Source organism: Polypterus senegalus, chromosome 1, assembly GCF_016835505.1.
Source record: "Polypterus senegalus isolate Bchr_013 chromosome 1, ASM1683550v1, whole genome shotgun sequence".
NCBI lineage: Eukaryota > Metazoa > Chordata > Cladistia > Polypteriformes > Polypteridae > Polypterus > Polypterus senegalus.
In genome coordinates, this window is record NC_053154.1 from 69440752 (window position 1) to 69584930 (window position 144179).

The window sequence follows — 144179 nt, forward strand, 5'->3', positions numbered from 1 at the left end:
TGTAATATGACCAAGCTGTGCACTGAGCTTACTCTTCAGCATGCAACGTACAGTTGGCCATGTGAACAGTAATCTTGTTTCAAATCTCACAGCTTGGATTGTTGCTGTCATAATCGGTTTGAGTTTCATGGTTTGTTTCAATTACGACAGTATTTGTAGGACTTCGGCATCTGTCAAGCATTGTAAGTATACAACCAGTTTCATCGATAACTTCACATCCAGCTTTTGAGAGTTTAAACATTCATAAACATCAAAGTGTCCACTGCTGAAATCGTCACTTGTGAATCTAAGATGTTTAAGAGGCATTGGCGGTTGTTGAAAGGTGTAAAATATTTGGCCATTTCGGTACACTTGAAAGCGACAACCGAAAAATTCACCGGCAGCCATCAACTGACATGCAGATGCATAGGTGAAGGGCTTAAGCATTTCACTCTTATAGTGCTCCTGTGTAGAATAATTATCTCCTGTACCATCATCAGTCCACACCTTGAACCTGTCCCAGTCATTCAATACATAAGACACAATGTTCCTCCGAATATCAAGAGTGAGCCTGATAAGGCCATGCAATATGTAACAAAGAGAATGGAAAAGGTAGGTGCCATCTCCGGGCATGGAAACCACTCGGTAAGTGACAGTTCTTTGATCGATGGTGATCACCTCGATAGACATGTTAAAGGGGGTACGGTTGGAATGATAAAGGAAATGGGTACCTGAACAATGTAAAGTAAGACTAAAATACCTACACAATAACTATAATCGTAATAAATGAACAATAAAACAGTGGAGAAACCGTGGATTAAATAAAAAGGCTGTAGTTATCAGCAGGGAGACGTGAATCCCGTGTCGAAGCAAGGAAGGGAATGTAGAGACTGGAGCGATGGAAGGCCTTATATAGGCAGGCAGCCAACAACGTGGGAGGCCTCACACGGTGACCGAGCTGCAGGCTATGGACGTATATATGTACGTAAGTAGGATTCAGTAAGCGTTGGGAACCCGCGTACCAAATTTTTTGAAGATGGGCCCATAAGTAACAAAGACCGTTGAACAGTTTAATATGGCGGCCGACATTGGCATCATACCACCGAAATAAGTACCAAATTTCAGCCTTCTACCTACACAGGAAGTTGGAGAATTAGTGACGTAGGAAAGTTTAATATGGCGGCTGACAGTGGCGTCATACAACTAAAATAAGTACGTACATTGGTTTCAGTTAGCGCAGGGAAGCCGCCCTACCAAATTTCGTGAAGATGGGGCCATGAATAAGAAAGTTCAACATGACGGACGTTGTTGACCGTTCTGACCGTTATGCGTAGAATTTCGAAATGAAACCTGTTTAACTTTTGTAAGTAAGCTGTAAGGAATGAGCCTGCCAAATTTCTGCCTTCTACCTACTCGGGAAGTTGGAGAATTAGTGACGTTGGAAAGTTCAATATGGCGGCTGACAGTGGCGTCATACCACCGAAATAAGTACGTACATTGCTTTCAGTTAGCGCAGGGAAGCCGCCTACCAAATTTCGTGAAGATTGAGACGGCACTGAACCTACGTTCCCGTTTAAAAAGTTTTTTTTACCACAGCCCACTTTTGTAACCAGAACTGTTGGTATCCATTTTTGAATTTGAATTTCAATTCCTCATTTGTTGTTACTTCTGTCAGTTCCCCTTGTAACTGTAAAGATTCTTCTGTGTTTGTTCTTGAAAAATGGGTCCAAAATCCAATTAGGGATGTGCATTTTAAGAATATCTTCAAATTGTTGAGTGAAATCACAATGGAGTGCCTCTAAATACTGACAAGTGCTGATAGATTTGGAAACCAGCTGAATTCCCCTCGTCCAAAGTTTCGTTTGTACAGGAGAAGTTTTGACAGAAATGCCAAAATAACAGCTTTTGTTTTTATTAAATTCAGCTCATCTCCTTGAAGATGTATATTTGTTTCATTAAATGTGTTAAACAAATCGGTAAAATATGCTATGTCACTTTTGAAATTAAACAAGTTGGTATGGGGCAGCAAGCAATTGAATTGTTCATCATATTCAATACAAAGTTGTCCAAACAGTTTGCTATTCAATGAATGACTTCTGATATTGTAGACTGCTGTTACTCCATCATGTAATGATCTACGTAGACAAACACACAGGTTTTTTTGCAACTAAATGTTGATGATGAATCACACAATGCACAGTGAACATACAGTATGAGGCGCTGCCGTTTTTAAATGTACAATAAAACTGTGATGGCGCCCTACCATAGTTTTAGCACCATCGGTATTATTATTCAGAGGGATTTCTTTTTCTTTAAAAATCTCTTCCAGTGCATGAACTATTGATTCTCCTTTAGTGTCAATTAGTCATTTTTTTAGAAAATAATACATTTTGGGAAATATTTTCTTCTTTCATGTATCATACATATGCTAAAAGCAGGGCTTCATTTCCTGCTAAAATAGACTCATCAAGTTGTAGGGAGAACTGGGTTATTTTTCAATAATCCCATCGTGAGTCTTCAACATCCTGGGCCACTTCATCAATTCCTCGTTGCACTGTGTTATTGTTCAAAGGAATCTTCTTCATGATATCAGAGGCTGGCTTGTGCAGCACAGTGCGTGTGACATCACTAACAGTACTTCACCAATACTATGCAGTTCTCCTGATTTAACAAACCGTAAGGAAATGTTGTAAGAATGCACAAGCCATCACCATCTTGTTTGGATGCTGCCAAAAACATATCTGCCAATATTGATTGTTTCAAAAAGTTTTCTTTAAGTTCTTCAAAATACGATAAATCTATATCGTTTTTATCAGCATGAACTTTTATTAAACCAAAATATTTTTTAAATATTTATTAAATATAAAAATATGTGTAAACTGCTGTTTTATCAGAACAACAAGTCTGTATGTGATCTGTGTAGGTTAGGTGCCGACTACGAATCCAATATGCACTCAGATTTTTGGTTACTAATTACACTTGCACTACGTCAACATATTAAGAACTGCATGTCACACAATTCAGAAACAATCTAAAATTGATTTCATACGCATCACGTATTTATAATATTGTAGTGTACAGTCATGACATGCACACATTCCTGCCAATGCGTGCTGGACTTTTCATTTAAAATCCCGATCACCTGAAAGTGCACGCATAATAACACCCATATGCCAACACGCCTGCCAACACTTTGCTAGTTAAGCCCATCGTCGGCCTTGAATGCCAATTGCAATGATGCATTGATTGTATGTGCATAGTTAAGTTGATTAGTGTTTAAAATAAATTGAAATTATAGATTTCTTCAGCACTTAATTGTTATGCTTTATACTCTCACCACCCCCCTACTTTTATTCAACACCCCCCTTTTGCACCTGAGGCCATTATCGCCCTCCTTGTGGCTGAAGCTGCTTAGAGCAACATTTGAAAAACGGATTAGAAAATGTGCATATCCAGGATGTGAACATAAATTTAAAAAAACAAAGCATTTACAGTTGTTATCAACTTCTTTATGGCAACAAAATGCATTAAAGTTATGGTTTGTAGCCCTTAGATTGGATGTGAGCACCTGAATGAAACACCTACCGAAAGCAGACCTGCAAGTTTATAGTGCTCATTTCCCCGTGGACAAGCACTTGCAGCCAAAGAGGGAAATAAAATAGGATCCTGATTGCCCATTCTGGAAGCCAACTTGAGTTTCAGATATCATTTAAGTGAATCATTTCACTGTAGCTGCAACTGAACCAGGCTGAAATGTGGAGCCATTAAATAACAACAATGGCAATGTCTTTCACTAGCAAACTGAATGTTGTATAAATGATTAGCACTTATGTTGGGTAAGGTAGACCAATCATTACTAGTACTGCTTAACTCTTTGAGGTCTGAATATTTTTTTTCCAAAAAACTCAGTTTTCTGAAAAGCACACAAAGCAAAGGTTTCACATAAAAAATAACCTGAAACGTCTGTTGTTGGGTGCTATGGCTGCCGGTTCACCAGGAATGTGTGGTCTTCACATGGTGACAGTGCATCGCAATCCGGTTTATACTTCTTGTCATTGTAAGTGCTGGTTTTCCCAGGTGAATGTTGCCATAGGCCTGTCAGCTACACAAACCCATTCAGCACCACGATCAGCTGGGGATCGATTAGCTGATGATGGTACCTCACATTCATTTTTGAGCACCTGTATAGAAATTGGAGTCCAGCAAGTCAGAGTCCAATTCAGCGCTAATATGCAAAACGTCATCCATGGAGTATTTTGCTCTACACTTTCGCTTCGATCTCTCACCAGACATCGACGTTTATTGTTGTTTGTTCCTCACTGCTCACGCAAGCGTGGGGAATGTCAGTCAAACCAATGAAGCTAACTTTCCTTGCAGCAAAGAGAGTCTAATGAAAAACATAATGGTGGGTTTTGTGACCGCTTACAGCTGATTACCACCGTCAACCCCTTCTTTTGACAGAAGTCGACATCCACCCTGAAAGATTTAATGTGTGCCTGACTGTTGCACATTTTCCACATGTGCACCACCAATCACCACTTGTTTGTTGCATCACCATACCCTCTGGTTGCATTTTTTGCTCTTTTTCCCTATCCAACTTTTCTCTCCTTTCTGTTCATTTCTCTTTGATCTGTTGAATCTCCTCATCAGTATAGTCTGGCTTGTACAAATACAGTACAATTACATGTATCCTTGTCTTCATAGTTGAGAATTTTCCTGATTTAAAGCAAGAGCTTATTTATCTAAATTCTTGAAGAAAATATACCTGAAAATAGGAAATTCTTAAAATCTAAATGACACATCTGACATTCATAACATGCTTCTGGTGAGTGAAAATTCACTGCCATGAGGTGCAGATCTGGTTTTATTGTAAAATAGGTGAATCTTGCTAATAGTCTGTTTACTCTTTTAAATTCCTTTCTAACATGTCAAAGATAAATTTTTTTACAATGTTTGTGTAATCGCAAGATGTGCATTATATCCAATAACATTCTTCTCTTAAAAAACGGATGTACTTGGTAAGTTATAGCCTGTTTTTTCATGTTTGGATCCAGGTTACCATAATCAAGTATTGTAAGGTGCAAGAATAGACAAGGTATGATGAAAATGTCTAAAAATGCTTCACTTTATGTCACAAATGAATATATACCATGATTGTGAAGAAATAACTTTTGACATGAAAAATACCCAACATATCCTATAAAGACCTGGCTCCATTTTTGGGTCCATGAAGGCCACAAGCCTGCCTTTTCAGATTAGGGTTAGGCTGCATGGGGCGAGGCCTGTACACTGAATTTACGCAGGTCATGCTTTTGGTTGCTTTGTGGGGTGAATTCACATTTTGAGATTTTTAGCTAGAAGAAATCTCAATGTCATGTTCTTCTTTCTCTGTGAGAAGATAATTGGCGTTATTATTTTGGAGAAGCCAAAAGTCCTTGGCAGCTAACACAAATAGGTTTTACATGGAATTTTAAGATCAAATTGAATCTTGTTGGTATAGTTTAATTTCAGGATAGATAAAAATGTACTATGGCTGAAGCATCCCTAGAAATAAAGGGGTAAAGTGCTTTTGCTGTGTGAATCCACATTTTGACACATATTGCACTGAGAAAATCCTCTTGAATTAGTGGTACACTGCCATTGACAAGGATTAAGAGAATGGCATGGGTGAATAGGATTTAAATGAATTCCTGTAATCAAAGCTAAGAAGAGTGGAACTGTTAGGTGGCTTCACTACATGGTGACCTTGAGTGTTTTAATTTCTTCTCAACTCATTCCTCCACAGTATTGTCATTATGATCTGGCAGGCTCACAACACTCAAAGCTAGTGTTAAACGTCAACTGAGGTCTATGAATTAGCATAAGCTGTTCCTAAAATTCAAGATGCAGGCTTATAGTCTGTGTAGGTCCAAGACAAAAATGGGGAATCTATACTAATAAAAGGCAAAGCCCTCCCTCACTCAATCACTCACTCACTCACTCACTCACTCACTCATCACTAATTATCCAACTTCCCGTGTAAGTAGAAGGCTGAAATTTGGCAGGCTTATTCCTTACAGCTTACTTACAGAAGTTAAGCAGGTTTCATTTCGAAATTCTATACGTAATGGTCATAACGGTCGATAACGGTCGACAACGTCCGCCATGTTTAACTTTCTTATTTATGGCCCCATCTTCACAAAATTTGCGCTAACCAAAACTGATGTACGTACTTATTTCGGTGGTATGACGCCACTGTCAGCCGCCATATTGAACTTTCCAACGTCATTAATTCTCCAACTTCCCGTGTAGGTAGAAGGCTGAAATTTGGCAGGCTCATTCCTTACAGCTTACTTTCAAAAGTTAAGCAGGTTTCATTTCGAAATTCTACGCGTAACAGTCATCAACGTCCGCCATGTTGAACTTTCTTATTTATGGCCCCATCTTCACAAAATTTGGTAGGCAGTTTCCCTGCGCTAACCAAAACCAATGTACGTACTTATTTCGGTGGTATGACGCCACTGTCAGCCGCCATATTGAACTTTCCAACGTCACTAATTCTCCAACTTCCTGTGTAGGTAGAAAGTTGAAATTTGTCAGGCTCATTCCTTACAGCTTACTTACAAAAGTTAAGCAGGTTTCATTTCGAAATTCTACGTGTAACGGTCATGACAGTCGACAACGTCCACCATGTTGAACTTTCTTATTTATGGCCCCATCTTCACGAAATTTGGTAGGCGGCTTCCCTGCGCTAACCGAAACCAATGTACGTACTTATTTCGTTGGTATGATGCCACTGTCGGCCGCCATATTGAACTTTTCAACGGTCTTAGTTACTTATGGGCCCATCTTCAAGAAATTTGGTACACGGGTTCCCAACGCTAACTGAATCCTACTTACGTACATATATACGTCCATAGCCTGCAGCTCGGTCACCATGTGAGGCGGCGTTGGGTCCCCCATCCCAATGCCTCCCACGTTGTTGGCTGCCTGCCTATATAAGGCCGTCCGTCGCTCCAGTCTCTACATTCCCTTCCTTGCTTCGCCACAGGATTCACGTCTCCCTGCTGATAACTACAGCCTTTTTATTTAATCCACGTCTTCTCCGCTGTTTTATTGTTCATTTATTACGATTATAGTTATTGTGTAGGTATTTTAGACTTACTTTACATTGTTCAGGTACCAATTTCCTTTATCCTTCCAACCGTACCCCCATTAACATGTCTATCGAGGTGATCACCATCAGTCAAAGAACTGTCACTTACCGAGTGGTTTCCATGCCCGGAGATGGCACCTACCTTTTCCATTCTTTTTGTTACATATTGCACGGCCATATCAGGCTCACTCTTGATGTCCGGAGGAACATTGTGTCTTATGTATTGAATGACTGGGACAGGTTCAAGGTGTGGACTGATGACGGTACAGGAGATAATTATACTACACAGGAGCACTATAAGAGTGAAATGCTTAAGCCCTTCACCTATGCATCTGCATGTGAGTTGATGGCTGCCGCTGAATTGTTCGGTTGTCGCTTTCAAGTGTACCGAAATGGTCAAATATTTTACACCTTTCGACAACCGCCAATGCCTCTTAAACATCTTAGATTCACAGGTGACGATTTCAGTAGTGGACACTTTAATGTTTATGAATGTTTAAACTCTCAAAAGCTGGATGTGAAGTTATCGATGAAACCGGTTGTATACTTACAACGCTTGACAGATGCCGAATGTCTCTTCAACACAAGTCCTACAAATACTGTCGTAATTGAAACAAACTATGAAACTCAAACCGATTATGACAGCAGCAATCCAAGCTGTGGGATTTGAAACAAGATTACTGTTCACATGGCCAACTGTACGTTGCATGCTGAAGAGTAAGCTCAGTAAGCTAGCTTGGTCATATTACAACCGGAGGGCTGAACTAACAACGTGGTATACAAAGAGATCCTTAACAAATAATTATTGGTATATTTTCCCTCAGTTTAAAAAGGTTTAATTTTCTTCTTAATAAAAATTTTAAGGCAGTACTTCGGCGCTGCGAAGCGCGGGTATTTTGCTAGTTCTTTTATATTCAAAATTACGAATAGGGAATAAGGGAACTGACAAACCTGTAATCTAATGTCGAGAGCAAAGTTATTTTACCTTATGTTCTAAAGATTTATTGAACAGAGTATTCAAAATAAGAACATCATTTGAGAAGGAAACAAAGGGCATGCTGGACAGGCAAATCAAAGCAACAAAACCAGTCCATAGTCCAAGAATCATTCACGAAAAACAAGCCAAGTTTCTAATACCAGAAAAATATAAAATATGAAAATTCACAAATCACAAAACTGAAAAAGATAACACAACATAAGCCAATCAACTTCCCTAAGAAATTAGATTTAATCAAAACCTAATTTATTTGGAATTCAACACATCCATGAGTCCAAAGGGCGACCATACAGAGACCTAAGGCAGAAAGTGGCATGGCTCTACCTAACTTTCACTTTTATTACTACATAAGCCAATCAACTTCCCAGTGAGGGACTGAATAAAACAGCACAGATATAAAGGCTGCAGGCACCAATGTAAAGTACACAAGCAAAATAACAAAAAACTAAATGGTATGTTATACAGAAACTAACTGTGCTATCCATCTAAGATGAGTTGAAATCTAAGTTATCAACGTAGACCTCAGCATATTCAGCGTTAACATTTGCAGTATATTTTGAAATTCATATAATAATAAAATACTTTACATTTTTCATTCCAACAGATAGCACATCACAAACATTAGCACTGCTCTTACGAATTACACACCAAATGGCATATAAGAGAGACATAACAACCGGATATCCACACAAACACACAGAAACACACAGACAGACACATCTCCTTTCATTAAGGTCAGAGATGATAGAGCTACAATCATGTTTGCTATACTGAAGTAACAAAATTTTCAGGACAACAAATATTTTTTGTTGGCCTGAACAAACGTTCATACAACATGATGTTAAATGAATTTTGTTTTAACGAAATGTAAGCTCCTATACAACAAATGTTTCTTCCACCAAAAATGGCTTCCTAAGATAATAATGCAATGCAAAAAATACTTAATGCTGCTCCTACACTTTTCACACTGAGTCTTGGAAACCATGCAACTGACTGTCTGGCTGAGTGTAAGTGCAACATCATACACTAGCTGAACTTTGAGTCATTGCTCCACCTAGAGTCCATGTAGGTGGATGTGTCATGTTTGGGTACTGAACTGTTCAAGTTTTATGGCAGTCCTCTAAGTTATCTTTGAGATAAACAAATTGGGAATCGTATCAGTTAACATTGAAAGAAAAATGAACAATCCTGGAAAAATGATGTGGCAAAAGCATTCGGAATCTCACTGTCATCGTCACCTAATGTCTCGTTTACATTCTGTATTTTCATAGTTGTACTTCCATAAAAAAAAGAGTTACATCTAACTTCTCCTTTTCATTCTGTATTCATACCTGTATTTCTATAAAAAAAAAGTTACATCTAACGCCCTCATTTTCATTCTGTATTCATTCCTGTATTTCTATTAAAAAAGTTACATCTAATCTCTCATTTTCAAATAAATTATTTTTTGCAGTTTAAAAAGCTCTGTTTATTTTATACATTTATTGTCAAGCTTGGGTCACACAGTTGCACGAGAGATAGGAAGGTGAGTCCAGGTTTTTAAGGAAAATACAGGTACTTTATTATTGTATAGAGAAGGCAGGTACAGTCTCAAGACTTCATTCAAAATAGGAGCTGTTACTTCAGCACTCAGGCACAAACGATAAGAGCCGTGACATGGCTGAGCCTCCTGCTGTAGCCCCCATCTTCAGATTAATAGAACACCAGTGGCTTGGAATCACCACTGTTGCAGACATGGTTGGGAGATGAAAGATCAGGAGAGTGGGAGGAAGAGCAGGTCAAAGCCCAGTGTTAAATGTTCTAAATATTGTACAACAAGCATGTTACATGGTAAGCTTGATCCTGCAGAAGAAAACCAATTACTTTGCCCTTGGTTTATGGTTTACCAGAACCAGCAGAGCAGCTATGAAGCTGTCCTTGTGCTGCTGCTGCTATTAGAGATGGCAAATCACTGGCAACCCCAGTCATAATAATATACTATTTTCCCCATATTCATTACAATGAAATTTCCATTATTACTCAAGAATTGATTATTTATTTATAGATAATAATATATTGTCCACGATCAAATCAAATCTTATATCCAAGCAAATTGATTTTTTTTAGAAACAAATGCATCCTCAGAGGTATCTATCTGCAGGAATACTCTGGGAAACTCTGAAGGAATTTTTAAGAGGACAGATTATTTAATATCTCCCTCAGAAAAATAAATCAGAAACCAAGAATTACCAGAGTAGATCAAGAACACAATAGGTTCCCAAATGAGGCACTTTAGAGGAAAAGACAGGCATTGCATTCAAAACTCAACCTCTTTACAACAAAAGAAACAGAACAACTCATTTTTAAATCATTACATCATTACTATGAACATGGAGAGAAGGCTAATAAGATCTTAGCTCAACAATTCCACAAGCAGGAAGTTTGCAATGCAGTACCAGTACGGAGTCAAAATCATTTACCATAAAAATACAGTATAATGCAAACATTTAGACTACTATAAGTCCTTATATTCTACTCAGTTTAAAGAAGACAAGACACACTGTAATGCATTTTTCAATGTATTACAGATACCACAGCTAGATGCTCTCAGTACAGAGGAATTGGATAAACCTCTGACACTCTCAGAATTACACTCAGAGAGGGAAAGCAGCAGGCTGTGATGGCTACCTTGCCGAATTTTATTAAAAGAATTCAATTAAGTTAGCTCTCCTTTTATTAGCAACACTTATATAAGCCAGAGATAATAAAATTCTACCTCAAACTTTTTTTGCCAAGCATTAATTACTGTCTTTCCTAAGAAAAGGGACTTATTATAATATGCATCATAAATGATGTTAAGATACTCTCCAAAGTTCTAGCCAGAAGGATAGAGAAAGTGCTTTCTTATCTAATATCACAAGACCAAACTGGATTTATTAAAGGCAGACAGCTTCCAATCTTCGATGCCAGTTCATTATAATATATTCACCCACAAAGTCTAACACCCCGGAGATCTTATTATCTTTCGATGCAGAAAAAACATTTGATATGGTTGAATGGAACTACCTATTCACTACATTGAGTATGGATCAAACTACTGTATACCAGTCCAGAAGCTTCAGTTTGTATTAACAACATTGTTTCAGGCTACTTCAAACTAGAATGTGGTACTAGACAAGGATGCCTCCTGTCACTATTACTATTTGCAATCGCTATTGACCCATTGGCAGTTCACTTTCGAAATGCTTCTAAGATAAAGGGGATTATCAGAGAAGGACTTAAACAGAAAATATCACTATATGCAGATGATATTGCACTATATATAACAAATCCACAAAAAAACTGTGCCTGCTATCCTGACAGCACTAGTAGAATTTCAAAAGATATCTGGACTTGAAATTAATTTGAATAAAATTGTGCCCTTCTCATCCCTTGTATCATTACAGATCAGTTTAAATACCTAGGGGTAAGCATCAAAAGTAAACAAAAGCTCTTTTTAAGAAAATTTTGCTGTCTGCATGGATAGACTTAAGCAAGACTTGCATAGATGGTCTACTGTCTATCTCACTTTAGCAGGGAGAATTAAAATTGTCAAGATGTATATCCTTCCTAAGCTTCTGTTTCTATTTCAAAGGATCCCCACATACATTAACAAACCATTTTTTAAGAAATTAGATTTAATCAAAACCTAATTTATTTGCAATTCAGAACATCCATAAATCCAAAGGGTGACCATACAGAGACCTAAGGCAGAAGGTGGCATGGCTCTACCTAACTTTCACTTTTATTACTGGGTGGCAAATATACAAGCTATAAAAACCTGAACATTGACACAAATAGATGAACACATACAGGCTTGGTCCGCAATAAAAAATAAAATCATACAGTACTTCTTTATATTCCTTGTTTTGTGCCCCTTTACATACAAGTTATCATCAATATACTATACTAACAACACAATTTTGCTACATTCACTCAGAATATGGAACCAATGTAGGAAGTACTTCAAGACAGAGAAGCTTTTATCTGTGGGACCTCTGCATGATAACTACATTTTTCCATCCTCTCAAACTTACAGTTTTTAATGTTTGGAAAATGAACGGGATTAAATCACTTAGAGATTTGTACATAGATAATGTCTTTGCATCCTACAAACAATTACACTCCAAATTTAGCTTCCCATGAACACAATTTTTCCACTATTTGCAAATTAGAAATTTTGCTAACCTACTTCTATTCCAGAAGAATTATTGATCAATCTTGAGGACTTGGGCAGCATTTCTATAATTTATAAAAATAATTGTAAAGTCCCTTCCTTTCAAAGATCCCAGAGTACAGTGGGAAAATGATCTCTTACTCAACATTTCAGAAAAGGAGTGGAAGGCAACCATGCATAGTATTCACTCTTGCTCCATATGCGCAATGCATACAATTATTCAACTTAAAATATTTTATCGAGCACATCTATCTCATTTAAAATTGTCTAAAATGTTTCTTGGGCAAGATCCAACCTGCGAATATTGTAATCGAGCTCCAGCGTCATTGGGTCATATGTTTTGGGCACTGAATTGTATTTAGTTTTATTAAGTTTGACTTGTTTGTATGGAATGTTACTTTCTTTTAATAAATTCAATTAAAAAAGAAAAAAATTCCATTTAAATTAAATCTTTTTATGGTCCCATGAATTTCGCTACAACGGGATTCCACTTGTAATCTGAAATGAATAAACGACAATGTCTATTAAGAAGGAAACAAATACATATTTAATAAAAAAAACATGCATAATAGTATTTGAAAAACCACAACATGTCATGTAATGCTTGACAGTTAGGCTTTATATGTGTCCTTTGCTCTAAATGTTTAAAAGTGGTTCCTATGAAACAATATCCAATTGATGTTTAATCGTCATGTTAACTCACCTTTATGTTGCTCTAGTGTGGTAACTGCAAGTATGTCCTGACGATACCAAGATAACGAAAATACAAGTGTGGAAATTATAAAGCACACATTTTTCCTTAGATTCTGTCTGTTCCTCCATTTTCAAATCGTACTTAATCTTGAAATATGGTCACATGGTGTAGGGCTCAGCCAGGCAACATTTGGTGCAATAGGAACCAATCCATTGGTGGTTGCATAGACCACTGTGTTGCTGGCATTTATTATCACCGAACCTCTTTGATAATTGCCTTGCTTTGTAAAAACACAATCATCACCTTTTTACCACATGCCATAAACATGTAAAGGGGCCCAAGTCATTATCTTTATGTTTCAGGCTTATCTGTTCCAATAGTGCTGATTGGCAGTGACACATAAAACTCTACTCTTCTTTGCTTAGTGACCCTTGCCCATTATTCCCAGTGTGTGTGTTTTTTTTTTAAACTGTCCCATTGCAATGCTTTTTTATGTTCTGGTGTGACTACTAGTAGTTTCTTATCACAACGCCAAGTTTACTGAGCATTCAATTGTGGAAATAACGTATCTCACATTACCTGATATACGGCCTATTCACCCATAGAACTACACTGCACGTTTTATGATATGACTACTAATGAATAAGTCAATGTCTGTGTACAGTTTGGATATTCGTACTGAATTTTTCATTGAATTCCTTCAAGTATTGGAATTTTCTCCCACTGACCTTGAAATAGTCTAAAATAGTACCCCATTTGAAATGTGTCATTTTTAACCTTCTGGTAGTGATTCCTAGAGGGGGACAGGACCACCTGTAAAGAATCAAATATCAAAATTATATTCGTGATCAGCAACTTCAAAATAGCATGCCATCCCACATGCCCATATTACAAATACAGTATCTTTTTTTTGCAAAGGTTTAAGAAAAAGAGTAACTTTGACCCCTTGTATTTCAATATAAGGGGATTCCCGGGAGGTTTGATGTAGCAAGCACAGCTTCCAAGTCCTGATTATTGTTTCTGAAGACAACTGTTGAATTAATTTTTATCTTAAGGGTGTAATTTCCTGCACAAAGTATATTATAAAAATTGACAAAAAAATAGTGTCCTTCAGGTCTAAAGGATAAAGCCTACATTAACTAGACATCAAGATGAGTCGAACTGTATCTCATACGTGGGGGTTTTCACTGGGTGAGTCAGGAGGTGGCGCAGGATAAAGAAAATCTGTAATTTCAAAGCATTCATAAGTAATCCTTCAAAACAACTATTTGTCACTCCAAAATGCATTTAGAGAAATTAACAATAGATGCCCAATTGAATGTAGGCTAATAAAATGGCACTATTTTAATTGTTATCTGCTGTTACAAAGAGTTGGTGGCTGGGCAGCACACGTGAAACATTTCATTGGTCATCTTTTCTTCCCCCTTCATTCCTAACACAATATGCACTGTCGGTACTTGCTGCCAAAACACTAACAATAGTTTCCGATTTAAAAGTACCGAGGTATGCCACTTTAGTAACGCAACATCTACGCTATGAGTAATTTTAAATTGTTCCGTTGGGCGTGTACATACGCGAACAGTTCTGCAACATTCCACACATGTCTAAAACTCTTCGCCACGCCCTACGACCCTTTGCACTGCAACAGCACCCCAGCCACTCGCTAACTTTTAGATTTGATCAGGCATCATTTTAGACGGCTAATGTGCTGTAATTCCCTGATAGACAATGCAGGGGTCCTCAGAAAGGAAAAATATACGCTATTTTCTTTTATAAGCCTTCAGTAAAAATGATTAAGAAAATGTACGTATGTTTCACATACACAATTTAGAATGCGGCACATACGACTCTTCAGCACAATTTCTGAAGTCCCCGGCGAAGGTTTATGGATGCCATTTTGGCTCAAAGATGGGGGTATCAGTTCTTTCAGAGGGTTTGTACGGTTTGAGCCAAGATGGCCGAACTCGTGAAGCAGATGCACACTTGATGGTCTGTAGAAACTGCGCAAGCGTGAGCCGTCAGGCCTGTCAATCCTCCCAAGTTAGCCGAGCGAGAGCGAGAAAGTCGGCAGGATAGAAGAACAACAAGACGAAGGGAGTGAGTGGGAGTCTTTCCAAATGGAGCAGCAGACGGGAAGATAGAGAAGAGCGAAATCTCGTCCGTACTCATCAGCTACCAGGTAATGCACCACTCGTTGTGTTGGAAACGGGTAGACGCATTTTGTGTGTTTGGTTGGTTTCGAGTCCTTAGTTGTTAGACACCGCGCACAACTCTTCTTAAAATAATGTGACAGGGACCGGGGCTTGGTATGGTGCTGGAGAGCTCGGCGGTGTCGGTATCAGTTTCTGACATAAGTTGTTGGCCCGGCCGCCTTGGCGACGTGGGGCATGTTTGCGGAAATATAGCTCAGCTGAACACTACCAGTAAAACGGACCATCCCCCTGCCTGTCTTTGGTTTTTATTTGGGAATTGGGGTCTAAGCGACATATTCTGCAGTCTAGTGAAAGGGAGCCCTCTTCCTCTCCAGCAAACACTAATAAAAATGACGGGAAACCTAAGTGCTTGTCGAGGCGTTTTAATCAATGCTATTTGTAACCATCGACTGGCTCTAGGATAAGCCGGCTAGTCTGATTAAACTGAGTGTTGCTTGACCGAACCATTTATGCTCACCCCCCCATAAGAAAATACGTAATTTTTTTTTCGTCTTGGAAGATGTAGGGAGAGTTAAGTTGGATTTGACAATACAGTACTCTGCTCTAGCAAGAGTTTTTGATGCCGTCAACAATACTTCATATTTAATGGATCGTTAAATATCCACAGTCAGCATGCTGCTCGTGGCAAGGCAGTGATGCAAAGTACATAATGGAAAGGATAACAAATTAGGCAGTTGCTTGTGCCGCTGTGCCAAAGGAGAACTAATTAATGGAACTGGTCAAAGAGTAAAACTTCAGTGATTGCATTAATTCCAGGCCGAAACCTTAAAACGTATCACAGAAGTTCATGTATGTATGTATGTATATGTGTGTGTATATATATGTATGTATGTGTATATATGTGTATTTATGTATGTACTGTATGTGTATACAGTATATATATATACACACATACAGTATATACATACATACATACACAGTGTAAAATATTTTTATTACCAAAGAGCGTTTTATTTAGTCACAAAACTTAGTGGCCAAGGAATGATAGGAGTCTGTAATTGAAAAATCACGATGGTTCCTATGCTTTAAACTCATTTAGTGGGTTGCAGGAAGTTCTTTCCTTTCCCATTGTGCAGCCTCTTGCAGTTGTGAATACTAAAATGAATGGTGCTTTTTTCCTTCCAAAGTATCCTACAACTACAAGCTATATGTAAAATGATAGCGAGAAGTTAACTGATCTGTCTGAAGGAGGTTTGTACCATGGCTTTAATTTTCTTTCACAATAGAAACATAAAAGCACTGACACCTTTTGATACAGCATCTAAGATGAAATATTTAGTTCATACACATCTGTTTTACAAAGACCTGCAATCTCAGACATGTTCCATGCTGTTTTTTTTTTATAGTGTAAGTGGTCGAATTATCTTAGCTACTGTAGACAAAGTAACTTCTTAAGTGACATACCTGGCTTGGAAAAATTAGAGAGCTACTAGCCTTAGCTAGTTCTATTGGTTTCAAAATGCTTACAGCCATTCAGCCCTCTGAATTTCATGAATATATGACATCTGTCCATTCCCTGTAATCTTATGTTGATCTAAACATGTTTAGAAAATTACTGGATGAACTTAGCAATGCTGCTAAAGAATTCATGTGTTTGCTTATTCTTTCCACAGCGTACAGTTAATGTTTGATGGGTTTGCTCCTTAAAGACATGAAAGATTATAATTATTTGTTTTTCATTAGTTTAAGAAGTCGGATTTTATTAAGTGATATCTAAATGTTAAAATATTTGTGGACTTGTCACAGAGGTCATCCATACAGAATATGTCCACTGTGTTCACTGATGAAATGCGCAGTAAATCTACTGGGTTCGCCATTGTTTGCTGAGTATTTTCGTAGAATTTTACCATGCAGCTGTCTTGAAAGAACATTTTTTTTCCAGCTCCCCATGATGTTTTGTGACACCAATTTGACATCATAGAGCTGTAGCAGCCATAGACATGCATATTGTAAGTGTACTCCACCCCACAGTTTAAGTCACTACCCCATTTGCTTCATGCATGCGTGATGCAACTCTTGCATTTTTTATGCACTCCATATGCATTTTTTTATGTTAGCTGACCATGATGAGAATACTGTGAGTACAGCTTCTAAGTATATAATACTGATCTAGTCATGTCATGTGGCTAATGTCATATGCTAGCTGAATGTATACACATGCAATTTACTATGTGGCCAATGATGATTAAATTCAAACTTTAAAGGAGCTATCCCTTCTGCTCCCTGAGCCAGCGTATGCATTAGTCAGTATGAAATAGTAATAAATCTTTATTACTGTTGTTATTATTTCATTTGCATTTCTCTCTTGATCGGAGAAAGAAGTGTGAAGCATCTGCAAATAGACTGGAAATGAAGAAGATGTGCCAGCTGTTTGCATGCAGCTGCGCAGCATTCTCAAGACGGCCAAAGTGCAGGTTCAAAAAATGCTGCATGACAAACCTTGGTGCATTAATCACAGTGAAATCCCCAACAGTTATTAAACTGCTTCATGTTTTAATTATCACTATAAATGTATAATGTAGTATTGCATGCATAGCGTACTTATTGAGCACCTGCTCTGCTGTACAGAAAATTCAAGGGAAGGTAATCTTTAGTTCATTGTAGTTTAAATTGTTCATTGCTTATCTTTGCAAAACTTCAGTGTTGTGTACTGTAGTTAGTATTTGACAACATATGTATTGACTTGTCATTTTGTTTTTTGTTGTATGTCTTCACGGTTTATTGTGCTAGGTCAGAGATTGGCAACCTGCGGCTCTATGACTGCATGGCTACGGCTTTTCCAGAACGATAAACACATTCACATTTTTATGTCTTAACATATTATTTGATAATACTTTCGTAAAGATCAATAATTTATTTGTGGGTTAATATTATTTTTCATTTAGATATTTCTTTATATGTGAATCAGTCGGCCCGTCATGTGTTTCTGTTGCGTTTAACCTCTTAACTGCATAATCTACATCTTCCTCAGAGTCATTCTGCTCGATGAGATTACATCTTCGATCAAATCATATGCTCTCCTGAATTGTCTTCAGCTCCTGAGATTGGATGTATACGTCGGCATTTATTGGGATTCCTAATTCTTTCATATACTGTTTGTTATTAATTATCACCATACTTTCCCATCCTAGGTCTTCATAAACATTATTATATTTTCTTCTATTTGCATATTATAGCCAGCTGAGTTCGGAGTGGTGAGTACATTTTGCACTGCTCGCTCAGCACGGTTACAGTAGTGAAGGGCAGAGGACTGCAGAGCTGAATGAACTTTACTCAAGAAAGCAGATGTGAGGGTGAAGATTGTTACTTCAGAACTGAACATTGCTGTAATATTAGTCACATTTGCGCTATTACACATCCAAGTCATTTTAAACTTGGGCGCAAAACTCTATGGTTCTCTTAACATGTCTAATTTGCAATTTGTAAAGTTATTCAATAACAAAGAATCAAATCTCAAAAGTAATTTTTTAACAAAAAAAAAATTCTTCTGGAAAATAAAGAAAAAAGCAGTGACAGAATTAAAGCAAAATATGCAACAATCAACAAGTTTTGCTGTTTCTCATTAGATTGCAAAGTACAGAAATGTTTTCACAGGTGGAGAATATGTAAAAAATGCTTTTTAAATTTAGCTAAGCATCTCTCCTTTTACTTCAAAAATAAAGAAGATATTAAGAAATTAAGGACGCTGCAAAATACTGTTCACCACAGAATCATTAAGATGGATAAGAATGTGACAGATCAACAGAGTAATGATATAAAATTGGCATCTTCATTTTCTTTGGCATGTGACGAGTCATGACGTGAAGGAAATCACACAAATTAGCCTTCTGGGAATGTATGTTTCCATGTAAAGGTCTCCATGAAGAATTACTGGATTTGATGCCTCTTAAAGGACAAACTCAAGGTGAAGATATCTCTGCAGCAATTTTGGAATTTTCGACTTTTAGGGAAACGGATACCAATTTAGCGATGGCAATCGATACAGATGGAGGACCCAGTAATAACGGGTAAAAATAAAGGCTTTGTTACTCTCTTCTTACAAAACTACTTTTTTTTTTTACAGATGACTTTAAAAGTGGAAATATGTTGCTTTTTGAAATTAAAAAAAAAAATCTGAAAGTGTCATTGATAGCAAGTTCTTTCTGGTAACTATTATTAAAATGCATGGTTCATTTACTGGTTGCTTCAGATATTTCAGAGATGAAAAGTCCACTCTTTTGTTCTTGACAAAACCACTTGTGGCAAATGCCAATCAAATAAATTTTTCGCTCATTTCCAACAGTTGACAGAGCTCAGTTTGAACTGCAACTAACAGACTTGAAAAGCAAATGTTTGTGGTCTTCAAAATTTACATCTTTAACAAGTGGAGCTAGAAAACCTGGAAAAAGAAAAGCCGACTTTAGACATGAATTACAAATGGATGAAACTTTCCAACTGTCGAAAGGAGGACCAACTGATTTTCGAAATTTGGAACAGACTATCATTGTCAACTCAGAATAGTAGTGTTTGGAATTCTGATGATTTTGGGTCCACATATTCTTATGAGCAGTTGTTCTCCCAACATGAATGATATCAAATGCAAGCTAAGAAGTCGGCTTAATGATGTAAGCTTTGAATTATGTTTACAATTGAAGACTTCCATCTACTCACTGAACATGAAATAACTCTGTGAATATGCAGTGTCAGAAGTCTCATTAAATTTTTCTTTATTTACTATAAGTCATGCAAATACTTATTTGGCAAACAATTTATCTTACTTGTTGCAGGGATATTCAGTGTCTTTTTTAAATCACTGTTTTATAATTGTGCCTTATTTCATACTTTGGAATTACCTATTCTTTTCTTTTTCATTGGTTTATGTATCTTCCCCAGTACATGCAACTGTGGTGTATGGTAATTGGCTGTTGAGTGGAGCTGTGCAAATTAGCCATGGGAGTCAAAAGCAAGGTGTGCGGTATCCTTTGTTTTAAGCGCACTGTAGAAAAAACTTGACTAAACCTTCTTAAAGTGAAGGCCCAAAACAGGTCAAACTATACCCTTAAAGTTAATCAGTGCAGGCCTTCTGGGAGATCATTTGGATTGTTTGGTAAATTAATATTCAATTTTGATTTTTATACTTGACAGACTGCTCCCAATTCATAGCTGCATTGTGACTAAACTTACAAACACCCATAATCATCCTTTCTTTAAAATGTCTGTGGTGGACTGACTGTCTTTAAAACTGAATAGTAAAATCAGTGACCTACACAAAATGATGAACAATTCTCAAGGTTAACCTTCAAGAAAATCATCTGTAACCTCAGCTGGCACCACTCTATCTCTGAAAACAATCATACTCCAGCAGATAAAAGAAGACTTTGTGGGACACCTTTCCCTATGATACCACAATTCACTTTTACATTTGCTTCAAACCCACTTATTTCAGTTCGGAGGAACAGATTGCTAAAATGCCTGTAAATGTAATATCAGAGACTTTTTTAAATTGTGGATTTTTGACAACACCCCTCTCCAACACATTTTCATTCTCCTCACTGAATCTGAAACTCCCTGGTGTTAAATTTAAAGGGGAATCCCCTCTCTTTTTTAAAAATTATTTTAAAGCCTTCCACATAGTAGAATATTAGCAGTTTATAGCCCTGTTTATAGTTTGATTGAAACCTCTGTGTGTTTGTTGTTTGTGCAAGATGCTGAAAGAATTAAGAGAAAAACTGCTGAAGAAATTAATATAAATACAGTGGGTCTATCAGATCTAAACCCCATACATTAGCAGTTTTCCAGAGTGGTTGTATTCATACATTCAGGCCACCCCGAATGTGAGAGTTAATCACTGGAGATTTACAAATTAATTCTGAGTAAATGGGGCTTTAGGGCAGATAATAGCGTTGAAACAACCACATGACCAAACATTTAATTACACATACTGTACATGATTAGTTGCTGCACAGCCAGAAGTGAACACAAGATTTTCTCAGGTTACAATTCTCATACATTTAACACTAGAATTCTTGAAGCCTACAAAAAACCTCCCTGGCCCACCTTAAATTCCTTTACACCTCTCCATCAGCGTCTTTTGTGTTGTAAATGTGTCGATCAGCACAGGCAGTAAGCAGACTCTTGTCCCATCTCCCACCGACAGAGCTCAACTCGGGCAAAAAGCGTTCCTAGCTCAAGCCTTTTTTATCTTGGCGTGAGGTACTTGGAGTTGTATAGGGTAAATAACATACAGTATCTTTATTTGGAACACATGCATTTCATATGTGTTCCATGTCTACAACAATCTATGTACCTGTAAGTGTAGGATGACAGGTAATGCAAGAAATGTTGAACGCATACCTAAAACACAAACTGTTTTCATGTTTCAGTACTAACAACAAAATTTTGACACAAAGCAGTGAGCAGCTCTTATTGTTACTATTATAAAATAAAAACATACATTTGATTTCAGTATGTAACAGCTGGTGTAAATTTATGGTACTAGTAAAGGTTAGTTTTTTTATTTATTTTTTTTTTATTTTATTATTATTCAGTTTTATTCTCTCAGTCGCTTTCACGCTCCCCCTGATCTGACACTGCTGTCTTCAAATAAAGATGTGCTATAAAAGAGGTGAACTCAGATGAGGATGAGCAAGGCATGCCCTCACTAAGTCCGCAGTATTCCTGATGGGATGATCATATCTGAAGATCATACATTAGAGACAACAAGATCAAGCTGTTCACAAGATCTGAACGAAGGTCCCCATTACACTTGCACTCCTCCACACTACTTGGTTTTTGTATGGCATGTTAATGCAGTTCTCTGAGAACTGTGTCCTCAAGTTTTTGTTGAACATGCTTAATTCCGGACATCTTGAAATAAAGCGCATTAACTCAGTGTAAATAGAGGTACAGTCAAGAGGATGTAGATGATGCGTGCATGTGACTGAGAATTGTTAGTATGCATTTTGCGCTCTGCCTAGTTCCAGACACGCGAACTAACTTACATGCTGCTGTGAAATTCAAGTTATGCTACAATTTTTCATTTTTCACTTATTTAAATAATTTTTAATTTATTGACATTGTAAGAAAGGTGCTATATAGCACCCGACCCGACACCGATTCACATGGGAGGCATGGGTAAAATAAAACAAATATTTATTTTTCTTCAGCTGTAGGGACTACGGGGAAGACGTGCCCTCCAGCTGAAGAAAAACAATACAGTCCCAAGCACAGTACCACAATCATCAAGCACTTTCACTTCTCACCACCACTCCTCCTTAGCAAGCTTTGTCCTCCTTCCACCCGACTCTGGCCGCTGAGTGGTGGTCACTGGCTCCCTTTTATTGGGTACCCGGAAGTGCTCCAGGTGGTTGATTGCCAACATCCGGCTGCACTTCTGGGTAAGGCGAAACCAGTGCCCAAAAGGGGCCAGCTGCTCCTGTTGCAGCTCCCCCTGGTGGCGTCTGCGGAACCGCAAAGAGCTGCACAGAACTCCAACCCCCATGAAGCCCTGGGAGTGTCCGAGGCACCGCTGCAACCAGGGAGGCTGCCATCTAACGTCCAGGGGGAAATACTGTGCTTCCCACCCTTGTCCTCCAGGCAGATGTGGTAAAGGGGCGCCCCAGCCATCCGTCTCAACATACATAGTCACATCTTTGAAAGTTCGTAGCTTTATCTATAGGAGATTAGGCAGAAGCAGTTCCTGTCTTTACGAAGAGATTTAAATCACTTCTGCTCATTTGATTTGTTTACATTTATGATTGCTTTTTGTTAGCAGATGCCTATTTGAGTGGTTTAGTTTTTTTTTTTAATAAATCTAAATTTTTGTGTTTCCCTTTAGTTATTGCAAACTAAACATATGCCGTTTATATAAGTTGTTTGTGGTCTAATATTAAATCAACTGGTTTAAAACATCTAAAACGGTGAATTTTTGCTTTTTAAGTAAGAATAGTTTATGTTCTAAATTCATGTAAAATTTGATAGAATTTTAATGTGTATTAGTGTTTTTTTCTTTCTTTTTCTTTTTTTTTTTTTTTTTTAAACCAAATTTTAACATTGCTGTGATAATACCAAAGACCTAGAGCTGGGTGATATGGACAAAAATATTATCACAATATTTTTTCTGTATCGATTAATTTCAGTAATTATCATGATATAGTTTCATATTCCGGTTTCCATTTTAAGAGTATCCTAATATATTTTGGATACAGAATGTTTCCTTAAAAATACTGGAATGTTACTGATTGTCAAGTTTTCGGAATGGCTGCTCTTGTAGTAGCTCAAATTAACAAGGCAATTTATCAATGTAGGAAAACCGTGTGCAAAACAGTTTAACAGTGCAATATGTTAAATTTCAAACATAACATAATGCATACCAAATCTGCATTACTATCTGCAATAAATATCTGCCTTTGTTCCCTAGCACTTAAAAACCTCAGGTACAACAGTACCTAAAATAATTTGGGGTCTCTTCTTGTATTTTTTTTTTCTATAAAAGCAACACACATTCTCTCTTGTACACTAAGGGTTTTTCGCTTTTTAGCGTTAAGACTAGCCTATTCACTGTCTCGGGCTTCATATATTATTAATTGATAATTAGCCTAGTAGAGGAGGCCCCTCAGTTGCAGTAAATTGTAATTTCAGTATTGAACATTTAATCTAAGCAACACAATACCAAGCATATTCACAACTGTAAATTAACTAAACTAATAACCTGCACTTACTGATTGCGTATGTCCGAAACACAGGGTGTCCTTGAGCGCCATTGCAATAGTTTCTGTCGTGTGATCCATGATAAAATGTGTGTGTTTTGAAGACATTTGCTCTGTAAATCCCTTTCCATGTAAACATAGTGAATAGTAAGAGTTATGTAAGGCTCTGATGTCCGACTACACCATAAGTCTGTTGTAGTGACAAAGTATATTGCATCTTTTAACGCAGCCTCTAAGTTAGCTTGACATTCATCATAAAACCTAGGGTCAATTACTTTAAACAGTTTTCTGAAGCTTTCTTTTTCTACAACACTCACTGGCATAATGTCTTTTGCTTTGAAGTCTGTGATGTCCTGATGCCTTTTTGATTTTCTGTTCTGTGTGTTCATAGAGGCAGTTGATGACACATTTGACTGCTTTAACAGCAGCACTGCTCAAAGTCTTGCTAACCACATCATTTGAGGATTCTTTTTGACATTCAGCATATTCAACTGGATGATGTTATTTTTTAAGGTGGTGGAATGGGTTTATTTTATTAGTCTTTACTTGGTCTGGTTGGCAGCATATTTTGCATACTGGCATTATTTGTGCTTGGTCTGATTTGAAGTAGCCAATCCACTTTCAAATTTTTGTCGTGTGCCCTTTCTTTGGTATTACGTCTTCCTGAGCAATTAATAGATTTTCCTCCTTGGCTTCACTTACTGGGATGTCCACGTTGCACACCACATTTCCCATACTCCCGACCATGTTGCTAATGTTTACATCTTGGCTTCCTCGTGGGGGATGGGCATATTTGCAAAGTCCATCATGATTGACTGTTATGCAGTCATTTTGCAAAGCCCCCGTGCTGTGTGACAGACCACAGGCACTGTCTGTTGCAACACATTGTCTTTTAAAACTTAATATGGGAAAGACAAGTTATCATTTTTTTTATTATTATTAATAGCCTACTTTTTTCATCATTATTGTCAAGTTTTTCCTCCTACAATCAAAAATAATTTTTTTTTCACCCAGCACTATGAAAACCATGGCAGTTTTGGTCACAATCATGATAATGCAATTTTCATATTGTCTCAGTGGCGTGGCCAATCAGTGCAGTGAAGATTGGAATTCTTTGAGTGCAATTTTTTATACATGCATATATAACTAGTTTGTGGCTATCTATATGTCTGCCACATTTGTTGATTAAGGTAAAGTGCCACAGTGGTTAGCTGTACTGCCACACAACTCCGGTCACATTTTTTTGCATAGTGGTCAGACATTTCATTAGCACACTTAAAAGGCCAATGCATCATTATAATTCATGCAAAACTGGTTCAGTTCCTTTTTCCTTATTGACTTCAGTGCATTTTGCCATGTTTGGTGAATTTCTCAAACATTTTCACAATTTCACCAAATTCATGGAAGAACAAACTCCATGAGGTTTGCTCATCACTAATCCTCAAATTTAAAATATTACATTTTTTTAAGCGGTCGAATCCTAATGCTGTCAGTGAGCTTGCTTGCTAATTTTAATGTCTACATTTTTGGATATATGATCTGATTATGAAAACATTCCCTGGATTACTATGTCAGTCTGTGGTAAGTTTTAGGAAGCATTTTAATTCCTGAGATTTAAGTTCCTTCACAAAATATCTCAGTTCTGCTTACAGCATTCCCAAGATACTGTTAATCAGTTTGTATCAAGTGTATTATGAAAGAGCTAGGTTTTGTATCATATCAGAAAATGGGCTGTTTTGTACAGATTCTGAGTTTGTTTGCAATCCCATGTGACTTCAGTTTCCTGTGTATAATGTGAGCTGATTTTTCCAGACATATCGATTTAAGAATATTTTAGGAAAAAACATCTACTGTATTCTGTATTTTTTTTGAGCATACAACTGGATAATGGATGTCTATTATACAATATGACTAAGGTAAATTTTTTTTCTTTTTTCCATGGCTGTTTTTCATATTGGTTGCCATTGGTCACCATTGTTTCTTTTATCTCAGTTCTACATAAAAGTATGGGATTAAAATTTTTTCTCTGTCACTACAAACTACATGGATAAGTAACATGGACAAGTATCACTTTTAGGTTGACAGATGTGCTTCAGTATTCAGTTTAGACTAAAAAAGTTTATTTATAGTTTTTACTTTGACTGCTTCCAAAGAAAATATATAAAGGTCTTTCCCCCATCATTCTTTGGTCAATAGTCCCGTTTTCAATTTAGAAAGTCTTTTCTCTTAGTTTTTAAGTTTCCGGTTTATGTGCCTGCTGATAATTCCAGAAGTAACTACTTAATATTTTAGCAAAAAAGCGTGCATTATTTGACAGAATAATGGACGTGTGGATTACCCAACGTAAGTAATGTGAGATTTTTTTTTTTTCTGTGGACTTTTTTTTTTTTAAAAGAAACCTCATTTGCTTCTGTATAGCAGTAGTCACCATTGGCTTCTGTTATGTAATAAACTTCTTTCTCTCTACTCTGTACAAAATCATGAAATTAAAATTATTTTTCACACCACCACTACAAAGTAAATGGCATCAGAGTAGAGTATTTCTATGAATCAAAGCTAGCTATTCTTGTTGAAACAAATCTCAATTACCATTTTTGTGCTTCACTTTCTTTTCACTTGTTAGTATTCCCAACCATAAATTGCTTCTTTTTGCATTAAGCAAATGTCACATTATATGTTTTCTAGTCGGAGGGAATATCAAATTTGGTAATCGCAGCTGCTGATTTCATCACCTGAGCATGTCATATTACACATGTAAACAATTTTCCAGCACGCTTTTCACTTTAACAACACTTTCTTTCATATTAACAAAATATTGCAGGCAAGCTCCATTTTTTGACAGCCAATAATGTGTTGCTTGAAAGCCAGTGGGAAGACATTAGAGATGCAGCAAATTAATTTGCACTCTCAACCCTTTTTTCCATTCTGTTGTGGTGTTTAAAACATTTGCCATAAGACAGACGAATGTCTCTTCTGTTTGTCACGTCCAAAATACCCATGTTCCTAATTTGTGGCTTTGTTTATATGAGTTATATTTCTGGGTGATCATTCATTGATTGTCAGCTCTAACATGCACACTAGCCCGCCACTCTGACTTAACACTGGTTGGCTGAATTGATGGGTATGTCATACTACATAACAAAAAGTCACGGAAATGTGTTATGACGTGCATTTCAATTGAAATGGGAGATCAGAGGGTATAACGGTGATGCTATCAATACATTCAGAGTGTGGCGCTCTTCTGTTTGTTTTGTGTAGCTGCCTTCACACAGCCTCTCCGCTGCTTTATAAACGAACGGCATATAAAGCCATCACCTTGTCAATTGTGTAATGCGTTTTTTGAACAGGTTTGATGCATGGAAGCGATCACTCGTACTGCGTTCAGTAAGTTCATGTGAGCTGCTCTCTTGTGTGATGTTGCGATCTCCACGGCTTAATTTAATGTTAAGTAAGACCCAGCACTTAAAAGTTTCTGGCTGCACTCTGGTTGTAATATGACGAAGCTGCGCGAGGTCACTTTTGAGAATGCAAGTATAGTTGTCCAGGAGAAAAGCAATCTTGCCTGAAATCAATGGCATCATTTTGTAGGGTCTGTCCCTGAGACTTATTACTTGTCATTGCGCAGCAGAGCCTTACTGGAAATTGGAGGCATCTGAATTGAAATGGGAGATCAGAGGGTATAAAGGGGATGCGAGGAATACATTGAGTGTGGAGAAACTCTAGAGACAGGATGTGTATTAACTTGTGGATTTTTCTGTGATTATTTGGTGGCAGTGTGACGAAGTTGCTTCGGAAGACGGCGTTAGCTGTGGAACTCAACTCAGAGCGAAATGAGGTGAATGGGAGGGGAGATGATGACGTCAATCCCCCACAAACACAGTCTCTCTGAATTTGCATAAGCACAGCCCTTCACCTGCAATTTGAACTTAGTTACAAAGTGATCAAAACTCTCATTTATATCCTGCGTCCTCTCATTAAACTTGTATCCCGCATTACCCGTGTGTATGACAAACGCCAGCGGCAGCCTGTCTATGAACTTAATTTAAAGTTTAGGTTTACACCATGCTTTGTTTTCGAAGTAGCAGCACTCCTGAATATGGTTGTAAATGTCAGTCGCTCGCTTCTTATTGTTTCGCTACCTTCTCAATTATATAATGCATGTTTTCTTCAGCGCTTTTTGGAGCTCTTCCTGGTTTTCTACGTACTGCGTTGATAGTCAGTTCACGTGATTACGTGGGAGGCGTGATGATGCCATACGAAACTCCGCCCCGGCCATCCAGCTCAACTCCATTACAGTATATGTAGAAAAATAGCTTCTAGTTATGACCATTACACGTAGAATTTCGAAATGAAACCTGACCAACTTTTGTAAGTAAGCTGTAAGGAATGAGCCTGCCAAATTTCAGCCTTCTACCTACACGGGAACTTGGAGAATTAGTGATGAGTCAGTGAGTGAGTCAGTCAGTGAGGGCTTTGTTTTTTATTAGTATAGATAATCTCATGATTAGAGTGTGCGTTGGCATCACCGCTTTAGAAACAGAATTGCAGAAGCAAATGTTTGGGGGTGTCATAACTCTATCCACAGCACCTACAGTGAGCATGTATCCTTAACTTGAAATTAGTACCAAGACTATTTTCAGTTAACTTTTGTTGTCACAAGCATGACTCAAAAAAGCAGCAGGCATGGCTTTTTAAATTGGAACCTTTGCTATATCAAAGCGGATGTATTTAGTAAGTTTTAAACAGAGCCCGACATATTAATTATGTGACAGAAATGATTGGCTTGCAATGGGGTTGAACTGATCAACATCGGCAGAAATGATGCCAGTCAGTCACCAACATTTACAGTGATTAAGTTTGTCAAAACGTGCAGGATTTAGTGCACACATAAACTGTGTGATCTCAAAGTGGAGGCAAGTGCAGTTGATGAAACTTCTGATTTAATGAAGTTAGTAAGCCTTATTTGTTTTTAGGGAATAAATATATACTTTGTGTACATATCATATACAGTGCCAATGTCAAAAGATTGATTTCTAAGCTTATCTTGCATCTGTTTTAGTATAACCAACAAATTTTAAGTGCTTTCTTTTCTTTAAGAAGTAGTAAATCTGCTTGTCTCTTTCAAAAGCAATTGTATCACAAATATTGAACATGTAAATGCTTACACTATATGAGTCTTTATCTTGTGTGTTCTTCATATTAAAAAAAAAAAAGAATGCATCAGAATGTAGGTCAGTGGCTGTTAGCGCATTCCAAACAGGTTTTATAAATGAACTGAATGGGCTGTATAAATATGTGCATCTGCCCTCATTGTTTTTGTCATAATGTTACAAGTACAGCACCCTGTCTTTAACTGCTATTCCACTTGCGTGATTAATTTACATTATGATATTGTAGATTTACATTATCATTAACAACTTTTGAAAACCAGTTGTTCAAAGTATATGCTACTTGATTCCTGCATAGACTGTAGCCTGGTTTTTGAAGAAATGCGTTCACCTTCACGGGGAGTAAGATGCAGATTCATTTTAGTGTTTTAATTCTAAAGCATTACATAGTAGTTCTCTACTAATAAAAAAAGAACCTATTAATAATTGTCTACGGCTGTCAAATTTTAGAACTGTTTCCAAAAAAGTTGGGTTGTTGTGTAAAATGTAAATAAGAACAGAATGCAATGATTTCCATAATAGACTATAAAATAATATCCCAGGTTAAGGTCATCGATGTCTCCCTCTTTGACATGCTGAACAAGTTCTATGGAAGGATTGAGCCACTGAATTATACACCAGGGAAGAAACCATACCCCCAATCCCCAGTGAATTTGGCTGAGAGGGTTATTAGGGTCTCTCTCCACCCTCCATCGAGGACATTTTTAAGGACAGATGCAAGAAGAAAGCCCTCTGCATTGTGAGAGACTCCTCGCACCACTCTCATGAACTGTTTGATCTCTTGCCATCTTGGTAGGAGATATTGCTATGTAAAATCAAGAATAGTGAGAATGTGCAATAGCTTCTTTCCACAGGCAATAAGACAGCTAAACTCTGTGTAACATGCACATAACAATCCAGTTTTATACACCTAATTATTTTTAACTGTAGTATTTGACTATTTTACATAAGTGTTGGTTTGGCTTTGTGAATTTAGCATGTCCTGATTTACTTTTTTGTGTTGTTTTTTCCTTTCCCTTTTTGCACATTTTCTGGTCTTGAGTAATGCAATTTTGCCCCACTGTATTTTAGATATGGCTGCAATGACAGTAAACTTGAACTTGAATATTTAATTGAAAACAGTACGAAGACAACATATCAGATATTGAAACTGAGAAATTTTGTTTTTTGAAAAATATCTGCTCATTTTAATTTAATGCCTTTCGCACATTTCAAACAATTTGGGGTAGGGGAATTTTTACCCCTGTGTTGTGTTCATTTATCAACACTGTAAACGTATAGGCACTGTGGAGATCAATTGTTGTAGTTCTGAAAATGAACTGTCCCAATCTTGCCTGATAATTGGATTTCAACTTCTGAACAGTTCAGGGTCTTCTTTCTTGTATTGTTTGTTTCATAATGTGCCAATAAGTGACAGGTCTAGACTACAGGCAGGCCAGTTTAATAGCTGGACAATTTTACTACAAAGCCATGTCTTTGGAATAACTGCGGAATGCAATTTGGCATTATCTTGCTAAAATGAGGCATTCCCTGAAAAGATGTCTTCTGGATGGCAAGATACTGTATGTTGCTCTAAAAGCTGTATATATCATTTAGCATTAATGGTGCCTTCCCAGATGTGCAAGTTACGTATGCCATATGCACCAATGCACCCACATGCTATCACTGATGCTGGCTTTTGAACTGTGTGATGATAACAGGCTGGATGGTCCCTTTCCTCTTTTTCCCCAGAGGATGGTGCACTGCTGATTTTCAAAAAGAATTTAAGATTTTGATTTGTGAGACAGCAGGACATTTTTCCTCTTTGCCACAGCCTATGTTAAACAAGCTCAATCACAGATAAGGTTGCAGTGTTTGAGGATCATGTTTATACATGGTTTCTTCTTTGCATCCTAGTGTTTTTAAACACATTGCTGCCTGCTGGCCCGAAGAGCACGGCCATCCAGTATTAGTTTTACATTAGTAATGTCCTTTGCATAAAGGGATTTTTATGGATTCTCTGAATCTGGTAATAATGTTATGTACCACAGATGATGATAATTTTGCACTTTTATTTTAATTAATATTATTCTTAAATTGTTGCACTATTTTCCAGCACACTCTTCTGAGAGACTCTGCCTTGCTTAGATGGTCTTTTTTAATACCCAATCATGCTACTAACTTGTTGCCAATTTAATCTAATTAGTTGTGAGCTTTTTTTTCTTTCATGAATTCTGAAACAACCAGCCTAAATGAGGCAGGATCCTATTTCCCTCTTTACAGATTCTGTGAAAATAGTTTTAATACTTATTTTTCTTTCCACCTTTTTGATTACATCTTGCCTGAAGAAAGGGACTGAGTTGCCTCGAAAGCTTGCATATTGTAATCTTTCTAGTTAACCAATAAAAGGTGTTATTTTGTTTGACTTCTCACCACATCTTTGTTTTAGGTATTAAGTGTCAGCAGCTTCCAAAAGACAAACATTGGCTGAGATAGCTAAGTATGCTTTCTGGACAACAGAAATGCTCTGTTAAATGGTTATTCTCAAGACATAAAAGGAAAAATCAGAAAAGTTGCAGTTATTTCCCATTATGTTTAATGAGAAATGAAGTCAGCTTTTGCTTAACAGTTTTAATTAGGAATGTGCTATGTGGTAATAAGTGAATGTGTGAATATTCTATTAGCTGCAATAAAACAGAAAACTGTTTTACCACAAGTTAGAGAACAACAACAACAACATTTATTTATATAGCACATTTTCATACAAACAGTAGCTCAAAGTGCTTTACATAATAAAGAATAGAAAAATAAAAGACACAATAAGAAAACAAAATAAATCAACATTAATTAACATCGAATAAGAGTAAGGTTCAATGGCCAGGGGACAGAAAAACAAAAACTCCAGACGGCTGGAGAAAAAATAAAATCTGCAGGGATTCCAGACCATGAGACCACCCAGTCCCCTCTGGGCATTCTACCTAACATAAATGAAACAGTCCTCTTTGGATTTAGGATTCTCACAGAAGGGCTTGATGATGATGATGGTCACGTAGACTTCTGCCTTTAAATCCATCCATCGTTGTTGGAGCATCATGAAGCTTTGAGTAGGTGGAGGTGGCGCAGGCCACCACCACAAAGAAACCGGAAAAGAAACAGAAAAGAGAGTAGGGGTCAGTACGGATTTTAGAGCCACCATGAGTAGTTATTATAAGGAAATTGAACATACAGAGTATCAGGATTAAGTTAAATTAAATTAAATTGAAGTTATAGAAAGGCCATGTTAAAGTAATATGTTTTCAGCAGTGTTTTAAACTACTCCACTGTATTTGCCTGGCGAATTCCTATTGGCAGGCTATTCCAGATTTTAGGTGCATAGCAGCAGAAGGCCACCTCACCACTTCTTTTAAGCTTTGTTCTTGGAATTCTAAGGAGACCTTCATTTGAGGATCTGAGGTTACGATTTGGAATATAAGGTGTCAGACATTCCGATATATAAGATGGGGCGAGATTATTTAAGGCTTTATAAACCATAAGCAGAATTTTAAAGTCAATCCTGAATGACACAGGTAACCAGTGTAGTGACATCAAAACTGGAGAAATGTGCTCAGATTTTCTTTTCCTAGTTAGGATTCTAGCAGCTGCATTCTGCACTAGTTGCAAACGATTTATGTCTTTTTTGGGTAGTCCTGAGAGGAGTGTGTTACAGTAATCTAGTCGACTGAAAACAAACGCGTGAACTAATTTCTCAGCATCTTTCAGTGATATAAGAGGTCTAACTTTACTTATGTTTCTTAAGTGAAAAAATGCTGTCCTAGTGATCTGATTAATATGTGATTTAAAATTCAGATTACAGTCAACAATTACCCTAAGCTTTTTACCTCCATCTTGACTTTTAATCCTAATGTATCCAGTTTATTTCTAATAGCCTCATTGTATCCATTATTGCTAATCACTAAGATTTCAGTTTTCTCTTTATTTAACTTGAGAAAGTTACTATTCATCCATTCTGAGATACAAGTCAGACATTGTGTTAGTGAATCAATAGAATCGGGGTCATCAGGTGCTAATGATAAGTACAGCTGTGTGTCATCAGCATAGCTGTGGTAGCTCACATTGTGCTCTGAGATAATCTGACCTAACGGAAGCATGTAGATTGAGAATAACAGCGGACCCAGGATAGAGCCTTGTGGAACACCATATCGGATATCATGTGTCTTCGAGTTGTAATTACCACAACTAACAAAATATTTTCTCCCTGTCAGGTAGGATTCAAACCAATTTAAGACCGTGCCAGAGAGGCCCACCCATTGACTAAGGCGATTTCTAAGAATGTTGTGATCAATGGTGTCAAATGCAGCACTCAGATCTAAGAGGATGAGAACAGATAAATGGCCTCTGTCTGCATTCACTCGCAAGTCATTTACTACTTTAACGAGTGCAGTTTCTGTGCTGTGATTTGTTCTAAAACCCGACTGAAATTTATCAAGAATAGCATGTTTATTGAGGTGGTCATTTAACTGCATAATGACTGCCTTCTCTAGAACTTTACTTAAGAAAGGCAGGTTAGAGATGGGTCTAAAATTTTCAAGAGCCGAGGGGTCAAGATTATGTTTCTTACGAAGGGGTTTAACTACAGCAGTCTTAAGACAGTCTGGAAAGACCCCCGTAAAAGAAAGTTATCTAGCACATAGAAAGGTATTTGTAACATACTGTATTGTTAACTAAACATGTTTATTTGAGAATTTAAACCTGTACTTAACCAAAGAACATATACTGTATTACTCAAATAGAGGAAGTGCAGAACAGTGCCAAATAATGTGAAAAATGGCCATGTACAATTGTATGTTTTTGAGACATTAACTTTATATAATGCCTAGTAATATGGCACAAAAGTAAGCTTCAGGTCATTCTGTATCTCACAGAGTATGTGTCTTAGGTATATTGATGTATCTATAACTTTTGACTGTTGGACGTGATTTGCTGATATTTAGGATTTTAAATATTTTTGCATTGACCAAGGGGTATAAAATTAGTAGAATCTCTTCAGGTTTAATAATGTATTTCAACTCTGTGGGCCTTCTTAACATCATGAATTTTTAATGAATGTGTAGTCTGTAATTTCATCTGGTTTGTTTGTCGGTAGGTTAAACCAGTGTTTGTTTATCTCTTGGTCTTTCCATTTTTGCTTCAGTCAGGATTCAGTTTATTTATGGATACAGTAACATTTTTGCCTTAGATTTTTGAAGAGTTGATTGGATAAGTAATGTAATAAGACTTTGTGTAATCTTGAACAAAAATGTCTGTACTGTATTTAAAATGATTATCAAAATTGCTGTTATTTTTAATGGATATTTGGTGACTGTATGTTACTATTGGAGACAAAAACACTGAAATTTTAGGAGTAATTATTCCTTTATAAATAATATAATGTTGCGGAAGTTGCCAAGTCTTCGGCAGTTTTTGAATGTAAGCAGTTGTAATTTTCTGTGATAAATAACAACACCAGTACTATTTTTGATATAAAACCACAAGTACATTACTGAAACTCTGCACTAAAATCCATATGCTTTATACTGAGATTTTTGTCTTCTGCAGTGGGTGATCAAATAGATACACTATAAAGAAATGTATGTACTGAGATTTTGAGGTGCATACATTTAATGATGGGCGTTTTATTGATTTGATTGTAGAAAACCTGTGTTCTGACAAAATTCTTAATCAGGTATTAGTAAATAAATAATACCTGTAAGTCAAGGAAATTGTGAATTTAAGAGTAACGTACTCTTAGATTTTATTGGAGGCCTTCTGGTTTCATCAGTTATGGGAGATGGACATCTAAGATGATGTTCTGCTGGCAGTGCTTATATTGCACTTTTTTAATCTTTTTTTTTTTTTTTTAAATATGTTCGAGATATCCTGTATTTCATTAATCCATGAGGAATCACGTAAAAGTACATTGACACGTGATGATGAGGGGAGACCTTAAAGAGCAGGAAAAAGCAGAAAAAGATCAGTTGAAGTCTGGTCTCAAGATCAAGTTCATGATGTGGCCTACAGCTGGCTGAGCTTAAGGAGACAGGTGAAAGAATGGATTGCTCAGGAGATCCCGATGCAGCATCCACTCCTGCCAACAGTGAATGTAGGAATGGGAATGGGAATGGGAGTGGGCCAGCAATGAAAATTCACCAATTTCAAGTGGCATATCTAAACCCAGCAGGGACTAGTCATCTCCAAAGTCAACCACTACCAACACACCCTGTGGGTGAACAGGATCAACTTTTTCTGGTTACTTAACTCCGCCTTCTGTACATGAAGAAGACGAAGATGTGTTGTCTGTGTTGAAGGTACTGATTACTGCTCTTGGAGTGGATATAAAGGGAACTCAAATAGAAATAAAGAAAACATACATCAGAATCGATAAGCTGAACCAGGACAGACAGAAATACTGTAGACTCTGAATGCAAAGTGCTTTGTGCTAAACTAGTAGTGTTTTTATGAAAGAGATATTGAAGGAACATCAGAATTGAGACTTCGTGAAAACTGTGAAATTCCTAACCTCATAAATTTCATAGCTGAATCATTCCTAAAATGATGGGAGATGACTTTAAAACAGCCACATTCATATTTTTGTAGATTTCTCTCCTTCAAAACAAGCTGCATTATACATCATCCAAACGGCATTCACTCTAAACTGAAGTAATAGTTGATGGCTAATTCTGTTTCTTTAACTGTGCCGAAGAAGCAGGAATATCTCTACAAAAACTGATACCAACATTCTTTAAAACACGAACAGGAATCATATCATGTTTATCTGCTTGCAATTTGGGTCTATCAGACATCCTTAAACGAAATATGTTTGGGTATGGAGCAGTCTGCCCTGCTCATGTTTATCCACACCCACTAGTTGGCACATTCATGCACTTTTACATTTTTTCGACACTTGATTGCACCTCCTGTGTGAAGCAAATGCTGATGTGCAACAACAACACCGTTTATATACAATACAATATAATACAGTTTATTTTTGTATAGCCCAAAATCACACAGGAAGTGCCGCAATGGGCTTTAACAGGCCCTGCCTTTTGACAGCCCCCCAGCCTTGACTCTCTGAGAAGACAAGGAAAAACTCCCAATAAAAACCTTGTAGGGAAAAATGGAAGAAACCTCGGAAAGGCAGTTCAAAGAGAGACCCCTTTCCAGGTAGGTTGGGCGTGCAGTGGGTGTCAAAAGTAGGGGGTCAATACAATACAATACAATACACAGAACAGAACAATTCCTTAATACAGCATAATAATAAAAATTTTAGAAGTACGGTTTAACAGTAGATGATATGACATAATTAGGTTTGGATATTTTTAGAGTCCTGGAGACCTCATCAATCTAGCTGCCTCCCATTTGGCCATGCCACGGCTGAAATGTTGCTCCGATGAAAGGACCCCTCTTTCCCATGATTCCTGTGATCCTCCATCAGGGATGACTTTACCATAGGCAGGCAAACAACTTGGCAGGTGGGCCGTGGCACCAATTGCCACATTTGGGTACCGAGAAAAGAAACAGAATAGGTGAGGGTTAGTATTCAAATATAATCATCATGTTACTTATGTTATAGTGCTAATGACTAACAACAGAGATGCAGTATGTACAGTTAATCAGCAGCTCTAGTCAGGATATGCTAAACTGAAGTAGTGAGTCTTCAGCCGGGATTTAAAGGCTGAGACTGAAGGGGCATCCCTTATGGAAGCAGGAAGACCATTCCACAGTTTAGGGGCCCTGTAACTAAAAGCTCGACCTCCCACTGTTATTTTATTAATCCTTGGAATCCTAAGCAGACCGGCATCTTGAGATCTTAATGTGCGCTCAGGTTTGTAAGTCATGATAAGTTCAGACAAGTAAGCCGGACCTTGGCCATTTAATGATTTATATGTTAAAATGAGGATTTTGAAATCTGCCCTAAACTTAACTAGGAGCCAGTGTAAAGATTTAAAAACTGGAGTTATGTGTTCATATTTTCTTGTTCTTGTAATAATTCTTGCAGCCGCATTTTGGATTAACTGGAGGCTGTATAGAGAACAGTTTGAACAGCCAGTGAACACCGCATTGCAGTAGTCAATCCTACTAGAGATAAATGCATGAATTAATTTCTCACAATCCTGTTTATTTAGAAAGCGCCTTAATTTCCTAACATTTTTAAGATGGAAAAAACATGTTTTGGACGACTTTGTAATATTTGCTTTAAATGACATGCTAGAATCAAAGATAACTCCTAGATTGCGGGCTGATTCAGTAAAATTAATTGGGATTCCTGTCTATGAACTTAATTTAAACTTTAGGTTTACACCGTGCTTTGTTTCTGAAGTAGCTGTACTCATGAATATGGTTGTATGTGTGACTCGGTCGCTTCTTATTGTTTCGCTGCCTTCTCAATTGTATAATGCATGTTTTCTTCAGCGCTTTTTAGAGCTCTTCCTTGTTTTGTACGTATTGCTTTGAGTCAGTTCACGTGATTACGTGGGAGGCGTGATGATGTCTCACGAAACTCCGCCCCCCACGGCCATCCAGCTCAACACAATTACATTATATGGAGAAAAATAGGTTCCAGTTATGACCATTACGTGTAGAATTTTGAAATGCCCAACTTTTGTAAGTAAGCTGTAAGGAATGAGCCTGCCAAATTTCAGCCTTCTACCTACACGGGAAGTTGGAGAATTAGTCAGTCAGTCAGTCAGGGCTTTGCCTTTTATTAATATAGATTATGCCCTGGTTCTTAAATTTAAAGAAATATTTACTTTCTGTGTGTATCATCTTTTTTTTTTTTTTATACCTTCATCTGCAAAATACTGTGTCTGCAATCATTTAAGTGATGTCCATGTCTCTGTGTAATTATTTTGCTGACTTTAAAGAGATCCACCAATTCTCATAGTTTAGTATTTATTGCATGCTTAGCCAGTTTATTTACATTTTTTTAAGAGCATTCATGTAATTTACAGAAAGTAGTTTCCTAAGGTATTGATCCATGATGGAATCCCACCTTTTTACATCATGTAATTCAAAGGAAAGTTCATTTTGCCATAAACCTTTGCTTTCTTTGTTTAAGCTAACTCTCCAACCATTTATGGTAAAATACATATCTGCTGAGCCTTACTTTCTCACTTCATTATCCTTATCAAAAATGTTCTTTGAAAATCATGATTAATAATGTTGCATTCTTGCATGCTTTAATTTGATCTTAGATAAGATTTAATTGTCACTTGTGGTGTTAGCATTCAAAATGTAATTCCCTCTCATATTTTTGAAACTTTTTCAGACAATTGAAATTTTGCCCCAGTCAAATTGCTCAAACGACATATTTCCTGACATGTCAATTTTTAAAGCACTAGTTTAACCTGGGGTTATTTTTTACAGACTTTTTATACAAGGTAAAAGTTTGTTATTTTTACTGAGACAAGAATATGCAGAGTTACAGATATGAGCAGTTCATATGGGATTAAAATTACAGAGATCCTCTGGTAAGAATTACTTTACCCCACCTCCTGGTGTTTAAAAAAATTCCATCTGAATTGGGCTGACATTTAGTCTTCTTGATTTGAAGACTAAATATAGTCTACATTGTTGTGCACCAGTAATGTAGAAATTCAGGAAACTGACTTAGATTGTTTAGTTAATTCTTATTCAGGTTTTTTCTTTTTTTATTTGACAAAATGAGAGCTTCCAATTCTTGTCTGTGTAGAAAAACACAATAATCACTTATTAGAATGCTTAATAGTGGGCTTGACTGCCTTTTAACCTAAATCTGAAAAGTAAAAATCAATGACACATACATAAGCAGATTGCATTCATTGCTCAAGAATAACTTGAGCATTACAAAAATCAGCAGTAGAAGGTAGCCACCTCTCTAACTCTGACATGGACAATCCAGCAGAAAAATGAAAACTTTTGTGGGGGGCCCTTCTGTATGACGCACATTTTTTAAATTCTCGTATGGTCTTCCATAAGTATTGATTGGTTATGGCAGCAGTTCATTGTAATCGGAAAGCAAATATGTTCACTGGCAAACTAATAATAGTTATTGTCATTTCAGAAAAAAGCAAAATCCACACAGAAAATAAGGTGCTAGATTTGAACCTAGTATGCTGGAACAGCTAAGTGACAGTGCTAGTCAGTCTGCCATACTGTGTCACCTAAGCTAAGGACGTTTAAATTTTATTTAAATATCTTGCATTTCTTAAACTAACGGCATTCACACTTATAGCCTTATGGTGAATACTCAACTCTCTTAAAGCTGCAGAAAATTATAATTCAACAGGAAAAACAGTATACTGTGGATTAAAAAATACTTATTTTCCTCAGCCTGTTTTACATTCTGTAGATTTTTTTAATTACTCTACTAAGGCAATATTTCTTTGGCAAGTCTGTATTTAGGCCAAAACATGAATCTCTACATGTTAAAGAAATATTTACCGGCAGAAATAAGAAGTTATTTGAATAACTTCCTGATAACTTTATCTATTATTTTATGAATTACTGTAAACATCAGAGGGAATAAGTTGTGTGCAAAGCTTTAGGTAGCAATATTCCTTGTTTTCAATCAACAAAAAACTCTTTTTATAAATTTTGCATTTTGCAGTTGCAAAATCTCATGCAAGAGGAATTTTAGCATCAGTTTTCCAAAAATGTATGTGAAATTAAAGGTTTTTTTGCTTAATGTTTTAAAATTTTTTTACATTTTATTTTGCACTTTTTGGGTCAATTAAATGTTATGGGAAACCGAAAGCAGTATTCTTTATCTAACGACATGTATGTGAGATTTTTATCTAATGTGGCTTATACACTAACATGTTTCTGCTTTTCTTTACACTTCATTTTACGGGGTTCCAGGAACCAGCTCTGTAGTCAGACAGCTTGGTTGATTCCTGCTCTTTGCATGCAGTTTGTGCTAATTGGTGAATACCTCATGTGGTCAAAGCTTTGTTTAACCATGTAATTTAAGCCTGTGTTGTACTTTAAATGTTTAACCAAGCCAGTTTTAAATGTTCAGTTTGGTTGTTGGTTCTAATTTTGTTTTGGACAATACTTTCTTTAAATGTAAATTTAAGTAGCAGGTGCATTCATTGGACTAAAGAAAAAGTGCAAATGTTAGCTGCATGTGTGAAATGTGATGTGCAAGGTTTGATCTAGAGCAAGGCTCAGCATTTTGAAGCTGGTATCTGAATAGCATTAAGAAGTGTTGAGAATAACTGATTGTGTATAAAATAAAAAGTTGGCAAAAAAACAACACTTGGCACCATGTTGCTGTCTATAATATTTGTTTGTGGACAAGTATGCAAATTTTCTTTACTTGCTATTGATATACTGTAGTTACTACTGACACTCAAACCAGGATTTTGTCTTTATTTAGGTGTTGTTATAAGCTTTATACCTTTTTAGGAAAACTTTAAGCATCACTTTTTTCTAGGGCTACAGTTAATTGCTTTGTTGATAAGTATACAGTAATCCCTCCTTGATCGCGGGGGTTGCGAAGTAGAAACCATATGTTTGTATGGTTATTTTTATATATTTTAAGCCCTTATAATCTCTCCCACACTATTATAAACATTTCCCGCACAGTTATACAGCATAAACGCTTTGTATTCTCTTAGATATTAGGTAAGATTAATTTAAATTATGTATGTAAACACACTTTATATACAGTAAAACCTCAATATTATTTTAAAGATATTGAGCGTCTCCGATATCACATATGTTACAGCCATTACGATAGACAGGCCACCAGCAATAAATACGTGCAACGCAAGAAAAACTGTATACAGTAAATGTGTGTACAGTGACACTAAACTTACGTACATGTACTAAGTACTGTAAGTAGAAAATGAATTATGGTTACTCACCAACAATGACACGACAACTTGTCCAATAACGATGAGTATAATTTTACTGCACAACAAAGAAGAGCGTTACAGCTCTTCTAAAGGAGCCTCTTCAGGCAACTGTGCAGCACCGCCGTTGTTCTTCTTCCGGCAGTCTTCAATCAAAATCCGTAAAGCAGATTCCATCCAGACTACTGCCTTATTACATCCACTTACAACTCGTTTTGCACCCTGGTTAAAAGGACACTGCGGCCGTAGATCTTATATTCCTTTCCTACTTTTTAAATAAAAAGAATCGTAGCCTCATTGAAAGCAATAGCAGGGGCAGATCATTTTGGAGCCATAATGAAGGGCTTGACTACGCACAAAGATGAACACAAAAGAGCACAAAAGTTAACTCTTTACACAGCGAAACACGTTGATGCTGAATGAGCAAGATGAGACTTCCTGGTTAATGCCGCAGAATCGAATCCGGCGCTCCGTCTCTGAGCCATTCAGCACACAGGAACTTAACTGCGTTCTCTGATTGGTTAGCTTCTCAGCCATCCGCCAGTAGCGTCCCTTGTATGAAATCAACTGGGCAAATCAACTGAGGAAGCATGTACAGGAAGTAAAAAGACCCATTGTCCGCCAAACCCGCGAAGCAGCGAAAAATCCACGTTATATATTTAGATATGCTTACATATAAAATCCGCGATAGTGAAGCCATGAAAGTCGAAGCGTGATATAGCGAGGGATTACTGTAATCCGATTTCACATTAGGTATGATTAGGATTGATTAAAACTTCCTGCATTATAAAATGAATACAGTCCCTGAGATTGGGATGTTTATTTTTATTTTTCTTGTTATGCTTATACACAATATGTATTGTAACTATAATGATTATACGTTGTCGGTTCAATTTGATTCTAGATTTGCACCAGACAATTTGCAATTTGATTCCATAGAACACTTGTGCCTTTTTTCAAAAAATGTTTTTTTCCAAATACAGTGGAACCTCGGTCCATGAACGTCTCTGAACACGTACAAATCGGGTTACGACCAAAAAGTTTGCCAAACTTTTGTATCTGTTCACGACCACACACTCTGTATATGAACAAGCTGAGGAGGGTAGGGAGGCTGGGGGGCTGGCCGCATAAGTCCGAGAAAGCAGTTAAAGAATGCACTGGGCTTGTTTTTAAAGAGACAGAATCGAGCATTGTTTTAACCTTGTATTTAATAAAGACTTTTTTCTATTGAATTTTAACCTCCACTTCACTTCTGTTTACAGCGATCGGTTTGTAGCGTGCATTGTTGCAATGTTACTTTTCTTGGTGGTTTATTAAATTATGGATTTTTCAAATGTTCATTTTTTTTTCCCCTGTGCTTAAAACTCATTAAAAAAAGATTTTTTAGCGAGTGGTTCGTAGTGCTATCGTGCAAACTCTTGCAGTGTTAGTTTTCTCTGTTGTTCAAGATTTTCTCAGTGTTATTCAATGTTTTTACATTTAGTTTACTATTACACTGTGCATTCTATGGTATAATTAACTATATTTGTGCTTAAAAATCTTTTAAAAAAATATATTTACATACAGTTCGTACGGTCTGGAACAGATTAATTGTATTTAAATACAATCCTATTGGGGGAAATTACTTACTTAGTGGACCCGAGGTTCCACTGTACTCTAACAAGTCTGCCTCCATAAACTAATTTTTAATAGGCTTTTATTAACCATCCATCCATCCTCTTCCGCTTATCCGAGGTCGGGTTGCGGGGGTAGCAGCTTAAGTAGAGAAGCCCAGACTTCCCTCTCCCTGGCCACTTCTTCCAGCTCTTCCGGGAGAATCCCAAGGCATTCCCAGGCCAGCCGGGAGACATAGTCCCTCCAACGTGTCCTGGGTCTTCCCGGGGCCTCCTCCCGGTTGGACGTGCCCGGAACACCTCACCAGGGAGGTGTCCAGGAGGCATCCTGATCAGATGCCCGAGCCACCTCATCTGACTCCTCTTGATGCGGAGGAGCAGCGGCTTTACTCTGAGCCCCTCCTGGATGACTGAGCTCCTCACCCTATCTTTAAGGGAAAGCCCAGACACACTGCGGAGGAAACTCATTTCAGCCACTTGTATTCGCGATCTCGTTCTTTCGGTCACTACCCATAGCTCATGACCATAGGTGAGGGTAGGAACGTAGATCGACTGGTAAATTGAGAGCTGTGCCTTACGGCTCAGCTCTTTTTTCACCATGACAGACCGATGCAGAGCTCACATCACTGCGGATGTCGCACCGATCCACCTGTCAATCTCACGATCCATTCTTCCCTCACTCGTGAACAAGACCCCGAGATACTTAAACTCCTCCACTTAGGGCAGGATCTCACCCCCAACCCTGAGAGGGCACTCCACCCTTTTCTGGCTGAGGACCATGGTCTCGGATTTGGAGGTGCTGATTCTCATCCCAGCCGCTTCACACTCAGCTGCGAACTGCTCCAGAGAGATCTGAAGATCACGGCTTGATGAAGCAAACAGGACAACATCATCTGCAAAAAGCAGTGACCCAATCCTGAGTCCACCAAACCGGACCCCTTCAACACCCTGGCTGCACCTAGAAATTCTGTCCATAAAAGTTATGAACAGAATCGGTGACAAAGGGCAGCCCTGGCGGAGTCCAACTCTCACTGGAAACAGGCTTGACTTACTGCTGGCAATGCGGACCAAGCTCTGACATCGGTTGTACAGGGACCGAACCGCTCTTATCAGGGGGTCTGGTACCCCATACTCCCAGAGCATCCCCACAGGATTCCCCGAGGGACACGGTCGAATGCCTTTTCCAAGTCCACAAAGCACATGTAGACTGGTTGGGCAAACTCCCATGCACCCTCCAGGATTCTGCTAAGGGTGTAGAGCTGGACCAGGACGAAAACCACACTGTTCCTCCTGAATCCGAGGTTCGACTATCTGACGGACCCTCCTCTCCAGAACCCCCAAATAGACTTTTCCAGGGAGGTTGAGGAGTGTGATTTTTTTATTAACCAGAGGTTTTTAAATGGGGGCCACAGCAGCCCTGCCGATATTGAAATTCTTAAATTATGAATCTAGAAATTAAAGATTGTCTTTAAATTGTCTCGTATAGTTTTTAAATAAGTATAACTAAACATATGACTGTAAAACTTCAAAGTGATATTTCTGAGACTAAGAAAACATGCTCTCTTAGTTTAGTGTGAATTATTTTGATATGAATATAGTTTCGAGTATAGTTTTGGTCAGGGGCCCCCACTGATGTAAACCCATTACCTATAGTAGAGCTTGGTTACAGTTAACAGTAGTAACACAGAATGATTTGGGATAACAGTGGACCTATCAGAATCAACGAGAATGCTAATCTATAGTAGACTACTCACATATACACTACCAGTTAAAAGTTTAAGGACACTTCAGTTTTTACGTAAATGCATGCAGTTTAATGTCTTAATTTTGCATGAATTCAAGGCATAGAACAAATAAGCAATAGCAAATAAAAAATAAGTCAAGGAGTCATTAATTGTACAACGTTTTATTCAAATTTTTGATTAATCTTTTGCTAATATAACTACGAAACACACATGTGGTATTCTTTCTATAAGGGAAATCAAATACTGATCAGAACGATCTTCCCAATACTGCGGCAGAAATTCTCACAAATGTTTTGTACTTGCAGACTGCTTTGCTTTCTCCTTTCTGTCTAGCTCATTCCAAGCTAATTCAATGGGGTTTTAAGTCTGGAGACTGTGCTGGCCATTCCATGTTTTGAAGTGTGCCGCCTTGTTCTTTTCTTTCAACATAGTACTAACATAACCCAGAGGCATGTTTTGGGTCATTGTCTTGCTGTATGATGAATCCCTGCCCTACTAGGCACAGAACAGAAGGTATTGAGTGGTGCTGTAAAATGCTGAGGTAGCCCTTTTGATTCAGAATGCCAGTCGCTCAGTGCAAGTCACTAACTCTGCCTAAGAATAAAGAACCCCAGACCATCACAATTTCTTCTCCTTGTTTAACAGTTGATGTCACACACTGAGAAACTATCCTTTCACCAACTCGATAACATACAAACGCCCAGTGTGATGAACCGAAGATTTAAAATTTTGATTCATCAACAGCCAGCATTTCATGGCCCAGGCAAGGCTCACGTTCTTATTTTATCCTTTAAGGAATGGCTTTCTTACTGCCACTCAGTCCTGCAGCACAAAGTCTCCTCTTCATAGTAGAAACCAAGACTTGCTTTTTTCGAACACTGTTAAGTTGTGCTTGAAGCTGTGTTCTGTTGAGCCTATCATGCAAGCTGGTGACCCTCAGAAACTTGTGTTCTGTTTAGGCTGTGACTTTTCGTTTGCCATTTTTTCCTATCAGAGCTTCTTCCAGTTTCCAATTGCCTTTGAATTGTATAGGTCACCGTAGTCAATAACACTTTAGATTTTTTTTTTTTTTTGCATTTCTAAAGGTAATAATGCTCTGTCTCATTTCATGTGTTAATTGCAGATTTCTTGCCATTATCACTAGAATTTACAACTTTCTACGGTGTTATATTCTCCAATTCTGCTTTAAGACAAGCAGGGTTTTTTTTAAGCAATCCACAGAATTTGGGACACCTGTTCAAATTGTTTGCTTCAATTTGGAAGGCTTGATTAACTTTAATTATTGAAGAACATCTGTAGGTTGCAACCTATTAGTTGTTCCCTAAAGAGAGCCAATTTGTAATATTCTGAAATTGTTTCAGTTTTTGCTAACCTAAACTTTAAATTTAAACCTCTGACAGATTAATGTTTACCTTTTTCACCATTTTAGGTCACTTAATGCATTTCAACTGATTGTACTGATTTGAAGAAAAACTGAGGTGTTCTAAATCTTTTTTTGACCAGTGGTGTATGCGGTCAAATGTTGTGCAATATCTCTAGGCCAGGGGTTTTCTCAACCATTTATCTTGACATACCCTTTCGCGGGATTGAATGTTTTGAAATACTACAATTTGTTCAGTCGTGATTTGTTAAAAACTTAGGCAAAAAACTAAAGATGATATTTCTTATTTCCACCATCTCTAAAATATTGTGTAAAGGGATTTTAACAAGTGATTACTGAAAGTTTTTTGTGTAGGTGTGTTTTTTAGCCCTTCTTATGAAAGACAAATGCTTTGGTAAAGTAAATTACTTTTTTGGTGAGAAAAATAGTGTGTTTTGAAATTGAATAAAAATTGAAAACCTAAAATTTCCAAAATTCTAATTCACAAAAATTGTACAGCTACATGTAAATTCACATCAAAAGAAATATTCACAATTTGCATACTGCTTCAGGTCAAAAAAAGAGCATACCCTTTATGTTCTCTGTGTTCCTATATTTATTTTTTAGGGATGAAGGTTTCTGAATGTTGACAATTCTGTCCTAAACAAAAGCTTTTTATTGTTTATTAATATTAGTAAACATTAGATTGCATTTCATAATAATTTTATTATTAATAATTGTTAACATTTATTTTTGTTCTTTATTGTATACAGTATTCTTCTTATTAATCTAATTCTACAAATGTTTTAATTTTTTCTGTGTGTGTGTGTGTACGTGTTTTCCTTCACGTATCACCTGAGAGCTGCTCGCATGATCCCACATCTCTAATCAATAACTACATAGATATTAGATCTAGGAATGAAGCAATAGTTGAACATTTTAAGTTACACTTATTTAAAATATAGCTAAAATTAATACAGGCATGAATCACCCAATTCTCAATTAGCAAAGTATCACTAAAATCAACAAATATTAAAGTAATACTCCACTCAACAGAACAGAACTGCTTGTCACAGTTTGGTCCATTGTACATAGTCTATAGTAAATGATTTTACTTTCCTGCAAAGAACTGTGTGTCTTCAATTCTCTCCCAGAGAAATGTAGATTTAAAAAGATCATGAATCAGACTGAATTGTGCCTTTATGTCATTTACTGAAAGGATGTCTAAACAAATTGTTAGTCATGTACACATAGGGCCAGTGCAACCCTTAGCACGAATTAGGCATTTGCCTACAGTGCAGATCATAAATGGTCAACGGCACAGGTTAGCCACAGAGGTTAGCTACTGAACTGTCACTTGTCACACTAATAAGCTTGCCCTAGGGCTTAAAATAACCTAGCACGGGCACTGTTTACACATCACTGTTCTTTTTGTGAGAAAATTTTCAACATACTGCCTGTTATAGGAGATGTGTCAACTACTTTAGTTAGGTTCCTGAAAATCGATTTTTCTGGAAACCAGTTCAAAAAATTGAATTGACGTTAAAGGATAGATAAAAAAAATCCTTATATCGATTTAACCTAATAACTCTAATGATAATAAGAGTTCCTGCTGATGTCCGTGTACTTAATATATACTGTACTCTACATATTCAGATGCCATCAAGGGTGGAATTAAGCAGAAGCCTGCTGAAATGTGATCAGTGTTGTGTCCAAATTTATGTTCCAAGGAAAGTAGGAGGTAGTTCAGGTTTGTAGGGAGGTGATAATTGTATGTTCGTTTTCACTGAATGATTTAGCACTTACCACAGACAGAAGCTTTTAGTTTTTATTAAAGTGTGATAGAGGAAACCTATTCAGTCAGCACCTGCTCTTAATTGTAGCTGTCAACTAATTTGCACTTGAATGATTAGTCTTTTTTGTGTGTATATGGAAAGCTTGGCAGCATATGCTTTCAGCTTGCAGGCATGGTGGATAGGAAAATCTTTAATAAAACTGATTGATATTCAAAATAATGGTGTCCATTGTTCTGAAATAAGAATTATTTCTTGAGTAATAATATACTTTCACTTTTTTGATCTGTGAATGTGTTACTTTACAAACTGCATTTAGTAGCTTTGTTGTTGCCCGATTCACTTTATGCCATCTGTTCCTTTTCATCACCATATTTGTCCAGCATAGGTTTGAAAGGTAACACTGTGCAAATATGAAGATAATTATACTGAAAACCTTTTTCTCCACCTCCTACAAACTCCTTTTGTAATCAATTGCATCCAGCATAACAGAGAAACCTGTTAAACATTTGATTCTTTTTAACATTACAGATATTAATTTAAATGAACTCTAGAAATGAAAAAGCTAAACGAAACTATTAAAGTAGCTAAAAAGACTAACTGAAATTAAAATAATAATTTCCTAAAATATTTTTAGGTTTTGTAACAACTGCACTTACGCAAGGGCTAACCTGGGCTGGAGGGGTCCCAAAATTAATCAAAATATATTATTAATAATTTCATATTTGGTTTTTGAATAAATATTCCTGCCATTAGTCTTTAACCCTTATAACTTTTAACTCTAAAACAAAAAGTCATCCACCATGAACCGCCCACATCTATTTACTTATTGAATGGTGGCTGGTGACGGAGGATGGGCAGTGGCGCAGCATTTGTGGTGCACATAAAGCATGTGAAGAAGAAAGCGATTTACTGTGTAAAAATAGTCACAGTTCAGAGCTAATACTGACAGAATGATAAATTCTAGTCCAAGTGTTAATGAAGCCTACCAAGGTGATGATTTTGCTTTGAGTGTCCTCAGCAGTTTTCAAAGCTGCTATTCACTGGATCTCTGGGGCTCAAGAAAGAAGTATTAAATACAATATATTTCAGTATGTTAATAAATGACAGCATGTTAGCTGTAATTCTGACTGAGCCCAAGATGTAGTATGTACACTGCAAATAATAAAGCAGCACACACTAAATTCCAGGCTGTATGAGTCTGATGTCCATTATGATGAGCTGATGCATTTCTTTGCACTTCTTGTATATCAAGATGTGATTCAAGTGCCTGAAGTTGGAATGTACTAGTCAGAAAAACCTTTACCGTACTACTGACAGAAAAATCATGAGTGAGTACAGTTTCAGTTTCTTTCTCAGGTATCTGCATTTTGTTGACAGTAATTCACCTGCCACATCACTCAGGAGAAGTCCTTTATAAAAATAAAATGGCACTGATTGAGAGACTGATGGTCAACTTATAAGATCACAATTTGTTGTTGACCAATTACTTTTGCTTTTAAAAGGTAATTTAACGAGGAAGCGATAACAATATCGTTGCTGAACTACGCATAGGTAGGTGAAGAGAGTTTGTCAACTGGTGAAAAACTAAACCTATTAATGTGTTTTTGTATTTATTAAATACCTGATGTGAAAATAATCTGGTGGCAGAATTATGTTTTAAAATATATATGTATGTATGTGTATGTGTATATATGTGTGTGTGTGTATATAATCCTGCAGTTTAATGTGTGGTAACTTATAGGAGCCATATAGGAGAGGGGTGAATTGGTGCACCTTCCAACAATCTTGATTTGAGTTCCTTAAAAACCAAAGGAATGATTGAGAATTTTTGGAGACAATCCTCCAGCTCATCTAGTTGAGTATAATGATGTCACTGTCAACAAGTTAGAATCATTTAAATTTCTTGGTACAACTATTTTGTAAAATCTGAACTGGGATGGAAATAAAACTGGTCTAATTAAAAAGCTCAGCAGGGGATATTTTTTCTCCATTCACTTAAACTTTAACCTGTTTTAATTAGTGGTTGTACAGTTTTATATTGTCATCATTAAAAGCATCCTCACTTTTTCCATAGCTGTCTGATATGACAATACATCTGGTCACTCCAAACATAAACTGCAGTGTGTTATTTGGACGGCAGAAAAGCTTGTAGGACTGAAATTTGAAACCACTGTGGACTTGTTTACATCGCAGGTCAGGAAACAATTTGAAAATATAAGCAGAGACTACACTCAATGGCAACCATCTCTTTGTTATTACCATCGAGGAAACATTACCAGTCACTGAAGGCAAGAACTGCCACACATAGAAGGTTTTTTTTTCCCACCCACTGCAGTTAAAATCTGATTCAATTGTCTCTTACGGATTTCTATTCTCCTCCATTCAATATAAATTATGTTTATTTTATGTTTTATCTACCTAATATATTACTGGACAGGGGTGCAATTCTGCTTTTCTATATTGTTTTTCATAACTTTGTTTATTATGTATAATGTTGTAGTGGTGCCGTGTATTGTATATTGTGTTGATAATTCTCTGCACCCTGTTGTGTTTTATGGGTGTAACATCAAGAGAAATTTTTTGCAAATGTATTGCCTAGCAATAAACTTCAAAGTGTTTCAATCATGTCCATTTCTGAGTTCCCATTTACAGAGGGAGGGATATAAACATTAATAAGGATGGTGTAATATATCTCCCTGGTCAAATCCACAGCCAGAATTTCAATGTCTAAGATAAGTAATGATATTTTAGCAACTACTCAAAAACCAAAGACCATGTTCATTACATAAGCTGACTTTAGTTAAAAAAAAAAAAATATATATATATGAAAAATATTTTTTTTCATTTTTCAATTTTTTATATTATAATCACTCATAACATTGTAATGTTTCATTTTGGGCAAAGCATAGTGTTTATGCAAAATATATTGTTTAAAAGCTCTTTTCTAGCTCTATGAGAACCATTTCTGTGCAACTTATATTTAGGGAGATATACCGTAGATACTCGCCTATTAGTCGACCTCGCAGATAAGTCGAGTGTATTGTTTAAGCCGAAAATTATGAAATTTGTTATGACCCGCATATAAGTCGAGGGTAAAGCTTGACAGCCTATCAAATTCTTTGAATTTCATAATTATACCCAACTAGCAAAATACCCGCGCTTCGCAGCGGCGAAGTACTGCCTTAAAAGTTTTATTAAGAGGAAAATTAAGCCTTTTAAAACTGTTGGAAAATATACCAATAATTATTTGTTAAGAATCTCTTTGTATACCACATTTTGAGTTCGGCCCTCTGGTTGTAATATGACCAATCTGTGTGCTGAGCTTACTCTTAAGCATGCAACGTACAGTTGGCCATGTGAAAAGCAATCTTATCTCAAATCTCACAGCTTGGATTGCTGCTGTAATAATCGGTTTGAGTTTCATGGTTTGTTTCAATTACGACAGTATTTGTAGGACTTGTGTTGAAGTGACATTCAGCATCTGGCAAGTGTTGTAAGTATACAACCAGTTTCATCGATAACTTAATATCCAGCTTTTGAGAGTTTAAACATTCATAAACATCAAAGTGTCCACTACTGAAATCGTCACCTGTGAATCTAAGATGTTTAAGAGGCATTGGCGGTTGTCGAAAGGTGTAAAATATTTGGCCTTTTCGGTACACTTGAAAGCGATAACCGAACAATTCAGCGGCAGCCATCAAATCACATGCAGATGCATAGGTGAAGGGCTTAAGCATTTCACTCTTATAGTGCTCCTGTGTAGTATAATTATCTCCTGTACCATCAGTCCACACCTTGAACCTGTCCCAGTCATTCAATACATAAGACACAATGTTCCTCCAGAGATCAAGAGTGAGCCTGATATGGCCGTGCAATATGTACCAAAGAGAATGGAAAAGGTAGGTGCCATCTCCGGGCATGGAAACCACTCGGTAAGTGACAGTTATTTGATCGATGATGATCACCTCGATAGATATGTTAATGCGGGTACGGTTGGAATGATAAAGGAAATGGGTATCTGAACAATGTAAAGTAAGTCTAAAATGCCTACACAATAACTGTAATCGTAATAAATGAACAATAAAACGGCGGAGAAGACGTGGATTAAATAAAAAGGCTGTAATTATCAGCAGGGAGACGTGAATCCCGTGGCGAAGCAAGGTAGGGAATGTAGAGACTGGAGCGACGGACGTCCTTATATAGGAAGGCAGCCAACAACGTGGGAGGCGTTGGGATGGGGGACCCAATGCCGCCTCACACGGTGACCGAGCTGCAGGCTATGGACGTATATATGTACGTAAGTAGGATTCAGTTAGCGTTGGGAACCCACGTACCAAATTTCTTGAAGAGTAACAAAGACTGTTGAAAAGTTCAATATGGCAGCCGACAGTGGCATCATACCACTGAAATAAGTACCAAATTTCGGCCTTCTACCTACATGGGAAGTTGGAAAATTTGTGACGTTGGAAAGTTCAATATGGCAGCCGACAGTGGCGTCATACCCTCGAAATAAGTACGTACATCGGTTTCGGTTAGCGCAGGGAAGCCACCTACCAAATTTCGTGAAGATGGGGCCATGAATAAGAAAGTTCAACATGGCGGACGTTGTCGACCGTTATCGACCGTTATGACCGTTACGTGTAGAATTTTGAAATGAAACCTGCTTAACTTTTGTAAGTAAGCTGTAAGGAATAAGCCTGCTAAATTTCAGCCTTCTACCTACACGGGAAGTTGGAGAATTAGTGATGAGTCAGTCAGTCAGTCAGTCAGTGCTTTGCCTTTTATTAGTATAGATGTACCTGGGCCCAGACTTTCAACATTTTAATCTTTGAAGAATTTTAGTAAGTAAGTAAATTTCTAAATAGGTGTGATTTCTACCATCCCATGCTAAAATTCTATTTCTGAGAAAGTAATTAGAATGTTCCCAAATTAGTTTTCTGCCCTTATTTGCATTTTTTTAATTGGCTGAAGGAAAAATGACCTGGTACATAAAGAAGACCTGATTCTGCTTTTTAAGGGTTATAAAGGGTAGTTGAGGTGTCACCATTTTTTTTTATCCAATGTGTAAATCAAAAGTAAGATAAAATGTTGCCTTAGCAACAATAACTATAATCTATAAAAAAATATGGGTTGGAATGAAAGCCTGCAGCCTTTTACAAACCCTGCTTTATACAGTTCCCCCTTTCATGAATCACACATTTAATTTTTCATTACTCTTTTCCTTGCTAATGCAATACTTGCAGTCCTTCAATCTATTTATGCAGTATTTCACTTTTTTTAGGTGGGATTGCATATAGTTCACTAAGGAGATATTGCAAAAGTTTACCAGTGTAACTCTACAACAGTCAAGTAAGGCTTATAAAACTTTGCGACTTCAAATGGTAAAAGGTAACATGAAACACATGTACAATAATGTGGAAGTGAAAAAATTGTCACCAGTTGTTTACTTTTGCAAGAGAAATTGTGATTGGGGTATTGGCTTCATTTGAAAACCATTGAGAACAGCTTATTACATACAGTGCATCCAGAAAGTATTCACAGTGCATCCATCACTTTTTCCACAATTTATGTTACAGCCTTATTCAAAAATGGATTAAATTCATTTTTTTCCTCAGAATTCTACACACAACACCCCATAGTGACGTGTAAAAAGTTACTTGAGGATTTTGCAAATTTATTGAAAATAAAAAAATTGAGAATGCACATGTACATAAGTATTCACAGCCTTTGCCATGAAGCTCAACATTGATCTCAGGTGCATCCTGTTTCCCCTGATCATCCTTGAGATGTTTCTGCAGCTTAATTGGAGTCCACCTGTGATAAATTCAGTTGATTGGACATGATTTGGAAAGGCACACACCTGTCTGTATAAGGTTCCACAGTTGACAGTTCATGTCAGAGCACAAACCAAGCATGAAGTCAAAGGAATTGTCTGTAGACCTCCAAGACAGGATTGTCTCGAGGCACAAATCTGGGGAAGGTTACAGAAAACTTTCTGCTGCTTTGAACGTCCCAATGAGCACAGTGGCCTTCATCATCCATAAGTGGAAGAAGTTCGAAACCATCAGGACTCTTCCTAGAGCTGGCCGGCCGGCCATCTAATCTGAGCAATTGGGGGAGAAGGGCCTTAGTCAAGGAGGTGACCAAGAACCCGATCGTCACTCTGTCAGCTCCAAAGGTCCTCTGTGGAGAGAGGAGAACCTTCCAGAAGGACAACCATCGTTGCAGCAATCCACCAATCAGGCCAGTATGATAGAGTGACCAGACAAAAGCCACTCCTTAGTAAAAGGCACATGGCAGCCCACCCAAGGACTCTCAGACCATGAGAAACAAAATTGTCTGGTCTGATGAGACAAAGATTGAACTCTTTGGTGTAAATGCCAGGCATCACGTTTGGAGGAAACCAGGCACTGCTCATCACCTGGCCAATACCATCCCTACAGTGAAGCATGGTGGTGGCAGCATCATGCTGTGGGGATGTTTTTCAGCAGCAGGAACTGGGAGACTAGTTAGGATAAAGGGAAAGAGAACTGCAGCAATGTACAGAGACATCCTGGATGAAAACCTGCTCTAGAGCGCTCTTGACCTCAGACTGGGGTGACGGTTCATCTTTCAGCAGGACAACGACCCTAAGCACACAGCCAAGATATCAAAGGAGTGGCTTCAGGACAACTCTATGAATGTCCCTGAGTGGCCCAGCCACAGCCCAGACTTGAATCCGATTGAACATCTCTGTAGAGATCTTAAAATGGCTGTGCACCGATGCTTCCCATCCAACCTGATGGAGCTTGAGAGGTGCTGCAAAGAGGAATGAGCCGAAACTGGCCAAGGATAGGTGTGCCAAGCTTGTGGCATCATATTCAAAATGACTTGAGGCTGTAATTGCTGCCAAAGGTGCATCGACAAAGTATTGAACAAAGGCTGTGAATACTTATGTACATGTGATTTCTCAGTTTTTTTATTTTTAATAAATTTTCAAAAACCTCAAGTAAACTTTTTTCATGTTGTCATTATGGGGTGTTGTGTGTAGAATTCTGAGGAAAAAGTGAATTTAATTCATTTTGGAATAAGGCTGTAACATAACAAATTGTGGAAAAAGTGATGCGCTGTGAATACTTTCTGGATGCACTGTAAGCAATGTTTTGGCTTTAAGTTTATTTTTGGTTGTTGTTTAAAATTTGAACCCATTTCAAGCACTTGGAAATAAATGTTATTTTACCATTATCAGGCCATTGTCTAAAGCTGAATTAAATAATTAAAAATTGTGTGCTTGAAATGAAGGTTTTGTCTGGTCTTTCTGTTTCGATTTAGATTTTTGCATAGATGTTTCCAGTGCAAGAATCATCCAGAATTTAAATAATTATGCTGAAACAGCACCATGAAAGTGTCATTTGAAATGTTACCCACTCTGCATTAATTTACATTTCAGAAGTATTACTGCAGTGTTTTGTCTCCTGTTATAGGTTTGCTTGTTTATGTAGTGGTATACAGACAAAAGTACAAAAAATTATTAAAAATATTTTTTGTGTTCTTCATTTCAGATTCTTGTTCCCAGTCTCCTGTGGCTATGGGTGATGCTGATGTTGATCAAGCACCTGCTGCTTCAGAGGCCGACCTCCATGAAAGCTCAGCAGACAGTGATAAAAGTCTTCACACGGAGGGAAATTGCCTAGGTGTTATATCAGAGGGAACATGTGAGTTAGTAATTGATCCTGATGTAGCCCTCAAGGCTTGTCAGGAAGTATTGGAAAAGGTAAAGATGATGCACACTGGTGTTTCTATAGAGGAAGATGATGTCCATTGTTCTGATCATTTGGAGCATATGGACATTCATGATGAACTTGTTAATGGGGAGACTTGCGATACACACAAAACTGAAAAATCCAACGTTTACACTGATGGAAACAGTATTAACAGTAAACTGAGGCACAGTAAGGCATCTGCACCTTCCAAAATCCGTGAAGAGGAGGAACCTCTGCCAGGTAGCTGTAACACTGTGAAAAATGTCCGTAGGAGACAGAAAAATAATTCAGCCAAGCAGTCCTGGTTGCTGCGTCTTTTTGAATCTAAACTTTTTGACATCTCTATGGCCATTTCTTATTTATACAACTCCAAGGAGCCTGGTGTTCAGGCTTATATTGGAAATAGACTTTTCAGTTTCCGTAATGAGGATGTAGATTTCTACCTGCCTCAGCTGTTAAACATGTATATTCACATGGATGAGGATGTTGGTGATGCCATTAAACCTTATATTGTCCACCGTTGTCGTCAGAGTATCAACTTTTCCCTGCAGTGTGCCTGGCTGCTTGGAGCTTATTCTTCCGATATGCACATATCCACTCAGAGACACTCTCGTGGAACAAAGTTACGCAAGGTTATCCTCTCAGATGAACTGAAGCCAGCACAGCGTAAGAAAGATCTGCCTCCTATTGCCCCAGCTCCAGAACTGGGACTTTCCCCGTCTAAACGCACTCATCAGCGCTCCAAATCAGATGCCACAGTCAGCATCAGCTTGAGCAACAACCTGAAAAGAACAGCTAGCAACCCTAAAGTGGAAAACCAGGATGAGGTAATCAAGGTTGAGTTTACCAAATAGTCAAAAGTTCATTTATCATTAGTAGATGTTACCTTAGATATTTTTTTAATACTTCATTTTATTTTAGGTTACAGATAAACATTTATAATTAGTCATTATTTTTTGTTGTTTTTTTGTAAATACTGACTGTCATTTAATTGATGTTGAATTATTTAACTATTCATTTTTCAGTGTACTCCTCAGGTACAGCTTTGTTTATATTGGAACATTTTGTCTTGCTTGAAGTTTTGTTGCAGGTTAAGGCAAAACCTCTCTTTCATATGTTGGAAAACTTCTCTTTTAATATGTAAATGTGCTACAGTTTCGGCCTTAAATTGTGTTTTTTTTTTTTATTGACTGCCTGTGTTAGTTAATGTTAGTCCTTCTTATTACTTTGGCCCATAATGCTTTGGGGGTGTAAGCCTACGCATATTCATCACCTGTCTTTTTTGTCTTTTCTTTATTGCTTGGCATTGTGCATACTGTATATTGTTCAGCATGTGGTTCCTCAGCATATCCTATGAGTTTTCATTTGTTGATCTTCCCTGTTTTAACAAGAAGCCGTTTAAGAAAAATATATATATGTATACATAAATATGGCTATCATTCCTAAATGGCTCATACGATATTTTTGGTAAACTTCTTAAATTAGAGCTGAAAGTCTACACTTTAGTCACATACTGATTGCTTAATTTCATATCCATTGAGGTGGTGTACAGAGCTAAAATTATGAAAATTGTCACTGTCCAAATATTTATAGACCTATCTACTGTATCTAGCTATCTATCTAGCTATACAGTATATATAATGCCATTTTCAAACCCATTTAATGTAGATGAACAAACTTTGATTCAGAAAGCAAAATCTTCCCATCTCTCCATTTATTTCAGCCTTTCTAAGGCAACTTATGCTTCAGTTGTGCATGATTTTTCAATTTACAATACCTTAAAAACTGAAAATGGTCAAAGTGGTCTGCTGTCATATACAGGTTAAATTCAGTGCCTTTTACACTGTTTCTTTGGTAATTTCTTTACTTACTAGTACTTGATTCAGCACTAAATGTAGACTGTTCAGTGGTTTGATAAAAGAACAGTATGTTGTTTTCTTTCACATTTAAAAAGGTTCTGGTAGTTGTTTAGTGGTACACAATAAGAAATGCCATAAGGTAAAGTAAGGACCTATTCTTTAGTACAGTGAGTTTTGCTTCACTAGGAAGAACATAATCCCTCTAAAATTAAAGGCCCAGTAACATGGTGCACAGTTTCTGAGTTGTAACCTTTTAGTTTGTGTTTTCTTGAGTACTTATTTTCAGGGCAAGGGTATAATCACGACTGAGACATAGCCTCGTTTACTGCAGAATGCCTGTGGTTATTACAATGAGAGAGATTTTCCAATGCGACTACTACGTATATAAAATATTTCCAACACCTACAAATAACTGGATTTCAGTTTTCAGTCATTGTGTCATTTTTTTTTTTTTTTATTTTGCTTAAATTATTTTAGAGCTTGAGGAGGATATCATTTGTGTGAATAATTTGTAATTTGTTTTTTATCTCAACTTTATTTTTAAACAGTCTGGTGCAATATGGCTTTAGTTCCAGCCCTACATTAAGAGTTTTCAGTAGTTATAAACATTTTGCCATCTTAATTTCTTTCCTTTCTTGATGACAGATACTGATTTTGCAAATTAGGAGTGTCTTGTAGAAATACACACATGATAAGAAGTCTTAAATTCCTTAACTACAAGTACAGAACTTGTTTTAAAAAAATATTTTTATGAGAAAAGTTCAACAATAAAACCTTTCATAATATGTCTTTTCTAAAGAAGCAAAATTTGCATTCTCTGTTATTACCCTTTTTACTACTGCTTCACTTATAATATGGTAGTTTAAAATAATTATCATGAAATGAGTGCGTAGAACATTTATTGCAGACTGATAAACTGTACTGAATTAGCTGAATGTTGACTAGGACTACAGTTTTAAAGGGCAACTTGTTTCTTTCTGTTGAAATAAAAACAGAAGAATGTCAAGTTTTGGCTGTCACCAAGTTGCAGGGTTTAGAGGCGAAGATAATGAAGAGGCCGTTCAAAGCCTCCCCCTGGCACCAGGCCTGGAAATCTTGCTGTGTCAGTGGTTTGTTTCTCTTCTCTCTCTGGATTTGCTATGACATCATTCTTTGTACTTGCACATCTCCACAGTAACACTTGTCATTACCCCCATTAATTTATCACCCTTCTCTTGACTGCTTTGTCTCAATATGTAGGAGTCTTTGTATAAAGGTCAACAGCAGATTGTCAGAATGCAGGTTTAAGTATGCAAGACCCGACAGCATTTTCAGTTGTCAAGTTTTCCTCATTATGCGGTTATTGTTGTGTTAATTCCAAAATGATGGACAGGGTTTCATTTTATATGCAATAATTTATTATTTGTGCCCATCTTGATTCACAAATATACACACAAATATTGAATGCCAAAGTATCTTCAGATTTTCTTAATCTAAATTTGCACTTTGTTAATGTAATCTAGTAGAAAGGCTTTGGGGTGAAATCTGAGTGTTTTGTGTGTTTGTTTGTGTGTGTTGGGAAGTCTATTCCAACCAAAAAAAAAGAAAAAGTTATGTTTAACTCTATGCAGTCTTAAAGGTATTTAAAACAATGGCTAACAACCAAATGGCATGTCATCTTCATTGTAGTAGTAAATTATACCCTGCTTTTATGTGCATTCTTGAAATGATTAAGATTTGACCAATGAAAGGTGACTTTGTTATATTCACTCCTGAAATGTAGTTATGTATTTACTTCTTAACTGTAAATCACATCCAAGTTCAATCTGCTTGATAGCTGCAGCCATTGACTTCATCCTTGTGATATGGACCAGCTTTATGCTTTGCAAGCAAAAATAGGATGCATATGTACTGCTTAAAGTTGAGGTAGGTGTGGAGAATTTAAAAAAAATAATGTAATGTTAATACCTACCTTCATCATTCATAAAAAAATTCCAAATTAAGAAAAATTTGAGAACTTGAGTACTATTTTAGTGTAATCTTTAAAAAGCGGACTGTATGGGCCTCTTCTCCTGATGTATTTAATTTTTTTTCTCTTCACATGACAGAACTGAATATGCACTGAGGAGGGTTTGTGAGGGTCTTGCTGCTTTTGTTTAAGTAGTAGAACAGCTTCCAGGTCAATCAGAGAAAAGTTAATTCTTTGTTTATTCTTACACCCTGGTGCAACACATTATGGACAGATAATATGAAATGAAATTTTGTCTCCGTTTTTCCCTGAGGCTGATTCATCTGTACTCAGTGAATTCTGAATTGACTCTAGCTGCTATTTTCCTACTATTACTGTATTTCTGCCTTCAGTGAACACACCCAGATTATGTAAATTTAATTTCCATTTTAGTTTCAATGTTAAATGAGCATAATTTTGTAGTTGTTATAGTAGTAATAGTAGTAGTGATTGTAGTTAGATGTACAGTATATAGATGTACATATTAGGCATGGGAAAGTTATCGGCTTAATTTTTGCGATTAATGAATGCCTGTTTAACGCGTTACAAAAATATTGTCGCATCCAGGGCTGGCAGTGAGGCAAATACATCAGGCAGTGCTTTGGTCAGGAGGCATGTTCATATTTTTTTTTTTTATATATAAACATTATGAAATATTAATACAAAAAAGTGTGTACTTAAAGAACTACATACACATCCAGTACCAAATTTATATACTATCTTCAAAAAATACAAATTTCATGCAAATGTTTAAAATTTCATATTACATAGTTCATAATGATACTGTATATCACATGTCAGTATATAGCACTGGTGTTCATTTTCTCCAATTATACTTTAGGTGCAGGGGTGTTGGAATGTAAATTATGGCAGTTCTGGTATAATGCTAGAGAAAAGTTGTGAAGGTAAAAAGTATGCTTTATTTCATGTTTCTGTATGAAGATGAAATCAATGTCATATTACATAAGTTCTACATTAGTTATGTTTGAGTGGCACTAAAACCAAAATAAGTCTCTAGTACCACTGCATTTAATCACTGGTGTGCCAGGTAGCTTACAGTGCTGACTGCCCTAATATAATGACAAAATTCTATGAAATAGAAGTGTAATGATTATCCCTATCCATGATTCCAGTTTGCAGTATCTTCACTAATTAATGAAAAGAATGCAAAATAGCCGCTCAAATATTGCACAGTGTCAGTTTTTAAGCAAGATAGCAGCTACAAGGATCTTTTTTAACATGCTAGGAGCAAAAGGTGTAAGTAGAGCAGTGTTTTCCAATTTTTTTTTCTGTGGTAGCACACTTTTGCAAACCAAAAAATCCCAAGGCACACCGCAATTCTACCAACCAAAAAAGTATTAAATCTTTTAGACTTACTAAACTGTCCAAAGGGGTGGTACAGGGGCCAACAAGAAAACAAAAGCAGCTCGGAGATTGCCATTCACAGACACAGCACTTAGTGATCACTTTCTACATATTTTCCAGCTGCCTCGTCCCTTTGCCTACTCATACAGGCGGTCCTATCTCTGCCTCACTCCAGTAACCGGGGTCAGAGGTACTTGGCAAAGTATGCCCACTGTCCCTATATAATATATATATATATATATATAATATTGTGTTCCAGAACCCCCCGCAATAGGTGAAAATCTGCGAAGTACAAACCATATGTTTGTATGGTTATTTTTATATATTTTAAGCCCTTAGAAACTCTCCTACACTGTTTATAAATATTCTCCGCACAGTTATACAGTAAACCCTCGTTTATCGCGGTTAATCCGCTGCAGGCAGATAAATGAATTTCCACGAAGTAGTATTCTTTATTTATAAATCTAATATTTTCGCAGTTAGAGCATAGAAAACCTGTTTACGACCTTCTAAATATGTTTTTTAACATTATTAGAGCCCTCTAGACATGAAATAACACCCTTTAGTCAAAAGTTTAAACTGTGCTCCATCACAAGACAAAGATGACAGTTCTTTCTCACAATTAAAAGAATGCAAACATATCTTCCTCTTCAAAGAATGCATGTCGAGAGAGAGAGAGAGAGAGCGACAGAAAAGCAATCAAAAAATCAATACGTGCTTTCGGGCTTTTAAGTATGCCGAAGCACCGCGATAAAGCAGAATTTTTTAGAGGAGCTTCCGTAACTTCTAAGCAAACAGCCCCTCTGCTCACACCCCCTCCGTCAGGCGCAGAGAATGTCAGAGAGGGTGAGAGAGAGAGAAAAGCAATCAATCAAGCATATCTTATATCATTGAGGAGTTTTAGTTAATATGTAATACATGCTCTGATTGGGTAGCTTTTAAGCTATCCGCCAATAGCGTCCCTTGTATGAAATCAACTGGGCAAACAAACTGAGGAAGCATGTACCATAAATTAAAAGACCCATTGTCCGCAGAAATCTGCAAACCAGCGAAAAATCCATGATATATATTTAGATATGCTTACATTTAAAATCCGCAATAGAGTGAAGCTGCGAAAGTCGAAGTGAGATATAGTGAGGGATTACTGTAGATGTATATATATGAATATATATGTGCATATATATGTATGTATATATATGTATGTATGTATGTATGTATATGTATGTATATATATGTATGTGTATATATATGTGTGTATATATGTATGTATGTATATATATATATATATATATATATATGTATGTATATGTATATATATATGTATATATGTATGTATATATATATATGTATATATGTATGTATGTATGTGTATATATATATATGTATATATATAAACTGCTCAAAAAAATTAAAGGAACACTTTGAAAACACATCAGATCTCAATGGGAAAAAGAAATCCTCCTGGATATCTATACTGATATAGACTGGGTAATGTGTTAGGAACTAAAGGATGCCACATCGTTTGATGGAAATGAAAATGATCAACCAACAGAGCCCTGAATAGCACATATTCATACAAAAAAATGTAGCTCAAAGTGCTTTACAAAATGAATATAAAAATAGAAGACACAATAAAAAATAAACATAAGTCAACATTAATTAACATAGAATAAGAGTAAGGTCCGATGGCCAGGGTGGACAGAAAAACAAAAAAAAACTCCAAAGGCTGGAGAAAAAAATAAAATCTGTAGAGGTTCCAGACCACGAGACCGCCCAGTCCCCTCTGGGCAATCTACCTAACATAAGTCAAACAGTCCTCTTTGTATTTAGGGTTTTCATGGAAGGACCTGATGATGATGGTCACGTAGACTTCTGGCTTTCAGTCCATCAATGTTGGTGCATCATGATGCTTTGAGTAGGTGGTGGTGGCACAGGCCGCCACCACAAAGAAACCGGAAAATGAAACAGAAGAGAGAGTAGAGGTCAGTACGGATTTTGGAGCCACTGTGAATAGTTATTATGAAGAATTGCACATACAGAGTATCAGTATTAAGTTAAAGTGAAGTTATAAAAAGGCCATGTTAAAGTAATGTGTTTTCAGCAGTGTTTTAAAGTGCTCAACTGTATTTGCCTGGCGAATTCCTATTGGCAGGCTATTCCAGATTTTAGGTGCATAACAGCAGAAGGCCGCCTCACCACTTCTTTTAAGTTTAGCTTTTGGAATTCTAAGGAGACACTCATTTGAAGATCTAAGGTTACGATTTGTAATAGAACGTGTCAGGCATTCCGATATATAAGATGGAGCGAGATTATTTAAGGCTTTATAAACCATAAGCAGTATTTTAAAGTCAATCCTGAATGACACAGGCAACCAGTGTAGTGACATCAAAACTGGAGAAATGTGTTCGGATTTTGAAATCAGCATGACATCTAATGCTGCCAGGTCTTTAAGTCTAACACTCAAGGCTTAAACAACTCTTTCAACTACCAACTGTAGAACCATCATCCATACAAACCAATGATGGCTGTATGACAAGAAAACAATGGGAATCCTTTCTATGAACATACGCTGGCTGTAAGTAAAAGCTCAGGTGTTGAAATATTCAACTAACAGAACAAGCCCTTGCAATTCAGAATTTGAACAATAAGCAATTTTAAAAAAAAAATTAACATTTTGCCAAAGCCACAGCAGAAAAACGAATGAGATGACAGATGGTGTTGTGGGGGATCTCCTCCCAGATCTGGACCAGGGCATCACTGAGCTCCTGGACAGTCTGACGTGCAACCTGGTGGCATTGGATGGACCAAAACATAATGTCCCAGAGGTGTTTTATTGGATTTAGGTCAGGAAAGTGTGGTGGCCAGTCCATGGTATCAATTCCTTCATCCTCTAGGAACTGCCTGCATACTCTCACCACATGAGGCCAGGAATTGTCGTGCACCAGGAGCCAGCATAGGGTCTGACAATGGGTCCAAGGATTTCATTCTGATACCTAATGGCAGCCAAGGTGCCTTTGTCAAGCCTGTAGCGGTCTGTGTGACCCTCCATGGATATACCTCCCCAGACAATCATTAACCCACCACCAAACTGCTCATGCTGAATGATGTTACAGGCAGCATAATGTTCTCCATGGCTTCTCCAGACCCTTTCACTTCTGTCACGTGCTCAGGGTGAACCTGCTCTCATCTGTAAAAAGCACAGGGCACCAGTGGTGCATCTGCCAATTCTGGTATTCTATGGCGAATGCCAATCGAGCTGCATGCTGCTGGGCAGTGAGCTCAGGGCCCATTAGAGGACATGGGGCCCTTGGGTCACCCTCATGAAGTCTTTCTGGTTGTTTGGTCAGAGACATTCACACCAGTGGCCTGCTGGAGGTCATTTTGTAGGGCTCTGGCAGTGCTCATCCTGTTCCTCCTTGCCCAAAGGAGCAGATGCTGGTCCTGCTGATGGATTATGGACCTTCTATGGCCCTCTCCAGCTCTCCTAGAGTAACTGCTTGTCTCCTAGAATCTCCTTCATGCCCTTAAGACTGTGCAGGGAGACACAGCAAACCTTCTGGCAATGACACGTATTGATGTGCCATCCTGGAGAAGTTGGACTACCTGTGCAACCTCTGTAGGGTCCAGGTATCGCCTCATGCTACCAGTAGTGACACTGACTGTAGCCAAATGCAAAACTAGTGAAGAAACAGTCAGAAAAGATGAGGAGGGAAAAATGTCAGTGGCCACATGTTAAACCATTCCTGTTTTGGGGGTCATCTCATTGTTGCCCCTCTAGTGCATCTGTTGTTAATTTCATTAACACCACAGCAGCTGAAACTGATTAACAGCCCCCTCTGCTACTTAACTGACCAGATTAATATCCCATAAGTTTCATTGACTTTATGCTATACTCTGATTAAAAAGTGTTCCTTTAATTCTTTTGAGCAGTATATATGTGTGTATATATATATGTATATATGTGTATATATATATGTATATAATATATATATATTATACACAAAAGTATATAATATATATACACAGTGGTGTGAAAAACTATTTGCCCCCTTCCTGATTTCTTATTCTTTTGCATGTTTGTCACACAAAATGTTTCAGATCATCAAACATATTTAACCATTAGTGAAATATAACACAAGTAAACACAAAATGCTGTTTTTAAATTATGGTTTTTATTTAGGGAGAAAAAAAAAATCCAAACCTACATGGCCCTATGTGAAAAAGTAATTGCCCCCTGAACCTAATATCTGGTTGGGCCACCCTTAGCAGCAATAACTGCAATTAAGCGTTTGCGATAACTTGCAATGAGTCTTTTACAGCGCTCTGGAGGAATTTTGGCCCACTCATCTTTGCAGAATTGTTGTGATTCAGCTTTATTTGAGGGTTTTCTAGCATGAACCACCTTTTTAAGGTCATGCCATAGCATCTCAATTGGATTCAGGTCAGGACTTTGACTAGGCCCCTCCAAAGTCTTCATTTTGTTTTTCTTTAGCCATTCAGAGGTGGATTTGCTGGTGTGTTTTGGGTCATTGTCCTGTTGCAGCACCTAAGATCGCTTCAGCTTGAGTTGACGAACAGATGGCCGGACATTCTCCTTCAGAATTTTTTGGTAGACAGTAGAATTCATAGTTCCATCTATCACAGCAAGCCTTCCAGGTCCTGAAGCAGCAAAACAACCCCAGACCATCATCTACCACCACCATATTTTACTGTTGGTATGATGTTCTTTTTCTGAAATGCTGTGTTCCTTTTACGCCAGATGTAACGGGACATTTGCCTTCCAAAAAAGTTCAACTTTTGTCTCATCAGTCCACAAGGTATTTTCCCAAAAGTCTTGGCAATCATTGAGATGTTTCTTAGCAAAATTGAGACGAGCCCTAATGTTCTTTTTGCTTAACAGTGGTTTGCGTCTTGGAAATCTGCCATGCAGGCCGTTTTGCCCAGTCTCTTTCTTATGGTGGAGTCGTGAACACTGACCTTAATTGAGGCAAGTGAGGCCTGCAGTTCTTTAGACGTTGTCCTGGGGTCTTTTGTGACCTCTCGGATGAGTCGTCTCTGCACTCTTGGGGTAATTTTGGTCGGCCGGCCACTCCTGGGAAGGTTCACCACTGTTCCATGTTTTTGCCATTTGTGGATAATGGCTCTCACTGTGGTTCGCTGGAGTCCCAAAGCTTTAGAAATGGCTTTATAACCTTTACCAGACTGATAGATCTCAATTACTTCTGTTCTCATTTGTTCCTGAATTTCTTGGATCTTGGCATGATGTCTAGCTTTTGAGGTGCTTTTGGTCTACTTCTCTGTGTCAGGCAGCTCCTATTTAAGTGATTTCTTGATTGAAACAGGTGTGGCAGTAATCAGGCCTGGGGTGGCTACGGAAATTGAACTCAGGTGTGATACACCACAGTTAGGTTATTTTTAACAAGGGGCAATTACTTTTCACACAGGGCCATGTAGGTTTGATTTTTTCTCCCTAAATAATAAAACCATCATTTAAAAACTGCATTTTGTGTTTACTTGTGTTATATTTGACTAATGGTTAAATGTGTTTGATGATCAGAAACATTTTGTGTGACAAACATGCAAAAGAATAAGAAATCAGGAAGGGGCAAATAGTTTTTCACACCACTGTTTATGTGTGTATATATATATATATATATATATATATATATATATATATATATATACATACAGTAATCCCTCGCTATATCGCGCTTTGACTTTCGCGGTTTCGCTCTATCGCGGAGTTTACAGTATATGTAAGCATATGTAAATGTATATCACAGATTTTTCGCTGCTTCGCGGGTTCTGCGGACAATGCGTCTTTTTACTTACTGTACATGCTTCCTCAGTTGGTTTGCCCAGTTGATTTCATACAAGGGACGCTATTGGTGGATGACTGAGAAGCTAACCAATCAGAGCACGCAGTTAAGTTCCTGCCTGCTGAATGCAGTGTTAACCAGGAAGTCTCGTCTCGCTCATTCAGCATCAACGTGTTTCGCTGTGTAAAGAGTTGTGCTCTTTTGTGTTTATCTTTGTGCATAGTCAAGCCCTTCATTATGGCTCCAAAACGATCTGCTACTGCTTCAGGTGCCCTGCTCAAGCGCAAGAAGATGTTAACGATTGCCGAAAAGGTACACGTTTTGGATTTGTTGAAGGCTACGATTCTTTTTATTTAAAAAGTAGGAAAGGAATATAAGATCTCGACTGCAGTGTCCTTTTAACCAGGGTGCAAAACGAGTTGTAAGTGGATGTAATAAGGCAGTAGTCTGGATGGAATCTGCTTTAGGGATTTGGATTGAAGACTGCAGGAAGAAGAACAACGGCAGTGCTTCACAATCACCTGAAGAGGCTCCTTTAAGGGCTGTAATGCTCTCCTTTGTTGTGCAGTAAAATTAAACTGATCGTTATCGGACAAGTCATCGTGTCATTGTTGGTGAGTAACCATAATTAATTTTCTACTTACAGTACTTAGTACATGTACGTACGTTTAGTGTCACTGTACACACATTTACTGTATACTATTTTTATTGCATTGTACGTATTTATTGCTGGTGGCCTGTATATCGTAATGGCTGTAACATATGTGATATCGGAGACACTCAATATCTTTAAAATGTAAACAGTGTGTTGACATACATAATTTCAATGAATCTTACCTAATATCTAAGAGAATACAAAGAGATTATGCCGTATAACTCTGCGGGGAATGTTTGTAAACAGTGTGGGAGAGTTTATAAGGGCTTAAAATATATAAAAATAACCAGACCCCCGCGATCGAGGAGGGATTACTGTATATGTGTGTGTGTATATATAAAGACTTAACAAGAGACAACATAAAGGTTTGGGGTTTCCGGCCCCATATATTGCAGACAAATCCACACTGCAAATCTGGTCAAAAAATATAAACAAAACAGTTCATATGCGCGTGTCGGCGGCCATTTTATAAGGGAGGAGCCGGAAGTGGAGGAATGCTGGGAAGGAACTGTGAGGGAGGATGGGACTGATGACGTCAAGAAAGATGGCTGAGGAAGGGGCGAAGTAACGTACTGCGGGAATGAGGCTTATGGTGGCAGAGCGTATTTTTTCCTGGAAGAAAGCAAAGGAGAAAGGTTAGTACCCCGCCACTCCCTGCCGGCGAACGTCTTACAAAGCGTGTTAAGGTCAGTCCGCAGTCTCCTATTCGTGCGTGCGTGACAATATACACTCACCTAAAGGATTATTAGGAACACCATACTAAGTGTTTGACCCCCTTTCGCCTTCAGAACTGCCTTAATTCTACGTGGCATTGATTCAACAAGGCGCTGAAAGCATTCTTTAGAAACGTTGGCCCATATTGATAGGATAGCATCTTGCAGTTGATGGAGATTTGTGGGATGCACATCCAGGGCACGAAGCTCCCGTTCCACCACATCCCAAAGATGCTCTATTGGATTGAGATCTGGTGACTGTGGGGGCCATTTTAGTACAGTAAACTCATTGTCATGTTGAAGAAACCAATTTGAAATGATTCGAGCTTTGTGACATGGTGCATTATCCTGCTGGAAGTAGCCATCAGAGGATGGGTACATGGTGGTCATGAAGGGATGGACATGGTCAGAAACAATGCTCAGGTAGCCCATGGCATTTAAACGATGCCCAATTGGCATTAAGGGGCCTAAAGTGTGCCAAGAAAACATCCCCCACACCATTACACCCCCACCAGCCTGCACAGTGGTAACAAGGCATGATGGATCCATGTTCTCATTCTGTTTATGCCAAATTCTGACTCTACCATTTGAATGTCTCAACAGAAATCGAGACTCATCAGACCAGGCAACATTTTTCCAGTCTTCAACTGTCCAATTTTGGTGAGCTCCTGCAAATTGTAGCCTCTTTTTCCTATTTGTAGTGGAGATGAGTGGTACCCGGTGGGGTCTTCTGCTGTTGTAGCCCATCCGCCTCAAGGTTGTGCGTGTTGTGGCTTCACAAATGCTTTACTGCATACCTCGGTTGTAACGAGTGGTTATTTCAGTCAAAGTTGCTCTTCTATCAGCTTGAATCAGTCGGCCCATTCTCCTTTGACCTCTAGCATCAACAAGGCATTTTCGCCCACAGGACTGCCGCATACTGGATGTTTTTCCTTTTTCACACCATTCTTTGTAAACCCTAGAAATGGTTGTGCATGAAAATCCCAGTAACTGAGCAGATTGTGAAATACTCAAACCGGCCCGTCTGGCACCAACAACCATGCCACGCTCAGAATTGCTTAAATCATCTTTCTTTCCCATTCTGACATTCAGTTTGAAGTTCAGGAGATTGTCTTGATCAGGACCACACCCCTAAATGCATTGAAGCAACTGCCATGTGATTGGTTGATAATATAATTGCATTAATGAGAAATTGAACAGGTGTTCCTAATAATCCTTTAGGTGAGTGTATACATACACACACACAGTACAGGCCAAAAGTTTGGACACACCTCCTCATTCAATGTGTTTTCTTTATTTTCATGACCATTTACATTGGTAGATTCTCACTGAAGGCATCAAAACTATGAATTGAACACATTTGGAGTTATGTACTTAACAAAAAAAGGTGAAATAACCGAAAACATGTTTTATATTCTAGTTTCTTCAAAACAGTGAGAATCTACCAATGTAAATGGTCATGAAAATAAAGAAAACACATTGAATGAGGAGGTGTGTCCAAACTTTTGGCCTGTACTGTATGTATATGTATGTATGTATGTATATGTATGTATGTATGTGTATATATGTATGTATATATATATATATATATATATATATATATATATATATATATATATATATATATATATATAATACACACAGTGCATCCAGAAAGTATTCACAACGCATCACTTTTTCCAGATTTTATGTTACAGCCTTATTCCAAAATGGATTAAATTTATTTTTTTCCACAAAATTCTACACACAACACCCCATAATGTCAACATGAAAAAATTTATTTGAGGTTTTTGCAAATTTATTAAAAATAAAAAAAACTGAGAAAGCACATGTACATAAGTATTCACAGCCTTTGCCATGAAGCTCAAAATTCAGCTCAGGTGCATCCTGTTTCCCCTGATCATCCTTGAGATGTTTCTGCAGCTGAATTGGAGTCCACCTGTAGTAAATTCAGTTGATTGGACATGATTTGGAAAGGCACACACCTGTCTATATAAGGTCCCACAGTTGACAGTTCATGTCAGAGCACAAACCAGGCATGAAGTCAAAGGAATTGTCTGTAGACCTCCGAGACGGGATTGTTTTGAGGCACAAATCTGGGGAAGGTTACAGAAAAATTTCTGCTGCTTTGAAGGTCCCAATGAGCACAGTGGCCTCCATCATCTGTAAGTGGAAGAAGTTCAAAACCACCAGGACTCTTCCTCGAGCTGACTGACCATCTAAACTGAGCGATCGGGGGAGAAGGGCTTTTGGAGAAAACCAGGCACCGCTAATCACCATGCCAATACCATACCTACAGTGAAGCATGGTGGTGGCAGCATCATGCTGTGGGGATGTTTTTCAGCGGCAGGAACTGAGAGACTAGTCAGGATAAAGGGAAAGATGACTGCAGCAATGTACAGAGACATCCTGGATGAAAACCTAGTCCAGAGTGCTCTTGGCCTCAGACTGGGGCGACGGTTCATCTTTCAGCAGGACAACAACCCTAAGCACACAGCCAAGATATCAAAGGAGTGGCTTCAGGATAACTCTGTGAATGTCGCTGAGTGGCCCAGCCAGAGCCCAGACTTGAATCCGATTGAACATCTCTAGAGAGATCTTAAAATGGTTGTGCACCAACGCTTCCCATCCAACCTGATGGAGCTTGAGAGGTGCTGCAAAGAGGAATGGGTGAAACTGGCTAAGGATAGGTGTGCCAAGCTTGTGGCATCATATTCAAAAAGACTTGAGGCTGTAATTGCTGCCAAAGGTGCATCGAGAAAGTATTGAGCAAAGGCTGTGAATACTTATGTACATGTGATTTCTCAGTTTTTTTATTTTAATAAATTTGCAAAAACCACAAGTAAACTTTTTCACGTTGTCATTATGGGGTGTTGTGTGTAGAATTCTGAGGAAAAAAATGAATTTAATCCATTTTGGAATAAGGCTGTAACATAACAAAATGTGGAAAAAGTGATGCGCTGTGAATACTTTCCGGATGCACTGTGTGTATATGTATGTATGTGTGTGTGTATATATATATATATATATATATATATATATAGTGGGGCACAAATTGATTATAATCTTAATGCTGGCCTTGGAAGAAAGGTGTCACAACACATAGCACTGCATCGGAGTGTGACAGTGCGGGTCCGCTCCTTGCTCCCTCTTCACTTTTGAGAGCCTCTTGAACCCAACACCATCGATAGTCATGACCAGGATTAGCATGGCAGATAAGGAGAAAACACACCAAGCAGTGGTATGGTGAAAAGTGCAAATGCTGTCAATAAATAAATAATCCATAAAGTGAAGTTAAAGTGGAGGTTAAAAAATCTGTTAAAAATGAGATTAAAAAAAAGCAGTGCAGGAAACTCACTTTAAAATCCATAAGCAGTGGTGCCTTCACTTAAAACTGACGTGTCTCTGACTTATCTTATCCAGACCTCACTGCCCGGAAAGAGATCGACCAGTAGGTACAGACACTCGTCTCGTCAAGCCCATGTCCCCCGCCACCAATCTAAGACTTTAATAGGCAACCACCGAGCCCTGCTCTGCCCGAAACAATGCCAATCCAGGCTCCACCCAACTTGGGTGCTCTGTACGCCCTATGCCGCCGTCTCAAGGGCATCTTCCAGCAGGAACACCTTCAGACCATAATGCTCATTTCTGCTCCCAAAGCTGCTTAATAGGAGTGACCCACAGCCCACTCCTGAGTGATGGCCAGTTGCTTCCTACTCTCGCCCATCTGCTTCCACTCTGTTCACCAGTTTGTTTCCTCTCTCTTTTTCCTGCCTGCTTCTTTGCCCATCTTTTAATCTCCACTCTCTTTTTGACTCTCCTTTTTTTAACACGCAGTCCCCTTTTATATGCTGGGGAGCTGTTGCAGGTGCAATTGCTTGATTGCCGCCCCATGGTGGTGATAAGGCAATGAGACTGCCTGGACATGCCAGCAAGGCAATGCACAGATGGCTGACCACAACACACCAACCCGGAGACGATGCGTGTTTACGGTAGACCGCTCACACCTGTTCCTTCCCCCCCAAAGTGAGTGTGTTCATTATTTATGTACTAAAATGGCCAGTTTTTCTGAGCCACAGACCTTCTACCACATGCAGCTTGTTGCATAGCCACAGACCGGTTAGACTGTCCATCCCTGACCTCTGTGCACTGTTAAAAGGTGTCTTCAATGGACACATGAGCATCAGAACTAGACCATAGTGCAGTGGAAGAAGGTGTCCTGGTCTGATGAATCATGTTTTCTTTTAGGTTTTGTGGATGGCCAGTGGTGTGTGCATTCTTCACCTGAGGAAAAGATAGCAGCAGGATGCACTATGGGAAGAAGACAAGTTGGCAGCACTAATGTGGTTCTTTGGGCAATGTTCTGCTGGGAACCCTTGTGTCCTGGCATTCATGTGAATGTTACTTTGTCATATACCACCTACCTAAAGATTATTGCAGAGCACTTACACCCCTCTATGGCAACAGTTTTCCCTGATGGCAGTGGCCCCTTTAAGCAGGATAACGCACCCTGTCAAACTACAAAAATTGTCCAGAAATCCTATGCAGAACTTGACAGAGTCGGTGCAAACAGCAGTTGTAGCAAGAAAATACTAAGGCGAGATTCAAACGAAGTAATTATGTGGCTTGTCTTCACGATTACGTGAATTGCTCCATTTGTTAATAACAAAATAAAATGTATTTATTGTTTCAGTGCCTTGAAGGACAAGTAACATCTTGCTATTAATACGACATGTACTGTGTTGACAGAGACCTGTAAACACCTGACAAATTGGATTTTAAAATCTTGTTGCTACAAAAACAGCTTTAAAGAGTGTGTTTAAATGGAATTATCAAGAATTACCTTGGAATTCAGTAATTCGCCAGTACATATAATAATGTTTGAATGTTTATATTTAGTACATACGTTAGGCATTATTTTTCAGGTACTGGACAGGAAATATCAGAATACATTCAGAATGTGCATGTGCTAAGATAATTCAAGTAGTCCATGATGATCTATTTCTTTATACAGTATACTCTATGCTAAAATATCCCCAAGATTCTAAACATCATATTTGTTCTCATACTGGGGGGGAATCCCTTTCTCTGCCACACATTAAAATTCAAGCCTTGCATTTTATTTTAATATTTATGAATACATATACTAGTTTACTTAAATGATAGTTGTGTTACTCCTTAATTGAAACATCAGTATTTTAAAGCTGTTGTTACAGTTAATTTTTGTATATTTTATATTGTGAAAAGGCACAATATTGTTCACTTCAAAAAAATGGTGGTACTTGTGGATGAAGACTTCAGACAAGACAGCAGGTGTGGTTATATAGCAGCTTTATTTTACAGTGTCACAGTGAGAAGTGTTTCAGAAAAGCAGACAATCAATATATATGACAGCGTCAGGGCTCTTCTGAACCCCCTCTGTTGGGTGGGGCAAAGTTTTTATACCCCTAGAATGTGTGATTTAATATCATTATGAAATGCAACAGTCAACACTTTTATTATACACAATCCTTGAGCCCCTTCAGCGCCCCTTGTGCAACTTGATTTCTTGGCCCCTTTGTTATGGCGTTCAGATGTAAACTAAGGGAAAACGTGATAAGGCAGACTTGTGTGGAATGCTTAGACCTTGAGTCCTTTGGACAAATATTTTTCTGTTTGCTCAGCAAAGCATGCTTTTACATAATGTATGGTTTCGTAAAGCTTACTTCTCAGACATGAATTAGTACAAGGGAACGAAGAGAACATTCATCTTCCACATACTTTAATAAGGTATCGCGTGTCAAATACTAAATTCTGGTTGGGGTATCATGACATCCCTACTGCAAACTATGTCAACTATATCAAAACATCCATAATTTCATTTTACATATGTTGCCTAATTCATATGTAAATTCATCCAGTCGTATGCTCACAATGTCCTAAACACATGTGCTTTTACTAAAAAATGATTAAATTAGTCATTTCTGGAAAACGATCTTGTGAACTAAAATGGAATGTGCTTAAACTTGACGAGTATATGAAATAGGCTCCCTTTTGTCACATTTATTTATATTAATTTCTGCAGTCTTTAGTTCTAATGCTTGGACATGTCTGATCTTGTTACACTTTTTTCAACTGAGCATTTTCCATAAGTGACTTATTTAACAATATTTTAGTTAAAGTGTGTTTGGACATAAAATTCAAAATGGCATTTAAATTTTTCAAATAACATTAAAATTTCTGTGTCAATGTTTCATATGTTGATTTTTTACTATTGTCAATTAAATATAAGGTTTTCATGATTTTCAAATTACCACATTCTATTTTTTATTTACATTTTTTTAATTTTATTTACAACTTTCTTTGGAAATGAAGATGTTATTGGAAAAAATTACACATTAAATTGACATGGTGTGTTCATTTTCGCAGTATAAATTAATAAACATGAAAGAAACAGAAAACGTAGGCACATTTTGTGCAAACTAACTCATGCCACTATGAAACGTGGTGGAGGTAAAGGTTTGAGGTTGCTACACTGCATCAGGGCCATGGCAGCTTGCAGTCCTGGAGTCGACTATTAATTCTGCATCATATCAAAGTGTACTTGAGGAGAATGTGAGGCCATCTATTTAAAAGTTGAAGTTGGACCTTTTAACATGCAAGTTATCTGAAGTACACTAGCAAATCCACCAAGGAATAGCGCAGAAAGAAGCAAAGGGTTATGGAGTAGCTTAGTCAAATCCCTGAATTTAATTCCTTTGAAATGTGGTGCATCTGAAATTGTCAGTACATTGTGATTGTGTTTGAAAAAGGCATATTTTTTCTTGTGTGTGTATTCCAGTATATCACCATTAATCTGAAGGTAACGCTTGACTGAAGATGTACTGTTTGTTCAAATATGTTAAAAAAGTGAACAATTTTCCACGTGGTTTACATAAATTATCATATGACTTTATATAATTATTTTGTTGGAGCTTTTTTTTTCTGGTAATTGATAATGTTTTTCAAACCTGGGTCTGTATTTATCAAGTTCTCAGAATTACTTCTAGTAATTAATTGCACTAAAAGTTACATTAAGATAAGAATTTATCCTACCTTAAGTAGAACATGAGAAATATTTACACCTACACCTACACCTACTTCCAGCTAGGAGTGAGAGTTAATTTGAGATTGAATATCTTCACAACACCCGAGCTGAAAATTGTAGTAGTAGAAGAAAGAAAACGTAAAGTAGGATATTGTGCTAAGCTGCGTGTAATTGTTACTACTTTGTAACAACCTAAAGAATGATACTGTAGCAAGTACTGAAATGGAAAGGCCAAGACACATACATCAAATGAAAGTAAAGCCCCGTAACGGGCCTGTTTATAAAATGAATGTTTCCTGGATTGTTCCTGCTTTGCTCCCGATACTTGCTGGGATAGGCTCCAGCATCCCTGTGACCAAAGCAGGTTTAGAAAATGAATGAATGGATGATCCACAACCATACTTGAAAATAAATCCCAATGTTATGGTAAAGGGAAATATGTCATAAAGGAACAGTTGCTGAAACTAGTAACAGCTATTCTTACACTCTTTCTGAAGTGGTGTGCTGTGCCTCTCTCCATGATCATATCATCTGCTTGGCTCTATTTATCCAGTGCCGTGAGAGTCTTAACCTGCCTTCTTGAACTTTTCCAATGCTTGTAAAATGTAATAAGAATGTTCCAGGGGTTTGCACAATGCAAAGCTCTGCATACCTGACATTTCCCTCTCATTCACTTATCCTGCTTCGCTTTCCAGGGTCATATACTAGCTACTACAGTACAGTTTGCACCCGTGACCAACAGTGTGCTGATACTTTGATTTTGTTTACAGTTCACATGTAAACGTTCACGCACACTTGGGGCAGTGGTTTATATGTGCATACCAATGTGCAGAAATGCAGCTTGCTTTAACATTAAATCACATTGTTGCGGGCAATTGTATAAATCATTGTACTTTATTGCTTCACGCTTTGTAAGGGCGTTCAAAGTTTGGTGCAAATTTCGAGAAATTTAAAATTTTGATATGCTCAAAGTATCACTTTTACAAAATTATGTTTTCCCTGTGGCCAAAAAAATAACATTACAAATACTTACACTTTGGCTGACAATGCATGGGCTTTTCCTCGTTAATGGATTGATTATTTAGTATACAACATTTGTTATGAATACTGTTCCATCTCTGTCAAATGACTATCTTTTTCCTAAATTTTTGCTGTCTAACGTTTCTAAAACATTTGTCCTTTCCCAGTATTTTCATGCTGATCTCTGCTTGAATGCCATCTTCTGACAGTTCCTAACAAGTTAGGACAACTCACTATCTCTCCTAAATCCTGATGAAGTTAATGGTAGTTTGCTAAGTTAGGAAAATTGATAAAATGCTTTTATTCATTTGTATCTTTCTGAGAATTTTGAGCCCATTACTCTGAGGCACTAGACTTTTTTTGCTTGATAACTGCTTATAGAAGGCTGTCTATGGTTGTGTTAATGCTTTATAGTGATTCTCAATACCCTTTGTAAACAGAAGTATGAGTTTTGGTGTGTAAAAACAAATAGAATGAAATCTAGTAAAATTAAGATCTTTTTTTTTTATTTTTTTATTTAAAAGTTGCCTCTGCATGACAGTCATAAGGACTCATGTCAGTGTTAATAGCTGGGTACTGTCATGTGAAAGAGATGAGGCCCAGCTTGTGATTAACAACATGTATATGCTTTGCAGCGTGATAAAGGATCCTGAAGTGCAATTAGACACTTCCCTTTGTTACCCATGAATAGGATGTTTTAATAAATGCTAATCAGCATATAAGCCTACAGCATATTACAAGAAAAGATCATTTCACCTTTGCCAGTTATGTGGCATCTGTGAGATTTAATATTCGGATGAGTAAAAATGGACTCGGATTGAATATATACCCCTAATGGAATGGTTTAAAATGGTTTATACTGATGTGTAATGTTAAGTGCAAGTTTTATTAAAGACTAGGCAAAGCACCGGGCATTGCCCTGTATGTTTATAGAATAGGTTTTAAAACGATGACCCTGTTGTTATTGCTAGCTGTCCTATCTGTTGTTCACACTACCTACAGTATCTATCAAATGCCCCTGCTTCAAAAAATTGTCCTTTTTGTGTCAGATTTAATTTAGGAATTGTTGTAACTACTTGCTGGGTTGTAAACCTGAGCACTGTCATGTCTGCCTCATTCTCTTGGTTCAAAGTGGACAGTTTGTAGAACTTAAATTCCAGATAGAGAGGTAGGTAGAACTGTATTTGTCCCCAGGGGGAAATTTGGCCTTTTGTAGAAGCTCTTTAAATAAATATATAAATAAATACCTGTATATATAATGACTAAAAAGAAAGAAAATGTAAAAAGAAAGAAAGTTTTACTTGCTAGTCACAGTGATGCATTATGCAGGTGTGTTGCTGAGTGTGTCCCTGTAACTGAGCCTTTCCTTTTAATTAGCCTTTTTATCTCTAGAAGATGTGAAGGGTGTCACTTCCCACAATAGAGGAATACAGTTTCCTAAGGAAATAGAGCCTGCTCTGTCCTTTCATATGAAGTTCTTGTATAGTTTTTCTGTGTTATGAGATCAACCCAACTGGTCATTGATGTGGACCCCGAATTAAGTGTAGACGTGCACCACCTCAACATCCACTTCCTGAATAATGACCGAACATAGAAGCTTTCTGGTGTGGCAAAAGTCAATAACATGTTCCTTGAATTTGCTGATGTTACGATGCAGACAATTTTTTCCAAGAAACAAAGTTCACCACCTGACTCCTGTTCTCTGTTTTTATCCCCCTTATCGATACAACCCCAAAAGTGCAGAATCATCTGAAAATTTTTGCAAGTGATATGACCTAGTGTTATATCTTAGACTGAGGTGTACAGAGTAAATAGAAAAGGAAATAGGACATGTTGTTGTTATTCATGTTGTTCTCCAGTGTTGCTCAAATCCATATCAGAAGCACATTAATTAAGCCTGTCAAACTGCAGTCTGCCCAACAGATACTCCATTATCCAGTACTCCATACACTCATTCGCATGTATATCTGTGAGCTTACTTCTTAACATGGATGGCTGGATAATATTGGAAAAACTGGAGAAATTAAAAAATGTAGTCCTCATAGAACTGCCAGCTTTGTCCAGGTGATGATAAGCTTTGTGGAGCATATAGATAACTGCATCCTCCAATCCAATCTTTGTCTGATAGAGAAACTGCAGTGGATCAGGTTGGTATACCACAAGAAGGTTTATGTTCCAGGACCAGTCCCTCAAAGGTTTTCATGATGTGAGACACCAGTGCCATTGGTCTATATTAATTAATTAATTGAAGAGGTGCCTGCCTTTTTTGGAACAGGAACAATACAGGATGTTTTCCACAGCAGAGGCACTTTCTGGAGCTTTAGGGACAGACTGAACAGGTAACAGAGGACACCACAAAGTTGGTTATGATGGGCCTTAAGAATTCAAGAACTAACTACATCTTGTCCCACAGCTTTTCTTGTGTGTAGCTACCTCAGTCGTCTCCTTCCAGGGTCTTCAGTTATGGATAGCCCAACTGATGGTCAGAGTTGAACTTGCTAATGGCAATTCCTGTTGATGTAGGAGTGATGGTGCGGGAATACTGGTCACTGGAAGAATGTGTGAGGGAACATCTTACAAAAAAATTGGTTCGGTACAAAAAAAAAAATTGGTTCGGACATTAGTTTTGTCCACATCTCTTTCTACTGCTTGAGTCCAATAATTATGAAAAAAAGCTGGGAAAGTAGGTGTAAAACAACTCTTTCTTTGTGTTGTGCTCTAATTCCTCTCTTTATCAAATCTCACCCAATACCCCCTGCAAACATGCACAATGCTCCTTTTTATATTGCAATACATAGAAGCAGCATGCGCCGTTGCAGGAGCAACGTTAATATTAACCTATTAACGAGGTTAATATTAACCTCGGGTCGTTTTGTCTGGTAGGTTGGCTTCAATCTGTTTGGATATTTCATTTGCTTTGAGCCAGCAATCTGGCACTGGTTTGTAAACTGTAGCACATAGGTATAAAAATACCTACTGGGACACCCAGGATCAAAATTTTGAGTTCCAAAGTAGTCTGTCATTCAAAGGATGTAGGATTTTATTTGGAATATACATACAGGTATTCTATTTTATATATGTTTGTTAAGGTGATATTTGAAAGTGTTATCTGTTGAATTGGTGACTGGGATACTGTATTTGTGGAGTATGTTCCCCATGTTAGACACTAATACTCTGGATTAACTCCTGCCTTTCATCTTTCGTTGCAGGGTTAGACCTCTTCATTTGTGCAGTTAAAGAGTACATACTGAAAATAAAAGAATTAAAAAGAAATTACAGAGCCTCTTCACTCTTACTGAGATATACTTGCAATTTGCACAAGTCAAAGAAGCAACATGAATTGATAGGAACAGTATCAGAGAGAGGCTACTATCCAGCCACTTAATAAAAAATCAGTAACTGCGTATAATTTCCCTGCCATAGTGTACCAACCTTGTGTACACATTTTAAAGTATACCTGTTTTTAAGTGTAATATATAACTGAACCAAAAACTAACTTTTTAGTTTCCCTAATATGAACCAAAATCCAAACATACAAAGTGATTAAATTCTAGTCTTTACGTGAGGATATATAACTTTAAACATTACCTTCTTCCTCTGGGAAACTAGCCCTGTAAATGGTCGTATTGCAGCACTTTTGACTAATATGCACTTATTTTTTTTCCTTGTTTTGCTCTCTACTTTCATCTTCTGTTGTCCTGTAACCTTCTCCCCTTTTCCCAGGAATTGTCTTCCAGCACAGAAAGTCTTGATAAAGCGTTCTGTTCAGTAAGTCTTCACTGATTTTTGTAATCTGAATTGGTATTTTGGTGGCTGGCTGGGCGGCTTCTCTTTCACTTGTGGTATTTCTTCTGTAGCATTCCACAATTTACCATGGATAAACTCTGTCATGAAACCACCTTGGTTATATATAGTTCACAATCATTGGCACTCAGGTTAAGATAAGTAAAGAAGGTAATCTCAATCTAAAATAAATGATAAAAAGCAAGCATTTAACTGAAGTAAATTTATTCTGAGAAAAAATCTTCATCAAGAAATAGCCATTTTGAACAAAACCACACATGCCACAATTATTGACACACCGTATTTCCCACATTTAATGCTTTGTACAACTTCCCTTTGCCAATAAAAGTTCACAGAGTCTTCTTTAATATGATTTGGTTTCCTTTTAACCCTTTTTTTTTTTTTTTTGATTAGGACACGTTTTTCATCGGTGTCTTGCTGGAAGATCCAAAAATGACCCAGTTTTAGAGTTTTGCAAGTGGCGGCCAGATTTAAATTTGAAATGTTGTGGTATTTTATGGAGTCCATGATGCCATGTTCCATAACAAGGTTCTCTGGGCCTTTTTTCAGTATAGCCATCCTTTTTACATCAAAGCCACTCAATATAGTCAAACAGCTATATTTTAATTTTGTGTGAACATAGAACATGGTTCCAATCAAAGTTCCTGTAGTGTTCAGCAAATTCCAGGCACTTGCATTTGTGGTTTAATGACAGGAAAAGGGCTTTTTTTTCCTGGAATTCCTTCTAAATGTCTTGGCATGGATGTGGTGTCTGCTGTTACTATTGGAAACTTGGAGACCGCAAGATGGGATTTTATTTCATACCTATCTTACCCTCCAACCTGCAGGGAAAAACCTGGGGGTTGGTGGCAGAATTGGCACTGCAGCCACCATTTAAAATGGTTTCCATTCCATCTGAACTAGTGTGGTGCTGAGGTGTCACCCGTGTCAACTGTATGTGATGGCAGAATGATCTTGGGTCCTGTACCTGGCAAATTGGTAACAGTTCCACTTGATTTGAACTTTTTAATTGTTGCCCTGACTGTATATATGGACATTTCAGGTGTGCAATAATTTTAATATAGCCATTCCCTGACTTTTAAAGGTAAACACACTTTTCTGTCATTTGAATTATGTGTTGTCTTATCTTTTCCATGTTGATAAATGAATAAGGGAATTTGACACTGTACCACTTCATGTATATACCCCAGTGAAACAGGAAGTCATAGATTTTTGGTTGAAAGTTTCATCTTGCTCTGATCAACTCATATGAAAGATAAAAATGAAAACAAAAGCTTCAGTTACAGTTTGTTCATACAAATTTATAGTGGTGCCAAAAATGATGGCAAATGTGGTTTTATTAAAAATAGTTATTTCTTGATTAGGATTATTTGTTTCACAGAATACATTTACTTTAATTATAGGTTGAATTTCTGTCATTCTATACAGTGCAAGATCACAGTATTTACACAATAAATCACCAAAGGTGATTTATTTTTCTTTTAGTAACCCTTTTTACTCCCCTTTACCAGAGGGGCCAATTATTGTGGAGGAGACTAAATATAAATCTATATAAAATAGTTGACAGGTGTAGTGGATTTTCCACTTTGAGCTATGGTAACTATTGAGCTGTTGCCTTATAATTTGTCTGTGGTAAAGTGAACTATAGCTTGGATGTTAATGATGTGCCTGGAGCAAGCAAATCTTTGAAGTGATCCATAGTAGTTTGAAAGATGCAAAGTTAAATCTGCATGTCTAAGGCAAACTGGTAACACTACTTCTTGGGTCTCGCACAATACTGTGTAGCTTTTGTTACAGTTCACAACAATACAGTAGCATAATAAAATGCTATAGTGTTGTGTCTAACAATGTTAATGTTTAACATTTACAAAAACCAGTGCTGGGGAATATTTCTTTTAAAAATAATTTAGTTACATTACTCTTTACCAAAAAAAGTAACTGAACATGTTATATATTTGCTTATTGAAAATGTAATATGTTAGAAACAATGCATTATTTTACTTTAATTTTTTTTACTCTTGTATAAAAAAGTACAGTTTTCACTGTCCAGCATTTTTTATTAAATTATAAGCCCATAGCCAGCTTCTGCCAATATTTTGCTGTGTGCCAGTAAAAAAAAAAAAAAAAAATTCACCTTCATAGGCTGAAAGAGGGAAATCCACACCCCCACCCCATTACCACCAAGGGATTAGTTGCTCATATTATGAAGTGGAATTAAATCGGGCAAGTAAGTAGCTTTAGTGCCAGCTATAAAGGAGCCAATAGAAAAGGCGAACATGTCAAAGTTTCATAAAAATTCCAACTAGTGCAGGAACAGCGAGCAAGCTACCTTAAACAGCAATTAATCCATCTGCACTTAGGGTTCGCAAGCACTGCACTGGCCCTACGCTAAATAAACCAATCATAATGAATGTGCTTTTGTGAAGTATGGAAGGTGTTTTCTGCAAAAAAAGAAATGCAAATTAAAATTATAAAATGAAAATTCCTACTCTCTTTTGCAATTTCATTTTTGAAGTCTGCATGCAAGAATGCTGAAAAATTAAAACGAAATAACCCCATTTGCAATTTAATTTTCAGCTTGAACCTCAATGAAGCTGCAAAAATGAAAAGTAAAATGCAAATAAACACAGTGAAGGTACTGGAGAGCCTTGAGGCTCAGATCTGTAACCTGGAGTGCCATTTAGCTGAGAGACTGACACCTGGGCATCTCCACCACTGCTTCTGCATCTGCTATGGTCTGTTTTCCCAGGTGCGCGGCCAGTGGTGGAGCTTCAGGCTCGTGAAGCTGGAGAAAAGTGTGGTAGATTGATCTGCCATTGACTCCAAGTAAGATGTTAGAAGTAGGGTGGCCAGTGGTAGAAATATGAAAGCAAAGGACACGGTAGATCATAGAGACGTTGTGAAGCTGTGTTGAAGGGAGAGCCTCAAAGCTGATATTCACACCTGTACATTTGCATCTTCACACCAGGAAGTTTGCCTTCTTGCCTACAGGTCATCAGCATTGAACACACCAGCATAACACATAACATCCCAGTTGTGCCACCTACCAGTGCATCATGCAACATCTCTGCTGCACCATCTAACACAGCACTCCTAAACCCTGCTGATGTGACCTCAACACCAGCTGTATGACTGAAGCGGGATGGTAGACCGTCAGCCATTAAGATGAGTTTGTGTGCCATTGCAAGGAGTTGGAAGTGGCCACTGGGGACAGTGACTTTGAAGTGAGTGCTATGCAACAGCACGGGACAAGTTACATCAACTAGGGATGAGTCATCAAAAGACTGAGCTGGCATTGTATCATCAATAGCAAGAGCGCCTATAAAAATGGAAACTCTGCACGATCGCACAGGCTTTTCAAACTAGTGCAGCCAAAGGGAAGCAGTCCTTTTAAGGATAGCAAGCCACCTGTAAAGAGCAGGGAATTCAGCCTTTGTGGTAGTCTGTGCTGACGCTACAGTATAATACTACTAAAATACAAAGTGTCCCGTTTCTACTTCAATGTAAATAAATGTAAATTATGCCATAATAAAGGCTAATTTTTGTCATGTTAAATATTGTAATTAAATTGCACATTAATTACTTCAGAGCTACAAGTCTTCAGATTTTGTGAGACTGTTTTGTTGTGAAGCTTGTAGTACAGGGGTGAAAAATCAAAATCACATGAGTTAAACAGTCAAAATAAGAAATAATTTATCGATCAAAGTGGCTCTACAGCTACGAAGGACAAAGAATTGTGGGGAATAGAGGTACAAAGCCCCGCCCATTAACTTGCGCAATTTGCATGTTGAGAGCTTGAAAATGAAAATGCAAAGTGGAAATGCTTTTTACTTTTCATTTTTGCAGTTTCACTGCAGTTCAGGCTGAAGATGAAATTGCAAGTGTTTAATTTAAAATTTTTCAGCATTTTTGAATGAAAGTGCAAATAGTGATATTTTATTTTATTTTCATTATTGAATTTGCAAAAGAGAGACTGCATTTTCATTTTAGAATTTAGTGAGAAGTCAAGCAAAATTACACCTTTTACTTGCTAACTAAAAAGATTACAATATGCAAGCTTTCGAGGCAACTCGGGGCCCCTTCTTCATCTTGCCTGAAGAAGGGGCCTGAGTCTCCTTACAAGCTTGAATAATGTAATGTTTTTAGTTAGCCAGTAAAAGGTGTCCTTTTGTTTGACTTCTCACTACATTCATAATGGCTAACATGGTACAACACCCTCGTACTACATTTTAGAATTTTAATTTTCATTTCCTTTTTTGTGGAATGTACCTCCTGTTTGTGAAGATACTCTAAAGCAGAACAATATATTACAATTTCCTATAACATTTATGTACATTTGTTGTTTGACAATATTAGACATATTTAAACGAAAGACCTGTGTGCATGTGTGTGGAGCATGTGTGCACATGCTTATGGAGTAGTCACTCTACTTATGCTCAACCTGTGTCACTAGATGGTGCATGCCTGCATTTTTTAATTTTTCCTACCGCTTGCATGCACCTCACTTCTTATTTAACTCAAGCAGACAAACTCAGCTTTGTGGTACATGCATGTTGTACATTCACGCAATGAGCTACCATACGTTCCAGCCTTTTCCGCTCAATTTTTGCCACAACTGCACTTGACTATATGTCAGTCTCGGATAAGATCTGACCTGTCCTGACCCACTTAGCTGATGCCTCTGCAAGCTCACCAAAATACTGTAGTAAAACTGCTAGGGCGTCTCAGGTTGTTTTTTGTCCTGAAGACCACATGTAGCTAGTAAAATACAGTACATAATTAAACAGTAGATCCAACCATTTCTTGTGGAACTGTATACGACTGTTCATGGACTGGTGTCTGCAAACCTCTGACTAGTGTGTCTGTGCTTGGGCCCCTGCCCCTTTAAAACTCCACCTATGGCTGTATAACACTTTTTATGATGAACTGCCTCTTTGATATAATACACAGCTAAAAACATATGTGTAGAATTATTTAAAATTTTGGCACCTATGTGTCAAGCATTGTTTGCACTGCCTGCCTTATTTCAAACAAATGCAGCAAAGGTCTGAAGTCATGGAAAGTTATTTTTAGCATTTAAAATAAATAAATAAATAAATAAAAATAATGTAAATCTTAGATTTTTAAGTAACTGACTTATTTTTACTGGAGTAAAATAAGCATTGCCGGTTCAAATCCTGTGAATACAAGAAGTGATTCCACTCTGTTAGGCCTTTGTGCAAGGCCCTTAACCTGCAATTGCTTTGTCCTGGGTATGATGTTAACCTGCGTCCTGCCCTACAAGCAGGTCCTCCAACTTGCAGGGAAAACTCAGGTTGGTGGCAGGATCGGAACTCCAAAAACCAAAAAAAAAAAACGCTTCACACTGTTCCATTCCATTCAGACTCCTGGTGCACCAAGTGTTATAGATGGGTACAAAGAAGAAAAGGGAATAGGAAAGTGTTAGTAACAGATATTAATGAGGGTTGCACCACAGCTTTATTGGATGAACATAACTGGAAGGCATTTTTTAAAATTTTTTATTACTTCTGATGGAGAAAGCCTTAAACTAATCAGCAGCTCATTCCAGAACATGAAGAATCTAACTTGTTAACAGCCTACTGATTTATTTGTGATATATGGATGCCTGCTTTTTATGCTTATATAATGTGGAATGTAAAAATTCCTTTTTAATTTAATCAGACTAAAATACATATACCACGTTGTATTTTAAGAATATTTTGAAATTGTTCCTAAGCCTACCTAATTTGACAAAGTAAAATAATTATGAGGTGTTTGTCATCTGAGGTTAGATTTACATATTTTAGGGTGTGGTATAGTGTAGATGATTGCTATCATAATCCTAATGTTTAAAAATGAAAAATGGTATACTTAGTTTTTCACCTGACTTTACTTGAATGCTTTGTCGGCATGGGTGGAGATATGTATGCTGTCATGTGTTCGTTTACGGCCATCCAAGTTGAGTTCATTTATACTTAAAATCAATGTTCCCTCAATTTTTTTAATTTTTTTTTTTTTAAACCAATGAGCAGGTTTGAATGATAGATGACGGTGCTTTCCTTTTACAGCAGATCTGAACGATGAGTGTTTGGGGGCCCTATGAAATATCATTTGATCGCTGTGAGCCACTATCACACTAATGGCAAGTGGTTCCACCATGGTATTTCAGAGCAGAGCTGCGTGGCACTTCCAAACTGCTGCATGGGAGGGGGAACCACCTGCATAATAGCAGCTGAGCAGCAGTTCAAAAGTGTTATGCGGCACACTGAAAAAAGTCTGCCAAGACTCGAAGATTGGTTTGTGCTACTCCTTAATGGCAGTAAAAGTATTTGTACTGGTGACTCGCACCAGACCTACAAAGCCTCAATTTCAATGGAGCTGTAAGTCTGTGTATGACTGTTTTTATTAGTTTATGGTTGCCTTTGAAAACTACTGACGCTTAAAAAAGTTTTATATACATATATGGCATTATAAAGTGTTAAATATTTACTCAAAATTGAGGTTTCTTACTCTGTTTTGACTATTGTACAAAGTGAATACTGTAAACTACAATACACATATTCCATTTTTGTGAAGGTCTGTCCTTGAGAGGTTGTGTCACAGTTGTTTCTTAAAGTATCAGAAACATAGCATTGAGTCTTCTATTTATAAACCGTGAGCATTTGGCTATAATTGTTTCAATTAAAGTATATTACAGCAAAAGAGGAGTACTGTAGTTTGCCCAAATAATGCCAAATGATTGCTGATGTTGGTGAATTTTAGTAGAAGTGGTATATGGATTTTTGTTCCATTTATTGTTTAGCACCTTTACATGAGCCTAGCTGATTTCTCAGAAGCATCAGCATTAGACTCATACAGTATTAGGTAACATGCTACCTTACACCATTTGGACCAGTGTTGTTGCCCTCTTTGTAGAATTTAAATGTTTTCTCTGTTATATCTTGTCTTTTTCTTTTGAACTATAATTACCTCCTCCATGTCAGAGGCATGCTTTTACATAGAATTGCTAACTTATTTTTGCCTGGCCCCAATGATTGTTTATGCAGTTGGTATATTTGGAACATAAATATTCTTGTTGGCCCAAAAGGTAATATTGAATTGATCAAATATTTACCGATTTCTTGACTTTTGCAGTCCATGGTATGTGCAGCATCACCATTCCACTTTATTTCACTCTGCTTTCTTGCTTGTCTTGCTTTCACAGGAATATGTATCCACTGGAGAGGCTATATTTGTTATTGATGCAACATCACTGTATTTGTTTAACACTCCCAGGTTTGTGTGTGTGTGTGTGTGTGTGTGTGTGTGTGGTTTTTTTTTTTGTTTTTATTTTTTAAATCCGAACCATTTAATTTCATTATGAGGATCTGTGTACAGTATATGTGAAATATACCTCAGATAGACTGTGTTGTGCCTTTTTCTTCAATGAACTTACTCCTGGCATTTTTTAATTCATTTACAGAATTTCTCTTCACTATTATGCATGTTGGGTTTCAAAAGTGAAGTTCTTATTATTTGGATCATTTCCTTTGTTCTTGAAACTACTATGGATTTGGAAGTTTCTTTCATTCTGTTTCTTCATTATTCTTTTAGTGCTAACATGCTTTGCTGGAAGTATTGGAGTGTCTTGCTGGTAGTGGGCTCTAGTATTGTATTCCTGACTGATTTTTTTTATTATTATAAATTGTATTACATTCTTTTAATGTTAGACTGGAAATCATTTTTGATAATTTTAAACTGAATTATACATTTTGTTAATGTTTTATTTCATTAGATCTCATTGTTCAAAATGTAATTTGCATTTGTCATTACTGTTGTTGTCCAACAATGTATTCGATCTTCATCCATATTTATTGATATTACTCTCTGTGAAACTTCAACACAGAATAATGTTTTGCTTAATTACAGTTTTATAGATAGATTTACTCTATTCTGAATGACATGCTTGTTCTGAGCTGCACAATTAAACTGTTTTTCTGCATTTTCCTTTTTAAAAAATGTTTTTGTCATGCAAGTTTTGCCTTAAAAATTGTTTAGGTCAGTATTTAAATTTTTAGAAGCAAGTGACAAAGCATTAACCTCAAAAGAAACCAGGGATATGTCTAGTTTTGGGCATCTCAGATTTTGATGTGGTGATTTATTAATACATACAGTATGTTTGATTACTAACAAAAATGTGTTTGTGTCAATTACATATTATTTTAACTGTCGTGTTTTATATTTTGAAGCCTAGAAAATGTAGTTCAAAAGAAACTTTTTGGTAAATATTTGACAAGAGTAAAGGAAGAAGAAACTATAATAGAAGATTATAGCTGAAATGAAAACTCATGTTTTTATGCTTGTTTTTAAGCAAACATAAATAGGTTAGAAAAATGATTAGATAAATGGGTGACTTCTAGCCTAGTTGGCATGCCTATCTCATTCTGTCTTTTTTTTTTTTCTATAGCAGCCAGTTCGCTTAGCCCCACAGAGAGAATTTATCAAGTCTCTGATGGGCATTGGGAAGCGACTAGCTATCCTGCCTACAAAGGAGCAGAAGACCCAGCGTCTCATATCAGAATTATCCTTACTAAACCACAAGCTCCCAGCAAGAGTTTGGCTTCCCACTGCTGGATTTGACCACCATGTGGTCAGAGTTCCACACACACAGGCTGTAGTCCTTAACTCCAAAGATAAGGTGAGTGCATTTGTATTTCAGTCTTGCTAATTTAATTGCAAACATTTTTATTCAGTCCTTCAGCTCACATAGTCTTTTAATGCAGAGAATATTTGAAATACGGCTAGACTTGTACTGAACCTGCTCACGTAGCAGACATGGTAAGTGGTGGCAAACTGCCAGCTGCATTTTTATTTCAGTACAGCACAGTAAACTCTACTTGCAAAACTTACTTTATGACTAAAAACCACCCTTTTTAAGTGGTCTTTATTATAGTGTAGTTTGTTTAGTTTTTTTGTTTTGTTTTACTATTCCCATTTCCTTTTTTTTTTTATTTTTTTTTTTGCTGCTGCCTCTCAGTAAGGAGATTATGAGTTTGCATTTTGGGACTTCCCTTCCTGGAGAGGGCTTTGAGTAGTCAGAAGGGCACTATATAAATATAAAGAATTATTAATTTTGTCGAAATGTATGCACCACCAAAGCTGCTGCTTGGCACTGCGTTGTTTTTTTTTCTGTAACATAGATGGGGTCTTCTGTAAATGTTCCTTGGAGGTCTAGTATTTGACAATTTGTGCAATTTTACTGCATTGCTGTTATTTTAAAGTTGGTGGTATAAATTTGGGACTTTTGAGTAAGCAACATACAGAATTTTCAAACATACAGTAACATGTATAATATAAAGTACAGAGACATCTCTAAAGAATGTATAGATAGCTTTCTCACTTTTTTAAATTCATTATTTCATGTACAAACATCAGTGCTTACTTTCAATCTGATCTCCTGATGGATGTTTTGGAAAATAATAAGTCATAATTATAAGTGGTTCATTAGTGGCCATCTGTCAGTGATAATGTTAAAAGCTGTAGTTAACTATGAGATAAATGTCCTTTCAGCTTAAGATTCTTGGATATGCTACAGTTTTGTAATGTTCACACTGTTAGAAAAAGTGAAATAAAGATTCTATTAATCATAAAAAACGGTAGCTTTTGTATAACATACTTCTCCATTAACTTCATTTTAGATGGTGTTGAGAAGCAAGGAACAACTTTTTGATTTAAAATCTGTACGATTGCAACCATGTCCTAAGAAAACACACCTGCAGATTGAGTTAGAAGTATAATTGTGTAGGCTAGGTGCAGGAAAATAGATTCACACCATTGGCATCAGTTCAAGAACAAACCTGCTGGATGTACCAAGTAGTCAACGTACACTGCAAGTCAATAATGAGGACTGATAAGAAGGAAGAGAATGATAATTCTTTGTTAACATCAAGTAAATAACAACCATGCAGTTTTAGTAAATAAGCTACAGTGAATGAAACTCTGTTTTTTGTTTAAGGGGGAATAAATGCATTATTTAATGCCATTTATTAAAATTATTAAGTCTTATAAATGTTTTTAAAACTCTTAGCTGTAAAAAAGCTGTAGCCTACTTGTAATTCTTGCCAACGTATATAAGTATATAGGCTTAACCAAGCTTTCAAATGTTAGAGGCAGGTTCTTTTTAAAAAATATACAGTGGTGTGAAAAACTATTTGCCCCCTTCCTGATTTCTTATTCTTTTGCATGTTTGTCACACAAAATGTTTCTGATCATCAAACACATTTAACCATTAGTCAAATATAACACAAGTAAACACAAAATGCAGTTTTTAAATGATGGTTTTTATTATTTAGGGAGAAAAAAAATCCAAACCTACATGGCTCTGTGTGAAAAAGTAATTGCCCCCTTGTTAAAAAAAATCACCTAACTGTGGTGTATCACACCTGAGTTCAGTTTCAGTAGCCACCCCCAGGCCTGATTACTGCCACACCTGTTTCAATCAAGAAATCACTTAAATAGGAGCTGCCTGACACAGAGAAGTAGACCAAAAGCACCTCAAAAGCTAGACATCATGCCAAGATCCAAAGAAATTCAGGAACAAATGAGAACAGAAGTAATTGAGATCTATCAGTCTGGTAAAGGTTATAAAGCCATTTCTAAAGCTTTGGGACTCCAGAGAACCACAGTGAGAGCCATTATCCACAAATGGCAAAAACATGGAACAGTGGTGAACCTTCCCAGGAGTGGCCGGCCGACCAAAATTACCCCAAGAGCGCAGAGACGACTCATCCGAGAGGTCACAAAAGACCCCAGGACAACGTCTAAAGAACTGCAGGCCTCACTTGCCTCAATTAAGGTCAGTGTTCACGACTCCACCATAAGAAAGAGACTGGGCAAAATGGCCTGCATGGCAGATTTCCAAGACGCAAACCACTGTTAAGCAAAAGAACATTAGGGCTTGTCTCAATTTTGCTAAGAAACATCTCAATGATTGCCAAGACTTTTGGGAAAATACCTTGTGGACTGATGACACAAAAGTTGAACTTTATGGAAGGCAAATGTCCCTTTAAATCTGGCGTAAAAGGAACACAGCATTTCAGAAAAAGAACATCATACCAACAGTAAAATATGGTGGTGGTAGTGTGATGGTCTGGGGTTGTATTGCTGCTCCAGGACCTGGAAGGCTTGCTGTGATAGATGTAACCATGAATTCTACTGTCTACCAAAAAATCCTGAAGGAGAATGTCCGGCCATCTGTTCGTCAACTCAAGCTGAAGCGATCTTGGGTGCTGCAACAGGACAATGACCCAAAACACACCAGCAAATCCACCTCTGAATGACTGAAGAAAAACAAAATGAAGACTTTGGAGTGGCCTAGTCAAAGTCCTGACCTGAATCCAATTGAGATGCTATGGCATGACCTTAAAAAGGTGGTTCATGCTAGAAAACCCTCAAATAAAGCTGAATTACAACAATTCTGCAAAGATGAGAGGGCCAAAATTCCTCCAGAGCGCTGTAAAAGACTCATTGCAAGTTATCGCAAACGCTTGATTGCAGTTATTGCTGCTAAGGGTGACCCAACCAGTTATTAGGTTCAGGGGGCAATTACTTTTTCACACAGGGCCATGTAGGTTTGGATTTTTTTTCTCCCTAAATAATAAAAACCATCATTTAAAAACTGCATTTTGTGTTTACTTGTGTTATATTTGACTAATGGTTAAATGTGTTTGATGATCAGAAACATTTTGTGTGACAAACATGCAAAAGAATAAGAAATCAGGAAGGGGGCAAATAGTTTTTCACACCACTGTAACATTTCAGCTTTATCATCGATTATTCTGATTTTATCTCTTATCTGTAAGTCTTGAAGTTAAACTAAAAAGCTCCTCACTGGCCATAGAGGAACAAAGTGCTGGCTGAATCTTTCATGGTAAAAAAGCCAAGAAAAAGAATGAAACTATTGTTTGCCCAGTACTTAAAGACCCTGTCTGATCACAGGATATTAGGTTCAGGCACTGTAGATATGTCTGCACTGGTAGTTCTTGTTTATTGTTATGTGTATGTGTTAGAGTGATATACTTTCTTGCGTGTCTTCCCAGAATAATGTTAATAATACAACACCAACAGTAGACACGCAAATGAATGTTTGTATGCTATGTGCTTTTTTGTATTATCAACATTCTTCCTTTCCGGGTTTCTCAAAGTGTGTCTGTAAAGCATGATATACAGTACTTATTGTGTGACATGTACACTTCTGCTTTATGAGACACAGGTGAAAATGCAACTCTTCACAAAAATGGGAGTCTATTCAACCTGCTATTAAAAACTGTTAGATTTACACTGACAAAAAGTGTTTTTTTTTTTATTCTGTAGGAATAGCAATTGTACTTGCAGCAGTAGTATTGGACATGCACTGGCACTGAGATCATTTCACATTGCTAAGTATGCCCTTACAAACTGAGACACTGATAAGCGCTACATGCTTTACAAATGATATAACTAAACGTACTAAAGGTTGTGTTGTACTTTTCTATATTTTCTCCTTATTACTAATATTAATACAAGCTAACAACTCAAAATTTGAATATAATTAATCTAGAAGTGACAGAGTTTCTGTTTAAGTCACTAGTGTTAACATTTATAGAAATTTTTTCATCACATGAATTACATTTTGAAGTTGATTGCTTTATTTGTGTTTTTTGTTATCTGGGAAACCTCCAAACAGTAGAAGTAATTTGTTTGCATTTGAGGTTTTTTTGTTGATACAATGTGCCTGAATTTCAAATGACAATGAGAATTAAAAGTGGTTCAAGCTAAATTTATATTTAAAAAAAAAAAAAAAAAAAGGGTGGGGCGCGCATGCAAAATTCAGGGAAATGGCAAATTACCATATACATAAGTTATATGCAAAATGAAAAGAAAACACTCTTGTATTGAAAGGCTTTGTTAGTCCCTTCACATTGACAATCTGTTTAGTGGCATTTTGAAATTAGGAAGATTAATTTACCCTTATTTTTATTTACTTAGGTATAACTAGAGATATAGATATAAATATATAGATATATATACATATATGTACATATATATATATAGATATAGATATATATATATATAGATATATATATATATAGATATATATATATATATAGATATAGATATATATAGATATATATATAGATATATATATAGATATATATATAGATATAGATAGATATAGATATATATAGATATATATAGATATAGATATATATAGAGATATATATAGATATAGATATATATAGATATATATTTTGATATAGAGAGATATAGATATATAGGTATATAGATATATATATAGGTATATAGATATAGATATAGATATTATTGTGGTAATAAGTATGTAGTGATCACTACTGTACTAGTGCCATCTCCTTGTAAAGTTTCAGTACAGGTTGGACCTAATTATGCATCTCTCAGCACAGAGACAGCAAATAATGCAGAGTGTTGGCTGCAGTAACTTGGTCAAGAGGAGACATGTATAACTTAAAGTTTAATTTCAAATATGAAATGGCTTTGTAAAGTAAATTCATATATATTCTAACTTTCAAGTATTCTGTGGTAGCTAGAGATAAAATAGGATCACTACCACCCCCACTACAATTAAGATGGAGAGGGTGGACAGCTTTAGATACCTCGGTGCATACACCACCGAAGTCCAAGTACAAAGCAGGTAAAGCAGGATGACAAAATATTTACCATCTCTGGGATTTTAGGCCACACTTCCAGATACTACATAATTTCTATACATCTGCCATTGAAAGTATCCTGACAAGAAATATTTCTCTTTCTGGTTTGCAAGCAGCATGACCACAAGGCTCTGCAGAGAGTGGTACAGATAAGCTGAACACATCACTGCCTAATTTCCAGGATAGCTATATAAGTGATATCAGACCAAAGCCATCCCAACAAACGTCCTCGTCTCTATGCAGCATTCTGGTAAACCGTATTGCTGCCTGAAGACAAGTTCACTGAGACTGAGGAATAGCTACTTTTACACAGTCCATCCGCATCCTAAAAGAGAAGAGTGTCTAGAGTTACATGATGCCCTCTTGCTAAATCTACTATATTATTTATTTATTATATACTTTATAATATTAATATAATGATGTTATTTTATCTTTATATATAATACGCTTCCATGGCTGTTCATTTGTCTGTCTAGGATTTTAAATCACCTGTAGCTTGCATACCTGTTGACCTGGAATTTGGTAAACATATACTACGTGAAGTCTACTATCTGCTTTCGGGGTGTTGATTGACCTCCAAGGTTATTCCTCTTTTTGTTTTTACTTTATTTTATTGTAGAATCAACTCATGCCAGCAGCCAGCAAAGCAGCCTTGCGGTGCATGCTTACAGGCGCCGTTCTCATCCCTACCACCTTTGCCATCACATCCTCTACCTCTTCATATTGTAAATCATTCTTGAGGCAGATTGAAGACTTAAGTGCCAGCTTAAGTGAAAAATTAAAGAAAAAGTACTAAGTAATTGCAACACAAACACTGACTTAATCAGTTTTAATGCAAAAAGATGCAGACGAAAGAAGAGAAGTGGGCCGCTAGGGTGGAGAAAAAAAGAACTGCTTAAAAAGCAGCAAGCACATCAGCCTCTGAGCAAACAAATGCTAAACGTAAAAAGAGTATAAAACTATGAATGCTCAAGTTGAGTGTATTCACTGGACGTTATTGTGCAGTGCACCATTACTGGTATATTAATATTTATAGAGTTGAGAATATGCTGTTTGTTGTCATTTTATATCCTTCTAATTCGTATTCTCCTAATAAAATTTTCTTGGAGATCAGCAAGTAAGCAGTTTATAATTGTATATATTTCATTAAATTTGATTTGAATTTATTCACTGATACATACTTTTTCCACCTTTTGTATGAGGAGGAATGTATTTCACGCCCAGTCTATGTTTTAAATTTTCTATGGACTGACCTTTTAATTCTAGCATTCATTTGGTATTCGTAAAATGCCAAAAGACTGAGCCAAAACTAAGTATGATTAACCAGGGGACAATATTGGACCAAAACAATTGCTGAAGAGTAGAATCAGTGTATTTATAAGTATCGTAAAACTGCTAAAAATGAAATATTACACTACTAAGATGGTCAGCTCAGTATTATATGTAAGTAACAGGTCATTGTATAACCAATCAAGTTTTAGTCCTAAAATATAGCAGGCAGCAATCATACAATATCCATTAGTAATAAATTAATAATTAAAAATTAATTATGAGAGAAGACAAAGTCCACAACTAGGAAATGCCTGATGATATCAGCATTTCCAAAAAATGTTTATTCAAGTAGATGGTAATCCATTGCTGTCCGATCACAGTGTACTGAAGGTGAAAACATGGTTCACAAATAAGCCTCTACCACGTGCTTCTGAGAGCCATAGGTCATCTTTTAGGTCTTTAAAATGCTTCACAATCCTGTCTGTTGGAGTTATAACTGTGTGCAATTACAGTAACAGTCATATTCTATTACATATTAGTATTTTAATATAGATTGTTAGTATGGAAAAAAAAGTACCTGCAGAGTGATGAACCTACCAGTGATACTAAAGTGTTGAAGTAGAGACGAGCACTGGGCTGCTTAGAGTCACAGTTATAAACATAGATAAAAAGAAATATCCAGTGCATACTTGTATAAATAAATATTAAATCCCTGGCAATAAATGGGTAAACAAGAAAATACCATTAATAAACACACAATCATACAAAGATTGGTGGCACGATAAGAGTTCAAGAGAACCAGTAATGCTTTTGTCCATTGTTGTTGTGTGTGCTAAAATAAAGACTTTAGTCTGTCTCATTAATGAATATTTTATTTATATATTGTGACAAATTTTGACCTCTTCTCCTATTTCACCTTTCATTGTAGGCTCCTTACCTTATATATGTGGAGGTGCTAGAATGTGAAAATTTTGAAACTTCTAATGTGCCTGTGAGAATCCCAGAGACACGTATTCGCAGTACTCGTTCAGTGGAAAATCTTCCAGAATGTGGAATTACGCATGAGCAGCGGGCTAGCAGTTTTACCACTGTACCAAATTATGATAATGATGATGAAGCCTGGTCTGTAGATGACATCGGTGAACTGCAGGTTGAGGTGAGCCTCCTTTAGGTTTACAGTATGTAAAAGGTCAAAAAAGTAAATGTGGAAGCAACTTCTAATCTATCTTAAACTTATTAAGTGCTTTCTTCTTCAGTTCTACTTTTGTTTTCATGCTTCTTTGTTGTCGAAGGGTCATTGACTAGGTATTAATTTCTTCATACTTATTGGGACAAGTATTTTAATAAAGTTGAACCTTAAATATAAATTCAATCTTCAGCAGATTTACACATTTAGGGCATCCCTGGACCATGGTTTGACCATTTTAATGTGATGTCCGTTTTTTTTGGCACAGTTATAGCATGCTAGACTAATTTGGTTTATTGGAAGTGTTGGTAAAATGTCTTAAGTGAAGTTTTATAACTTTAGGCAGCTTTTAAATTTCATTTGACCCATTTTTTGTATATTTTCTGCTGTATTTGGTCTGCTTTTAATTTATATTCACTACAGGGAATGGTTTTGCAGTCTATGGCACTACAGCTTTGTTTCACCAAAAGTTTTCCAAATCAAATTCATATTATATCATATTCTAAAGTGCTTAATCCAGACTAAGGTGGAATCTATCCCAGCTAGCACAGGGCGCAAGGAAGGAGCAAACCCTGTACATGGCGCTAGTACATCACAGGGCGAACACACACACCCATACACCAAACAAACTCAACGGCCTGCATGTCTTTTGACAGCCGGATGAAACTGGAGTACCTGAAGGAAACTCATGCATGCCAAATGAAAGGGAAATAAATATGTGTTGGACACCTGACCCTTTCATCTCCAGTCTTTTGTAATTGACACATATATTAAATTTACTTCTGTCTAATGAGCAGTTGCTTTGGATTTGTTATACATGCATTTGAATCTTGGAGAATAAACTCTGTGCCAATGAGAGTGATTAGAGTAAGGAGAACATTATATTATCCTCAAGCCTGATTTTTAGTGTTCATTAATGTATGCAGTTTAATTGGGGAAAATAGTTTTTATTTAATTTAGGTGTTATTTCTTTAAATGAAAGGAAGTCTCTTTCCTTGCTTATAAATATATGTTCAGTTTTCTTGAATGTGTAACTTTTCCTCAGCTCTTATTTCCAGTGTGTGGACTGATCTTTCCATGTCCATCTGGACTGCCCTCAGCCTACCAATATTTCCACCTCTTTATAAAGCTTTAAATCTCCCCCAAGGTTTTTTTGGGTAACAGCAGCTAGTGATGACAGTTAAAAGTTAATTACCTAGGATAGTTTTATAATCTGGTTGTAAAACTATAGTAGGTATTGCATTGTACTTTAAGATATTGTCCTTTGATAACTACTGAAATATAATGTGTGTAAAAAAAGTATTCACCCTGTTGCAAGTTTTTAAAATTTATTGTTATACGGCATTGAAACAAAGTGGGTTTAATTTGGCCTTTTGAGAACATCAACAGAATAAGTCTTTAATGTAAAAGTGAAAACAAATATCTTACAGAGAGATCTAAATTAATTACAAATGTAAAACACAAAATAATTGGACATATAAATATTTTTTCCCTTAAAGTCAATATTTAGTATATGCAACTTTGGTAGCACAGCCTTAAGTCTTTGTGGACAAGCCTTTTTGCTTTGCACATCTGGATAATTCACATTTTTTTCCCATTCCTCTTTGCAGAACTGCAAGTTTTGTATGGTTGCATGAGTGAACAGCCTTTTTCAAGTCCAGCCATCAAGCATCTGGACTCTGACTCAGCAACCTAAGGATATTGTTGTTATAAAGCAATTTCTGACTAGCTTAGGCTTTTTGCTCAGGTCATTTCTTGAAACAAATCTTCTCCCAAGGCACAGGCAACTTGCAGATTGCATCAAGTGTTCTTCCAGGATTTCCCCCTTTTTTTTCTTGCATTCATTTGGCATCTGTTCTCACAAGCTGTTGCATTTAATCTGATATCATCCAAACAGCCCAAATTTTGACCTCATCCGATCGTAGAACCTTCTTCAAGCTGACTTTAGAGTTTCCCATGTGCCTTCTTGCAAACTTTGTGTTTTTTAATATATGCATTTGTATGTGTTACATACTCGTGTGTGTGTGTGTGTGTGTGTGTGTGTGTGTGTGTGTATATATATATATATATATATATATATATATATATATATATATATATATATATATATATATATATATATATATATATCTATATATATATATATATATATATATACATATACAGTACAGGCCAAAAGTTTGGACACACCTCCTCATTCAATGTGTTTTCTTTATTTTCATGACCATTTACAGCACTCTGTCACTCTCCTTCTTGGTCAAATAGCCCTTACACAGCCTGGAGGTGTGTTTTGGGTCATTGTCCTGTTGAAAAATAAATGATCGTCCAACTAACCTGACTTCTTCACAACACAACTGCTGGTCCCAACCCCATTGATAAAACAAGAAATTCCACTAAATAACCCTGATAAGGCACACCTGTGAAGTGAAAACCATTTCAGGTGACTACCTGTTGAAGCTCATTGAGAGAATGCCAAGAGTGTGCAAAGCAGTAATCAGAGCAAAGGGTGGCTATTTTGAAGAAACTAGAATATAAAACATGTTTTCAGTTATTTCACCTTTTTTTTGTTAAGTACATAACTCCACATGTGTTCAATTCATAGTTTTGATGCCTTCAGTGAGAATCTACCAATGTAAATGGTCATGAAAATAAAGAAAACACATTGAATGACGAGGTGTGTCCAAACTTTTGGCCTGTATTATTTTTATATATATATATATATATATATATATATATATATATATATATATATATATATATATATATATATATATATATATATATATATATATATATATATATATATGCAGTAACAATAACAATGGTTTTCTTTTTCCACTTATTTCCAGTTTGTAAAATGAAAATGTCGTTTTTAATGCGCATTTCCAACATCATCCTGCACTGACAAAAACTAGTAGTATTGTAGACATAAGGTTTTTGACGTTACCCATTATATCAACCCTTTGTAAGCTCCATCACTAATGGTTTCTGACCACAAAACCTTTATTGGCATTATGTGTTTTGGGTGGCAACTTATTCTTAATTCACTTGTGTGAAAACCCCTGCGGGTTTTCAGCATGTCTATTGGACAGTGCCATAGTGCTTTCCAAGCCTCTTAAATCTTTAGTTATACCTGTTCTCTCTCTTAGTTGCTCACATGCATACACACAACCTGGTAATGCCTGCCTTCTTGCTTAAAATGACACTGTGCTCACATATGATGGAGTCTTTCAGAGTTCAGTTGCATTGTAAAAGATAGGTGAACTTCAAAAATGGTGGTCTTATTGTAAATGGCAATCATTTTGTCCTGTTTACTCATAAAGGTTTATTTCAGATTGATTGAATTTACTGGCGTGATGTAAAATTCAGTACATCTCGCTAATGAAATATCAGACAAACAGATCTGTTCATTGTAAATCAATTTACTTATATACTGGTAAATATAAACAACAGGAAGAGCTAGCCATGCTCAATCCCTCCAGAAGCTACCCAGCCAAGAACTTGTACTGTACAGCAACAGGAATACCATAAAGATTTTACCAGTTACATTGTCCATGACTTGTCCATGTTGGGTTTACTAACACATTTTTGCACATGACTGAAGCCAAAACTTGCCTGTTATCAAACATAAACTGATTTGTTTTCCCAAAGTATAAAAGAGACAGTCCAGTAAAAAAGAAAATACTGCTGTATTTTGTAGGTATTTCTTACTTTGACATTAGTTTTGCTGTAAACTGTCTCTTGTGATTGTGTCCTAATATACAAGTTAGTGTATGTCCAAGAGCAGGCATTCACAGTACTCAACTGGCATACTTTTGAGGGTTGATACTGCATTTCTAACCATAGTCTTCTACTTCTAAAATGGTCAAATAGTTTTACAAATTTACATTATTAGTTACCCTGGAACTGAATGTGTTTTTAAGTCGTCCAGTTCACTCACTTAAGACTGCCCATCAATTAAAAGGTTGAAGCACGTTATGTTTGCTTTATTTTTATTTTATATAGTGCATTTCATGGAGCATAACAATGTAAGCTGTTACAGCTATTTGCAGAATATCTATGGAAATAAAAATAAAGAGAACTAAAGCATGGCTGAAAGTAGTAAAGAAGCCTATGAATGTGACACAACATTGGAGCCTTTGTTTGAATACATTCAAATGTAAAGTAGTAAACAAGTACAGACCCCTTTTCCTAATTTTGTTTTTTAGCTGCCAGAGGTGCATACCAATAGTTGTGATAATATCTCTCAGTTTTCTGTGGATAGCATAACCAGTCAAGAAAGTAAAGAACCTGTATTCATCGCTGCAGGAGATATCCGGTAAGATGGCTTAGAAACTCTTTTGCATTCATGTAGAACTTTCATTTATTCTGTTCCTGGTTAAATTATACTTTAGGTTTTCCTTGATTTCAGAGAGGTACACAGACAGTTTTACTTAAATTGCAGTGCATCTTATTATATGCTTCATTCATTCATTCATTCTTGAGTTATTTTTTTGCTTGTCAAAACTGGTTAAAACCTTTAGAACACATTGTATTTGGTACAAATGAAGCATTGAATTAGATTTATGTGTAACTAATGCTGAATTAAATATACCTATAATTGGTTGCAGCTTTTAAAACCCAAAAATATCTGTAGATATCCACACTTTTTGTGTTTGTCAGGTTGAAGAAAACATCCATTGGAGTCCAATGGCTGAGGAACCTAAATGTGCAGTTTGTACCAAAGAAGTAACATTTAAAAGTATTAAGAATGGCTGTTTCTTATAACTTTCTGTTTCAGTGGTAATGTAATGTATAATCATGTATACAAAAGTTACTCTAACAATTAATTCTTTGCTGCATGTGTGAAAAGAAAAGGGTGACTTTGACAGTTGAAGTGGAATTTAGCAGAGTAAGAGATATACTGCCCTGTTTCTGAGAGTATTTAAAATATATATGACAAATTTTTATATTTATTATGAAATATATCCCTGTGATACACTGGCATACTATTAGCTGTAGTACTAGCATATTGTGCAGAGACACTGATCACACCAAAGTGTTATACATTGTGATTTCTATATGTGAGTCTGCTGTACAGTATGAAAACAATAGCTAACAAAATGTAGAACTACATTATATTAATCCTGTCACATTCTAGCATTTGTAAATTGCCACTATCGGTTTCCTCCATGCTGTCCCTCAATAAGGAAACCTTATTGCGTAGTATGCCTAGCCACCTTCTGTACTACTTGTTCACCCACGACTTCTCAAACTCTCATTAAATTTGTTGATGACACCAACAAATAGGCCTCATCACCAACAATGATGGGATTGCTTACATTGAAGATATTTTCCTTCTACCACACAATGGTATCAGGACAAGCATCCCTGCCTTCATTTTAGCAAAACTAAGGGACTGGTCAAAGACCCCAACAAGCAGGAAGAAAGCCACAAACCAGTCTGCGTCCGAGAAGATGTTGTAGATAGGGCCAGCCTTACTTTTCTCGGAGTGAGAAATCATTGATGATCTAGAGTTGACACAACACATCTTTGGTATAGTCAAGAAGGTTAAGCAACCTCTCTTCTTCCTTAAACTTCTAAGGAAAGTTTTTTTTTGTCTCCATCTATGCTTGTCATTTTCTTCAGGTTTAAAATACAACCCACACTCACTGGCAGCATTACATCATGGTACAGTACCTGTTCATCTTATTGCCAGAAAACACTGGAGAAGATGGTGAAGTTTGTGCAGAACTTTGCTGGCGCACAGCCAGTCTCTATTCTGGACATAGTGTATGCATCATGTGCTGCCTTAGAAAGTCAAACTGTATTATCAAAGACTTCAGCCATCCTGCACATTTGCCTTTTTTCCCCTGTTTTTTTTTTTACCTTTTTTTAAATCTATAATTAATAAGGTTTTTCCAAACTCTTAATGGCAAATTGTTTGTGTTTGTGTATTTAAGGGGGTGGGAGGGGGTCTCAATTATTACAACTTAGTATTGAAGTGTCCCAATTAGTCTGTTATACAACCAACTCACATGAACATTATTCATCCACATTTTGGCAGCTATTTGGTTAGACAAATGTTTGATTTGTGAAATGAATTAAAACAAAAGTCACTGACCAAATATTTCAACAAATAACACTGATTTGAAGAAAAGTGCACTAATGTCTAATCTGAGATCAAGCAATTGGATCAGACAGGAGCCCTGGTGATGGTAGATTGGGATAAATTATCATAATGTATCTATGTATCTGTATCTATTTTAAGATATGGCTTATATTAAGTCTTATCTTTATGACTAGTAAGCACCTGCGTAACCTTAGATTTAGAAGAGTGTCTTTCCATGTGAATTCAACCAATGGCCCATGGACTAAGCATTCAAAAGTTCTGGAAAAATGACCAGGTATATCCATGTTACTCAGAAGAGACCCTGTTAAAATCAGCACTTCACAAAACTCTGCCAGTTTACCGAGGGGAGGGGGTTTCAAATTTATCTGGCCTCATTTTCTTCATCAAATTTCATCAAAAGTCCATAGCTCAATAACTAAACCACCAATCAGGCTCGGACTTTGCAGGTTGGTACATTAATTGGTATAGTATGTGACAAAATTAAAACAAATGGTCCGGATAACTCTACATGGTCAAAGCAGCCCCTTGAAACTGACCAAAATTGAATTTTAGTTTTTGGCTTAGGTATGTTTAGGCCTCAGAAATGTATATTTGTAACCAACACAGACTTTTGATTTTTTCCCCCTTATTCAGATTATATAGGCTTTCTGAAAAAGCATGAACAGAAAACTGTATCAAGATTTGAGCAGAAGACCTCTCAAATACAAAAAATCATTTTGGATTTCATTTTCAGAGCAACCTAGCAGCATGTGGGAATGTGCAGATAGTTTTTAAAATATTTTTCAATTATTCTCTATTGTCCCTTCTTTCTCAAAGTGCAAACCTTACTTTTTCATGTTTATTTTCCATCCTAAACATAGGCTGAATATGTCATGTGTTGATAATTGTAATCATTGAGTTTTCAATCAGTAAAGTATCAAAAATGTTTTTCTTTTTCATATCAAATTACAATGTCTTATCTCATGTTAATACAATTATCCATGGCCAAAACAGTACCTGGTACTCAAGAATACCACAGTTACATCCCTATAGAAGATGGCAAAATCTGAGTCAGCTGGGTGTCTAGTGAAGACAGTCAGTTAACCGTTTGAATATTCACTACTGAAGCAGCAGCAACTGCCTGCCCCCTGATGGTCACACTCCTGATGAATCAGATGCGTCCCTCACATTAGACCAGTGTCTTATTGGAGGCTGTGTTGGGTGCATGTATGATGAAAGATGTCGTATTGGTGTGATTCGTGGTGAGAGTGAACCATAGTCAGACATCCTTATATGTTTCATGCATCCAAACTATCCTGCACAGTCTTTCCACTGGCCACCTATAGACAATATGGGTTTCATTACAGTGTGTCATTGCACTTCTTACTGCACCTACAACAATCATTGAGAGGTAGTGCCATCTTGATCTCAAAGACAAAGATGACCTACACTCTTCAGTTCAATTGAAATAGAAATTAAATGGATTATAATCTTGCTGCTGCAACACCAAGATGTTAACATTTCATAATAGCTAGTGTTGTATTTAATGACCATTCAAGCAGCTGTTGTTCATTTGTTGTGCCTTTGGTGATGTTTTTTTTTTTTTTTTTTATATAATTAATCCTATACCAAAGTTAGTGATGAACTTGATAATTATCATTACTGACAGATGGTGAATTTAACCAGTATTTAGAATGAAAATTAAAAATGAATGATTCACATAAAAAAGTAAGGTTTGTTTTTGAGAAAGAAGGGACCATGTAGGATACAAGAAAAATAATTTTAAAAATGTCTGGGCGTTCCCACAGTGCATTAAGCTGGTCTGAAAATTAGACCCAAAATTAATTTTTTAACATTTGAGAAGTCTTCTGGTCAAACACTGATGCAGTTTCTTGTTTGTTTATAACCTTTTGAAAAGCCCTGTGCATGTATCTAAACATTTCAACAGGCTGTATCAGAAGTATGCTTTCTGAAAGTCTAAACACAGCAAAACCAAAGACGCAAAATATTTTTTTTTTCATTTTTTTAAGGTCTGCTCTTACCAAGTGGTGTCATTTGAACCAAGCATTTTGATTTTGTTACGTACTATACCAATAAAGATATAAGTATTCAAAATTTAGCCTGCCAGGTGGTTTAGTTCTTGTATAGGAAAAAGGAATTAATAACTGTCCTCCCTGTGTGGAGTTTGCATGTTCTCCCCGTGTCTGCGTGGGTTTCCTCTGGGCGCGCCGGTTTCCTCCCACAGTCCAAAGACATGCTGGTTAGGTGGATTGGCGATTCTAAATTGGCCCTAGTGTGTGCTTGGTGTGTTTGTGTGCGTCCTGCGGTGGGTTGGCACCCTGCCCAGGATTGGATCCTGCCTTGTGCCCTGTGTTGGCTGGGAATGGCTTCAGCAGAACCCCCGTGACCCTGTATTCGGATTCAGCGGGTTAGAAAATGGATGGATGGATGGAATTAATAACTTGTGTAATTCGTTAAAAAAGATGCTGAAGAAGGGGATGCCAAATTAAGCAATTAAAATTGTTATTAGTTTATTCCAGATGTGAAATGGAAGAAAAAGCAACAACAAATAAATAAAAACACACTAAACATCTGAGCGGCTGCTGCAGCTGAAGGCAGGAGAAGATGTGTGAATTGCAGCTCAGATACCCCAATCTATTGCGCAAAATATGCAGAAATTGTTTCAAGGACTGGCATGGAAAATAATTCTGAAAGAGTAGTTTTATGCATAGAAAGTTAAAAATTGTTTACTTGTTGCTTCAAAGTGATATAAAGTGTTTGTGTGTGTGTATATTTTTTTCTCTCTTTTTTTTGAGATATTATTCATGTGCAAGTTTCCAAAAAGGGACACAATGTTCCCAAACGAGGAACACCTTGTGCCAAGCAGAATAAGTTTGCAATGCTATGAGATGTGACATCTAAACTTGATACAGTGATAGCTGACAGATTGAGAGATTGGGAGCATTCACTCATATAGCACGTTTCCGCACCCACCATACAACGAACCATCTCAGGATTCCAAATTAGGACCCAAGCGTAGCCATGCAATGGTGAAACCTCAGCACCACACTGGTTCGAATGGAATGGAACAGTGTGAAGTTTTTTACAGTGGCTGGAGTACCAATCCTGTGACCAACTCCCGAGTTTTCTCTGCAAATTGGAGGACCTGCTTGCAGGGTTGGATGCAGGTTAACGTCATACCTATGATGGAGAAATTGCAGGTTTAGGGCCTTGCTCAAGGGCCCAACAGAGTGTAATTACTTCTGGCATTTACAGGATTTGAACCAGCAACTTTCCCTAGCCTCAGAGCCACCACTCCAGTGACAGATTGGATCACAAAAAATTGATTCCAGGGTTGTGATTCAGAAAATGTCTTTGTCATATACTGTAAAATCCAGCCTTTTGGACAGAAATCCTTGAAACCCATTTTTTTTTTTTTTTTTTTTAATTTAGTTGATATTTGTGTAAAGAGAGATTTTTAATCATATGAATATCTTCTTTTAAATATTTGGAGTGTTGCACTCACTACTTTTCAGTCATTTGTAGCTCTTTTATTAAATAAGTTGAATAATAGCCATTTATTTGGATATGTAATTTAGGGGCAGTAATACCAAAAACCCCTTCACGTTGGTCATTGCATATTAATATTGTGCTTTCAAACATTTCTTACTCTAAGAAAGTAAGACTAAAGTACCTATAACCTGTAAGATAAGGAAGTGTATTTTGCTTTTTGAAGCAAAAAAAGTGGTGACTAATTTTCAGCTTCAGTTCATCATATGCTACTACTACGGAGTCAGAATGTTTACAAAACAGGATAAACTGTGCAGCCATTAACTGGGATTTCATTGCTGAGAATTCTTTTGCTTTTCCACTTTTTGAATAGTTACAATTTTGTGCATTTCAATGATAAAGAATGTATGGTTTTATTTCACAGTTGCTTTGTAAGCTTTAGATTAATGTGAAGTGAGTCTGTTGGATAGTTGCATAGGATTTGTTTAAAAAGTAATTAAACTAGGAACACCTCTTCATAATTTATCATAACCCCCCATTTCCTGTACTGTGTTTATATGGGAGGTGTATTTTTACCTAAACATTTCTTTTGGTTTCTTACTGGAAGCCATTTTGATATTTAAAACAAAAGGGCTTCCAAAAGATTCATATTTTGCTGTTTCTTTATATTATTAAGCCGACGGCTGTCTGAGCAGCTAGCTCATACTCCCACAACTTTCAGACGGGACCCTGAAGATCCTTCGGCTGTTGCCCTAAAAGAACCCTGGCAAGAGAAAGTCCGGTAAGAATCTAATTGTTTTTGGAAAAGGCTGACTGTGTTACATAGTTGTCATTTCAATGTTTGATATATTAGCCAGAGGTGCTATTAATGAATCCCCCCTTATCAATGTAATGGGATTTTGAAAAACGATATATTAATAATCCAAATTGTTCTAATTATGGAAAGTGTAATGCACAATACATTTTCAACACGTTTATGAACGTGTTGAAGTTAAGATTGCTTAAAAGAGAAAAGTTAATGCAGTATATTTTTATTAGCTTTATTAATGTACGGTGAGTCCCTTAGAACTTCTAGAACAGCATGACAACATATTAGTCCACTTCCTTTGACCTCTGTCATTTCCTATTGCTTCCTCTTTAGCAGTTTTTCAAGAAACTTGTTACTGTGGCTGATTTTATGCCTAACCTTTCTAACCCAAGTGCTTCATTTAAGTTACTGAATTTTGGGGTTTAAGTCGTATTTATTCGGCACAGAAGCTTCTAAGTGTTTTGGCATGTCTAAATGTAGGATGAGGCAACCTGTGAGTATTTTATTGTAGATCCAGTTTTGAAACTTTCTGTACAATTAATTAGTGAACCATGATTGTTTTGGTTTGTGGTGACTTGAATATTCCAGTTCACATTCTAGATATCTGAATTTATGCTTGCCCACAAGTATCCTGCTTAATCAATCTTCTTCTTATTCTTGGTAGACGAATTAGGGAGGGCTCCCCATATGGTCATCTCCCTAACTGGCGCTTACTCTCTGTGATTGTCAAATGTGGGGATGATTTGCGGCAGGAACTCCTTGCCTTTCAAGTTCTAAAACAGTTATTGGTAAGCTTTTCTTTCTTATCTTATCTCATTTCAATACTTAAATCCTAGAGGGTTGTATATAATTTAACATGCTTGAATTTTAGTGAGTCTTTGATTCAGTTTTAGAACTCTGTGTACTTTTCTTTTTTTATTTATTACACTAATATTTACTATTAACAAATTGTGTATCACAAAATTGGAATGTAAATTTTTCAAAAACATTTTGTGTACTTTTTATATATCTTATAGTGATCTGGCCTTTACATCTAAACTTTAGTACTGCATAAGTCAGAGGTTGGGATTTATGTTAACAGAAGCATATGTTTTGGACATAGTGGTATATTTGTTTTCTAATTTTGGTAAGTGAACCATTTCACATGGAATTAATATTTTACTGAGCTAATTTCAGCTTCTTCATTTAGGTTTTCCCATTAAACCATTTGTGCATAACTGTCCAGCATCTCTCTCTTTTTGCATGCATTTAACCACTGATGCCAGGCAATGCTGTTCAAACTGGTTAATCCGAAATGTGAGAGACTGGGTGTACGTTTGTAATAAGCTGAGATATAATTGTGTGTATGGTGTACAGCGTTTAAAAATGGCAGCTTTCCAGCAAACTGTTCAGAGAGTGTTGATCAAAACATTGGTCTTCTTCCCTCACAACTAATGAAAGCACGAAAAGTTTTCAGGATTCATCTCAGTCAGTCAGAATTTTTTTTATTGGTTAAGAACAGCACTGCAAAGAACATCCTATTCCTTTTAGAATCATAATTGTGTGAATAAAATTAACATGGAATAAGATAGTGAGGCAGACATCTAGTATGCACAGCTTTATCATCATATATTGATTGGTACCTCTGGTAAAAATGAGTGAAAAATCTTATTTATATATATAAAAAAAATCACTTTTTGATGAATTACCTTAATCTCACGCTGAATAAATGGGAGAATCTAACCTTTAACTGAAGTACATTTATTCTGAGAGAAAATAATTCTTTATAAAGCAAAATCACACATGCCACTATTACTGTATTGGTACCCACTACTTTGTACAGTCTCCCTTTGCAAATAAAGCACCACCAAGTCTTCTCCTGTAACATCTTATAAGGTTGGGGAATATAGAGAAGGGAATCTGAGACCATTCCTCTTTACAGAATTTCTACAGATAATCCAGGGTTTTATGTTCTGTCTGGTACACTTTCCTCTTCAGCTTGCCCCACCGGTGTTCAGTAGGATTTAGATCAAGGGATTGAAATGGCCATGGAATAAGCTTGATTTTGTGATCCTTTAACCATTTTTGTGTTGCCTTGAACATAAGTTTTGGGTAATTGCCCTGCTGGAAGATCCAGTGACTACCCAGTTTTAGTATCTTGGAACAGGCAGCCAAATTTAAGCTTAAAATCATGTGGAATTTCATTTCATAGACTCTATGATTTCATGTACCCTAACAAGGTTCAAAGGGCCTTTGTAGGAAAGCTACAAAAGGTCACAGAACGTCCACCATATTTGACAGTGGGGATCAGGTTCTTTTCAGTATAGCCATCCGTCTTTTTATGCCAAAAAGCTAAAGTTTAATTTTCTCTGACTATAGAACAAGAATTACTGCATGAAAGTTCCAGTAGCATTTAGCAAATTATAGGCACTTGAGTTTTGAGTTTGTGGCTTAGAAATTAAGAACATGCCATTTCTGTATTTGTGGAAACTTTTTGAAAATGTATTTTGACCAACCCAATATATAATGCAAGATGTGAATACACAGTGCCTTTTTAAGCCAAGAATCTGCCCCTTTTAAATAGGTACTATATTTCTGATGTTGTGTACTGATGTGCATTATACAGAATTTAACTACAAGCTGGAAAGAAAAGTAGCAGCTGCTATATTAGTCAAGGTTATGTCTTGGAAATTCGGTAGATTAAGTAGGTTGTTTACTCTGCATCAATTAATTAATTGTTTTGCATAGAATGCCCTTCAGGGGATGGACTGGAATAAAAATAAAATCAGCCTGAATTTCTGTTGAGACCCATGACTCCTGGTCATACACCAACCCCAACCTGCACTGCACATACACATAACATTCCCATATTGATTTGTAAGTAAAAGTAGTACAGTATAAGGACTAACATAAAATTGCAGGCTGTACAGCTGCTGTACCATTCTCCTCCTTCATCTTCTTTTGGCTGCTCCTGTTAGGGGTGGCCACGGCAGATCGTCGTCTTCCATATCTTTCTGTCCTCTGCATCTTGTTCTGTCACACCCATCACCAGCATGTCCTTTCTCAGCACATCCATACTTTCCTCTTCTCCTCCTGCCTCCGGACAAGTCTCTCCCGTCTTCTTCTCTTTCTTCTTCTTTGGCCAACAGTAGCCCAATTTCTGCCAGCACCCTGTTGGCTAACAGTACTGGTGGCAGTTGTTAACCCGGGGCTCGACCGATCCGGTATGGAAATTTGTATTGTTGTCCGCATATTGATTTGGCAAAATTTTACACCGGATGCCCTTCCTGACCTAACCCTCCCCCATTTATCTGGGCTTATGACCGGCACGAAGAAACACACAAGTTTGTTCATCCCCTGTGGCTGGGTTAGCTTCTGTACCATTCTCCTAACTCTCACTAACTACACTCTGCTGTTGCTGAACTTAGCAGAACCCTGAAATAAAATAGGAATATACAAAGGTTAATACAGGGTGGTTAATGTATATTACAGAGGGCTGCAGTGATAGTGCTTCCTATTAAAAGTAGTCCTTCAGAATGAGGAACAGATAGTAGTCATGCCGAGTGATGTTTAGGGAATGGGTTGTTGCAGAATTTCTTTGAATCCGTAGCAGGTTGAGTGTGAGGCATTCTTGTGAAGCTCAAGCAGGATAGTTAACTACTTTAATCATCTCTGTTCTCAGAGTGACCGTTGCAAACACAAATGTGAATCAGCATAATATCAGTTGGTTTTGTGGCTGTTTTGCAGCATGTAATCAATATGGACTGCAACTCAACCTCATTTAGAAAGAAAGAAAAAAAAAAGCTTCCAGTTATCTTGCTGGTAATGGGTTGAATCATCCATTTCTTTGGTGACTCACAATGCCTCAATTATTTTGATTGTTGTTTGAACTATGTTTGAATGTATTAGATTCACATTCTCCTTGGAACACTGGGTGTAGTGATGCTTTATTTCAGAAGACAACATGCTCGGTACCCAACATTCCCAGACTTTGCTCATGTTTAATGTAGAATGGATTCATCTGGCTCATTTCTACTTCCAATATTGTCCACCTCACACGCTGTCACTTTTTGATTAACCTGTAACAATTGCTTCATGGTGGTGACATTTTCTTCTATTGTAGATGTCAAAAGCCCAGCCTTTCCTTGGGTCATATTCAAGAGAGAGCCTCCCATGATTGAATTTGGCAGCCTGTCTCTTGACTGGCATTTGAATACACTGGCGTTAGTATATGTTGACATTGCAAAAACAAATGTCTAAAAAATATTATTTTCTAGTGTTAACATTTGAATGATGGCACAATAATTGATTTTTTTGTTTTATATATCCATCCATATTTGTTGTGGGACAGGAAACATACACTGTGAACCACAAATGTTACAAACCTGCAATTTACATATTTTAATACAAGTCTTTGACCAAAGTTAGCATCATAGTAAAGTAATTTTGGATTCGAGTCAAATATTTTAATCACTTTTTATGCATATATTGAATTGTTAGCTGTTTCTTTAGTAGTAAAAGAGCAATTTTTGTGATTTTCTTTTCTTTTCTGCATAGGCAATCTGGGAACAAGAAAGAGTTCCACTTTGGATCAAGCCTTACAAGATCCTAGTCATTTCATCAGACAGTGGAATGATTGAGCCTGTAGTGAATGCTGTATCGATCCACCAGGTCAAAAAACAGTCTCAGCTTTCTCTTTTGGACTATTTCCTCCAAGAACATGGAAACTATACCACGGAGGCTTTTCTTACTGCTCAAAGAAACTTTGTTCAAAGTTGTGCAGGTTATTGCTTGGTGTGCTACCTTCTTCAGGTTAAAGACAGGTAATAGAAATTATACTATTGGTCTTAAGATTGTGTTTTTTTTAAGGTAATAATTTGGTTTGTATAATGTGTGAGAAAGCAAGGTAGGTAGCAATCGTGGATTAAAAATTGACTATGTATAGAAAACAGTGTACCAGCTCCTTAGTTTGCAGAAGATCAAGTCCAAAGATAGTGACATTTTAACAAAAAGCATAGTATACAAAAACATCACAGAATAAACTTACAGTATGTTAATTGAATATGGCCTGTCCTTAGCATATGTTCAAAAATGTGAAAACTATATATTTTGTAAGCTGTTGCGAGTCAAGTAATTATTTGACCCACTAAAAATGATTCTCTCCTTGTGAAAGAAGCACTCTTGTAAATCAGTTTTGCTTAAATGTTTACATATTACTGATTGATCCTGCATTCATAAGCTGTACCAGTTTGTTACCATATCTCACTTCCTATCTTCCCACATTATTTTCTGTATATGCATTATCATCTGCTGCTTTGAGAGAGAGAAAGAGATTAGGAGCACACACTGATACAGTGCATTGCTGTAACCACCAAACAACAAACCAACTCAGGATCCAGATTAGGACCCGAGTGCAGCCATGCAATGGGTGATACCTCAGCACCACACTCGTTCAGATGTAGTGGAACAGTGTGAGGTGGTGTTATGGTGGCTGGAGTGCCAATTCTGCCACCAACCCCCCGGTTTTTCCCTGCAGGTTGGATGCAGATTTACGTCATACCCAGGACGACTGCTACTTTGGAAGAAATATAATTCTCTCATTCTTAATTTACTACCTGGTTTGCTGTAGTATTTCTTGAAAATAATGCAGGCCAAACTGTTTAAATATTCGGCCACTCCAAATAATACCATCCTGCAACATTCCATTTCTGGCCTGGTTTTTAATTTTGCATTACGTCTCAGTTTAGGGAAATTTCATTTCTAAGAATTCTCTCATTTAGTGGTACTAGTGTGCAGAATTTTGGCTTTAATGCTGACGATTTTGGTGCCCATACATATGTATGTATGTTTGTAATATTGAGTATTTTTTGTAAAATTTTTATTTCTGGAATCTGTTTATGGTGTCATTCACAATGTCCATGTCCAGTCTCTTAAGTTTGCACTGTTTGTGTGTTCAGTTAAAAGGCAGGACAGAGTTTGAAACTTTCAAGGTAATTTACAGAAATGTACAGGAGATTGTATTGCTTTTAAAGCCTGTTTTGTGTTTTATTGTTCTAAAACTAATTTTTTTGATTGTTTCACATTTTTTTCCAAAAATCATTTTTGTTCAGTGTTCAAAGAATGCACTTTATTGCAATACATGTATTACATGTGTATATACGTACATACATTGTATAGCAACACATATTGTATGAAGTAAGTATGTCATCTCAGGCCTAGAAATGATACTGTCACGCTTGGGTCACAGATTTTGTACAGAGACACAGGAGGTTGTAGAAAACAGGAATTTTATTCAAACACTGCAAACAACCATTTGTTTCTTTTTCAAGAGCTTAAACGTGCTCCATGACAAGTCAGAGATGTTAGGAGCAGAGAATGTCAGAGGGAGAGAGATAAAAGCAAAAGAATCAATTCCAAAACTGACAGGCGCTGCACAAGGCTTTTAAGTTAGCAGAGTACCGCGTGAGAGGTTTATCACGCGTTACAGCGCAAGTGAGAAGGGTAAGGAGCAGTGTGATGGTAGACTGTGTTTCAGGGGTATTCCCAGGGGTGTCTTTGTCCTCTTGGGGTGTGATCACCCTTCCAGCTTACAATACACTGTATATGGGGTAAGGTTCTGGGGGTGGGCTGCAAAAATGCACCTTGCCTCAGGTGGTATAATTTAACGCACTGGCCGTGGTGAAATGACTTTGTGCCACCAACAATATTGCAGCAAATATGACTCACATCCATCTACATTATTTTGTCAATGCATGTGACTTTTTCAGTGAACAAAATTGCAAAGTAATTATATGATGGTTTTGCTACAGTATGAGAACACCAATGAGGAAGTGAAATTGCTGAGATAAAAGGCAAAATGCACAGAAGCATAACTGTAGCAGTCCATTTTGACATATATCACGGATCTGACTTTCACAGTCACAAAGTTGCTTCTTTAAAAAATCCTGACTTTGGCACTTTAATTAATTAGGTTAAGACATAAGTTTGCAGCCTAGAGAGAAATATGGAAGTATTTTGTAATATGTTCTTAAGTCATTTCTTTCTACTATTAATGCTACAGGAAAGCGCCTTGTGCAGCCAAGTCGAACTACTTCTGTATGATTTGTATCTTGTTCAGATCTTTCAGGCTGATCTTATCATCGGACTGTCATTTAGAAGTTTAACAAAAAACTATTCTTTATTCTATGTTTTAAAGACTCTATTTCTCGTAATGTATTTATCTTTTGTATATTGTTTATTCATTATTATTCTTATCTAATTTTTTTTTTGCATGTAACTACTTATTTGTCATGTTGTAAAGCACTTTTGAGCTACATCCTTTGTGTGAAATTGTGCTTTAGAACTAAATGTTGTTGGGGATGTGCAATTATCTCATCCACAGTCATTTTATCTTTTTACATTTTTGGCAAAATCTTTTCTTCCTTACATTTTCCAGAGGTTTCTTTGTTCTGCAGGAGCCAGCCTTATAAATTTTGTTCAGTTAAGAATCTTCTTGCCTTGTCATATTCTAAAAACCCATATTTTGGACTCTTTGTGGCATTGAAAATGACCACCTATTACTGCTGATGCTAGATAACACCTTGGGCTGCTATTTCTTTACCTCCGATCTTATCTTTAAATGCCAGCTATTTCTGTGCTGGATTAAGTAGAACCTACAAGTCTTGCATGTGCTCCATCTACTCGATTTATCTAAAGACAACTGCCTTTTGTGACCAATCGGCCCTTTACAGCCTTACAGTTTAGTGGGATCTCTTCTTGACAGATCCTCATTAAATCTTTTTCTCCAGAAAAATTAGGATGCACTATGGCATCACAAACACACTAGTGAGCTACACTTTTTTGCCTTGAATGAATGAAAGCCCCTGTTACAATTTTGGAAACCGTTAGAAACAAATTTTCATTTTCACAGCTTGTTAAACTTGTATTTCTCTCTATTATATAAAAAAATCTTGGAACGAGACCAGACTTTTTCGGAGAGATAATTTCAAGTCCTGCGAGATGAGACTTTGCAAGGTTCAAGCAGGGGCGGCAATAAAAGATAAACAGTAGAAGGAGAAAAGACAAAGAGTAGAAGACAAAGTAGAACATCGTACTTACAAGTAATAAAATTCAAAAGTCTCAAAAAACTGATAGTAAAGATCGCATTAGTGCAAACAAGCGGAAATTACCCGGTGAAATAACAGAACAGCATAAAGAGATCGAATATATGGACATAGGTGATATGACAGAAGTATGAACATATTGTTCGGCTTTTAAGTTTAAGTTGTAGACTTGTAGATCGTCTAATTCATGTTGCCCTCAGAAAAAAGTAGTGTTTCTTCCCAATGAAGAGGTTTATCCGTGTGAAATAAAAGATTTATTTGGTGAAAGTGAAATCCACAAACAATACAGGCAAAATATCCGAATCTAAAATCTGTTCATGCTCACATCAATCAATGCTCAAAACGTTATATGATTCAGGACCATACACTGTGGGAATCTGTTGCCCCCCAACAATTAAAGCTACTACAAGTTTAATTTCAAAGAAACCACAATTTGGTCAGATTTGTATTTATGATTACGGAGAAGCAATGCAACACAGAATCAAGTTAAACTATCGGACGTATTAGAAATTCTACAGCCAGTAATGGATACAAATTCATAATGTCCAAAAGTATCGCACTTTACACAAAACTTATCTGAAAAACACGGACAAAGAGGCCTTCTTGGATTTCTATATGAATCTGAAATATTGGGCTTGCATATATAATAAACCAAAATGTGATGAATTGTCAGTGATAATAGTTTTAAAAGACGGAGATATTAAAGACAGAGTTGATATTCATGTTTATCCAAAAGCACAGCACAATTCATCGCAAGCAGCAGATCTGGAAAATGACTAGCGTGTAGGGCCCGCATGGGGGTTGGCAAGTAAAGCGAGCAGGGGGCTGAGCCCCCTAGTCTATCATAAAAATATAATTATTATTTCTATTTATTTCGATCATTAGGCGATATGGTCAGCATTTACCTTGACATACTCTAGTTTAACTGTTATCTGTGTTTAGAAAGCTTTTGAACCCCTGACCTGAGAAATAAATAGGGATTTCTGAATAGTCAATGTAGCACCTATAACTCCAAAACATAAAAAACATTAATTTTTTTATCACATTGTTCTCATATTCTGACCAATCGAGGCCTTGTTCGCACTCCTGTGTTTTCACGTGTTATTCCCACATCCCCTTAACCCAGGTAGTCCACACCAGTAAAATCAATCATATTACATTCATATCACCAAAGAGTAGGGCATTGTGCATATTGAATGTGTGTTTGTGTTTTTTTTCCATTAAAACATAACACATGACTCCTGCCCCTTCTCAACCCCTAGCCACAGCAATTTCCTGTTTTCTGCCAGTAGAAGCAAGCTGTTTTCACCATGTTGTCTGTACCTTTGACATATCTTTAAGATTGCAATCACTGTAATTTTCAACACACGCCACACGGCTCAACAAGATGTCTTTGTGTGACAGGAAATAACTCTAGTAATCCCCCTACATCCCACACTCTCCCCAAAGCCTACTGAATAACTTTATATGCAAAGTGTCAGGCAGACATGAGGATTTTTTTATGCATTTTCATCCACAGAGTTTGATAACACACAAAAACAAATGTGGAAATGCTAACAAATTAATGAGTGTTCCTGCTTACACATAGCTGTGAATCAGGTCTTAAATTTGCATGAATCCAGAGCCTGCCCTAGCAGAATTGGGCTCACAACAGGAAACAGTCACAAAGACTTTTAATGTGCCTTTTTAAGTTTACTTGTTTCAGGATACCAATCATTGATGTACCTCTTACTGTTAAGTCTGTATGCAACTTATTTTGTAATTGTACTTCATAATTTTAGACTTTGGTTTTAGAGTTTGTTTATTGCTCTTGTTCTGTCTTATAATCCCCTGTAATTCTGACCTTTTATTTTAGACATAATGGTAATATCCTGTTGGACGCTGAAGGACACATTATCCACATTGATTTTGGATTCATCCTCTCTAGTTCTCCTCGAAATTTAGGATTTGAGACATCTGCTTTCAAATTGACCAGTGAATTTGTAGATGTAAGATGACTTTTGATGAATTCAAAATTTATGATATATATTATATTAGTTTAACTTAAACATCTCTTTAGGTCTAGTTAGAAATATGCATTGTAAAATGTAAGGAGGATTGATTCCGAATGTCTTAACAGAGAGATAGAAATATCTTTAAAAGCACTGAATGAAGTAAATGTAGTTGGATATGACAATTAATTTTTTTGTCATAATTGTTCATTATGTTCAATGACAGCTTGTCTTTTTTACTCTGAATTATTTGATGTTGTATTTAATCATGTTGGAGAAAGTAGCCTGGTTTTAGAAATGTTCAAAGAGCCACAAAATTAATGTCAAATCTATAGTACTAGGGTGTTGTACCGTGTTAGCTATTATGAATGTAAAGAAAAGTCAAGCAAAATGAGACCTTTTTTTGGCTAACTAAAAAGATTTTAATATTCAAGCTTTGGAGGCAACTCAGGCCCCTTCTTCAGGCAAGATGTAATCAATGTAATGCAATGTAATCAATTGCAGCTTGCCTGAGTTGCCTCGAAAGCTTGCATATTGTAATCTTTTTAGCTAGCCAATAAAAGGTGTTAGATCTATGAAAGATGATTGTAACGCCTGAATTTTGATTTTATGAGATAATGTTATACTTGCTTTGTTATAGGTGATGGGAGGACTGGACGGTGATATGTTCAATTACTTCAAGATGCTTATGTTACAGGGTCTTATTGCTGCCCGCAAACACATGGAGAAGGTGGTACAGATTGTGGAAATCATGCAACAAGGTACTGTTCTCTTTATATTATTAAATAATATAGGTTAAAATCTGTTTAGATCCGTGCCTACAGACATCAACATAAATCATACCTGTATTTTAAGGTCAGCATGTTGTCTTTGCATCTTGTAACGTGATTTATTTATTATACTTTATTAATCCCAAAGGAAATTACTTGGTTTTCGCATACCTCTTGGGGTCAGAGCACAGGGTCAGCCATTGTACAGCGTCCCTGGAGCAATTGAAGGTTGAGGGCCTTGCTCAAGGGCCCAACAGAGTAAGCATCTCTTTTGGCAGTGGCAGGGATTCGAACCGGCAACCTTCGGGATACCAGCGCAGATCCTTAGCCTCAGAGCCACCACTCCACCTCATAAATTATTATGTAATCTGTTAAGCGCAGTACATTATTTTAATAGAGCAATATCTGTAGCACTGTCTACATTTAATATAAAGTAGATCTGCACAAAAATAGCACTTGGTTTGGAAGAACTTTCAGTTCATTCAAGCCATTGTGAATTAAGTTGGTGGTTATACAGCACATTAAGGCACATATTAGCTGTAAGTAGTAAAGCTTTGTGGTTTCCCTTCTCTGAATTTTTTTTTTCTAAAGCCAGTTTGTGAAGTTCTTTTCTAGCTTTTTAGATTCATGAAAAAGACTAATCCAGTTCAACAGATTTATGAGTGTAATTTTGTAATGTTTTATATTTTTTCCATTTATGTAATTTTCTTTGTATTTCACAGTTGCTGCAGCACCATGATTTTACTGCTACAATTATTGTACTTGTGCGCATTATGGGATAATAAACATGTGGAAAGTGTTAGAGTAAGCACAGCTCTCACTGGTATGGGATATCAAAGCAGTCTATTTTTCCCATTAATAAACAAGACATACAGATTTTCGTAGAGAGCCATGTTTGTGTCTGCATATTGTTTTTGTGTGCCTAAGGACAAGCATTGTGCTTTTCAGCCATTTACCAGATTTACCATTTTGAAGATGTACCACTTGTTCTCTTTTTGAGGTTAGAATATCTAGCTAGAAACCCTTGGCAGGGGAACCATTTTTGTCCTTTCTGCAGTAGGAAGCTGTGTTAATATCCTTTTGGAATAGCAGTTGAGAACAGTATCAATGAGAGAGAAATTTATCTTACCAATTTAAGCCAAGCATATTAAGTGATGCAAGTTTAGTCTAGCATTTTCCTTTCGGATGAATGATTCCTTAGCTTTTGCATGTTTATTTTTTGTGAGATTGAGTGTTTTCATTCTCAAATTAAATAAGCAGGTTTGTATTGTTTTGCATTATAAATTAACTTTGCAATTATAAATATTTGTAAATGTAGCCATTCCTTGAACCCATGTCTCGGTGCTTACTGTATTATTACAATTTAATAAGACCCCACTATCGAATCAAGTCTTTAAACAGATTATTTTGGACTCACATTCCAGACATGTGCCTGCATCTGTTAAAAAATGGAAAGAGTGTAATAATGACCTGAGCAATTTTAAATTTTCAGCAGTTAAACCGCCATTGGTTGTGCCTCACAGCTGCCTGTGTTTGAATTCCAGTAAAGGGGCAGGTGACTATTTCAAAGTGAGAAAGTGAAATTTATATTTGTGCGTTCCAATAGCTTAGATGCCTAGATGCTTAGCACCCTGGTAGGCGGTTCAAGACTTTGTGCTACATTTAACAAAATACATATTAGTCCTTCTGCATTGTGTATAAAAGCTAGATTACATTTTATTGCCAGTTTTTAATATTTTGTTAAAACAATTTTTGTTAAAAAATAATAAAACTTTTTAAGGCAAAGATACCCTTTGCCCTCAGCTGGAACAAAGGTCAGAAAATGAGTGAGTGAATAGATATCAGAATGAAATAAAGTTACCTTGTAAAAATACATTTCTTTGTAACTAAGCTCTGCCTTCCTTAATTGTAGGATCCCAGCTACCCTGTTTCCATGGCTCCAGCACTATCCGTAACTTGAAGGAGCGATTTCACATGAACATGACTGAGGAGCAGCTACAGATGCTAGTGGACCAGATGGTGGATGGCAGCATGCGTTCTATCACCACCAAACTCTATGATGGCTTTCAGTACCTCACCAATGGCATCATGTGAAGCACTTGACTCTGACGTACTCTTCTTATTCAGGAGTGTCCACTTCAGTTTGGCATCATTTACCTTCAGCTGAATGTTGGGTCCTTTGTTGCCATTAGAAATCTTTGAGATCTGCTCATCAACATGTTTGCTGCTGTTTATATCCTCACCTGGGCTTTCATAATGTTTTGCTTTCTAAATTGAAATGCGCCAGTTGAAGGAGTATGGCGCATCTCTGTATAATGGCAGCAGGTGTTACGCCTGAGCAGGATTTAAATGACTTTTTTGAATTTTTAAAAAATCCTTTTTCCATCCATGGGCAACACTGCCTTAGGTTGTCTAGTGGTGAAGGCAGTATTATACCTTTCATTCCCTAATAGTGTAAAAGCTCACTGTTTAAATTATGCTGTTTTAGAACAACAGCTTAGGTAATAGAAAATAAAATGAGATGTCCTCTTGCAATGTAAATGTTGATTTACTTGCTGGAAGAAGAAAAAAACACTTGTCACTGTTGTCAGCTAATTGGTCTACACAGTTATATCGAAACTACCCATCTGCTCAGAGGACTGTTTTGTATTTAAAAAAAAAGAAAAGAAAAAAAACAGAAAGAGTGAAAGCACTAAGGCAGTTAACAGTTTTGCACTTGTCCATTGAAAGGAAATACAGTATTTAGTATACTAGAAATAACATGGCGTTTGTATATTGTATACTATGAAAAAGGTTGCTAGTTAATTTTTAACTATTTTCAGGGATAACTCTCCTTCCCGTTTTAAGATTGAATCAGAAACAGAGAGGGCATGTCCCTCATTTATGAATAGCTGTTCTGGGCTAAAAGCTGTTGTTTATTTATGGTCGTCCCCAGAGTGATCACCAACGTTTTTTTTTTTTTTTTTTAGAGAAACTGCAAAATGGTTATAAATTTTATATTAAAGGCGGGGACAGGGGCTGAGGAGGTAGATACTCCAGCTTTAAAAGGTCCATCTGAATAGTCTGAGGAGTACCTGATTTTTTTTTTATATACTGAAAAACAATGTAGAAATGTGACTAAGAGGAGCCTTATAGCCTCGGTTGTTACCTTCTTACTCTTTACCCTTTTTAAATTAAGCGTCAAAGCTCAATCATGTGACTGATGACCTCTAATAACATGTGAATGTGTGTTTGTATAATAAAGTACTTATTTGGTATCAAACAATGAACAATATGCAGCAAAGAAATGGACCCTTTTGCTTCAGATTTTTTTTTCTAAATTGCTGCATTCTACTTGTATTGTCATTTGTACAGGGACTTATCTGAAAGTTAGTGAAGGTTGGTCCACTTGTATATAAATGTATAGTAGTTGGCAGGATTAAAGCTTTACTTTAGGGGAGAGTCATAAGGACAAAAGGGGAATAGTTTTTGAAACGTGACTTGGCAAATAATGCCCCCTTATCCTAGAGCCATGGGCAAAGATTTCTTACTCTAGCCCTGAAAGCACTTGCACTGGACTAACTGATCTGTGGTAAATTCCTGGTGCCGTATTTTTTAACTAACCCCCTTTTAGCTATCTAAAAAATTGTTCACATCATGTTACATCCTTGTTAAGCTTGGAATTGTACTCATTTGTGGCATCTCTGTTCCAGCACTAAAACTTTTCTCATGGATTATAAGGTGGGCTTAGAGGTTTAAATGGGAGGTTGAGGGCACAGTTGGGATTGTGCATTATGTCTGAATCAATGCCTGGCTGTATTATCATTCATTTTGTAAAAGAGCTAATGTTCAGTTTCTATTGTTAAGGAAAAACACTCCTCTATGCGCAGTTTGCTGTTTTTTTTTCTGTCTGTTGTCTGCAGCAACAGCCACATGTTAATCAGTACCAAATGTTTATTTCCTCTGCAGACTCCTTGGTGGTGATGTTTTTTTAAGTTTAAGATGTGCAGAATTTTTACAAAATAGGCAAGCTTAATTTTTGAAGAGTGCATCTAAAATCTGTCCTGTAAGAGGCATATTCTGAACTAGCATAGTTATTTATGATTACACAGCAGAGAACTGTATCACATTTTACCCTTAAATGCCTCAACCACACACATATCCACCATGTTGAATTTGATGATACGATTTTTGAGTGTGTTTTGCTGTTGTAAAGACTCAGACAAAGCATTTCTGCATGAACGAGTGGGAAATGGTTTACCTGTGTGGTTTTACACTTAAAGATTTTATCTTCATTACTGTTCACTCTGTTACATTTGTGTAAATTACATTTTTACAGTATAGTAAGTCTGGAAGTGTTTGAACATTATATGTACAATACAAATGGTAAGCCCCAACCTCTCTCCAAAAACAACATTAATCTGCCAGTACCTGAGCCCCAGGAGTCTGTTGGGATTCTCTTGTATGACGTTTTGAAGTTAAACATTTTTTTGCACCAGGTGAAAAAGTTTTGTGTTGACCATAATTTTTTTCCCCTGGGCTATCCTCAATAAATAAATGTATATTAACTTTTCTGTCTTTGGTAATGTGATGAAAATGGTGGTAAATAATCATGCAGTATCTCTTTTAATGAGCAGAATAATGTATAATGTAACAAACATTACACAATGGCAGACATGTCTTTGTGCTATTGGTTTATATTTTGTTGGTGTTATAAGGATATGTAAAAGAGGTAAAACTGAGTTTTACAGGTTAAAGAATACTGGCTTTTTAAAAAAAATGTGAATTTAAACTTTGCAGGGGTATTTTCTGAGAACAGAGATTAAAATGTACTCCTGTTACTACATTCATCCCAAATACATGCATGTAAAGATAACTTTTGTCTCTAATACCCTGTAGAAGTATTTGTAAGTATTAGTGTTGGATTGGTACTAAAATTTTGACTTCAGTATTGATTCCAGGTTGTGGGCTGGCACCAGAATGGTTCAGAAGCAAATAACAGATGACTGCTTCCGTCTTACTCCAGCCTCTTGGGGTCCTGCACAATTACTCACCTCCATACTGCACTGCCCCACGCACCGCTTCCCCCTTGATAGTCGTGAAGTCCCAATCATGTTGAAGCAATAAGGGGAGAGGTAGGGTTCTTCTCCCTGCTGATGTCCAGATCACGTTGAAGCAATAAGTGGATCCCGTGTGAAGTCCAGATCATGTCAAAGAAATAGGGTTAAAGTCCTGAATGTGTTGAAACAATAAGTGGTGGATAACTCCTGGTAACCCCACCAAAACCATCATCCTTAGTGAATATGTGCTGTCTGTGATGGAGTGTGGCCCCAGCCTGAGTTAGCTTATGCCTTATGCCACATGCTGCTGGAACAGACTTAGGCCTCCTATATTCCATTTTTTGAACAGCTAATCTTTCTTACTTCTTGTTGGGTGTATTTTTTTGCCTTAGTAGACATTCCTTGGAATTACCAAGTAACCATTTTATCAAACACAGATTTGGACCACTGTTTAGGTTAAGCCCAACTGTTATTCATCAGTACCTAGATTGTATAAAATGAAAAAAATATATAATGTTGGTCTAAGTCATCATGGTACATCTCTCCTCCACATAGCTTGTTTCATCTCATTTCCCATATTCTGATAATCGGAAGGGCAGCCTAATGCATTAACAAATGTTTACCATTGTGTTCCTAGAGTCACTCCTTGATTTCCTGTCCTTTCTTCTTGAATGTTTCACTACTGGTAAAGCACATTTGAGAATGGCTACACTACAGCCATAATGGGAAGCGGAATGTGTTTGACCAGCTACAGTGTTTAGATGTTCTGACATTTGTGCTTTGGGGCTTTGTAGTGCCATCAGAGATAATCGGCAAAAGCCTGGCTATTCTTCTGACCAACTCATTTTTTCCCCCTAATACTCCATTTGGGTGTGTGTTTGTATTTGTGTTTGTTCCTTTACACACTGACACTATATACAGTGGTGTGAAAAACTATATGCCCCCTTCCTGATTTCTTATTCTTTTGCATGTTTGTCACACAAAATGTTGTCATCAAACACATTTAACCATTAGTCAAATATAACACAAGTAAACACAAAATGCAGTTTTTAAATGATGGGTTTTTATTATTTAGGGAGAAAAAAAATCCAAACCTACATGGCCCTGTGTGAAAAAGTAATTGCCCCCTTGTTAAAAAATAACCTAACTGTAGTGTATCACACCTGAGTTCAAATTCTGTAGCCACCCCCAGGCCTGATTACTGCCACACCTGTTTCAGTTAAGAAATCACTTAAATAGCAGCTGCCTGACACAGAGAAGTAGACCAAAAGCACCTCAAAAGCTAGACATCATGCCAAGATCCAAAGAAATTCAGGAACAAATGAGAACAGAAGTAATTGAGATCTATCAGTCTGGTAAAGGTTATAAAGCCATTTCTAAAGCTTTGGGACTCCAGCGAACCACAGTGAGAGCCATTATCCACAAATGGCAAAAACATGGAACAGTGGTGAACCTTCCCAGGAGTGGCCGGCCGACCAAAATTACCCCAAGAGCGCAGAGACGACTCATCCGAGAGGTCACAAAAGACCCCAGGACAACGTCTAAAGAACTGCAGGCCTCACTTGCCTCAATTAAGGTCAGTGTTCATGACTTCACCATAAGAAAGAGACTGGGCAAAAACGGCCTACATGGCAGATTTCCAAGATGCAAACCACTGTTAAGCAAAAAGAACATTAGGGCTTGTCTCAATTTTGCTAAGAAACATCTCAATGATTGCCAAGACTTTTGGGAAAATACCTTGTGGACTGATGAGACAAAAGTTGAACTTTTTGGAAGGCAAATGTCCGTTACATCTGGCGTAAAAGGAACACAGCATTTCAGAAAAGAACATCATACCAACAGTAAAATATGGTAGTGGTAGTGTGATGGTCTGGGGTTGTTTTGCTGCTTCAGGACCTGGAAGGCTTGCTGTGATAGATGGAACCATGAATTCTACTGTCTACCAAAAAATCCTGAAGGAGAATGTCCGGCCATCTGTTTGTCAACTCAAGCTGAAGCGATCTTGGGTGCTGCAACAGGACAATGACCCAAAACACACCAGCAAATCCACCTTTGAATGGCTGAAGAAAAACAAAATTCCTCCAGAGCGCTGTAAAAGACTCATTGCAAGTTATCGCAAACGCTTGATTGCAGTTATTGCTGCTAAGGGTGGCCCAACCAGTTATTAGGTTCCGGGGGCAATTACTTTTTCACACAGGGCCATGTAGGTTTGGATTTTTTTTCTCCCTAAATAATAAAAACCATCATTTAAAAACTGCATTTTGTGTTTACTTGTGTTACTTGACTAATGGTTAAATGTGTTTGATGATCAGAAACATTTTGTGTGACAAACATGCAAAAGAATAAGAAATCAGGAAGGAGGCAAATAGTTTTTCACACCACTGTATTCTGTATTTCTCTCAAAGGAGTGTGGTATAGGAGATCTGCGGCTCAGAAATAAGGAGGGTGATTTTTCAATAAACAATTGGCTGGCTTGATCTCTGTGAGTGTGTGCGCTCGCGCAGCTGTTGGAGGTTGGTGAGGTAATTGGGGCGAGACACACCTGCTCGTGAGGGTCTGGTCTGACTCAGTTGCTTCATTGGCTTTCTGCAGTGCACGATCGAAACGCTGTGCCCACATTGCCATATAAGGAAGAGCCAGCAAGAGGAAGAAAACCAATGACCTTGGGAGCAACAGAAGCAAGGGACAAAAGGAATAAAATAGACTGGCCAGTGAGCGATCAAGCAAGTGGAGAAAGAAAAGACAGAGGTTAAAAAGAATGGAATGACAAAATGTGAAGAGAGAGATGGAGAGCCCATGTGGAGTAGAATGGAGGCAGGTGGTCCGGAGCAGATCCTCGGGGCTAGGAGTCTGAGGCTCAAGAAAAGGGTGCCCCTGTTGAATGAACACCAGGGAGCAGGACTGGCCTGATTGAAGGCATCATCTGCAAGGGCCCAGTATGAGCGTTGGAAGAGGCGTGTGTTCCTTGATGGGTTGCCCTGCACAAGACAATGGATGGGCGGCAGGGAACGGAGCCTACAGTAGATAGGATGGTTGACTGCATCTGTCGGTTGGGCGTCTCCTTAGCTGGTAGATCCCATACTGGGTAAGCTGAGGAGCAGCATTGGGACATGAGTTTTAATGAACAGTGGATTGTCTCCGGTGTTAACTTCCAGTTTTAATGGATATTTATAAGAATTTAACCCCGTTTTATGGATTATTTACTGACTGTTGGAGCGCTGCACTTACTGAAAGCTGTTTTGATTTTTGACTGTGTTTATTAAAAACATTTTAATGCACCTAACCCTTGCTTTGTGCGAGTATCCTCATCCACTGGCTTGTCCCTCAGGTATGTTATCAGTGGTTGCAGGTTCAAGAGATCAACAGGCAGGGTGGAGGCGACCCGCACTGCCACAAAAGGATTCAAATAAGGCCAATAGTTGTCATAGCCCATCTGTACTTTGACATATAGATATGTTTGCAAACAATTTATTCTTTCCACATACATAGATAATACTTCGATAGACAAAATTTCTCTACTTCACAAGACACAGTAATGTGTGATGAGAGAGTCAGTAAAACTGTATCTCAAAAGGAAAAAAAAAAACAAAAAAACTCATGTCTGGAAACAATTTCAACAAGTAATTGCCAAAATCCTAATGAAACCCAGCCACAGAGGATGCACAAACCAGTGTGTTTCTTCACGCTGGTTCCAAGCCCAGATAAATGAGGAGGGTTATGTCAGGAAGGGCATCCAGTGTAAACTTTTGCCAAATCCATATGCGGACAGATGATCCGCTGTGACGATCCCTAATGGGAGCAACCGAAAGAAGAAGAATTGCCAGAATCATACTGATGATACAGGTGCTGGTCATAAAATTAGAATATCATGACAAAGTTGATTTAGTTCAGTAATTCCATTCAAAAAGTGAAACTTGTATATTTGATTCATTCATTACACACAGACTGATGTATTTCAAATGTTTATTTCTTTTAATTTTGATGATTATAACTGACAACTAATGAAAGTCCCAAATTCAGTATCTCGGAAAATTAGAATATTGTGAAAAGATTCAATATTGAAGACACCTGGTGCCACACTCTAATCAGCTAATTAACTTCAAACACCTGCAAAAGCCTTTAAATGGTCTCTCAGTCTAGTTCTGTAGGCTACACAATCATGGGGAAGACTGCTGACTTGACAGTTGTCCAAAAGACGACCATTGACACCTTGCACAAGGAAGGCAAGACACAAAAGGTCATTGCTAAAGAGGCTGGCTATTCACAGAGCTCTGTGTCCAAGCACGTTAATAGAGGCGAAGGGAAGGACAAGATGTGGTAGAAAAAAGTGTACAAGCAATAGGGATAACCGCACCCTGGGGAGGATTGTGAAACAAAACTGTGGGGGAGATTCACAAAGAGTGGACTGCAGCTGGAGTCATTGCTTCAAGAACCACCACGCACAGACGTATGTAAGACATGGGTTTCAGCTGTCGCATTCCTTGTGTCAAGCCACTCTTGAACAAGAGACAGCGTCAGAAGCGTCTCGCCTGGTCTAAAGACAAAACTGCTGCTGGTCCAAAGTTATGTTCTCTAATGAAAGTAAATTTTGCATTTCCTTTGGAAATCAAGGTCCCAGAGTCTGGAGAAAGAGAGGAGAGGCACAAATTCCACGTTGCTTGAGGTCCAGTGTAAAGTTTCCACAGTCAGTGATGGTTTGGGGTGCCATGTCATCTGCTTGTGTTTTCTGAGGTCCAAGGTCAACGCCGCCATCTACCAGGAAGTTTTAGAGCACTTCATGCTTTCTGCTGACGAACTTTATGGAGGTGCAGATTTCATTTTCTAACAGGACCTGGCACCTGCACAAAATGCCAAAATTACCAGTACCTGGTTTAAGGACCATGGTGTCCCTGTTCTTGATTGGCCAGCAAACTCGCCTGACCTTAACCCCATAGAAAATCTATGGGGTATTGTGAAGAGGAAGATGCAATACGCCAGACCCAACAATTCAGAAGAGCTGAAGGCCACTATCAGAGCAACATGGGCTCTCATAACACCTGAGCAGTGCCACAGACTGATCGACTCCATGCCACGCCGCATTGCTGCAGTAATCCAGGCCAAAGGAGCCCCAACTAAATATTGAGTGCTGTACATGCTCATACTTTTCATGTTCATACCTTTCAGTTGGCCAACATTTCTAAAAAATCCTTTTTTTGCATTGGTCTTAATTGATATTCTAATTTTCTGAGATACTGAATTTGGGACTTTCATTAGTTGTCAGTTATAATCATCAAAATTAAAAGAAATAAACATTTGAAATACATCAGTCTGTGTGTAATGAATGAATCTAATATACAAGTTTCACTTTTTGAATGGAATTACTGAACTAAATCAACTTTGTCATGATATTCTAATTTTATGACCAGCACTTGTAAAGAAAGGCAAAGCACATCCACCTAGGCCAGGGGTGGCGAACTCCTGGCCTGGAGTGCTGCAGAGGCTACAGGTTTTCATTCTAACCGTTTTCCTAATAAGTGACCAGTTTTCACTGCTAATTAACTTTTTCCCCATTATTTTAATAGTCATGTTAGAAGAGTTCAGCTCTCTGAATTGATTCCTTTCTTCATTAAATGACAACCAAGCAGAAATGAGATGTGAAACGAGCTAACAGATGACCAGCTAAACTGGGGCTTCAAACTCCAACCAATCTCTTAATGAGATGCTGATTCTTGCTGTTAATTAAACCCATTTTTTAATTCCATTAATTGCTGCTCTCATTCTGCCACAGCACACATTTTGAAAACTGTTGTTTTTCTGTTCTTTCTAAGAGCACCGTCAAAATGTTTTAGTGACCTGAGAGATCATCCTTACCAAGACCATCACTTCTCTTTAATTTCAGATATTGTGTGACGGGCACAGGAGAGCTGGTCATGTGGTGGCTTGTTTTGTGTCTCATTATTGTTTGGCTGCTAATTAAAGAAACAGAAACAACTATGGGGCCTGAGTCAAGTTAATTAAAAGAAGTAATCAGCAGCAAAAACTGGTCACTAATTAAGAAGATGGTAAGAATGAAAACCTGCAGCCACTGTGGCACTTGAGGCCTGGAGTTCACCACCCTTGCCCTAGGCTTTTGTGAGGGCCAATTTTGTCTCATTAAGAAGTTAGCTTAGAGATACTGTAGATTTGTGCCTACTTTGAGAATGCAATGATGTGTCCAAAGACGTGAATTGTAATTGTTTAACCTGAAAACCTGACATGAATCATTCAATACAGTGTCCTGCGTGGTCTCAATAAGGAAACTGAGGATTTTCATTCATTCATTCATTCTGTGATTAGACCATCCAGTCATCCATCCATTTTCTTTCTGGCATATACAGTTAAGGGTTGCAAGGGTCTGTTAACCAGAAAATGAGGGGGACAGGTGGGCTTCATTTCAAATAAAGTCATTGTCATGAGTTACCTCTTAATGATGTTTAAGTATTTCCAAAGTATGTATTTAACATTATTTTAGCTTAAAAAAAAGGATGTGTTTTGCACTTTTTGAGGATATGGCTAGATAAAAGGTTTATGCAAAATGATTTAATGTGAGATTTTTTTTAATTTTTTTTTTTACCCACACTAATGGATGTTATTCACGTCTATAGTACAACATTGGTCACCATTGGCTTCTGTTATATTATAAACTTCTATTTCTCCATCCTCAATAAAACATGAGGTTACAATTTTTTTGGCCACTACTACAAACTACGAGGGGTTAGTGAAACATAAAAATGATTATGGGTGTACTGCATGTATTCCTTTAAATAGCATCAGAGGGAAGATGTCGAGCACTGTAAACATGTTAACATGCTGAATTTATGGGGGAACAAAGCACAAACACTCGACAAAGGGGAATCCAGATCTGGAATAAGGGAGGAATTAGCTGTGCTGCAGGTAGACATCACCCATCCCACCTAACTGTACACATGGCAGACAAGTAGCAGTTACAGGCATGAAAATGTGATCTGAAATGACAACCATGTGCTTTGTATGTATTGTAGGTGTAGGTGTGCGCATGTCCTGCTGCTCAGGTGTTATTTTTATATTCGGTTGCTCGCTCCTTGCTAATTCTCGCCAGTCTGTTAGTCTTTTGCACCAGCTGATTGTTTATTAAGTTGCGCCCGACATAACATGACGATGTTTGTGAAGCCCACATCTGCTTTGCTATTCCTCTTAACCCAGCGCTGAAACTGACACTGCCAGGCCATTCTCTATCTGTTCAGTTAATCCAAATGGCCACTCTGTTTAGTTTAAAGTGATTGAAAAAGAATTAATCACCTTCAAAAGTGTATTATTGCTTATTAGTTTATATTGAACATGAGGATATTAGAAATAAACTTGATCAATTAGGGTTAAAAGTCAAGACGGAGATAAAGAATTTAGGGGTAACTATTGACTCTGACCTGAATTTTAAATCACATATTAATCAGATTACTAGGACAGCATTTTTTCACTTAAGAAATATAACAAAAATTAGATCTCTTATAACACTGCAAGATGCTGAGAAATTAGTTCACACTTTTGTTTTTATTCGACTAGATTACTGTAATGCACTCCTCTCAGGACCACCCAAAAAAGACATCAATCGATTACAACGAGTGCAGAATGCAGCTGCTAGAATCTTAGTTTGGAAAAGAAAATCCGAGCACATCACCCCAGTTTTGATGTCACCACACTGGTTACCTGTGTCATTTAGAATTGACTTTAAAATCTTAAATAATCTCACTCCATCTTATATATCAGAATGTCTGACATCTTACACTCCAAATCGTAACCTTAGATCTTCAAGTGAGTGTCTGCTTAGAATTCCAAAAGCACAACTTAAAAGAAGTGGTGAGGCGGCCTTCTGTTGTTACACACCTAAAATCTGGAATAGCTTGCCAATAGGAATTTGTCAGGCTAATACAGTGGAGCAGTTTAAAAAACTGCTGAAAACACATTACTTTAACATGGCTTTCTCATAGCTTCATCTTAGTTTAACCCTGATATTCTGTATATGCATTTAATTATCATTATCATTCATGGTGGCTCCAAAATCCATACTAACCTCTACTTTCTCTGCTGTTCTTTTTCTGGTTTTCTGGTTTTCCACCACCTGATCAAAGCACCATGCAGTCTCTACATTGATGGATTAAAGGCCAGAGGTCCACATGTCCATCATTTCTTCTATGTGATCATTGAGGTCATTGATGTTAGTTAGAATGCCTACAGGGGGCTGGGTGGTCTCGTGGCCTTGGAAGCCCTGCAGATTTTATTTTTTTTTTTCTCCAGCCGTCTGGAGTTTTTTGTTTTTTTCTGTCCTCCTGGCTATCAGACCTTACTTTATTCTTTGTTAACTCATTATTGCCTAATCTTATTTTTATATTTGTATTTTTTTATAAACTTTTCTTTCTTTATCTTGTTTGGCCTACATCATTTGTATGTTATATAAATAAATGTTGTTGTTTGTTGTAGTCTACACCAACTTGTTAAGAAATTCTCGGTTTATTTCCTTAAGCTTACAAATGTTCAGCATGTTCCGCACGTGTCGATCCCGTAGTCCAATTCAGCTGCGGTCCTCACATTTTATCGTCGATGGTTGACTCAACAGCTGTGAGGCATTCCTTCAGTTCTTCAAGTGTGAAATTTTTGAAACAAATTAAGGTTATAACTCTTCATCTCGGTGCATGTTGTAGGTTGATATGATAAATTAATTACTGCGTAACACGTTTTTGAAAGTGTTGAGTTCTTTTTGCATCATCCTCTGAATGCAAATTTCCGCTTCTGTAATTTCTTGAAGCATAAGGACTGGAACACTTTCCTAAGGTTGGTTTGTGATTTGCTTTGTTTTTACAACAACATTTATTTCTATAGCACATTTTCGTACAAATCATGTAGCTCAAAATGCTTTACATGATGAAGACAGAGAAAAAAGACAAAATAAATAAGAATTCAAATTAGGGAACACTGATTAACATAGAATAAAAGTAAGGTCTGATGGCCGGGGAGGACAAAAAAACAAAAAAAAAACAACAAAACAAAACTCCAGACGGCTGGAGAAAAAAATAAAATCTGCAGGGGTTCCGAGGCCAAAAGACCACTCAGCCCACTCTAGGCATTCTACCTAACATGAATGACCTCAATCAGTCCTGATTTTATTCAGGGTTCTCATGGAAGAACTTGATGATGACAGTCATGTGGACTTCTGACCTTCAATCCATCAATGTAAGGACATCACGGTGCTTTGATTAGGTGGTGGTGGTGCAGGTCTTCTTTAAAAGTCTTCTGCACAAACTTCATTTATTCTTCTAATGCACACTTGTTCCTGTAACCCTAGTGTGATCTATTGTTATTACAAGCACATCCAATTGTTACCAACTACCACTTAATCCAGTTCACAGTTGCAGGGGGCTGAAGTCTCTACTACCAGCATTGGGTACAAGACATGATGGTTACAATTCAAACCCAAGGCTTGATTCGGCCTATTGCTGGTTACTCTGATTTTTCCTCCCATCCCCAAAGATGTGTGTGTGTGTGTGTGTGTGAGGTTAACTGGTCATTCTACAGTATATTATCCATGTATCAGTGAGCCCTGTGATGGCCTGCTGCCTTGTCTAGAGATGGTTCTTGCTGTCAGTGTAGTTTGTAGCCCTCACAACCCTGATTTGGAAAAAGTTCATTTGCTTTACCTCCTTTTTTTGCAGATGATATTTTTACATGGTGACCAATAAAGACAACAGTGCATATTTATTGAATAGATCCTGGGATTAAAGCTTTATAAACTGCATCTGGAACATCTGTGTGCAGTACATGCAGCCTTGTTTTGGGATTTCATTTGGTCAATTTAAAGTACAGTCATATGAAGACAACGCAAAGTCTGGAACCAACCCTGACAAAAACCACCCATGGCCTGTTCAGTTAAGTATCTAAACAGTGATAAGAGCGTGTGTTTGTGAATCAACATCCAGTATATCTATGACTATTCTCTTAATAGTGATCTGCAGACCTCTTGGCGCCCTGATTATCCAGAAGTGGAAATCTGCAACTGTGCTTAAAATTGGTTTTGTTCAAAGATCGCCATCTGGTGGCCAATATAAAATAATGCTGAAGTGCATCATGAGAAAGAAACCTGTCCAAATGACCGCAGAGGCTAAAGTTCAGAGGTAAGCATTTTCGAATGTTGTAACACTTTAAAGTTAGTTTGATGTTATTTTTTTTACTGTCATATAGGGGTGCCTACTGTATAAAAGGAGCAGAAATGATTGCAATCTTTGCTTCTGCTCATAATGATGGCCACAATTGTAAGGATTTGGAAACCTTGGTGCATATAGAGTTTGTTGTAGTAAACAACTTAATACCATTAACGGAAAACAAAATAAACATTTTGTGACTAACTGTCACTTGTACTAAAGGAAATAGGAGTAATAAGTGAAGACTTTGTTTTTTCCAGGCCTGTGGAGTCGGAGTCAGAAACAATTTTGGGTTGCTGGAGTTGGCAAAAATGTACCGACTCCGACTCCTAATAAATTTAAATTGTAATGAAATACAAATACAGCAAGTTCAAATGTCTCATTTCACAAACAACTGTCATAATTAAGTACTTCTCTGATGTAAGAATAAAGCCCAGTGCATAGTTGAGTGTGAAGTTCATCTGATCTATTATACATCCTGACATTCACATTTTGTAATCTGGATTATGGCACATTACAAAAAGTGTTTTCATTTTATTTCAGATATAATGTGATTAACAAGTTCATTTGAGTGTAAACAAGTGTAATGATGTAGGTGTAGGTGTGTGCTATGGTCTGATGTGTGTTCAGGGGTTCTTGTCTTTTGTTTAAACTGGCCAATATGGTAGAGAGTCAGCTTCCTAGCCAGTATCTCTGTGGTTAAATGATGTGTATGTTGCCTTCCTTCAATCAACATGGAAGATACATCAGCATATTAAATACAGAGGAGTCGGACTCAGGAGTACCGGAAACTAAAGAGTCAGAGAGAAAGGTTTTATCTACCAACTCCACAGCCCTGTTTTCTTCGTAATTGAATGATTTTACTTAATTGAATGTGTGTGTGTGTGTGTTTAAAGGATAGGTTAGGTATTTTTCAAATTGAAGTTACTGTATTTCTTCACAATCTTGATATATATTAGTTTCCCACATGAAGTTCCTTTCTAAAGTGAAGTATATTTTTAAAATTGAAAAATAATTAGCCTGCCCTTGCTTTTTATATAATAAAAATACCAAATCTCTCCTTTAATCAGTAACTCTAAACTTGTTCAGTGTGGGGCTGTGGCTGTACAGGGCATCCACCATTGCTGGCATTGCACATCCCTCGTTTGAATTAAGCATCTTTATGAACGAATAATGAACGAATGAGGTAGCTGAGACCAGCTTTTGCAATATTGGGTCCAAGACTCTGAGTCTAAATGGAATGGCAGTCCATTGTTGTGGATTTTATACTGGATTTGAAATTCCTGCAAATTGGACACAGGTTCAAAGCAGTCGCCTGCTGCTACATCAACCACTGGATCACAATGTCACTCCTACAGGAGAGTTTATCTTTAGGATGGCATCCATTCTTTATTAAACATGCTTGATCCAGCTCAGGGGGTACCCGGGTTGCAGGGCAGTTGCATTTTTGTTTGCACTTTTCAAAAATTCTGAAATTGGGAAAACATGTTGTATAGACATTGACATTAAAGAGTCTTTTTTTTCCTGTGTCAAAAAAGCAAAACTAAATCCACTGTGATTTAACGTATCACCAAATATGAAAACTTGCACTTTTTACAGGCACTGTCAGTTTCTGCCCCCCTCCTATTCAATGTGGTCAGACTTACTGGTGTCAAGCTGACTGCAGTCTGTCCAGAATTAGACAGTCACCTCAGATGGTGCATTCAGGCTGGCAGATACCCACTCTAAGAAAGACCAGACTTCAGCGATTCACAATAAAACCATTTAAAGCAAAACACCATTCAACCATTGCATGTACTGATAAGAGTTGGCAGTAATGCCTTTGTGGCGAGTGCCCTCTTCTACGCGGTGGTGTGCTGGGGAGGCAGCATAAAGAAGAGTTCCTCTCCCATACTATGTGACTCTTCATTTCCACCTGGGGGGGTAAACGTTAACATTAAACAAAGTTATTGTCTGTTATACCTGATTTGTTATCACTCTTTAATTTAATATTTTTTTTATCAGTATGCTACTGCTGAAGTACCTGTATGTGAATTTCCCCTAATAAAGTATCTATCTATCTAATGGATAATACACTTACGCCATTGGTCGAGTAAAATAAAGTAAATCCAGCTGACAAATTAGCCATTTACGGCTCTTTGGGGGAATAGGGCTAGGGCCGGCTCCACCATATAGGCAAACTACGCAGTTGCCTACGTTGGCAAAGTTTTCTGGACAGTGTCTTGTCGATTGTAATAGAAGTAGCCTTTGGCATCAGCAGGGAGTAACTTTGGGGGATCTCTGGCACCCAGCTCCTGATTTTTCCCAATGTGCCCCCCTGTCCATACGACTCGCTTGAACTTTCAAGGAGGGCACCTGTCCCTCTTCTATCTGAAATCCCATAGACCCTCCTGGTGTTCAATCTGACATCCACGTACATGTCGCATGCCCCTCCAAAGGGGATTCTCCTCTTTCATCCGACATGAAATTCATTAATTAATTATAAATTTAATTATTAATTAATTAATTATATCTAACATACAGTTAATGATTTTTGAATCTCCAAGGGGAAATCCTTCCTGCTCTTCAATCTGACATCAAGTTACAAATTGTTTGGATCTGCAGGGGGCACAAGGCCACTTAAATGGACCCATTTCCCTAATCTGCACCTCACAGGGAATATCAAGGAGAAACCCATGCAGATGGCAACTTGGTGTATGGGATTCATACCATGCCACCTTGCCCCATCTAATTCAAGGCTGTAGTAGCAGTGGCGATGAAGCTGGAAACAACCCGAGACGGGGCGTCGGTCCATCACAGTGCCCATTCATTTACACCTCCTCTCATACTGGCCATTTTTAAATCAGCAATTAAACTGACCCAACTTGTCTTTGATGCTGTGGGAGGAAAACCTGAGCAGTCGGGGGAAAGCCCATAAATTGCACTCCAGTGACCAGGCCCACAGGAGCCATGCAAAAGAAGAAACCTGCTTTCTAAATGTCAAGGAGTGCATAGGCCTTGGAGAAAAGCAAAGTCGAGGGGCCACATGCCCCCCTATTGGATATGGCACATCATACTGTGGTGCCCATGAATGGTGGAATCAAACAGTGCACTGACACTGGGACATCCATCACAGTTAAGGCCATTCCTCCATCTCCTCGGAGTTTCCTTTCAAAGGGAAGAGTGATTTGATTAAAGTAGGATACCAAAAAAAGCAAAGAAAATGGGAAAGTTTAGGATAGCTCTCTACTGGAAACGGTCCCAGGCACATTTTGACAGGTCCTGCTTGTTAATGTGTATCTTTGTAGGTCACTTCATGCATGATAGTGTACATAGAGTGAAGCTTTATTTGGTTACCAGCCTCCCAGGTAGTTCATTGCTCAGTTGGTGAAAACATCTTCAAGACAGAGCAGTTAGGCAAGAAAGATGGAGAAAGCTGAGGAATAAAGATTCAAGTAGGTCTGAACGAATGTGGTCTCATCCTGATGTTGAGCTTAGGATATGTTAAGTAGAGTATAAATGGTGGCTTAATATTTATTAGAAACTAGCTGTGTAAGACTGGGTTGTAAAAAGCCTGGGGTCCTAGAAATTATTGAAATCGTCAGAAAAGAAATTGAAATGTAGAGATTTCAAGTAACTGAAAGGAACTACTCTGGGCATCTGTCTGATATGGTTGCAGACATTTGCACCGCACTAGCTTTGTTCCTGGGCTCTTTTGGTATAACATTCCTCCCACACCTCCTTGTCTTGGATATATTGAAGCCAGCTTCATCAACCTACATAAATTTATGAGGTATGACATTGGACTTCCATTAACCTGTGTACTCACAATAATCACAACAGAAGACACAAAGTGACACGTGTGATTGTAGAAGGCAGCTTTGTAAAACCTACACATTATTGAGAACTTACCTATACACAGAGACACCTCAATTCCATAACTTCGTCACTGCTTCTATCAAAGGATACACTGTATTATGTGTTAAATTCCACCATCATGGCATTTCAATCCACAGTCAATGGTCTATATTTTAACAGTATGAATACAGTATTTAAAAAGATGGAATGGCCTGCAATTACAGCTTGTTTGCTTGCACCATCTGAACAATTGCTGTCACTTGTCCAGTACTGAACACCTAGGTTCACTCACCAGATTGAGGTTTTCGCGCACAACTACGTTACTATTCAGTGCATTTGATACAGTTCACCATTTGGAAAGGGAAGGCAGTATTGATTTATGCATGGTTGCCAAACTCAGTTACATAATGTACAGGAATAAATTTGCAGTGTGATGACTTACTGATACTCACTCATGAATGTCTGAATTATTGGTGCTGCACCCATAGACAAGCCATGATTTAGGATATGGTCAAAAACAGTTGCTTGTGTGTCTCCTCTTCACAGACTTCTCCCAATATCTGAACTCTCCACATTGTCCCCTTTGTCATAAGGGTTTATGAATGTCCTCCAGAAACCTACAGCACCACCAGCCACTTGTTTGTGAGAATGTGCTGATTTGTGTAGCAACAGATTTACAAAGATGGCTTAGTTTGAGGATTTTTGTGTATTCTGATGATTGCTTTTCTAGTCTTTTGCTAAAATTTTATTGACCATTGAGAACGATGTATATTTGAAATGGTGAGTTGTCATTCTGAGATGGTTGCTGTTTAGCTTGTTGGTGTTTAGTGTTGTTCACATGCATCAGCAACACTTTGCCTGTTGGACTCCTGCAGGATGGTAGAGGCTGACTGGCTACTGTCCACTCCGCAGTGGCTCTTCTCTTGTTATGGTGCTACCAGGGAGTTCCCTTCCAGTATAACACAGTGTACTTACTATCTACTCAGACACTCCTCAAATACTAATATGGAGGTAGCTCTGTCTTTGTGGTCATGTTGGACATTTTTCCCATCCTCTGGCCTACTCATTGCTTGCCTGGCAAAGTCATAAACCCCACAAGACAAGCAGAGAGAAAAAATCTGCCATATTTATTCATTTACTTATAAATCATATTTAATTGCTGGAGTTCATTTTGGTATCATTATGCACATTGCTCGAACTGATGTTGGCCAGGATGCCAGCACATCACACTCAGGTCAGTTTTGGAAACTTTTGTATTTTGTCAATCTATATATATACTGCCTTCGCTTCCCGGGTCCTCCCTACGTGGAGTTTGCATGTTCCCCCTGGGTCTGCGTGGGTTTCCTCCCACAGTCCAAAGACATGCAGGTTAGATGCATTTGCGATTCTAAATTGTCCCTAGTGTGTGTGTGTGTGCCCTGTGGTGGGCTGGCACCCTGTCTGGGGTTTGTTTCCTGCCTTGCGCCCTGTGTTGGCTGGGATTGGCTCCAGCAGACCCCCGTGACCCTGTAGTTAGTATATAGCAGGTTGGATAATGGAAGAATGGATTATATACAGTATATATAAGTCAATGTATGTGAGTGTGTATGTATGTATGTATGTATCCGAATGGCTGGAGCGATTTTCATGAAACTTGGTACACGTTTCTCATTGGCTGACTGAAAATACTGTAGGGTGAAATCAACCCAAAACCATCCCCTTCTGGATAGGGTGTGGGGCAATACTGCGGTCTTCTATGCATATTATATAACAATATTATATACTGTTGATTTTGAAATTAAATAGAGTTGGGACTCATTCTGTCTTTGTGACTCGAGCTGCCATATATATATATGCATATACAGTATATACACACACACACATATTTATATATATATATATATATATATAAAAAAAATGTGTGTGTATATAATACTGTATATAGTGCATCCGGAAAGTATTCACAGCGCATCACTTTTTCCACATTTTGTTATGTTACAGCCTTAATCCAAAATGGATTAAATTCATTTTTTTCCTCAGAATTCTACACACAACACCCCATAATGACAAAGTGAAAAAAAGTTTACTTGAGGTTTTTGCAAATTTATTAAAAATAAAAAAACTGAGAAATCACATGTACATAATACATAGTACAATACTTTGTCGATGCACCTTTGGCAGCAATTACAGCCTCAAGTCTTTTTGAATATGATGCCACAAGCTTGGCACACCTATCCTTAGCCAGTTTCACCCATTCCTCTTTGCAGCACCTCTCAAGCTCCATCAGGTTTGATGGGAAGCGTCGGTGCACAGCCATTTTAAGATCTCTCCAGAGATGTTCAATCGGATTCAAGTCTGGGCTCTGGCTGGGCCACTCAAGGACATTCACAGAGTTGTCCTGAAGGCTCTCCTTTGATATTTTGGCTGTGTGCTTAGGGTCGTTGTCCTGCTGAACTTATCAAAATCGAAGGTAATGTATAAACCAAATATAGCTATAATATTTAACTTATTTATTTATATAGGTCAAATATTTAACGTTTAATTCATTGTAAAACAATTTCAATTGGAAGAGACTAAGTGGAGATTTGGTCTTGTATGTCTGTTATCCATTTGATGCTCAGAACGTTTGGACAGTCATTGAAAATTGCTGGAATCAATTTGGACACGGCCTGTTTCTCACATGGACAACTTTATGTGGCATGTTCAAGGGTACAAAGTCCTAAGAACCTTTATATATTGGCTAAAGATGGAAAAACTAAAAACATTGCATAAAACAAGGCACTTCAGCAAACAATACAACCACATTAGTGAGTCTTCATTGTTTGTTAATTTATTTTTAAAGTTGTGTTTTTATTTAATTATATTTTTCTCTAACAATAAAAAAAAAAACCTTTTCCTCCAGGGCAATGCTGGGTATTTCAGCTAGTGCTCTTTTCAATTTGTATGAGACCCTCACTGTCTTCAGTGAGTGGCAGTAGCAGAGACTGAGAGACAACAGTGATAATTGTCAAAGAGCACATAATGTGTCTGTAAGCACCTGACAAGACAGAAGTTTTCCTTTTCCACCCTACCGGCTCAGTTGTAAAGACTCCTACAAGATTTGGAATTTCCAAAACTGTTTCTGTAACTGTGCCTGTAGGGTGGTCAGCATAACTGATCTGATTTTCATCTGGCCAGTATGCCAGTGCAGTGGTTACTTCTCTTTTAACTTGTAGCCCCTGAGAATCGAGGTACACTCACTGTCCATGTGAAATGTATGCACATAATATTAATGACGATTATTTTTATTTATAATGCACTCTTCTCAAACCCACAACAAAAATATAAAATAATGTAAAGATCAACAGCAGATGACAAAATAATTTACAACAGAATTAAGTTTACAACAAATCAGAATAGCAACAATACAGCATACAATCTAAATAAAAAAGGAGAAGCTACGTCGCAATCATTGTGAAGAGTGTCATCAGGGACTGCTTTATGGAACTTTGATTTTAGTATTGGGGTCATGAGATAGCACACTCAGGTTTGAGGAAGAACATGAGCGGCACCTCCCTAAAAGATTTTTTTTTCTTTCTGAAAAGATGTGAATTACAGTAAATTCATCTAGAAGGCTGTGAGATAAATTGCCTTAGTCTGGCAAATTTGTGAAGGTAATAAAAGTAAATGTTAATGTTTTGAATGTGTGCCTGAAATGCCAGTTAATTACTAAAAATAAATCCAATGTTATATGCTGTGACCAGCAGGGAGCGCTGGCTTCACAAATGTAAGTATGTATCTTTGCAGCCAGAAGCTGAATGTCAAGTGGGAGTGGACATACTTGACAGGTGGAATGAAGTTTTCAAAATAAGTTTGTCATGAATACTGTATATAATTGGGAAACTATACAATGTAAACAGAATTAACAGGATACACTGCAAGAAGAGTTGAGCCGTGTTCCCAAAGCACAGACCTAGACCAAGAACAGCCAGCCTACGATCCACACCAAGATCTTTATTTCCAATAACACCCCCACCCTGACTGAATTTTACAAAGCCTAGCTTGGATATTTCTAATTAAAATTGGACAATAAAGTTAAACCTAGTAGATAGGGTTGAGAGGTGCAAGTTATTGCAAACCTTATCTTGTTAAAGCAGATTTACATAAATCCTTTCTCTTTGGTTTGGGAACTGCAGTCTCTCTGACTGCAAGGTCCTACAATAGATAGTGCACACATGAGAAAAGATCATTGGGACCTCTCTACAATCCAATGAAGACATTATTATCAAGCTTTGTACTTGCAAAGCCTATGGTATTATGAAGGATTGCTTCCATCTTTCCCACAGTCTCTTTGTCCTATTTCCATCTGGCAGAAGGTATCAGAGCATTCAAACCACTTGTGCCAGGTTCTGTAACAGCTTCTACCCCTTGGCTGTCTGGAATCTGAATTCTGTGCTGTCCACCTCCCCTTAGATCTGCTTATACGCTAGTAGTTGATCCGAATGATATACCATACTCATACCTCTGTTACTATTGTGTCTTATTCTCAGTTGTTGTTATCATTAATCTATAATTATCTCAAATTATTCAACCTATTCATTATTTATTTAATCAATAAATATAGTAGAGTATGGTATATAGCTTTAGTATAGTACAGTTTCTTACTTGTCCTGCACTTATTTTTTATGCTATATTGTATGTGTTTTGTTTGATTGTATATATGTTGCACTGAGGTCCAAGGGAACATCATTTCATGCCACTGTATGCTGTAATACTGTGTATGGATGGTTCACTGCTGGGAGTCGCACTGTGAAAAGGTTGTTTCAGTTATAGTGTCACCCCAAAACCACATCAAATTATGAAACAAATATTTAATGTCACACTTTGCTTGTACTGAACTTTTTTTTTTCAGCATACAGCCCAAGTCAAACACAACTGAATGATTGTAACTCCATTGAATAATGGCAGAGCAAATATTGCTGTAGCAGCCGGGACACTCTCTTTGTTTCTGTTAGCTGAGGTTCTCTCTTCTCCTCAGATGTTATCCTCTCCAGAAGCTTTTGAAACCGTTGGAAGTCTTGAAGATGTACGATTATGGATGGCTACAATTCAAACAGTCCCAGGGTTGGGTGGGTCATCTGTCTAGGGTTCACTGGTGATGGGCTTCTAAAACGCCAGGGTGTGGTGACATTATTTTTGTAACTTCAATATAATACTGTTTTGGCATTATAAACCAGTTGGAGTTTAACTTTTAATGGAAAGAAAAAAAAAAAGCTTTCTCATGTATTTTATGCTGGTAGAGCCTAAACAATCATTTTTTTTTTTTTTTACAGATTTATACAGTTTAACAGTGATGGACTGGTGCTCTGTCCAGGGGTTGTTCCTGACTTGTGCTCAGTGACTGCTTGGATAGGTTCCAGGTAGCCTGGATATGCATGTTAAGAAAATGGAGATAGATAGAGATTATATATTTATTTATATAAACACACATACACTGTATAAAATGCACATGAAAGAAACATATTTCATAAGCAGATTGTTTATGTGAGTTCAAAACTTATTGTGACACAATGAATATTACTAATCTTTGTTGAAGCCTATACACAAGCATAAGCAGTGGGTGATACCTGAGTGGTACCAACTGAAAGGCTAAAATGGGTAACACTGTGTGTAGATGAAACAGTAATAATTAAAATAACCTCAGTATTTGAACAATTTAATTTAAGGAAGTTATGACTATTTCTTATAGGTAACTGGTCAGGACAGTAGTAGTAGAAATACATTTAGGTTTCTACCATTGTACATCTGAGTGTTATTTGGATAGTGGTATCAACTACAGAATCTAGCAGTGATCTAATGTTTCTATAGATGTACACTGAAAATACAACTGATCATGTGACACTGTGGTGCCGTCACTTCAGTGTTTTATTGACTATAATGCTAAACACCAGGGGCCTCATGTATAACGCCGTGCGTAGAACTCGCACTATAACATGGCGTAAGCACAAAAGCCGAAATGTGCTTACGCACAGAAAAATCCAGATGCAGGAATCTTTGCGTACTCCAACTTCCACGTTGTTTCGTTACATAAATCCCGATCAGCGTGAAAACTAACGCTCGTGCACGCGATTTTGTAACGCCCAAATCCTCCCAGAATTACGCCTATTTGAATATGCAAATCAATATAAATCGCCCTTAAGCGCAGCCTTCTGTGAAAAGACAATGGGAAAAGCACGGGGAAAATATAAGAATTTCAGCGAATACCAAGTGGAGGCAAAGGAAAAACATACTATTTGTTCAAATAAACCGTGGTATAATCAACAAAAGGAAGTTGATCGAGTGACATAGCGTGTTGGAGAAACTTGAAAGCTCACATTCACAAATCGCACAGTGCCGGAAATAAAAAAGAAGTCACATATCAAAGTCGCCGTGAAAAGCCGAGTTGTAAGCCCACTGTCTGAGTGTCATATGAAAGCTTATTAGGGTACAGAGAAAAAAGGCACACGGTGGGGAAAAAGCACGAAATGTCAACTTTAATCTCGAATTTTCCACTTTAATCACGTAGTTTATTTTGTCATTTAGTAGAACATTATAAACTTCATCTTAAAATCGTCTAATTAACCAGTTTCTCAAAATTACATCGTAATTAAAGTAGCACGTTAAATGCTTTGTTTTGTATTTGATCTTCTACTCGTATGTGATCTATGTGTGTGAATCACTACTTGCTTCTTAAACTGGCTCTCTTCCTCCAACTGGACACAGAATCCATTACATTTGTGATATTACAGCTCTCTGAATAACTAAAATACTGAGATGTATACGTGATGTCATTTTCATGATGATAGGAGCTAAAGCACATTATTAAACATGTGTTTCATGAGCCTCGTGCTCATGACAAGCATTTATCTTTTGTCGAAATTTGTCGCTGCGTTTTTAGCTGTGTTGTTATTTTCTCTTTCTGTTTTATATTCAATATATATTGGCGTAGCGCCCAAGAGTCCTTGCTTTTCTTTCCCCAAGTAACCGATCGCCACACAATCAGCTCTGTAATAGAAGTTAAGCCATCTGTAAGCTTAGCGCCGATTCTTCAAAACGTTTAAAGAACATTGAAATATCTTCGTAGTACATGTTTAATTATTCTATCCTTAAAGACACTCCCAGTGAAGAATATAGATTATTTAAATGAAGTTAAAGTTTTATGTGTATAATTTAACAAACATATTTTGCTGCATTTCACCTTAAAAATGATATCGTCATCATATGTAAATACACGCTTTATAAAGTGGCCCAGGTTGAGATATTATAACTGTAGTGCAAGTTTACAGTGGGGTGATTGTACTTATAAGTACAAACCGTTCTACAAGGTGCAATTGATTGAGTGCATTTAAAGTTCTTGGGATTAAACTGTTTCTGAACCGCGAGGTCCGTACAGGAAAGGCTTTAAAACATTTTGCAGTGGCTGAGGTAGCGTGTCCTTAAAGCTGTATACCGATAATTCTCTTTCCGATCAGCTGCTGCTGTGATTCACACTCAGATACAGTGATATAAATACTCCGAGTCGTGCAGTGAGAGTAATATGGAAAATGATCCGCTGTGGCAACTCCTAACGGGAGGAGCTGAAAGAAGAAGAAGAAGAAGAAGTGAGAGTAACAACGCTAAAGCTGTTATGGTATTTGGAATACTATGGCTGTTCCCTGGACCATTATATTGTTACAAGTTAATTACAATCAGATGCATTACACTAATAAACAATATGTGGTTAGTTCCTGTGTATTTATAAAGCCGCGTCATGAAAATAATGAGTAATCACACAAGAACAGTACCATTGCTTTGACGCTGGGTGCCGCCAGTTTGCAAAACCGGCGGAGAACTTGCGTACGACAAGGCATGAGGTACCGTGGAAAAGTGCGTGGCTTTACGCCAAGTGTAGGTTTTATACATCGCGATTTGAACGTGGAAAAGTTCTTACGCAACATTTCTGTGCGTACGCACCGTTTATACATGAGGCCCCAGGTGGTGGAAATTGCCAGATTCCTGGGCCTCTGCTGCCAGTGGTTAAGGAGTTTATTATAAGATGCCTAAAGCCTTTTAGCATCACCTGAAACCCCTCTCATCCTAACCAAAGGATTACAGAATAGGTGATGAATCACAAGCCCATTAGAAACCCTTTCTTGATTAAACTGAATTGTGTACTCTCACTTGAGCTACAAAGCTTTCACACAATTGGTCTTTGATTTTGCTCAAGATGATCTTGTTTCTGTCATTTACTTTCAATCTGTTCT

At 37.3% G+C, this 144179-nt stretch overlaps 1 protein-coding gene across 3 annotated transcripts; it reads left to right on the forward strand.

Moving 5' to 3' along the window:
• Positions 1-14708: 14708 nt before the first annotated feature.
• pi4kb (phosphatidylinositol 4-kinase, catalytic, beta) lies at positions 14709-121429 on the forward strand. Of its 3 annotated transcripts, XM_039750357.1 has the most exons (12): positions 14709-15179; positions 54976-56003; positions 79384-79428; positions 87911-88141; positions 95368-95595; positions 99834-99943; positions 105903-106007; positions 106699-106822; positions 110571-110836; positions 115971-116103; positions 116747-116867; positions 118789-121429. In XM_039750357.1, the coding sequence occupies exons 2-12, from the start codon at positions 55002-55004 to the stop codon at positions 118968-118970; spliced, it is 2547 nt and encodes an 848-aa protein (XP_039606291.1). In that variant the 5' UTR covers positions 14709-15179; positions 54976-55001; the 3' UTR covers positions 118971-121429. The 3 variants fall into 3 exon arrangements, with proteins under 3 accessions (XP_039606291.1, XP_039606306.1, XP_039606298.1); XM_039750372.1 differs by lacking the exon at positions 79384-79428 and having other exon boundaries at positions 14711-15179; positions 87914-88141; XM_039750364.1 differs by lacking the exon at positions 79384-79428 and having other exon boundaries at positions 14714-15179.
• Positions 121430-144179: the final 22750 nt, after the last annotated feature.

Excerpts from the sequence above, each read along its gene's own strand:
- pi4kb (XM_039750357.1), top strand. The coding sequence starts at position 55,002 with ATGGGTGATGCTGATGTTGATCAAGCACCTGCTGCTTCAGAGGCCGAC. Across the intron at positions 56,004-79,383 it reads AAGTGGAAAACCAGGATGAG|GAATTGTCTTCCAGCACAGA; the intron begins GTAATCAAGGTT and ends CCCTTTTCCCAG. Across the intron at positions 116,104-116,746 it reads TGACCAGTGAATTTGTAGAT|GTGATGGGAGGACTGGACGG; the intron begins GTAAGATGACTT and ends GCTTTGTTATAG.